At 43.5% G+C, this 144,179-nt stretch overlaps 1 protein-coding gene and 1 long non-coding RNA gene across 6 annotated transcripts; both read left to right on the top strand.

Annotated features, from left to right (window-relative positions):
* The first annotated feature begins 12,858 nt into the window (after positions 1-12,858).
* LOC125104861 (uncharacterized) lies at positions 12,859-36,151 on the top strand. The gene is made up of 3 exons (XR_007128749.1): positions 12,859-12,986; positions 32,787-33,071; positions 35,260-36,151. It is a non-coding gene; the product is annotated as an uncharacterized LOC125104861 (long non-coding RNA).
* Positions 36,152-44,083: 7,932 nt separating this feature from the next.
* VRK1 (VRK serine/threonine kinase 1) lies at positions 44,084-118,805 on the top strand. 5 transcript variants are annotated; one of them, XM_047736202.1, is made up of 13 exons: positions 44,084-44,182; positions 79,481-79,645; positions 82,318-82,373; positions 90,513-90,582; positions 91,395-91,482; positions 93,740-93,848; positions 93,967-94,059; positions 96,561-96,693; positions 97,415-97,535; positions 97,832-97,890; positions 101,753-101,931; positions 113,850-113,937; positions 115,194-115,601. In XM_047736202.1, the coding sequence occupies exons 2-13, from the start codon at positions 79,486-79,488 to the stop codon at positions 115,343-115,345; spliced, it is 1,308 nt and encodes a 435-aa protein (XP_047592158.1). In that variant the 5' UTR covers positions 44,084-44,182; positions 79,481-79,485; the 3' UTR covers positions 115,346-115,601. The 5 variants fall into 5 exon arrangements, with proteins under 5 accessions (XP_047592158.1, XP_047592160.1, XP_047592161.1 ...); XM_047736204.1 differs by lacking the exon at positions 44,084-44,182 and adding an exon at positions 44,283-44,625 and having other exon boundaries at positions 115,194-115,603; XM_047736205.1 differs by lacking the exons at positions 44,084-44,182; positions 115,194-115,601 and adding exons at positions 67,266-67,311; positions 118,622-118,805.
* The last annotated feature ends 25,374 nt before the right edge of the window (positions 118,806-144,179 follow it).

Below are 144,179 nucleotides of genomic sequence, written 5' to 3' on the forward strand. Positions count from 1 at the left end.
GGGGCTCCGGCTGCTTTCCTCGTCAGGCCCCAAACTGGCTTGTGTACAATTTAGCCTGCATGTTCTGCCAAGCTCTTCACTTACAGTCAGAGAAAAACAGCATCGAGGGCGAGGAAGTCAAAGACCGCGAGGCCATGGCAATTCACATCAAGTCGATTTCACTTGGTTCCACAAAAGGCATTTCGGCCTTCCCGGCTGATGGAACAACACTGAGAAATTGTCCTTGATGAAACTGTTATTACTCTCTTGCATTTATTTAGCTGTTGGCATACTTCTAGGGAAGATAAATGTGTTGGGGCAAAAGGAAATATCGTATCTTTTCATAATTGTACCAAAGCTACATTTTTTCCTTCTCCTAACTGTCCTTCCTGGGGGCCCTGTGATATCTGTCCAATATATTCCATACTCCACAACCTCCCAGCCATAAGAATGGCCACTAGAAAAAAATAAAAAACCTTAGTTTTAGAGGAAAATTAGATAATACACTAGATACAGCTCTTGACTTGGGTAAAATTTCTACTTGCCAGGAGGGAATTTTAAATCCGATCCCCCGACCCCCGCTCTAGGGATAGAAAAGCTTTTCATTCTGGTGAACAAGCTCATACCCCGGCCAGAAACTGTGTGACTTGGAGGTTCATAGAAGGCACTTAGAAACCAGCTTATAAATGTGTTATAAAACCAGCTTATTGATGTGTTCTCTTTTTGTAGCAAATAGACACTATTCTCTTTCAGGGTGGAGAAAGCACGGACCTCCTCAACCATCACTTTTCAAGCACTATTTAGATTTTGACCATCTCAGAAGCCCCTTTATGCCTTCTGCTCTCCTTGGGATGCTGAAGGGAATAAAGATTTCTCCCTTCCAGAACGCACATTTCATGATAGGAACTGTCCCAAACTCAATAAAAATCGAAGCCTGCACACCTTCTCACGCATCTGCCCCCAGAAGATCCAAACGGCCTTCCCGGCTTGCTGTGTGTGTATGCGCTGGGGCGCCTGTGATATTAAGCAGCTAACAACGATCTGAGAATTAAGTTACCACAATTAGGAATTAGAAGCAGGTGGCATAATAATGGTGCTTTTTTCATTTCATTTATTAGCAAAAAGAGAGAGAGGAGCTTCATTTATTTTCATCAGCGCCTCAGTAAAAGCATAGCAATTTGCAACACAAAAATCATTTCAAGTACCTCAGCCTCTCGCAAACCTCGTTTTTCTTTTTTTGCTTTAAAAGCCTTTTAAAGTTCACCCCTCCCTCCCCCCATCCTGAAAGGGTGTTCTGTGTCTTCTGTGCGGCGGTGAGTGCAGGTGGGATCTGACTCTCTCCTCCTAAGCAGTTTTGGGGTGCAGTTTGGAGACCAGGGTTGGAGGTGCGGGGGTCCCGGGGGTAAGTGGCATCACCCCGCCCACCGTTCCCCCACCCCACGCATCCCCTTCCCTTTCACACGTGCTTGTCTCAGCCTTGTCAAGGCTCCACGCAGAAGCATCTCCCCCAAATAAAGTGCACGACATCTCGACATCCGTTTGCAAGGCATCAGCCACCCTGCCAGCGCCCCCGCCCCGCGGTGGCCCGCACACCCCACGGCCCGCCGACACCCGGCTCCCCGCAGGGCACCCCCGCTGTGCGCGTGGCTCCTGGGCAGCTCCTCGCGGACCCGGCGCCGCGCAGCGACCCTTGCGCGCCCTCTAGCGTCGACATCTGGGATCGCCGCGGGCCGGCTGGCCCTCCCCGGCCCGCACGTAGGATCCCAGGAGAGGGGCCTGGAGCTGCAGGGGGTGGGCGTGTAGGGCGGGGGAGGGAAGCGTGCGGGCGCGTGAGTTTAATACGCGTCCCCTGCCAGGAGGGGGCCCGGGGCAGATGCTACGTCTAACTTCGGCGAACACCTTCCACGGCTGGGGCCTCTCGCTCGTGGCGCCCCGCACCCGAGATCCTCTGGGCGCAGGGCGAGTAGACCCAGGTGGGCCAGCCGCCCGCGGTCGTCCCATCCCGCCGCCTGAGTTCGCTGGGACCCCGCGGAGCTCGCAGCGCGCCGCGGGACAGGATTTCCTCGCAGGCCCCGGCTCGGTGCGACCCTCTTCTGCCAGTCTGCAGCCTGCTCTCGGCGTCCCCTCGCCCTTCCCCGTGCTCGCCCCTGCTGAGTGGGGCGGGTGGGGGGGGGGCGCTGCCTCACTGCTGCGCCCCGACCGTCCGTCTCCATCCCCGGGCTCTCGTTTCCTCTCCGTGTCACTGATTTTAAAGAGCGAGTCCTCATCCCCATTCTCTTTTCTCCTAATTTCGGCCTCGCGGCCTCGCCTTTCTTTCTCCCCTACAGTTTTCTCGCTGCTTCTCCTCTCCGGTTTCACGTTTTCTTTTCCCACATTATCGTCTCACGATCTCTTCGCTCCGTCTCAATTCCTGTGTCTTAGTCTCCAACTTCGCATTTCTGGTTATATTTTCTTTGCCCCGTTCCTCTCCTTCCTCTTCCTCCCCCACCCCCTTCTCTCTCCTGCTCCCCCGGGAATTTCACAAATAAATCACGGGCCTCCAGTTTAATCATCTCTAATGCAAGCCGACTTCCCCGTCATCCACTGCATGCGAATGAGCTGCGGCCGAGCCTTGTGAGATGAGCCACGGTCCGTCTGCGGGGGTCACTGTAGCCCGGCCTGGCCAGGCTGTTCGGACTTCTTAAGGCTTTGTTTTGCTTGCTTGTTTTTGTTTGTTTTGTTCTTTTTTTTTTTTTTTTTTTTTTTTTTTTTTTTTTGGTCTTTGCTTAAGGAACACAGACGGATAGGCAGTCCTTTGGGATCCACTGCCCTTATGGGAGGAATGACATTAGTAAGGGTGGAAATGTGGCTGGGGGGTTGGCCCCCCAGGCTGAGTGAAATCCCTAGAGTCACTTGTCAGGGAGAGAATGGGGGGGGGGGCACAGTGTGGACTTTCCAGGAACCTCTGCGGCACTAACTCGGAGGCTTGGCAGCCTCTGAACCCAGTACACCTTTCTTAACAAATGCATCCAGCTTCAGTCACCAGGAAACTTTGGGAGGGTTGTTGAGCCTTGAGAAAAGCATTGACCACTCAACCAATGAAAGGAATTCCCGTTCCAACAATGAGTCACCACCTCCATCCACCAGGCGGGCACAGAGGAGCATAAAGATGCTCCCGGCAGGTGAGAGGGGAGAGAGGAAGGAATGCACGCACAGCTTTGGGGAATATAAACCCATACAACTCTTTTGGAAAGAAACTTGGCAATCTGTATCAAGGACCTTTAAAATGCTCATACCTTTTGATCCAGTAATTCCACTTCTGGGAATCTGGCCCAAAGAAATCATCTGAAATGTGGAAAGAGCTTTCTGCCCGGAGATGTAAATTGAGCTGCCATTTATGAAAGAAAAATTGGAAATTCCAGAAGGGGACTGTTTAAGTCAACTGTGGTCTGTCCACTGCCCGAAATTGAGGCCGGCATGGAAAGTCGTGTTTGGAAGAGGACAGTGACCTGGGAGATGCTGGTGGTCAAATGTGAAGACGAGCAGGATTCAAAGCCGCACGGACAGTGTAATTACAACGCTGGCCAGCAGAGTAGAAGTGACTCGCAGAAACCATGCTCCAGCCCGCCTCTGTATGGTGGAACTAGGTTGATTTCCGCCTCACTCGCCTTCTCCTTCTACCTCTCTTTTGCCTTCTGGTTTTCTGGAAGGAGAGCATATTTCCCTTTAGAATAGAATGACACAGATATATTTTGTGTTTTTCTCTTTTTCCCTTTTCCAAAACGGTGGTGAAAGTAACAAGGGCTAGCAGAAGAAAGTTCTAGATGACTGAGGGGAAGGAGCCCCCTTCTGGATGAGCAGGGCTGTGGCATAGAGGAGGTGGGGGAGCTCAGTTTCTAGGATGATGCAGGGGTCAGGGACAGGGCTTGCGCGTTAGAGAAAAAGGGGCCCCGGGCTTGAAGCTGGCTCTACTCCGGGACCTGGGCAGTGCTAATTTCCACCCAGTACTTGGTGCCACCTTTGCTGTCCAGTGTGCGGTTGTTTTCTGAAACAGCTGACCTGATGACCTCTTCGTGTCCACATCTGATGCACTCCAAGGCCATCACCCTCCTCCTTTATGCTGATGGCACCCGAGGAGAGAGAGCTACTTCTCGAATGGGGTTTCAGCCAAAGCCAGACCCTCGGTTGCCCGGCAACTGCGCATTCCCACAGTGTAGCCCCAGCTCTGCGTTCCAGGGACTGGAGACAGCTACGCATCCGGACAGGTATCTCCCAGAGTGTGCTCTGGGGAACACTGTTCTGGAGATGGCTCCAAATGCTTGGTGTGTGCGTTGAGCACCTGCTCTGTGCCAGGGTAAATTCCTGTAAATTCCTCAGCAAAAGGCGGTAGACTGACCCAGCACCTTGACTTTGCTTTCTTTCACTCAGTCCATTCTTCATTGCAGGCTGGCCCTTGGTAAAATTGGGAAGTCCAGGAAGTTTATTTTAGATGACCTTGCCCCTCCTGTTTTGGAATTTCCCTTCCCTTGCCGGGAATTCACGCTCACCCTCCCTTCTACCCGACAAGCCTTGTCCAATAGGACATTCTGTGATGCTGGAAACATTCCGTAGTCTGAGCTGTCCGGTATGGTAGCCGCGAGCCACGTGGGACTACAGAGCACTTATGCTGTGTCTAGTGCCACGGAGTGACTGAATTTTTAGTTTAATTTAATTTTAATTAATTTAAATTTAAATCAAATAGCCACATATGGCTAGTGACTGCAGTATTGGACAGTGCCGCTCTATAAAAACCTGTCCTCAGTTCTGCCTCTGGTCTCACTCAAACTCAAATCTATCTTTTATAACCACATGGTATGAGCTCTCTGAGGCTCAGCTGGACGCCGCGTCCGTGGTGTGCTGGAGCCGGCCTGTCCTGGCCACACAGGCCTGTTCCAGCGCTCGAGAGCTGGGACCTCTTATTATAGCTTGAAATCGGTTGTTGTGGGAGTCTTTGTACCACAGACGTAGGCCAATGCTGCACACGAGGTCTGTTCTCTCCATGGGGCCAGTTGTTTGGTATTTACCAGCAGGTGACAGGGTAATGGCTTGCATGCTCCGAAGAGCCAGGACCCCCTTGAATTTTGCTCACTGGACACATCACTGCTCTGGCTCTGTTGAGTAACCTCCCGCCAGCTTCCCCGGGGCAGATGGAGCCCATTGTCTGGGAGACAGGGACTTGCAAGGCTTGCATCTCTCAGTGGACTGTCCCACGGCATCTTTTTGTCTGTCTCCTCCGTTAGATTCAGAGTTCCTTGAAGGTAGATAGTGCCCGTGTCTTGCCAGATGCTGAAGCTCCAGGGCCTAGTGCATAGGAAGGAGTTGATAAGTACTGGTTGGAGTCATAAAAAAGCTTCATGGAAGGACTTTGGAGCCCCAGTTGGAGTCTTCCTCTGGCTCTTCCCAGCTCTGCGATGTTGACTCTGTCCTCTCTGAGTCAGGGTCTTTGTGTGTTCCTTGGGCACAGTGAACGATCTCTTTCCTGCCAAGCATACTGTAACAGGGTCGGTAGCATAGAAGGAGCGCGTTGAAAAACCATGCAAATAGATAACTTGCTTTTGAATGTCCTAGGGCACTTTGAAGTCTCTGTGGTCCTTTGCCTTCTTAGGTTTGTGGGCAAAGAGGACCAAAGGGGTCTGTATTCCTCCCCTGATTTAAATGAAATGGGCCCAGGGCAGCAACCCGCCAGGGAGGACGAGGACTCAGGACGCACGCTCGCATTTGCAGCTCAGCCGACAATGCTCTCCCAGGAAAGGTTGCACGTGGTTTTCTCTCCCTCACCAGGGAAGGTAAACTTGGCTTCGACCAGAGAGCATTCTTTCTGTTTGTGGACTTCCATGAGGAGGGGCGGGGCATGGGTGGTGAAGGCTGAACTCTCTGATGAGAAATGGTTTTCTTCTGACATTTAGGGAAGAAGTTCTCTTTTTCTAAAACCCACAAATATTTGCCAGTTATTTTTCTCTTTGAAATGTGTTTTTCTCAAATCTGCAACACTAAAGACCATCATGGGCATTTCAGCTTCTGCGGCCTATGAAAGTTGACTGCTTCCCAGGGCTGCTCCAAAGGGGTTAATTGCATGTAAGCATTGGAAAGTGATTATCTAATTAAACTTTGAAATGGAATGGTAAAAACACTGGGTGACAGACTGTCTGTAGGAGGGTCCCCTGAGGTGCTCTCCATTTATTGCTAATCATCATCCCTGCCCAGGCTGTGCCTGTTTCCAGTTGAGCCCAAGCTCAGACCTCGCTCTCCGAGCTCAGGATTCACTCAGAGATTTGCCAGGCAGATTTCCCACCTCCATGTTCTGTGCCCTGCCTGCCCTCTTGCTCTCACTTTGCTGAAGTGCCTGGCTACCCCAAGACTTCCATCACTGGTCTTTGGCTCCCCGATTCCTATTTCAAACCAAAAGCTTATTTCTATACTTAGAAACACGAAATCAAAGAAATTGGAAGTGTTCACAGTTAGTCTGGATATTTTTGGACACTCCCCAGGGAATGTGGGTTCAAGCCCCAGAGCGCACGTGTCGTATCCCTCGTGTTTAAAATCTGCCGGGTGTATTCAGTCCTGCGGAGCGAGGTCCCTGGAAGGCACCTGCTGGATGCAGGGGTGACTCAGAAAACTGCGTTCTCAAGCAGCTTGCAGGTGGGAGGGAGGCTGGCTGGACGGGCAGGCATTAGGATGGTCATTGTGGCTTAGAGAACTAGCTCGTCTGCTCCTCCTTCCTGCCTTGTGATGTGGTTATCTGCAGTGCTGAGGTGGAAACTGAGGCTCAGGCTTCTTCCCCTGAGCTGCTTCCTCAGATGACTTCCCTGGGGCCCTCAAACAAGGTTTCTGACACTGGGATCCACGTCTCTTCACCCGCCACCCACGATCAGCAGCAGCCTGTGCTGGTCCAGACCTTGAGAAGGAGGGGATCATCTCCCCTGTGGGCGAGGAGGAGAATGTCATAGAGGAGGTGGCGTATGAGGACAATTTTCACAGATAGGGCTTGGTCCGTAAGAGGGGAGTCACGGAGAAAGGCCAGTGGCATCCAGTTTGGGGACCAGCAAGTTGGCAGGAGGGACCTGAGACTTTGTGCTTTGTTTTGATTTTGATTATTTTTGAATGATCCCTTTATGCAGCAGTGAATGCTTCCTGGGCACCTGTCTTGTGCACATGCGGGGGGTTAGAGATAAACTGAACAGTCACGGCTCTGCGCCCTGGGGGGACAGTGGCCGTGTTCTGAGCACGGGAAGATGTGCTCAGATCTGAGGGTTAGGACCATCACCTTGGTGGCAGTTGGGGGGAGGGGCTGGCGGTGGTGGGGTCGAAGCTGGGAGGCCTTGAGGAGACTTCTGTGATAGGCTAGGGAGAGACGGGGACCTGCCCTGGGGCCATGGCAGCCTGGATAAGGAGGAGGGGACAGATCTGAGAGAGGCTTAACTACAATTCCTTTGTCTAGAATCAAGGCGCTCGAGTGACTTAAATTCCCCTTTAGAACTGCGTCTGTGGACCAACACTTTAACATTCTGCCCTCAGCAAAGATTACATGATGGCGTAAGAAGAGCCACCCAAGGAACATCATTCCTTTTTTTTTGAAATGACTATTGGGGACATCACTCATTACAGTGCTCAATGCCACTTATGCAAATGTCCCTATGACAAATGCATCCTAGGGCACTGGGCCAAGAAAAATCGGTCCTCCTGACATGCAGGCTGGATCCTACCTCTAGACAAGAAGGACCCCGTGGCCTGCCATCCTTCCCTCTAGACTCCAGGTGTCCGGAGCTGAGAGGGCAGTTTTGGGCTTAATTTCTTTAGTGTCACCGGGAATCTTGTAGCCCCCGCTCCATTAAACTGTATTCTATTTGTATTGTAAGCTGCCGTTTGGAAATGGAGGTGGAGAGAAGGCCCAGTGATGAAGGCAGTCAGCACGTGGTTTAATATACTGGCAGCATTAAACGGAGTTTGCGAACACCATTTCCCAAACTCTGTTCCGTGGCACACGGAGGTTCCAAAGGAGGGATGTGATCACAGCTGGTGATATTTTTCATCTCCCACTTATTTTAAAGTAAAATGTTAGAAAAAGGCTAAGCTTATCGACAGAGCTGTTCTAATGGTTAAACCGAGAGGCTGGATGGCACGACGGCTCCGAGTGCAGGCTCTGGACCCGGAATCCTCCGGCACAGCCTGACCTGGAAAGTTCCTCAACCTGTTCGTGACTCAGCTCCTTCATCTATAAAATGGCACCAGGGGTGGGAGCTGCACCCGAGGACTGGAACAGTGCCTGCCCCCCAGTGATCCTCCGACTTGGGATAGCTGTTCTTGCTAAGCGATCATCTACCTTTGGGAAGGGGTCTGCATCACCTGGCAACCCCCGGAAGTCCCGGGGCAGATGGCCGCAGGGAGCGTGAGTTTCGGGAGCACGTTGTGTATTTGCCTCCCCACTGCCAAGCCGTGTGTTTTCTATTTGACAATTGCTGGTCTTTGTTAGGCATTTTTATCTCATAATTTTAACATTTATGGGTGCAATTATTCAATGTTTACTTTATTTAAGCATATGGATCACATTTTGATCATTTCTTACCGCAATTAATTCAACTGCGAGACCATTTTGGTGCTGTCGACTTTCATTTAAACGATATTGCGGGAACTTCCATTGGTGCCCTGACAAAACAGTACGATTTGAGTCATCTTCACGGTCAAACTAGTTTGGGAAATACTGCCCGAGGTTACATCTTTGCTGCATATCGTAGTCTTTGAGCAAGAGCGCTCAGGTACATGACTAGATGACTTGGACCTTCAAAGCCTCACTGCTCTTCATCATGAAAATTCGATCTGTGTAAGCCATGGGTGTTCTTACCGTGGATTAGATAGATCAAATTTTCACCACCTTTAAAACAATGCCTGTGTGTTTATCACTGGTTCATTCATTTATTTAATAATTATTTATCGAGGCCCTGGGAGGTGCCAGATGCCATGCTATGCATTGTTTTCTATCATCCACATTCTAGATCTGTACTGTCCAATATGGTAGCCATAAGCCACACAGGGTATCGAGCACTTGAAATGTTAGATACACATCAAACTTCGAAGACTTCATGTGAAAGGGAATGCAAAATATATATTTTTAAAGATTTTATTTATTTGACAGAGATCATAAGTAGGCAGAGAGGCAGGAGTGGGGGGTGGGGGAAGCAGGCTCCCTGCTGAGCAGAGAGCCCGATGCGGGGCTCGATCCCAGGACCCTGAGACCATGACCTGAGTTGAAGGCAGAGGCTTAACCCACTGAGCCACCCAGGCGCCCTAGGAATGCAAATATCTTTAAAATAATACATAGTTCATGTCATATTTGTTATACATTAAATATATATAAGTATAGTTTAAATAATATCAGTTACATGTTGAAATAGTAATATTTTAGGCATATCAGGTTAAATAAAATTTACTATTAGAATTAATTTCAGCTGCTTCTTTTTACTTTTTGAATGCAGCCATTAGTTGGCTCACATTCTCTTTCCACTGGACAGAGCTGGTCTAGAAGGTTTGCAGACACGGAACTGGTTGATTAGAGAACAACAAGGGGAGTGCTGTCATTTTCCACATCTCCTTGGAGCTGGAGCCTGACCTCGAGAGGCTTCCGAAAAGGCAGGCAGGGGAGGGCAAGAGAAGCCCTAGCTCTGTGAGGAGCCTCGAGGCGCTGACTGGGGTTGGGGTGAGGAGGTTGGAATTGTAATCCACGGTGCCGAGAATGAGCACCAGAATCCTGGGATCCGATGGTGCCTTGAGAGTATATATACATCAGCTTTTGCTGTGTAACAAACAGTCACAAAACCCGAAAGACATACAAGATTATGCATTTACTTCTCATTCATGGGATTTGACGGGGCTTCTGCTGATCTAGGCTGGGCTTGGCTTCTCCCTGACAATTGGGCTCAACTTCAAGGCCATTCAGTTCAGGGCCCAGGCTGAAGGGGCAGCTACCAGCCGAGAGAAGCAGTCACATGATGGTGTAGGTTGTGCAAGTGCTTCCAACCCTCAGCTCAGTCACACTGGCTGACATCCCATCAGCCACAGCACGTCACATGGCTGCAGCCCATTGTGGCAGCGGAGAAGAGTACTCTGTGCCTGAGAATCCTACCAGGGCGAGTTTTAATGGCCAAGCCCTACTGTGTTGGACAGAGGAAAATACTCCTTCCTTGGTGGTGGGGTGAGGCGGGGAGTGCATTCTGTGCAACTATAATCAAATCTCTCAATGTGGGGCCACGATTAGGGGTGGGGTCGGGCAGGTCTGTTCTGAATGGCTGGGATAAAAGGGGCAGAGGACTCATGGTCCATGGGAAGGGTGACCATGTGGTTCACCAGTCCTTCTGAGAGTGAAGGGGAACTATTCCACTAGGATAAGGATAAACGGGGATGGTCCCAGGACCACCGTCACTGTGAGCCAGATCCCCAGCACAGATGTTCTTTGTTTTACTGAAATATTTTCATTTTTTAAAGAATAAATTTGAGGGGCACCTGGGGGGCTCAGTCATCTAAGCGTCTACCTTTGGTTCAGGTCATGATCTCAGGGTCCGGGAATCCAGCCCCTCATTGGGCTCCCTGCTTAGCAGGAAGTCTGCTTCTCCCTCTTCCTCTGCCCCTCCCCACTGCTCATGCTTTATCTCTCACCCACCCCCAAATACATAAATAAATAAATGAAATCTTAAAAAAAAAAAAAAGAATAAATTTGAATGTTCTTTAGGGAAGCCTGTGTTCTCATGCTCCACACAGCCCTGGCACTCTGTTTGGTCTTTATCAGATCACCTGCCTGGCACCTGAGTCACGGCTCCCGATGAAACAGCTGTGGCTTGCTCTTAGTGGCCACACTGCGCGGTTCCCACAGTGGATCCCCAGGGCTGCTGTTCCAATTACTGCACATTTGGTGGCTAAAACAACAGAAACTCATCTTCTCACAGTTCGGGAAGCCAGAAGTTTAAAATCAAGGATGCTAGCAGGGTTGGTTCCTTTAAAGGCTCTGAGTTAGAATCCATTCCATGCTTCTCTTCCCACTTCTGGGGGTGGCCAGAAATCCTTGGGGTGCCTTGGCTCATGGCTGCATCTCTCCCATCTCTGCCTCCATCTTCATATGGCCTTCTCCCTGTGTCTTCCTGTATCCCCGTGTCAAATTTTCCTCTCCGTTCTCTTATAAGGACACCAGTCTTGGATCTGAGATGATCTCATCTTGGGATCCTCAGTGTAATTGCATCTTCAGAGACCCCATGCCCAGATATGGTCACGTTCACAAGTGCCAGAGGTGAGGATTCCAATGTATCTTTTCTTGGGAGCACAATTCAACCCAATACAGGTGGACTGCCAGGTGGGCTGGGGAGAGCACAGCTGTGCAGGGGTGGGTGTGAAGCAGGATGATAGCGGGGATATTGCTGGCTCCCCTGGGAAGGCTGGGGAGAGCTCTCCAGGAAGAAGTCCTTGAGACGGGTTTTGAAGACTGAATGGAGTCTGGGGGCCGGAGAGAGAGGCCGTGGCAGCAGAGGAATAAGCAAACCACAGAAGTGTGGAAAAGCCCAGGGGGCCACTAGTGCAGGGTGTGTGTGTGTGTGTGTGTGTGGGCGGGGGTGTCCTAACTCACTTGCAGTCCTGGAGCAGAGGGTGTAGAAGGGAGAACTGGAAAGGGCAGTTGACCAGGCAGGGCTTTGGGTGTCAAGTTACGGTGTTTGGCCTTTATTAGGAGCACGCAGAGGAAATGAATGCCTAACTGTACGTCCTCATTGCTTTATGCACAAGACCCTAGATGGAAGTGGCAGAGACTGGCAGGTTGTCCACCCACGGAATCTTGTTTCCTCCCGGGCACATTAAGTGAACTACAGGTCCCAGGCTCCCTTGCTGTTTGGTGACCGTGTGAATTCTGGCCAATGAAACATGGAGGAAGCCATGTATGCCCCTTCCAGACCTGGCCGTGGAAATCGGCCACTCAATCCTGCATACTGTCTCCTTTCCCTCGTCCGCCTGCCAGCTGCAGATATAGCGGGGGACTCGGAGATCAGACAGAAGAGGCCTGGGGGGCTCACTGACTGCACGAGCCCGGCTCCCCACGAGCCCGTATTGGGCTGCAGTGTGGGTACAAATAAACCTTATTCCGGGAAGCCACTGACATTTGGGAGTTTATAACTTCTAACTATTCCTAGGGCACAGTCCCCTACAGACGACGGGAGCCCGTGAGTCGAAATCCGCGGGATTAAAGAACCGGGCCAGACCGAGGCCTGGTGTGGGAGCGGCTACCGTGGCTCGGAGCGGGTGGCCTTCAGACCCCTACTCCTGCCCTGTTTGGACCAGGTGAGCTCACCTGGTAAGACTAAGTCTCTAGGGACTGGCCACGGCAGGCACCCTTCCCAACGAGGTACGAGGCAGAAAGACCAGAGGGGCCAGAAGCGTTTCGGGGGCGTCGAGTCCGCAGGGAGGGAGTCCCCCGCCGAAGGGTGCAGTTGCTGGAAGCGTGAGCGGAAGCAAAGGCTGGAGGCCGAGGCGGGGACCTCAGCGCGGCTTAGGTGCACAGTAGGACCGTGAGAAGGTGTCGGGGCTGCATGTGGGAGTCCAGCCCACGGCAGCACCTGCTGGCTGCGAGGCGACGGCGGCTGTGACATGAGGTGTGCCGGGGGTTCTAACGATACGGGACGGAAACCCCGCGGAGCCCCTCCGGAGGCAGCAGTGGTCGTGGCGCTCATTCACTCATTCATTGATTCATTCCACCCGTGAGCCGGCGTGAGCGGCTCACACAGCCTGGCCTCCGAGGCGCAGCTGGTGCGGAGGGAGGCTCTCAGGCCACCGTAGGGGGGGGGGGGGGGTGTCCTAGAGCAGAGCATGCGCACTGCCCCGACAGAGGGCGGACGTGGGTGCGGAGGGGGCTGTAGGTGGCCCCTGTCCAGAGCCCCGGGCCAGGGTGCTTCCGATCACAGTGGCGGCCGCGAAGTGGACCCCTCCCTCACCTCCGGAATGACGCAGGGGGTGCTCTCCAGGTACAGAACTGTGCCTTCCTAATTTACCAGTGAAAGCCTCCTTTGTCCCTCTTCCTTAGGAAGGACAATGCCGTGGTCTGGTTCCCTTGTGCTGAGGAACCGGAAGGCTCTTGGTGGATGTTAAATGCAGTAACACCCACTTATTTTAGCACTGTCTGCTTTGGTGCCCACTGGTAGCTCGAGAGCGCGCGCGCGCGCACGCACACACACACACACACACACACACACACACAGCCCATGGGGTCTGGCAGATGCAATTAGCCTCTGGGTCCCTCAGAATTAGATGCAGGTGGCTAATTGTCCATGCCAGGAGGCAACTGTGGGCACAATTAGTCATGTCTCTCCCCCCACTCGGGGCTAATAATGGGTGGGGAATCTGAGGGGGGAGGGAGAAAATCCGATGGGGCTCGGTCTCTCCCTTAGCCCTGGGCTCTGACACGCAGCCTTGAGTGGGAGTGCTCATCCTTTGGGCCTGGGGAGGAATAGGGTTTCCAGGGCAGGTGAGGGGGAGGGTGGCAGCTCTTCTGAGGATGCAGGGGCTCCTCACCTCCCCTTCCCCGCCCTGCTGGGCAGACTGGAGTCTCCACGTCCCAGTCTGCTAATGATGCCAAACCCCTGCTTTTGTGTAGCTTGTTAGGGCTTTCAGAGCCCTTTTGCATACATTATTACATCCAACAACCCCATGACTGGGTGGAGCTGTGGTTATTACATCCCACTTTACAGATGAGGAAGTGGAGGTTCACTTGGCCATTGGCAGAGCCTCTGGTAGAACCCAGGCCTGGGACACTCTGCCCCTGAGCTGCCTTTGTCATTCTCCTTTTTTCCCCTATGGGGGCAAAAGGGCAGCTCCCCAGGGGCCAGAGAGAGCTGCTTAGAGCCAAGCAGGCTGTGGAAATTCCAGATGTAAAGTTTACTTCTATAAATTTTAAATGATTGTTTAAGCATTTAAGGTCTTCCCTGTCCAAGACCTGTTCAAGGAGCCATGGGGGTCTTGAGATGGGGCAGGCACAGTTCTGGCTTCTGAGGAATATACGGTCCAGTAGAGAGAATAAGATGTGGGTATCATATCCATCATCCCAGCCAGAATGCTTCCCTAATGAGCCCCCTAAACTGCGGGGTGACTTTGGTCACTTCTTCTTGTCTCTCTGGGTCTCCGTTTCCCGAGCTGCTAAAGTAGGGTGTTGAGCCTCAGTAATGTCTTGGGCTCTGACCAGTTCTTCCAACTGATTTCTAACGGTGCAATGGAATCAAGAAGGACAGAATTCCTATGACTGGGGAGGAGAAACTGGAGAAGGGGGTGCACTGAGAAGCATATTCCATTTGTTCTTGGCAAGTAGGATTTCAACACGGGAGAGGGCAGAGCAGGTCTGTATTCTAATTCAGGCTCTGCTCAAACTTGCTGTTGGTTGCAAGTAGTGGAAATTTAACTCAGAGGGCATCAAAGGGAATATACTGGCTAGCATATTGTGGTAACCAGTGTCTAAAACTCTGGTCTCAGCAAGTCAAGCCTGTCAGCACACATGCCTCGTGTAGCTCCTCCTGTTGAATCTAGGTTGATCCAGAAACTTGCTTGCAGCCAGAAGTGGCAGAAATGACGCTGCCTGGCTCCTGAGACTGAAGTGTTGGAGCTTCCACCTTCTTTTGGAACCACTCATCCCAAGGAAAGCCAGATGTTGTATGAGGTTCACTTCTTTTTTTTTTTTTTTAAAGATTTTATTTATTTATTTGACAGACAGAGATCACAAGTAGGCAGAGAGGCAGGCAGAGAGATTGGTAGAGGCAGGGTCCCTGTGGAGCAGAGAGCCCGACGCGGGGCTCGATCCCAGGACCTGGGATCATGACCCGAGCCGAAGGCAGAGGCCCAACCAACTGAGCCACCCAGGCGCCCTGAGGTTCACCTCTGATGATACTTCCATGCTGTGAGGAACCCCAAACCAGCCACGTGGACAGGCTGTGTGGAGAGAGATGTCTGATCAACCCGCAGGGGGTCCACCTAGCCAACAGACATGTTGGTGAAGATGCCATTTTACATATTAAGTTTGCTTGATATTTGAATACAACACCATGAATGATTCCGAATCAGAACCACCTGAGCCCATCAACCCACAGAATCATGACAGTAATGATGAATTACTGTCATAAGCCACTAAATTTGGGGATTGTTTCTTATGGCAGCAATAGATGACCAAAATACGTATGTAATGCAAAAGTCCAGATGTGGCTAGATCCGGAGGCTAAAATAATATTGCTGGATCTTGTTTATCTCTCTTTTTCATGTCTTTTTCTCTTCCATGATAGCTTCTTTCTAAACCACTGATATTGTCCACTGATATCGTCCAAAATTTCCAGACTTGTATCACCCCTGCTTCAAAAAATCCCAGGAACACACTTGTTCTGTCTCAGTAGGTACATGAAATTCCTGGAAATATATCCCATCAGCCTAGTACGTGATCTTTCTTCAGGTTAAGGGTGCAGAAGGAGCATTCTCCCCCTCTAGAAGCAGGACTAGGGATCAGCCAAAGCCAAAACCATGCTTGAGCATGGGGGATGACACTATCTAAAAGGATCTTTGAGGGGAATATTATCATGGGAGAGTGGAAAACGGACCCTGGATAGGCACAAAAATAGGTATTCATTTCTGTCATCTTGTGTAAGATACAGAACTTCCCTACATCTTTGTCTCCTTCTGTTTTAGAAAAATTCAGGGAATATTTCCTATCCTGCACAAGTTATGGTGAGGCTCAGGGTTGGGAACCATGTGCTGGTAGGCTTGTGAAATCTGTCCACGGAATCTATCTGGAAGACGTGACCATCAGCACTAGTGGCAACCTAGGGATGCCTTAAGAGCTGAGTAAAGCAGGGCAAGATGTGGCTCCCCCAAACCCAAACCCTGTTTCTAGATCAGAAGGCACATGTTTGTGTCACTGGACACTCTGCCTCTCAGGAGTCGTTTACCCCGTGTTCCCTGGGTCATGCATTTCTTTGCACTAGCCGAGTCTGTGTCATCTAAGGATTTTCTGAAATTGAGGTCCCAGCTTGAAGTAGTGGGGAGGAGAGGTCCACCTGCTGGAAGGAGGAATTCAGATTTTCCCTAAACCTGAGATCAGAGACCCAGCACAGGAGGCCCCAATCTAGAACAATCCATCTTACCTGAGAGCATATGTACTGTCTTCTCTCTAGCCATCAATATCAAAAGGCCAGGAACATACCTAAAGAAAAGAGACTTTTCCATTAGTCAAGGGCACAGGGCGAAAACACAAGGCAATATAAAAAATTTAAAAAGAATTCAATGCTAGAAGCAAGAAAACCAACACTCTTTCTACTATGAAAGCAATTCAGTTCTTAAAATCTGGTGTGCACTAAAATGCTATCATGCATTCATCCATGTGTTGATGTGTTCACGCATCTGTCTGTCCCCCTAGCCTTTCACCCTTTGCTTGACATGGTCAACTATGCCCTTAGTCGTACCCATACTAGCCTCAGTCAGAGAAAAACTCCAGTGCCTGGTAGAGGCCTAGAGAGAAATTCTTAGAGCAGAGAAATAGTTAAAATAAATCAAAATAAAATCGGAGTTGGCTGCGGTGCTTATTCTTAATGACACACAGGAAACTATAAACCAGCCATGCTACATAATTGACCACTGAGGATTTTTCGCTCCCAGTCAGTTTGAGATGTACCGAATCCAATATCATATCAGTGATTTGATTTGTTAATAATCAAATTGCAAATACCTTTTCATTTGGCTTCAAAAAGCAAACAGCCATTCGGAATAATTTTTATGGGTCTCGGAAAGCAATATAAACTTAAAATATTGTGTTTGCAAGTCCTATTGGCATGACCATATTATAATTTATATTGGCCTATTTTGATGTACAGTGGCATAATGAAACTTTAAAAAATATATTCTGCAAAGCTGCATCTAAGCCCAAGCTAGCAGCACAGATTAGTGTGAGAACGTCATGGGGATTCTTTGCATATTTTCTTAAGGAGATTTCTAGGGAATGATGGTTCTACTCACCAAAATTCTAACTGAAGCAGAGATTGCAGTGTTTCAGAGTTTTGCCTCTTGTCACCTTTTCAGACCCCCTGTCTGACACTTCTCCTCCTGCCCTATGCACCCTCACCCCTGCCCTACTACTTGCTTTTTTCTGAGTGTATTGTTTATGTACATTTCCATATTCAGTTTCCTGTTCCCTCTGTCTGGATTGTCCTTCCTCTCTTCTCTGCTTGGAGAATATCTCTTAGATATTCTTCAGCTCCTGGGTAAAACGTCGTCCCTGCTGAGAACTTTTTCTTACCCTCCCCATGGTTATTACTTCCATTCTCCTATAGCAATTTCAAGGGGACTCTATTATAGCACTTGTCACAGTGTGTTATTGTTATATGTTTACACACAGAAGTATCTTGACCAAGATGGATTCAATTTGAAAGCCCCAGTGTCTACCACTGGTGTGCATAATACATGCTCAATTAGTGTCTGTGGAATGGTGCTGTGGATGGGTAGATGGATGAATGGGTGGGTAGTTGAATGGATGGGTGGTGGGTAGTAGGTTGTGGGTAGGTGGATGAATGGGTGGGTAGATAAATGAATGCATGGGTTGGTGGATGGATTGAAGGAACAGATCCTCCTAGAGGATAATGTTTTCTTTGGCACTGGAAGCATTCCAGCACAGGTTGTAGAGAGCCTTCAGGACCTAGATGGGTTGTCAGACAAACTAATCTGTTAGATTTCTTCCACCCAGAGAGCCCCTGATCCCATTATATTCCTGTAGGGTTTTGCCTCAGCACAGAAATGCAGTAGAGACTTACTACCCTCTCAGAAACTTAGAAATCTCTTTTTACTCTTGTAATAGATAGATGTGTGGGATTCCAGATTATAGCTGAAAAAGAAAGAAGGGAAGGAATAGAATTTACTGATATGTCAGGCATGGGGCTAGGCATTTTCCAGTCATTTTCTCATTTAATCGTCATGAGAATCCCATGAGGAACTATCATTCCCCTTTTGTACGCAAGGAACTGAGTCTCAAAATCTCTTAAATTTTAGGACTTATTGAAATCTCTTACCATTTCTAGTCGTTCTTAGAAGGAAAGCAGATAACATTGCCCACACATAATGGAAATTTTAATTTTCCTTTTCTAATAGGTATTATTTTTTCTCACCTAATTGCTAGGATATGGCTAGGATATCCAGCAAAATGTTGAATAATACAGAAAGCAGGTATTCTTTTCTTGTTCCTGATTTTAATGAGAATGCTTCTATGATTCACGACTTAAAATTATGTTTGCGGTGACTTACGGTAACTACTGCGTTCCCATGCTGGTTAGGGCCTTGGTTACCGGGCACAACGAAGTGAGTCTAGACTACTGTGGCTTAAGTAAGATAGACGCTAATTTCTCTCCTACGTAAGATTTCACGGTGATAGTCCAGGTTAAGCAGCCCAGGGCTAGTTCCTCCAGTCTCCCTAAGAAGCTTCCACACTCTCCAGGAAGTGACATTTTCCGGCCAGCTGGAAGCGGAAAGGGAAATTCAAAGGAAAACAGACAGTTCCCTCTTTAGGGCCATAACCTAGCAATTGCAGGTATCATTTCTACTCACATCCTATTGGCTTGAAGTGTATCACCTGATCACACCCAACTGCAAGGTATGCTGGGAAATGTAGTCTCTGGCTCAGTGGCCATATTGCCCTCTAACACTGGGGGGTTAGGTACAACTGGTGAAATGGAGAATGTTTGATGGGGGACTAGAACAATGTCTGCCACAATACCCTTTATCTACTCACATAAATCTCCTTCTATTTCTAGTTAACAAGCAGCTTGTTTTATTTTTTAAGTGTAGGATTAGATGCTTGGTTTCACCTGATGATTTTTCAGTAACTTTTGAAGCAACCGTATGATTTTCTACTTTAATCCATAAGTGAGGTGGACTTCCTCATGTTGAACCATATTTGCATTTCTAGCATCCGACTCTACTGGATTAAATTGCATTACTCTCTTAAGAGACCACTAATCATGTTTTATTTAGGATTTGCTTCTGTATTCATAAGAGATAGTGACTTATAGTTTTAATGCGTCATTCTTGGTTTTAGTATTGGGACCACCCCATCCTGAAAGGTCCAACTTGGAAACTTTCTGTCCTTTCCCACACTCAGTAACAGAGGACTGTGGAGGATGTATCCTGAAACGCTCTATTTCTTAAAGGTTTGGGATAATTTGTTCATAAAATCATCTAGCATGGTGTTTTAGGTTTTGTTGTGGTTGTTTGTTTGTTTGTCTGTTTTTAAGAGGAAGATCTTTGGCTCCTGTGGCCCACACTGCTGATTGTCCACAGTATCTATTCTCTCATTTTTCAATTTTTAGCTGGGTATAAATGCCTGGAATGAGACAACTTTTCCTAGCTTCTCTTAATGGCTGGATGTGACCAAGTCCCAAAGTTCAGGTTGGGGAATGCAAAAAAAAAAAAAAAAGTTTCAGAATGCAGGTTGTAAAGGAAGTGAGGTTTGTGTGCGGTTCCTGGCACGTGCCTTTAAATGTGGGAGTGCTTCCCTTCTTTCCCCAATGTGCTGCTTGGAAGGGCCACTGAGAGCTGACAAGGAGGTGAGATGTGGATCAATAGAAGGAGCCCAAGGTGAGACCTTAGTGATATAGCCTCTTTGTTTTTTGCTACAACCACTGACCCACATCTAATTAACATAAGCTACATTTTCAAAAGCTTCTATTTAAAAACAAAAAACCAAGGGGCACCTGGGTGGCTCAGTGGGTTAAAGCCCCTTCCTTCGGCTCAGGTCATGATCTCGGGGTCCTGGGATCGAGCCCCACATCGGGCTCTCTGCTCAGCCAGGGAGCCTGCTTCCTCTTCTCTCTCTCTCTCTCTCTACCTGCCTCTCTGCCTATCTGTGATCTCTATCTGTTAAATAAATAAATAAAATCTTTAAAAAAAAAAAAAAACCCTCCTCTTTGCCTCTTTGTTGTATATTTTTTCTTGCCCCACCACTCCCCATCAGTATCTTTCTTGCCTCCTTTGCAAACATACCAGGTATATGCCTCCTTGAGCGTGTTTGCACTTGGTCTTCCCTCTGCCAGGAATACTTTTCCCCAGATATCTTCAAGACTTTGTTCCCTCCTTCCCCCTGGTCTTTTCCCAAATGTGCCTTCTCAGTGAGTCTCCACCATCCTCTTTGTAATTGTGAACCAACCCAGTCTAAGGTTCTGTATCTTTCTTCCATGCCTTTTCCCTCTCTAGAACATTCATCCTCATCAGACATTTTAGATTGACTTGCTTATTAATTTATTGTCTCCCCACTTCCACTAGAGCATCATCTCTACAAAGGTAGGGGCCCTTTGCTCTGCTCAATTTCTTTTCCAGTGCCTGGAACAATACCTGGTTCATTGCCTATGTTCCAGAATCTTCAGTGAATCTCTGATGAAACATACTTGCCGAAAGTATTTCTATTCCATCTGCCTCTCAAAGTGCAAGTGTTTGTTTTTACTGACTGCCTATTTTCTGGTTTTCTATTTAACTAATTTCTGCTTTTGTATTTATTAATTTCTTCCTTCTACCATTTTTTGGGTTTATTTTCTTGTTTCTCCCAGCTCTTCAGTCTCCTGAGTTAAATGTTTAGCTCATTTATTTTCAATCTTCCTGATAGAAGGATTTTCAGATAGAAGATTTAGGACTATAGGTTTTCCTCTGAGTATTAATTTGGCTGCAATCCATGGGTTTTTATATGTTGTGCTCTCATTATTGCTCATTTCTTAACAGTTTTTAATTTTGGTTTGCTTTTCTCTTTTATTCAGGAATTACTGAAAATGACATTTTAACATTTTGCAGCAGTTTGACTCTATTTAGCTATCTTCACAGTTGCTGTTAATTTCTAATGGTATTGATTTGTGTTCAGAAAAGTGTTTGTGTTCACCTTTTTTTTTTTTTAAGACTTTTTATATGGCTTACTATATGATCACATTTTGTGAGAATTCCTTGAAAAGAACATGGGTTCTCTGCCTGCTGGTTCAAACTTCTATGCTTCTATTATATGAAGCTTGTTAATTGTGCTATTTGAATCTTCTACACATTTCTTTCTTCATTTGATCCCTTCATTTTTGAGAAAAGTATGTTAAAGACTTGCAGTATGATTTTATAGGAGTAAATTTCCTGCTCTGCATCCGTCTTTTAAAATAATGTTGTCAGGTGCAAAAAAAAGTCATAACTATTAACATTTTCTTGTAAATTATACTTTTTATTAATATGAAATGTTGATTTGGGTTGTATTCAATGTAGTCTTCTATTAACATTATTACCACAATGGCCTTCATTTTTGACTCGCTGCTGGTCTTATGTCTTTATTTCAGTCTTTGCGTGCCATTTTTAAATTGTACCTCTTGAACGTGATAGGTATTTGCATCGAAACAACTCATTCTGAGCTTCTGACTTTTAACGTAAGAATTTAATGCATTTACATTTCTTTTTCCGCAGACATGATTTTATGTTTTTGAGTTACCATGCTCCTTTCCGCTCTTTCCAGACTTTTACTGAAAAGATTGGTTTTTCTTTGTTCCATTCCTTTTTCTTTTCCTAGCATTTGGAAGCTCTGTGTCTCATTCATATCTATTAACTTTCGCCCTTTAACCACAGCACGTATATTTAAACATATAGCCCTGGCATCAGCTAGAATGGATATTCTTCCACACAAGACAAGAACGCTGTTGATTTGATGTGTATCCCTGCAGAGCCTTTCCTGGGCATTTAGACACATGTGGAGAGTCTCCTACGAGGTAGACAGACTTCTAAGAATGACTGCTAATCACCCTTTTCCTATATGCACCTTCTGGCGTGTGATTGAAACCCACCAATATGTTCCTACAATTGTGTCCCCTTCCATGACAGAGGGAGGTTATCAGGGTGGATCTAACCTAATCACATGAGCTCTTTAAAAACAGAGTTTTCTCAGGCCAGTGGCATAAGAAAGATCTGAGGCGCAAGAGGGATTCGATTTGCTGTAGCTGATTTGAGAATGGAGGGGACCCCTGGCAAGGACCAGAGAGCAGCCACAATGAGCTGATGTGACCTCCCAGTCCACAGACAATAAGGAAATATGGGTCTTGGACTAAGAACCATAAGGAACTGAATTCTGCCAATAACAGAAATAGCTTGGAAGAGGACCTGAGCTCCAAAGGAGAAGGCAGCAGGCCAACACCTTCATTTCAGCCATGAGAGACCCTGAGCAGAGAGCCCAAACCTACCATGTGTGACATCTGACCTACAAAGCTAACTCTTCCTTCCTCCCTTCCTCTCCACTTCCCTTTCTCCTTCTCTCCTTCTCTCCCTCTCCCCCTTTTCCTTCCCTCCCACCTTCTCTTTCTTCTTTCTTCTTCCGAGGTCATATGACATAAGACACCATATACATATGCCATTGCATAAGACACCTAGACCCCAAGGTGCTATTAAAATGCTCACAGCTTGGGAAGGGAGGCCCCAGAAGGCACACGCAGTGCCTGCATTAAATGGTACAAGACAACATCCTCCAGCTTCAAAGCAGGTGGGCCTTGACTAACCAGGAGTGGGGAATGAAGATTCTGGTCCATTCAGTGACCTGCCTTTTGGGTGTATCCTTCTGGTAGGGCCACAATACCAAAGCACTGCACGCTGGCAGCTTAAGCCACAGAAATGACGTCCTCCCCGTTCTGGAGGCTAGAAGTCTGAGATCAAAGTATCAGCACCGGAGAGGCCTGCAGGTGCTCTGGGATGGCTGACGCTGCTTCCTGGGGTGGGCGTTCAGTGCCATTCAAAGCTATTTGAGGTATGGTCTCCTGGGAGTCACACGGCTGACCCGTCTGAGTCTCTGTCCTGGACCCCCAGGGATTGGCTTTTGAATTGTTTTATGGTCCCTTCTGTTGATGAAATACACCCAATGTTATGTCCTTATTAAGGACACTTCTAAAGAAAGCTTTGAGTAAGGACATTCTCCTCAGATCTGAGCTTCCTTCTCTCTGTCAACTTCAGCTCTTCAAGTAGGTGGATAAAGGGGGTTTTCCTGAAAGAACAGGACTCTATGAAAAAACAAAGCCACTCTTTGAACACTTTGAAGATCTGTCTGGGGCCAAAGGCAAGGCTCTATCTCGACGTGAACACACAGAGGTGTGTATGTGTGTGGGGGTCATGGCCAACCCACCTGGAAAAGTCAGAAGTCTCAATTTTACAATTCCTCTGGTGCGGGTTTTACTTTTGAGAGTATTATACGTGAATAAACTGACATACAGCGAGGAACTAATAAGGAAAATGAGGTAAATTAACATAAAAGATCAATTCATAATAGGCCTCCATTTCACAATAATGTCTACGCACAAAGGCCCCAGGTTAGAGCATTCATTTTGAATTTGTTACTCAATAAGAATAACATAGATGAGGCTTGAATAATTGAAAATTCCCAATTACAGTTCCGACGAGTGGGGTTTTCCAGCCTCTCGTGAGTGACGTGCGAGACAGTCTTGCTAAGCCCAGTCGTCACGGGAGAGGGAGATGCTATCCGTCCTACCTTTCTTCCTGCAAACAAAAGCCATGATGGCTTTGTCAGGTCCCATTTGGAAACACAATATCAATCTTGCCTGATCCATGTTATTGATGGGTTGTGGGTATTCTACTGTAATTATGTCAAAAATGAAATATTTCAAAATGTGATTGGCAGGCTGATTACAATAATGCATGTGATTAAAGCCAGGGCTTGCTTCTGTAACTAAAGGGAGAATGTCAGTGGCAATTAACTGTATTTTCTTTAAAGTTTGCCAAGATTTCTCTTGTTTTTCATTGTGTCGTTGGGAAATAACCCACCGAGGCACCTGGCGGTAGACACATTCAGTATTCTTCCTCAGAAGAGCCAATGGGATTGGAGGCAGCAACAAAGGGACTCCTTAGCTCCTGTCTCCATCCAGAAACTTGGCCAGCCTCAGGAAGGGACTAGAACCAGGGACAAAGACTATTCAAATTCCCTCTCCATCTCTCTCTCTCTCTCTCTCTCATTCTCTGTCTCTCTCTTTCTCTGGGTCTTCATTTCTGTCTCAGGCTCTCTTGGAGTCCACCTGTCTCTTTCATTATCTCTTTTCCTCATCTCTTTAGTTGAAAACCCTTGGAAAATGTACTCAGTGGGTGCATCAGTGAGTACAGTGCATCAGGTCCAGCTGCCTGCCATTTTTCATGATGCGCCATCTCCCTCCTACTCTCATCCATCCCATTGGCCACGGATGCGTGGACGTGATGAATAGGTCCTCAGCTGGCAGGAAGGAGCAGGCGGTCACAGTAGTCTACGTGAGCTGTGCAGACACTCCTAGGCCCCTTGGAGCCCAGTGACCCCAGGAATGGGCTGGCCTGGAGTTCAGTTCTGCTCTCATTTCAGTTCAGGAAACACCTTCAGAGAACCTACCAGGTGCCAGGCTCTGATCGGAATGCTGTTGGGCTTAGAGTCCATGTGCTACAAACCTTCCCTGCCCCAGGGAGTTCATATGGAATCGTGAAATCACTAGGAGTCCTCACTGACCTTCTCCAAGCTTCCAGCTGTTCCCTCTGCTAACAGGAATCCCTGTGTAGAAAAACGAATTCTTGTCTTGGACTCATCTTGCCACTTGAGGTTTTATCTTGAGATGGAAGAGCATGAGTGAAGTGCCAGAATCCTCCAGGGGAAACATAACAGTGGGCCTTTTCAAGTGGGGAACCTGTCCCTCACAGCCTGACAGGTTCCTCAAATCTGCTATGTCACTTCCTCGTGGAGCCTGCCCCATCCCCCTGGGCTGAGAGAGGTGCCTCTTCTCAGCCACTTTTGCACCTGCCCTGGTTTTCTCTTTGGAAGGCCCTTGAGTGCAGGGAAGGGGTGTATCTCGGTCATCTCTGTGTATGAGGCCTGATATGTAGAAGAAACAGGAAACACAAGTTTATCAAATGAATGGCCCATTGTATGAGTTTCCTCTGGCTGCCATAACAAAGTACTACCCACTTGGTGGTGTACAATAGAAACTCACTTTCACGCTTCCAGAGGCTGGGGCTCTGAGGTCAAGGTGTCTACAGGGTCATGCTTCCTCTGAAGGCTCTAGAGAAGGATATGTTCTGGGCCTCTGTCCCAGCTTCCAGTAGATCCTTGACTTGTGGCAGATTAACTCCACTCTTTATGTAGCATTCTCTGTGTGTGACTATGTGTGCATATTTCTGCTTTCTTTCTTCTCTCCCCCCTTCTCCTCCTCTTCCTCTTCCTCCTCCTCCTTCTTCTTCAGTAAGTAGGCTCCACACCCAGTGTGGAGCCCAATGTAGGGCTTGAACTCATGATCCTGAGATCGAGACCTGAGCTGAGACCAGGAGTCAGATGCTTAACTGACTGAGCCACCCAGGCAACCCCATACTTCTGCTTTTCTGTAAGGATACCAGTCACATTGGCTTAGGGGCCCACTGCGCTCCGGTATAACCTGATCTTAGTGTAACAAATCACCTCTATAATGACCCTGTTTCCAAAAAAGGCCATCTTTCTAGGTACTGGAAAGTTACTGGTACTGGTACTGGAAAGGTACTGGGAGTTGGGACTTTAACATGAATTTTAGGAAGATTCATTCCACCCTGAACAACCCTCAAGGAAGCTGATCTCAAGGCTCCTTGTCCCAGACAGAGGGTTTGCAACCTTGCCTCTTTGCTGTGTTCCCACAATATCCCCGAGACAGATAAATAGCTGTCATGTTACAGAGACCCTTAGGTTCAGAATCAGAACCTGAATTCAGCTCTCTTGATCACAGAGCAGGGCCAGGGCCTCTCTGGGTTTGGCCTGGTAGGAAGGATGTTTTCTGCAAGGTCCTCTGGGACTATGCTTCTCCTTCCCACAGAGGGCACACTACCCCCCACCCCCTACCCCAGTCCCAAGGCCTCTCTCAGCTCCTGCATTTCCAGTACAGAAAGCCAGGGTGAAGCTGAGCTTTGCCTTTGGCTATGCTAGGCTGACTTTGAGCCTTGGGAGGAGATGAATGGCTTGAAATTCCCCCAAATACCTTCCTTGAAGGGAAGTTTTTGCTGGCTTTGCACTGAGGTCTTGGATTTGACCCAGGAACATAAGAAAGTACCACAGAGATGATCTCACCGCCCCGACTGACATGCTGTTCTTGCTGGGCTCCTGGAATTGCACTAAATTCTTATCAACGAGACCCACCTTCTAATAACACTGTCCATATTTACATTGTGTTCTTTGTCCAATTGGCCACCGTCCCTACACCTTCAGAATTGTGGCCACAGAGGGACTCATGCCAGAGTGGAGGCCAGAGCAAGAAGGAACTATGACATAGAAACTGTGTCTGAGAAGTGTGGGTTCATATGTGTGCATGTGTGTGTGCACATGTGTACACTACTTCCTATTTGTTTCAGGAGATATATATATATATATATATATATATATATATATTTTTTTTTTTTTTACTAGATCTGATGCTTTGAGCTTGTCCAGTGCTCTATTTAGCTCTTGCTGTGTAACAAACCACCCCAAAACTTAATGGCATAAGACAATAGCCATTTAATTACATGCACAATTTTGTGGGTTAGAAATTGGGGCAGAGAGGCATGCAGGACAGCTGGTTTCTGCTCCATAGTGGCTTGGCCTCAGCCAGAGGACTTGAGCAACTGGAGATAGCTGAACAGCTCGACTGGGGCTGTGGTGCTTGGCCTTGGTCCTCCCTGCTGGCTGGGTTCCTTTGGTTCTTCACATTGTATTTATTGGGCTGACATTATCCAAGATGGCATCTGTCCTCACATGTCTGATGACTGGGCTGGGATGACTAGAGCGGCTGGGGAGGCCGGCCATCGTGCTCTCAGTACACAGCTCCCCACGTGGTTAGCTTGGGCTTCCTTACAGCATGGCTGTCTTAGGGGAGTTGGACAGCTGGTCTCCCTCCAGAGTGAGTATTCCAAGCAGGCTGAGTGGAAACACCAAGGGCTTATACGACCTAGACTTAGAATTCACATGCTGTCCCTTCTTCCATGTTCTATTGGCCAACAAGTCACTAAGGACAGTCCTGATTCAGGAATGTAAATGTACCCCACCTCTCAGTAAGATGATCAACAGTGAATTTGCAGCCATCTTTAACCATCCAAGCGCACCCTGCCTATTAGCCATTGTCCAATGCTTTAGTTGTCTCCCCAAGCCCTTCTCCATGGGGTTTCAGAGCTATCGTTCTTAATCACAGATCTAATGATGTTGTTCCCTGCCTCCTGACACACACACACACACACACACACACACACACACACACAAGCACACACACTCATAAACATGCAGCTCTTTACTTCCTCTGAAGGATTCCCACACTCCCTGGCACACATGCTCAGTAAATTCTTCATGGTCTGGCCCCTCCTTACTTTTGTACTCCTTTTCCCTCCTCCTCTATTCTCCATCCTAATTTTATTACTTGTAATTCCAGAAATCCCTTTATCTTCCTCCTGGGCCTTTGCACATGCTGTCTCTGCAGTATTCCTGCCTCCTCTGACTGTTTCTTTGGGCAGCAACTCGTTCAAACAACGCTTTCCTGACATCCGTCCCATGCCCTATCCCACCCCACAAGGTGCACATTTATCCTATGGGCCTTGTCACTTTGCATATAATTATCTGTTTAGGTGTCTGTCTTCCCTTTTAGACAATGAGTTCCTTGCAGCCAGGAGCTGAATTTGGAGGGTGTTCTCTTTGCCTCGGAGACACATGGGAAGCCAAGAATGCTCTGTAAATACAGAATACATGCATGAAAGAATGCTGTGGTAATGGATGGGTGGTGTGGCCCAAGGAATGGCTTTGTAGCGAAATACCTGAATGAAAGCATTTGAAGTATTGGCAGGGATAGCACAACTAAGAAATAGCAGGAAAATTCCATTTCTGCTCCTGAAATCTTGGAGCCCTGTTCCCCAAGTGTGCTCTGCCCTCCATGAGTGCTATGGATCGGTGACAGATGTTCCATGGTGGAGTTTGGGAAGCCCATAGTAAACAAAATGAATTTTTCCCTTTGATAAAAGCTAATTGGAGATCTCACAGAAGGTATGGCATGCCCTGCTTCGCAAATTTATTTCACTCTGGAACCCTGGAAGGGCCACTGGTACATGCTACATTCTCCGGGAAATGTTGTTCAGTTGCTCCGACTTCTCGCTGCTCTCTGACCACGGCTCCTCTCGGGGATACCCCTGCCTTTAGCCCCTGACAACCAGGGAGTGAACCAAATGTCCCTCGTGCTCAGCTATTAGCAAAGCTCGGTCAGTGGCTGAGAAGTGCTAATCATATTCCTCTTTTCCATGGCAGGTGACTGGGCTGGAGGCTCTCATGGAATCATGGTTGCAAGTGGCCATATTGGCCCATGCACAGCATGAGTGACCATCACAATTCTGTGACATATTCAACTGTCCCTTTACAACAAGGAAGCGGGGGCTTAGAGAAGGGAATGGCCTGCCCAGGGTAAAGCTGAGAGATCGGTGGTCTCTGGGCTCCAAGTGTGGGGTTCTTTCCACTACACCACGGCTCCTGGGGGGAGTAGGGTTAGGGTTAGGGTTAGATATTGAAGGAAGCCTCAGTTATTGAAGAATCACACCCACCGGGACAGGGACCCCACATTCACAGAGCACCTATCTGTACTAGGCTTCTTAGCAACTGTACTCAACTGACCCCTCACGGGGACACTGGGAGCTGGTCCTGCTAAACTTACTTTGTAGATGAAGTGACCCGGTGAACACACTGGGAGTGAAGGGGACTGAGAACTGGAACTCTGGGCATTCTGCATGGCTGGGTGTTTTTAGCTAGAGCAGTGTACTTGAAGAAGCTCATTACGGTCCAGCCAGAATGGCTTCAATATCTGCAAACGGGCGCACGGGAAATGTGTCTCCCTCCCTAGCTGGAGGTCCAGCCCCGCCATGGGATTTGCTACCGCATGGGTTGCTTCCAGAGCGGTCTTCTGGGGAAAAGGATCAATGGCAAAATTGGTGGATCCAGCAAGGCATTTGCAATAAAAGCTCTTTATGCCTCTTGTTCAAAGCGTTTAAGTGCCTTTTAGATCACAGATTGAACCATCGACATTATAAAGTGGAGCCTTTTAATACCAAAATACACTTCCAGAGTAAAATTCCATTATGGGAAAAAGCATTTCACGGCACTGGGCTAGATAATAATTCTCTCACGTGTAATAGGATGTATGAAATGTTTGATGATAAACAGAGTTTCTCAGCATTGTAATAAGACGACTCACACAGCAGAGTGTGTGTATGTGTGTGTGGCGCGCGTGCACGTGTGTGTGCGTGTGTGTTGTATACACATAACAAGATACGTCTCATTCCGGATATCATTTTCTTTATCTGTAAAGAGTGGAATTGGACTTGATGGGTCCTGAGGTGCTTCCTGCTGTCAGATTACAAGGAAAAGCCACTTTCCACTCCCAGCTTCCATTCCTCATCCTTAAAATGAAGGCTTTTGTATCAATCAGGACACTTAGTTGCAATGACAACTTAAAGTGGCTTCAGACACCACGTGGGGACTAAGCAGCTCTTGTAACCATGAACCTCGGAGGTGTTGTGGGTTCAGGCAAAGGTGTGTCAGATGCTTCAACAGGCTTCCCAGGACTTGGTTTCCCTCCCTCTCTTGACATCTCAGCTCCTCAGACACACAACCTTGTGCTGCCTTCCCTTCGCTTCAGGCTCACATTCTCATGCGTGACAACACCAGCGGAAGGATAACTTCTTTCTCTCAGTATTTTCAATAAAAACCCTGGGATTGGATCTCACTGGCTCTGATAGAACCACACTCCTGTCCCTGAGCTACTCCCCATTTTCAGGGTGCAAACTGCCCTGAGAGGTCAGACCTAGGTCACAGGCCTACTCGGGGGCAGAAGCAGGAATGGGGTCAGTCCCTCCCCACTGTAAAGTCAAAGTTACAGAGGGCAGCTCCCCCTTGGAATAGAGAGGGGCTGCTCTCAGTGGAAGGGTAAAAGGATGACAGGCAGACCCAACACCAGACATCCAGTGGGGGTTGAGCCAGGTCTATTTGGCTTGCACACATTCTAGAAGCTGATGAACAACAAGGCAGTTTTGAGATGATTAAATTCAGCATTTTTGTTTCAACTTGAGGAGACTGAGGGAAGACGTGACCTGCTCAAGGTCACTTGATTTTTTTTGTAGCAGGCCTATCCCTAAGACTCAGGTCTCTAACCCTCAGTTCCCTGCTCTTTACTTCTCCTCTCTGAACTATGCAGGGAGGGAGGCCTCCTGGGAAGGGTCAGCCCAAGGGAGCCTTTTGGCCGAGTCTGGCAAGGACCTCACTATTACCACTTCCTTCCACCAACAGCAAACCTTTGGCACAGCCAACACAGGATATGCCAAACTGGCTGATGCTTCCAGGTTTTCTTGTGCAGAATCAGGACTCCCGGCTGTGGTTTCCGGTTAGGCTGCCGATTTGCTGCGCGCTCTCGCTCAAGTCACTTAACCTCTCTATGCATCGGTCTCTCAATTTGCAAATTTGCCCTCCTCCTTAATACCTCTCTCCCCACATACACACTCTGGGATCTCTTGTATTCTTAAAAAGGTAAAATATGCATTTCTACAATCTGGGGTTCTACAAAGGCTTGTGTAACCTCTCTCAGGAAGTGTCTGCATTTTAGCAAAGGTGTTTAAAGAATATGGCGACTCTTAGAGTGCCTGGATGGCTCAGTCGGTTAAGGTCTGCCTTCAGCTCAGGTCATGATCTCAGGGTCCTGCAATTAAATCCCGAGTTCAGGCTCCCTGCTCAGCGGGGAGTCTGCTTCTCCTTCTCCCTGTGCCCCTCCCCACTGCTCATGCTGTCTCTCTCTCTCTCTCTCTCAAATAAATAAATAAAATCTTAAAAAGAAAATAGAATTGGGTGACTCTCTAATAAGGGGAGTGTTTCAGGCAGTATGGGATGGGATCTCGCTGGCTTCGGAGAGGACATACCTAAGGTCAACCTTGACTTCGGCATGTGAGTGACCTTGAGCGGCTGATTTAACCCATTTGGCCTCTGTTTCCTTCTTTGGAAAGTGGGGACCTTGCAGAGTGGAGGTACATGAACCGCTCCAATTTGGGGAGGATGCGTTGCAGCAGAACATGCCCACAGCACCTGGGGTCAGTGGGCAATTGTCAGAGCAGGCTCCTGTCTTGATTCCATTAAAGGGAGTGATGGCAGCAACCTTGGCCATGGCTGTTGTAGTGGGTCCAACAGTGTTTGCCCCAAAGATATGTCCAAGTCCCAACCCCCTCCTGGGATTGTGACCTTGTTTGGACAGAGGGTCTCTTTGCAGGTGTAACCAAGGTAAAGATTTCAAGATGAGATCGTCCTGGCTTTGGGGTGGCCCTAGGTCTGATGACCGGTGTCCTTAAAAGAGGAAGGAGAGGCCGATTTTGCAGACACAGAGAGAAGGCGGCCATGAAGACAGACGCAGACATGGGGGCTATGCAGCAGCAAGCCAGGAAATGCCTGGGGCACTGGGAGCTGCTAGAGACGAGGAAGGATTCTGCCCTGGAGCCTCCAGACGGAAGCACAACCCTGCCCACACTTTGATTTTGGACTTCGGCCTTCAGAACCGTGTGAGAATAAATGTCTCTTAGGTCACCAAGTTTGCGGTCATGCACGTGGCAGCCACAACCTGTTTATGATAAAACAGGAACTTCAGAAGTTCTGTAGCATTGACTCAAACTGCCTTTCTGACTACCAAAAAAAAAAAAATCTTATCTCTGTCTTTCTCCCCCCCACTCAGTCTCAGCATGCCCTATCTTTATGTTCAGTCTGATTACCCATGGAAATTTTCCCTACTGAGCTGATTAATCAAAATACTGAGTCATTCCTGTTACGCTTAGAAATTCCTGATTGTGCTTAAAAATAATTGGTAGCAGATATGTACAAATAAGCCCAGCTACAAACCAGAGTGTTTATTGGTGATTTAATTCACTCCAGGATCATAAGGGGGTGTGTGAGATTATATGGCAGGAAGGCATTTTTAATCACATGTCTTCACTAATAACAAATATATTAATGCATTATACACATGCAGGCTTTGGTGAGTCATTTATGTGTTCCTCAGGTACGTGTTGGACAGTGGGTCAGGCGCCCGGCCAGCCCTCTGCTTGTATGGAGCTTCGGTTCAGTGCGAGGGACTCTTAGCAATGTCATCGGGTGTTGAATTTGGTGACGAGTGCTTCGGAGGAAGGATGTGGGCTGCTTGGGTTGAGGGCTGAGTGCGTGGTCGAGGTTGAGGGCTTGAGTTCTGGAGCCGGGGCCCCTGGGTTTGAATCCCAGCCCTGCCTGGACAAGCTAATGACACAGTGGGGCCTCCGTGTCTTAGTTCTCCAGTCCTTGAGCCTAGCCTTTCTTCTCAAGTCATGGTCTTTTGTGAATTTCAGTGGGTGGACAGTCTGACATGTTGATCAAACGCCACCAGCTTGGTAAGACTGGAACCCCTGACTCAGTCTCCCCTGTGGTGGGCAGCAGCTGAGATCTCTGCCTGTTCTTCCAGACGGCCAATTGTGCCCCCCCTTGGGCTTCTTGGAGTCTTGCTCCTGCAGATGGAATTCATTAATCAGCCAAAGATTTCAGGGGTCTTTGTATGGGAGTCTTCGGGCTGCCCCTGTGGCTCTATTCTGCCGTCCTTCCCCATTTCCAGTTGCTCCAGCATCCAGATCCCATCCTCCGACTCCTCGGGCTAGTGAGATTGCAACTTTCCTTTTGAGTTCTAGCCACCTTGTGGTGTGTAGACCAGGGAATGCCCTCAGTGGAAAGGTCAGAAAATAAACACGGATCTTCCTCTTCTTTCCAGGATCACGTCCCCTTCAGTTTCTGCGTACTTTTGGCTGCCATCCTGTGGGAGGTTGGTATGCAACGAGCTCCTCCCCATTGCCAGCAGAACTGTCTGACTTCCTTCAGTCTATACTTGCTCCTTAGGTTAGTTCTCCCGTCCTCATAAATAACACAACGTTTCTAACGAGCCAACTATGTGCTGACGACCTCCAAGTTTTTATCTCTACCCTCTGAAATCGGTGTGGATTTGAATGGAATCTCCTTGAAGACTCAGAAATTGGAGCCAAAGAAATGCTAGCAAAAGGTACAGAAAAGAAGTTTTCAGAAAAGGAAACAGAAACCAGGGCCAAAGTGTATTCTAGACACCAAGAGGAGAAAGTGCCTCAAGAAGAGGAGAATGGCAGGTTGGGGTGGGGGGCACTGCTGTGAGGAGGCCCAGTGACTTGAGCAATGGTTACCATGATTAGTAACATGGGGTCATTGCAACCATCATAAGGATGCTTTTGGTGGCATGAAGGAGGCAGAGGGCATACTGGAGGGGTCAGAGAGAGGGTCAAAAAGGAGATGAAGGAACAAAGACATAGATGTAGAGAGAGGGCCACAGGTAAGGAAGGTGTAGTCCATGGAGCATCATAAGACAAGAGTAGCGGGCACCTGGGTGGCTCAGTGGGTTAAGCCTCTGCTTTCAGCTCAGATCATGATCTCAGGGTCCTGGGATCGAGTCCCACATCGGGCTCTCTGCTCCGCAGGGAGTCTGTTTCCTCCTCTCTCTCTCTCTGCCTGCCTCTCTGTCCACTTGTGATCTCTGTCTGTCAAATAAATAAAATCTTTAAAAAAAAAAAAGACAAGAGTAGCTTTTTTACAGTTTCTCAAAAGCACCAGGCCTCATACTCCCATGCCTTTGCATATGTCCTTCCCTCTGCCAGGAATTGCCCTTCCCAGCACTGTCTGCTTGATTCATATCCATACCTCCTTCAAGACTTCATTCAAGGATCCACCTTTGGCTACTGTCCTACTCCCCCTGCTTGGTTAGATATTGCTATTCATTCATTCATTCATTCATTTTTATTCTCCTTCAGCTCCTCCTGCTTACCCCTGGTCACAACTACTGGAGTTCAGGAATCTAGTGAACTAATGCCCCATCTCTTTTCTTCTGAAATAAATTTAAATATAGACTTAGGATCAAACAGATGAAGAGCAGGGTGCCACCTTTACGATTGGTAAAGCTTCCCTGGGGAATGCGGTTTCACCTGGGGACTTGTGAGCTTCCTTGAGACTTTGGTCCCCAATCTAAACCTTAGCTTGAGCTCGCTGAGCTGCAGACAGCCAGATGCCATGGGGGGCGGGTGGTCTCTGGCCCACACCTGTAGGCTTCAACAGAGAGGTTCGTGCTTCCAGCCCTGAGTCAAGAAGGTAAGGCCAGGGGCACCTGGGTGGCTCAGTGGATTAAGCCGCTGCCTTCGGCTCAGGTCAGGATCTCAGGGTCCTGGGATCAAGCTCCTCATCGGGCTCTCTGCTCAGCAGGGAGTCTGCTTCCTCCTCTCTCTCTCTGCCTGCCTCTCTGCCTACTTGTGATCTCTCTCTCTGTCAAATAAATAAATAAAATCTTAAAAAAAAAAAAAGAAGAAGAAGGCAAGGCCAGCTAGGACCTGAACCTTCTTCCTCCTTGGTGGCAGGAGCAGGCAGATCAGAGAGAAAGGCCCCGAGCCCCATCCCCGTGCTCAGCGACTTCTCAGTCTACCCATCCGATGAGTCCCTTCTTATTTGCGAGGAGTCAGTTGGGGAGAGGGCTGAAATTCCTTCCTATTGCTGCTTTTCCTGGGATGTGGGATGGAATTGTCCTCGTGGGAATTTGAGGGAAGGAATAGCAATCCCATTTCCTAATGCAGCCATCACTGTGCTGTAACAGTCACTTTGTGTCCATCTGCCCCAGCAGAGCGTGGCCTCTTGGGGACAGGAATCTCATTTTGTTCCTCCCCATCCTGAAAACCAACACTGTGCCTAGGGCATAGTAGGTGCTCAGTAAACTTTGTTCAACAATGCGTGTATAATGTTAAGCAGGCAGTTGCATCAAAGGCATGTTGCAAATGGACGCCAAATGTCCTGAGTCCTCTTAAAGCTGCTTGACAAATTTTTTTTTTTTTAAGATTTTATTTATTCATTTGACAGAGAGAGATCACAAGTAGGCAGAGAGGCAGGCAGAGAGAGAGGAAGAAGCAGGCTTCTGAGCAGAGAGCCCGATGCGGGGCTCGATCCTAGGACCCTGAGATCATGACCTGAGCCGAAGGCAGCGGCTTAACCCGCTGAGCCACCCAGGCGCCCCTGCTTGACAAATTTTTAAAACACCTGAGTCCTTATCATTGCGCTCACCTAAGACCAATGACAGTCGGGGGGAAGAATGATCACGTTCACAAATTATCCTTTGGCATGTATTTTCATTCTCAGAGATAAATGTTACCACAGTTAAGTCAAGCCTTATGCTTCTGTTGCAGGTGTTAGCTTATGAAAATATTGGCTGAGCTCAGCTCCCTGGTGTGAAATGCAAATCCGGGGAAATTCAAACATACTGGTGGATTGCAGCCCGAGCTTCTTTTATTAATGGTCACTAATGGTCTGCAATCAAGCCACACCTGCTGGCACAAAACGATTGGCTTGTTTGCTTGAAGTGAGTATAATCCATCAACCTGCTGATTCTTCATCTCTCTCAAGGCATCAGCCAGAAAAAGAGAAGAAAAAAGTCTACTACCTCATTTCAGTGGGCGTTGTGGAGTTACCATACTTCTGGAGTCAGACCGTCCTGAGTATAAAGCCCCATTTGGTCACTAACTAGCTACAGCCACAGTCAACAGGTCTGTGCCTCATGTGCCAGGTCGTGATAATCACACCTGCCTTTCAGGGTGGATAGTAAGGATTCAAGAGGTCAACACCCTCTCAAAGTCTCCCTTAACAGACATATGACACATTTCCATTCCTGTGCCCTTCTGCTATTTTCCCGAAATTCTATTTGTCTAGCTTACATCTGAAAGCACACTTGGGCCATCATCTCTCCCTCCGTTCACACCTTCAGCCTCATAGAAGTTTCCCTCTAAACAGAGTAACAGGATAAGCACGGGCGCTTGGGCTGGTGGTCAGCCGGGTTGCTGCACCTGCTGGTGCCCAGTAGAGACAGAGCGCTAAGCCCAGAGCCGGGTCCTGGAACGTCAGGAATGGGCAGGAGAAGTACCCCGGTGCTGTGGGATTGGCAGCCCAGCTCTGCAGCTTGAGGGTGTGGTTACAGTGTGTATTCATTGGCTTGACCTGCTGGAGCAAAACACTGCAGACTGGCTTCAACAGAAGAAATGTATTTTCACTGCAAGTCCAAGATTAAAGTGATGACAAGACTGCTTTCTTCTGACGCCTGTCTCCTTGTCTTGTAGGTGGCTCCCTTCTCCCTGTGGCCTCACGTGGTTGTCCTTCCGTGCTTGTGTGTGTCCTAACCTCCTCTTCTTACAACACCAGTCGTGGTGCCTGGGTGGCTCAGTTGGGTGAAGCGTCTGCCTTTGGCTCAGGTCATGATCCCAGGGTCCTGGGATTGAACCCTATGTTGGGCTCCCTGCTAAGCGTGGAGTTTATGTCTCCCTCCCTCTGCTGTTTCCCCAGCTTGTGTATGCTCTTGCTCTCTCTCTCTCTCTCTCAAATAAATAAAATCTATAAGAAAAAGAGAACACCAGTCATATTGGGTCAGGGCCCACCCATATGACCTTATTTTAACTTAATCACCTCCTAAAGACCCTATCTATAAATAAAGGCATATTCTGAGATGCCAGGGGTCAGGATTTCCAAATATAAACTTTGGGGGGACCCCCAGATCAGCCCAGAGCACCATGGAAGCAGTGTCCAAGACCCAACAAGCAGCCCAGGGTTTGGGAGACAAGGTGGGCTCCCATGCCTTGAGGCACATCAGATTTGTCCCACCTGGGGTTCTAGCACACTCACTGTCTGGGGTTGGTCTTGGGAAGGGGCAGGACACACACAGGACCCTTCTCAGGGACACCTTGGCACCACATCCTTTCGCCTCCCTCTTCCTTCTCTGCTTCCTCCACCCTCAGTGTTGGTCTTACCTCCGAGACCTTGACCTTTGACACTTAAAAACCCAACCTTTTGAAACTCACAAATCTTTCCTGAATTATATTGCTTCAGCCATGAGTTTCAAAAGTTAAAATTTTAAAATTAAAAAGCTGAGAGTTGCTGTCTCTGTTCTCTGGCTCTCTTCCTTGTGACTTTCTGCCCCTGAGGCAGAGGGTACAGAGAGATTAATGGGGGGAGGGAAGAGGAGTAAAGGAATTCATATTAACAAAATCCAGCCCACTGTACTTGGTCTTCTCAAAGAGCCCTGGCTCATTCAGATTTCTCCTGCGTCTGACCTTGACATTTACCTCAATGACCAGATCCCAGATTTCTGAAGGTCAGGGGCCCTGTGCCAGTCTACACTGTCAGATACCACGTTCCCTTAGACATACAGGGAAAGCATAATCATTGACATTGTACAGATTGAGTTCAAATCTGCCTCCATCACTTACTATATGACTTTGGGCAAGTGGCCCAACTTCTTTTTCCAAGACTCAACTTCCTTGCCTGCAAAATGAGTTAATAATGGTACTTCCCTCACAGAGCTCCTGGGAAGACCAGTTGAGATGGGTATATATCGTGTACTTAGGACCATGCCTGGCACAGGGTAACTGCTAAAATCTTTCAGTCATTTTTTTAAGGATTTATTTATTTTATTTTAGAGAGAGAGAACGAGCACATGCATGTGTGCATGTGTGCAAGTGGGGGAGGAGCAGAGGGAGAAGGTGAGAGAGAATCTCAAGCAGGCTCCCCGCTGAGCACAGAGCCCAATGCGGGGCTCGATCCCAAGACCCCGAGATCATGACCTGAGCTGAAATCAAGAGTTGCTTTCTCAATTGATTGGGCCTCCCAGGGACCCCATCTTTCACTTACTATTATTGAAAAATATTCGCCTATAGATTAATTGACAGGCTATGGGTTTAGTTAAAGCAAGGTGGTGGTGATGGTGTTGATGTGTGGAAAATGGGAAAAAATGCATTTTGCGGGCAACAACTACATTGGGAAACAAGTCTCTCCAATTCTTTTGTGATAAAATGATTTTGTTTTGCTCAGGGCCCCTTTGAGTCTCATAACAATGCTCACAAATAATGTCTTTTGTTCTGGAATCTTGGAGCAGCCCTGAAATCAAAACATAATAAGAATTGGATGGTTGAAAAGAAAAGCAACAATTTGCTTTTGTTTTGGAAGAGCATTCCTTCCTTTCCTAGTTTGCAACCTGGCAGCTGATATGAACATGTACGTGTATTGGACTTGAGTCTGTGGCTAGTCACTGGCAATCAATGATGACAGCCTCTGGCAGGGGTTCCTGGAGGTGGACCTCCTGATGTTTAGAAGGAGAGAAGTAAGAGAGGGATGAACAGGAGAAGGAAAGCAACTTCTACTGAGTGGCCAAGGAGGCATGAATTTGGCACGCACTGTCTCATTTAATCCCGATAACTACAAGCAGTTCCAGGAGAAGAAAGAGGCTCAGTGAGGTTAATAGTATCTACAAGGTCACACAGCAATTAAATGGCGGAAGGAGGTTCCAGACTCCCGTCTGTCTCAATCACAAAACTACTATCATATTACCACCCTGCTTCTCTAAGGACATTTGTCTTCACTTTCAGAAAGTGTGGAGTGGGAGAAAGGAGGAAAGCTCATGCCCCTGAGTGTTTGAGAGTGTCAAATCCAGTGTGTGATGTGGGAAGTGGAGTGAACAGGAGAGATGATCTAGAGAGAAGTTCTAATGAAGCAAGCACCGGATACCCTGGGATTTATCCACCAATCCACCAATCATAACATGCCCCATTATTTTATATGCTACTGATAAAGAAAAGATGAAATCACTGCCAATTACAATTGGCATTGATCACGAGACATGTTCTGGTTTCAGAGATGTTAAATAGTGAAAAGCCTTCATATTAGAATTGATATGAGAGGCCCTTTACCAAGGCCAGCTCCTGTCCTGTCTTAAAGTTCAACACAGGACACAACAACCATTCAAGGCATTTTAAGCACAAAGTGGTTTTTTAAAAAGATTTTATTTATTTATTTGAGAGAGAGAGAGCACGAGAAGGGGGAGGGTCAGAGGGAGAAGCAGATTCTCCGCTGAGCAGGGAGCCCAACGTGGGACTCGATCCCGGGACTCCAAGATCATGACCTGAGCCGAAGGCAGTCGCTTAGCCAACTGAGCCACCCAGTTGTCCCAGCTCAAACTGATTTAATACAAGAGGTTAGTGCTTTATAATATTGCGGAAGGGGTGGACTAGCAGAACTAGCTGGAACTCTGCAGAACTGCCTTGCCAGTTGAAGAGGGGAAGGACGAGGAGGATGCCATTGGGACTTGCAAGTTTAGATAAAGTTGTGAGAGTTCTAGCCAATTCATGGTATACTCATGGGTAGGATACAGATTAAAATTGCCAAGGGAACGAGCAGAGCCCAGGATTCCAAGTGTAGAGCATCAGTTGTCCTCTTCCCATGGGGTTAGGAAAGCATGACTTCCCAGCATCAATATGGGATGATACTGTTAGTTTTGCCCACCAGACACCCAAGTCTCAATGTCCAGAGTTCTTATTGGGGCTTGGCCCCAAAGTATGATCGATGGCCCACGTGGCTGATCTCAGTCTCTGAACTCTCTGATATTGCATTACCCAAGGCACCTGCCATAAATGGTGTTGTTGGTACTTCCAACATGGCCCTACCCTAAATCATATTGTTGGACCATCTGGTGACCCAAGGCTCCCAGGCAAACAGAGACACTCCTACCAAACGTGGCATTTCAAGGTCTTCAAGATCACCTCCCAGAAGCTGGGATGAAGGTCAGAGCTCTTTTGGGCAAGGTTAAATTCTTTACTACACATACTCACAACTGTAGCTGCCATCCAGGGATCAGGAAGCTGCTCCTTCCACCAGAGCAACCGCTTTCTGACACTTGTGAAATAAGACACGTGGGATTGGAATGCGGTGGCATAAAATCCCAAGACTCCATGACTGGGTTGATGCCTCACTCTTGCCCTCCAAATCTTCTTGAGGAGTTTCGCCTGGTGGAGCCTAATACACATTTCGAGTCCTAAACACTTTGCAGCCTCTGTAGTAGGAAGGGGCAGCAGATGATGGTAGAAGTGTCTGCTGAATGTCAGTGACCCCATTTTTCACTCCTCCCGAGTAGGCAGACAGTAACGCATCTACCAGCGTCCTCCACTGAGGCTGGTGAGCCAGGACACTGAGAAGCAGCACAGTCGTTCTTGGAGGTGCACACATTACAATTTCCTGTACCATTAATCTCTCAGAACTTGGGGGAAGACAAATAACTATGGTATCTTGAAAAGTGGCTGAAGAGATAGAAGCACATGAAATAATAAATGGTTGGTGCACTGCAGGGGAGGTGGTTAAACATTCAGTCTTCTGAGTTGGTTGAAACCTTGGCTTAAAGTCCACTGCATCACTCACTAGCTCTGTGAGCGTGAGCCAGTTGCTTATCTTCTCTGAGCTTTAGTTTCCTTATCTCTGCAGTGGGGGAGGGAGGGGTAATACCAACCTCCAAGGGCTATTGTGAAGATTTCTTGAATTTTGGTTGGGAGAGTATTAGCACAATTCCTGGAAAATGCTTAAAACAATGAATGGAAGCGGTCATCATCACCATCACCTCCATCGTCATCATCATCAGGATAAAGACAAGGAGGAGGAGGAAGCAATTTCCCAGGCCTTTAAACCTCCCCTTGTCCACTTCTGACCTTGGAATAATCTATAATCATCAATTATTGTGTCATTAAATCCAAAAGGACCTGTTTCTACTGTGGTACTCACCAGATTAGTTCAGTAGAGTAACTAGGTCAGTGTCTGTCACCTTGTTTATGGAGCTTGGCAGAACAACGTGCCCTTCTTTCTGTGTTCTCACTGCAGAGTCTGTGTGCCACCAGTAGTTAGTCCTTACATCATTACCTTTTCCAGTATCAGCAGTTGTAACTGGTATCAGGATGAATATGGAGTCAGACAGCTCTATTGGTCAGCAGCAGTGTCCTTGAACAAATCAGTTCATTTTTCTGGGGCTTTGTCTCCTCACCTGGATACTGGAGATCATATTATGCACCTCTCAGGGTTATCAGGGGTAGTTTTCCCACACATAATACATGCTCATAAAGATTCATGGCTCCTAGAATTTGTAGACATGTCTGGCTTTCCCACTGGATTATAAATTTTTTAAGGAAACTTGTGCCTGGCACATGGTAGATGATCAAAAGTCCTTGCTAAAATGGAAATAATGGCTCTGGGAACCTGGGATGAAAGGAGACATTGAAACCAGGGGCAAGGGACTCAGAAGACCCTCATACACATTCTACCCTTCCCTCTTCTCCCTTTCCCCTCCTCCCAGGAGGTAATATTCCCTGGGGTTGTTGTTAGGTTGCCTATATTAACTAATGACACCCCAGCAGCTTTGTTCCAAGTAGATCAAAGTCCTCTCAAAGTACTGGGGAAGGCAGAGAACTGGTTGGCCCAGGATGATTATTCCCATCCTACAGATGAAAGCAACAAGGACCAGGACTCATGAACTGACTCATGAGCAGAACCAGCGACTGCTGGGCAGGCTGCCAGGGCAATGTTTCCTCTTGGTGACTACATTTGTTTGAACTTTGCAGACCTTTTCCACCATGGTCTAGCCAATACCAACATTCTCTCTCGTCGTCAAAGTTCCCTGCTCTATTGTTACCTTTCTGTGCCTTTGTACCACGGTTACAAGAGCTGATAGGTCTCCTGGAAATAAAAAAAGGGCAATCTGGGGCCTGGCTATCTGGCAAATCAATAAAGATCCCATGCATAGATTTTTGGCTGGTCTCCCTTTGCTAGGAAGCTGGGAAATTTTTATTCATTGAGCTGAGCCCACTTACGGGTCACCCTGCTTTATCTATGATGATCTGTGAGCCAGGAATCCTATTAACTGACTATGACAGCTTTTTGTACAAATCTCTATTCCTGCATTGAAAATATTTCTTTCTAAGAAGTTTCCTAATATATACTGGGGCTGTGCATATGGAGGCAGTGAAAACAATACTTAGTAGATTCAGGGGACCTGGAATAATTTAAAGTCTTGGAGATATTTTTCCCCCTTTAAGAACTGAAATAATGGATGTGAAAAAGCACAGTGTCTAACAGGTGATAGAGGCTCCTTAAACATTAGTTAAAACAGAATCCCTAGAGTCCCCAGAGGTTAGCTCATACCCTGGCTCAGAGTAAGAGCTCAGTAAGCATATGTTTGGACTGTAGATGATTTTTGCATAGATGGCAGGGTTATATTCATGAATCTGTCTTCTCTAGTTCAATTCTGAAGTTCTAAAACCCAGCTATAGCAGGTTCTCATGGGTCAACTTTCTGCGCAACCCTGATCTTGTTAACAAGCTACCAACTCCTCAGAATTCAGTGATGTCCCAGGGGTGTATCCCCATCTATAGAGGTATATCCCAGAAGTGTATCCCTGGGATACCTATGTCCCAGGGGTGTATCCCCATCTACAGCATTTCAGACACACTGTCTCCATGATGGCATCTTGGACTGCTCCCTTGCCACGCTCTGCACTGGAAGGACATCTCAGCATGTGTGGGTGGTGCTGGAGGTGTTAGCTACTGCCTTGGAACATAGCTGCACTAGAGTAGCATTTAACAGTAAGCCATCCAACTTTGGGTGACGCAACTACAAGCTCCAGAATAAGTATATTCCATTCTCACCTTGGAACACTCCAGGCACTGCTGCTGGCCTAACTGCTTTAAGGCCAGCCTGTTGTGAACCCAGCATGGAAGCAGGGACAGTTCTTCTGTGTGCATATGCTGAAGTTAGGGGAGATGGTCACAGTGTGACAGATAAGTCCTGTTCCAAGTCTTAGCATAGGAGTGCATGTGCATGTGTGTGCATGTGTGTGTGTAGAGTGTAATTTTCTCAATAGATTCTGAACATATTGTCTTGTTGGGGAATTCCACACTCATGAGATGTGTGATCTTGAGACCTCTTTGGTGACAAATATTTGAGTGCTCACCTTGTACATGTGTTTCCTTTGGGGTCTCAACAGAAAGCAGATGACACGTTTGAGATAAGATGATCTGAGGAGGGTTTATTTGCAAGGAGACTATTAACAAAAGTGTGGGTGTGGGAACCACAGGGGTGGGACAGTAACTTGTGGCTCAGAATAGTTGTGGTCCTTGTCTGCAGATCTGAGGCACACAGGGAGGGAGCTGTCATTGTAAGCTGGAGGGGAGGGCCGGGGATCAGTGACCTTCAGCTGAGGCACCCAGCCAACTGGAGGTGCCTTGCCAACAAGGATCCAGGGGAATACCCATCCTCCTCAACAAACCTCCTCACCAATATCCTTCTGCCTATGGCTTTGGTGATTTTGAGCTAGAACATTGTTCCAGTCCGCAGTTAGCTTACAGCTGCATGGCTGATGGAGGTTTAGACAATTTATTGTAAATATAAAGGAAACCATGGCATAAGATAATTATAGATGAGATGATACAGAAGGTTAGGTAGACATTGAAGTAGGCTTTGAAAGACAGGATTTAGATGTCTGACAATCGTTGGGCAGAATAATATTAATACTATCTACTATTTATTGAGCACCTACTATGTGCAAAATACTGTATAGATCATCTAATTTAATCCTGACAAGCAGGAAAGCAAGATTTATAGGGGTTAAGTAACTTGCCTTAGGTCACAAAGCCACAAAGTGAAGGAGCTAGGGTTTGCATTGCGGGCTGTTCTCTTCCAGATCCAGGCCCTGGTGTACTGAACCAAGCTGGGGAGGTGGTGAGGGGGACGAGCCTTCCAGGGTGCTGGAGCAGAAGGTGGGAAAACGCGAGCGCAAGTAGGCAGAAGGAGACCCTTAGTCCATGGGACTATAGGGCTTCTTTTACATCCACCGTTTGCAAACACACTTACTTAACAAATCAAGCAACTGCGAACACTGGCAATACTTAGATCGATTCCAACAGCATTGAAGGGTACAGTATCTGATCAGGACTGACTCACAAGCCATAAACCACACTTCCCGGAAGCCCAGGTGGGCGGAGGGACCCGGATCGCCTTGGGCCTGGGAAAGACTCCATTTCCCAGCATACAGTGGGAGCGCCGGCCCACAACTCCCGACATGCATGCGGAGGCGGCACGGGCTGGCGCGGGCCCCGCCCCGCTCCGCGGCTGCCCCGCCTCTCCCGCTCGCCCTCAGCCAATGGGAAGTCTCTATACTGCAGGGTGTGACGGGGCCGACACCGCCGTGGAGTTGCAAGTCGGCGAAAGCGGCGGGAAGTTCGTACAGTGCAGAAGGCGACGCATCTCCGGCTCGGGGTAGGGAGGCCACGGGCGGCGGTGTCCGAGAGCACGGGCGCCGAGTGGGGGCCGCGGAGGGGCGGCCGGGGGCTGGGCCGGCGCGGGACGTCCGGGCGTCCGTGACTTCGGGCGGCGCCGCGCGGGCGTCCTTTCCTGCCGCTTCCCCTCAGGCCCGGCGGCGGCCCCGGCTTCCTGCACCTGCCAGGCCGCCCTCTCCCACTCCACCCCTCTCCGCCTGTTTGCTCGTTCTCGCGCGCTCAGACCTGCCTCGCGTCCTGGGCACTCGGGGCCTGGTCTGAGGGCCGGGGACCAGGCGCCAGCAAGGACCGAGGAGGTCCGTCTGGCATCATGAAGTTCACATTCGGGAGGGGAAACACCGAATAGAAGCAAACGCTGCAGTTTGCAGACCCTGAAATCTCCTTTGAAACCAGGACAGGCGATTGGAGGCCAGAGTGATGGGGGTGAGGAAGGGCATCCCAGAGGAGGTGAGGTTTGACTGGAGAACTGAGAGGGGAGAAGGAGCCTGTTCCCCTGAGGAGAGCGTTCCAGGCCCGGGACACTTAGGGTGGGAGACTGTCTCCTTAGCACCGTGTCAAGGTCCGGGGAGGCCGGGTAAGAGCTTGCCTGGGGGGCATGGTGCCGGGCGTGGAGCGCCGTGGGTCGTTTACATTCTAAGGGATTTCGTATGCCTCCTCCTGCCCTGGCTGACCCGGGGCAGCCTTTACTGATGCAGGTGTATCCCAGGGCATCACACGGTTTTCCTACCGCCGAAATAGTTTTTGGTTCTAGTCTCAGAGCGCTTAGGTGCTGCAGTTAAATTCCCCGGGCAGTACCAGAGTCGTTGGGCTGAGAGGTAGAGAGAGGCAGACACTAGGTTCCTCTCGAGGCCCTCCATTTTTTTAAACTTCTTTTTTGTCAAGTCACTCATTTTTGTTTTTCTTTGTATCGACTCTTCCTTTCCTCCCCGCAGCTCCCTTTCTTGCACCAACTTGGAGATAACAGTTTTGCTGTTGGAGAGGCGGTTTTAGGGAGCTGTCGAAGAGCCTCATTAGTCCACCCATCCGTCCGTCCATCCTCTCTCCCCGCCTCCCCTTCCTTCCTTCCCTCCCTCCTCCCTCCCCGAATTGCTTGTCTGTTGAGTCTGAACGCACAAGAGGGAAAAAAATGTCATGATTTATTTTTCAGAGTTCAGAATCAAGACCCCTTTTTACCATATGCTGAGCATCTCTTTGGGGAGAATTTAATCTACAGTTTTAAAGCAATTTCAGAGGAAAGCTAGGGTTCTATGTAATCATTTTATTTAGAATATGCTGTTCAAAATGGCGTGTAGTGATGGGAATTGCATTTCTGGATAGATAAGGTTACGTGCATCTACCCATAGAAGGAATGTGACTTAAGTAGTCACCTAATAATAGCTTTCTCTGCTGAAGCGATCCCAGATGGTTATTCCCTGTGCATCTCAAACATTGCTGATCCGATTCTGTTTTAATACAGTGGAACAACTTGAATTTAATAACAAAAAACTTGTGTGAAGTATCACTGTAAATTTAGTGCTAGTATCTGGTACAGATATCAGGTTTATAGTGTAGCGGCTTCTGGTTTAGTACTGCAAAAATTATGAGAGGGTATTTGTTAAACAAATGGGATAATGGAGTAACGTGTCAAGCATAGAACCTGGCATAGAATAAGTTACTAAGTGCCCAGGAAATGGTTCTGTGGAAAGCTTAGGCTAAGTTCTATTCCAGGAAGCAAGTGTATAAATAAAACCAGCAGTACATTCCAAATGTTGACAGACCCTAAAATTTCTTAAATAGGCCACTTTTTTTTTTTTTTTTTTTGGTATTTGAGAACTAATGTGAAATAATGAATATATAAGTGAATGCCTAAATGTCTAGAAAAGAAAAAATACGATTTTTATTTTGACAACTGTGTATTTTGCCTTAAAGTCATCGTAATAAGATAACAGTGTACTATGAATAGAATTTTGAATTGAAAAATACAATTTTGAAAGGATTTTTGATTTGAAAAATAAAACTTACTGGAAGCTTTAAAATTTACCTTCTATCAAATGAAGGGTGATTCCTGAATTTATGCAAATGTGCAAATGCTGATAACACCATCTATCAGGCAGTGAACCTAATGGGAGTTAAGCACTGCCTCTGGTGTGTGTGGGTGAGGCTTTCATGCAAATTGGTCTTCTTGGGTTATGAGAGTGGATTGATAACTGAACAGGACTGGAGGGTAGTTTTTGGAGATGTAGGATATTTTCCACGCTTGTCGAGGTTATTTTTCAGAGTGAGCGGAAATGGACTCATTGATTCACCAGACATCCTGTACCTGCTCACTGTATGTTGAGAACTGGGCTAGGAACAGTCTGTTCTTGCTATTGGAGAGTTGTGTTTAAACACTTTATTGTTTGTTTCTTTTAAGTTAATAGAGGTCATTTTTTCATTTCAGTTGTCTAGCATCCAGCACGCAAGAAGTTATTATATGTTTAGGACATATTTTAAAAACTACCTTCTTACTGATAAATTTAGAAAATACGGAATTTTTAATAAGGATGTAATATTAGTTTAGAAGGTGGCAATCTTGACAAAGCACTTAGCTAGGATGTGTTTGTAATCTAGAATACGTTTGTCCCCTTGACTGAAACGCCTGTGAATAAGTTCTTACTTGGCACTGTAAATATGAGAAGAAGGCCAGACCCTTTAATTTTTTCCCAGCTTGCTTCCTGAATGCTGTTTACCTAGCATTGAGGTTGCTGTTTTGAAGTAATTTCATTCACTTTCCCAATTCCTTCTGCCCCACCTCTCCCAGTGTCGTCTTTCATCTCTGCACTCAAACCAAACACAGTCCACTACAATTCTTTTTTTTTTTTTTTAAGATTATTTATTTATTTACTTGACAGGGAGAGAGAGAGAGAGCCAGTGAGAGAGGAAACACAAGCAGAGGGAGTGAGAGAGGGAGAAGCAGGCTTCCCGCCAAGCAGGGAGTCCAGTGCTGTGCTTGATATGGGACTCCATGCGGACTTGACCCCAGGACTCTGGGATCATGACCTGAGCCAAAGGCGGATGCTTAATGACTGAGCCACCCAGGTGCTCTAGGACCTACTACCCTTCCTTCAAAAAGGAACGCTCTCTGGAGAGCCTAGAGAGGGATGAGATGTGTCCTTCCCTCCCAGTAGGAGTTAGATTTTTAATATTCATCAGTAAATACTAATGACAGAAAAACCACTTAGTAGTAGCATTCTCCAGTAAATTTATTAAGACATTTGTTAGCCACAGCATCTTTGTCAACTTGGGAAAATACAGTGTGAATCATATTGTTTCTTTAGTCTTCATGTAGATACATGGATTTTGATGATTCTTTGCAATAATTCCTGTCTCTCCATGGGTTTCTGGCCTATTGGATGGGAACCAGTACTCTAGGATTAAATTAAGATCGACACTGTTCACACTGGCTAATATTTAGGAGGAATATTAAACATACGCACATACCAAGATATTTACCAATAAAGCCATATACATTAAATGGGATGATGTAGTAGGTGGAGTCATATAATTAAATTGCAGGGGTTCTTAGTTGGGAGATTTAGGAGTGTTCCAACCTCTACCTTTTAAAGAGATAATATACTTTATTGGAAAGGCACATTTGTCTTAGGACCTCACTATCAAGTTGGTCCCACAAGGGACTGAAGAACTGGATAGTCATTAGGAACGAGGACAGCAGCCCCCCCCTGCCAAATCTCCCACTCTTTTAGGGGAAGTTAGAGTTCTTTCTGTGCATTTTTTTCATCTCTTTGCAGGCTGGCTGTCTTGCTGCTGTTTGCACGTGGATGTCTGCTCCGCAGCTAGCTCCTAGTTTTAAGAACCCAAAAGAGACTCCATTATCCATCTTTGTCAATTATATTTAAAATTTTAAAAAAATCATGAATTTGGAAATTTTACAGCTAAGATAACTATAGCTTTACTTCAGATTAATTGCTTTTTCTCCAATTGTTTTACCAAGTAACAGCTGAACAAGTGCCATTGTTTGATGATACTGTGTATAAATGCATTGTGAACACATTTCACAATACTAAGAGTTGGAAAGTGCTTTTAAACCTTCAGTCTTCAAAAGCTATGTCTGGAAGACATAGAAGCAAACTTGTACTGTTTCTGTTGGCAATATTGCCTTTTTTCCACTTCTTATTGCAGTTTACTATATAATATGGCAACAGAGCTTGCTAGCAACAAAGGGATTATATCTAAGTATAAATTTTTTTGTGAGAGGTAGTAAGGAAAAGTCTTTTATTTGGGAATTAAGATAAAAGTTTTAAAAATTCATTTTTTACAAACTAAGCTCAAGTTATGATACTTTAGAGGCTTAGTCTTCCTGGTTTTTCAGGCCTTTAGAAAGTATTTTAGAAACTGTGATTTTGCAAATTTACGTTACCTTTCATGCTGCCGGTAGGAATGTAAAATGGTACAGCCGCTCTGGAAATGAGTTTGGCAGTTTCTTAAGAAGCTAAACATACACTTAACAATTGCATTCTTTTTTTTTTTTTTTTTTTTTTTTTTAAACAATTGCATTCTTGAGGATTTATCCTAGAAAAATGAAAACTTTTTCACACAAAGACCTGTACATGAATGTTCATAGCAGCTTTTCAAATAATAGCCAGAACCCAAGAACAAGTCCACCTGTCCTTCAGTGGGTAAACGGTTCAATAAAATGTGGTCTAGCCATATAATGGAACACCCACTCATAATTAAAAAAAGGAACAATATTGTCGACATGCGACAGTTTGGGTGGAGCTCAACGCGTGTTGGCCGAGTGACAAAAGCCAATCTCAGGGCTGCCTGGGTGGCTCAGTGGGTTAAAGCCTCTGCCTTCAACTCAGGTCATGATCTCAGGGTCCTGGGATCGAGTCCCGCATCGGGCTCTCTGCTAGGCAGGGAGCCTGCTTCTTCCTCTCTCTCTCTACTTGTGATCTCTCTCTGTCAAATAAATAAAATCTTTAAAAAAAAAAAAAAGCCAATCTCAGAAGGGTGTGTGACTGTATCATTTTGTTTATATAGTATTCTTTTTAAAAAAATGTTTTAAAATGATTTTATTTATTTATTTGACAGAGAGAGAGAGATCACAAGCAGGCAGAGAGGCAGGCGGGGCGGGGAGCAGATTCCCCACTGAGCAGAGAGCCCAGTGCGGGGCTCGATCCCAGGACCCTGAGACTGTGACCTGAGCCGAAGGCAGAGGCTTAACCCACTGAGCCACCCAGGCGCCCCCTGTTTATATAGTATTCTTGAAGTGATAAAATTGTAGAAATGGAGAACAAATCATTGTCTGTGGGGTCGAGGCTGGTGGGGTGGTGTGTTAACTCTGAAGAGGTAGCACAGAGGAGTTTCTACGTAGTAACAGTTCTGTATCCTGATTGTTGTGATGGTTACAAAAGTCTTTACACATGATGAACTGTCCTAGGACTATACATACACTCAGAAAAAGAATGTAAAAACTGAAATTCGAATAAGTAGTTTAATTACTAATACTGTATCAATGTCAATTTTCTGGTTTTGCTAATAGTACTGTGTGTGTCCAGTGTATGGCTCAGTCACATTTCATTTAACTGTTAACCCACTGAAGGAGCTGTGGATTGTTTCTGGTTTTTGGCAATTACAGATAAAGCTGCTATGAACACTCAAGTTCAGGGTTTGTCCGCCCCCCCCCCCATTTATTTGAGTATAATTGACACAACGTTACATTAGTTTCAGGTGTACAAAAGTTATTGGACACATTATGGATTCCACTGCCTACACCACACATATAGCTACCATCTGTCAGGATGCATTGCTGTTACATTATTAACTATATTCCTTACAACGTGCCTTCCTGTGACTCATTCATTCCATAATTGGAAGTGTGTATTCATGGACAGGTTTTAGTGTGAATTTAAGTTTTTATTCTTCTAGGATAAATGCCTGGGAGTACGAATGTTGGGTTGTGGGGTAAGTGAGTGTTTAACTTAAGAAACTGCCAAACGTCTCCACTATAGCTGCCATTTTACAGTCCTATCATCACTCTATGAGAGATGCAGTTTTGTCACATTCTCGCCAGCATTTGGGGTTGGCAGTATTTTTTATGTTAGCCATGATGATAGGTGTGCAGTACTATCACATCATGGCTTTAATTTGCATTTCCTAGTGGCTAATGATGTTGAACATCTATCTTTTTTGGTGACTTGTCTGTTCGTATATTTTGCCCATTTTGTGTTTGGATTGTTTGTTTTCTTACTGTTGATTTTATTTTATTTAATTAATTTATTTTTTTAAAAAAGATTTTATTTATTTGTTTGACATCCAGAGATCACAAGTAGGCAGAGAAGCAGTCAGAGAGAGGAGGAAGCAGGCTCCCTGCTGAGCAGAGAGCCCAATGCGGGGCTCTATCCCAGGACCCTGAGATCATCACCTGAGCCAAAGGCAGAGGCTTAACCCACTGAGCCACCCAAGCGCCCCTTATTGTTGATTTTAGAGTGTCCTTTGTATATTGTATATTCTGAATACAAGCGCTTTGACAGATAAGTGATTTGTAAATATACTCTCTCAGTCTGTGGCTTGTCTTTTCCTCTATTAATATTGTCTTTTTTAGTCCAAAAGATTTTAATTGATGAATTCCAACTTATTGATATATGAATTGTGTTTTTGGCATCATGCATGTGTCAGAACTCTTTTATCTAATCCTAGGTCAGAGAGATACTTGGAATTTGATGTCTTACATTTAGATCTGTGATCCATTTTGGGTTAATTTTTGCACAGGATAGGAGGTTTATGTCTTTAGTCTTTGTTTTTCTTTTCCTTTTGCCTGTGGATGTCCAACTGTTCCAAAACCATTAGTTGAAAAGACTACACTTGCCCCATTGAATCATATTTTACCTTTATGAAAAGAAATCAGTTGGCCATACACGGTAAACTTCATACCAAAATGAAGATAGGGAGTGAGTGTGCAGTGAAGTATGAAAATTGATACAGATTTATGTAAGTATGGCATGGCTTGAGTCTTAAGTATGTACAGATTTGAGAGGAGTGGGAAAACGCTCTAGAGAATAGCATGAGCAAAGACAAGTCCTGGAAAAAATAAGAACTGACTGTTTTCGGGAGCATGTTCTGAAGGGGAGGAAGGAAATGGATAGTTGTTCAGGAATGTAACTGTTGGCTAGATTAAGGTATTGTTAATTGGTTTCATTTGATCCTGCGGATTCTTGAGCAGGAAAATGATACAGCAGAAATGGCATGCATAGAGGTTGTTGTAGACCCTATGTGGCGATAACAGGTTCACAAAGAAGAACAGGGTATAACCATGGCCCCTGGCTTAGCACTTTGTGTCACAGCTGTCTATTGGAAACTCGAAAAGTGGTGTAATGTCAGAGTATGAAGTCCCTAGTATTTTCTGGAAGAATCCTGGTAGATTTCAGACTTTTGCCACTGTCTTTGGCAAACAGAACTCTGCTGCACTTCCAAACTTTCAAATTAATACTACTTTCGGTACATTTCAGTACACGTGGGAGGAAGAGTAGTTTCTATTGACTCATTGTTGACATGGTTGACATTTCTTGTAAACCTGAGGGTCCTCCAGGTGAGCAACTGAAATGGTGAAAACAAAGAGTTAATAAGTTGGTCCAATGAGGAGAGCTAATGCACTGCCTTTATTTCATCACGGCAGAGAGGGGACTTGGGTTATTTGGTCCGTGTGTCCTGCCGCTCGTATGTGAAGAGCTCTACAGAGAATGAGGGCCAGCAATCCTAAATTACTGAAGGGTAAACAAGGACACGCGTTTCAAATTGCAGCATCAGGAGGAGTTGTAGGTCAGAATCTGGAAGAAATTCCAGACGATAAAAACATTAGATACTTCATAAAAGCGACCCGACAGATCCTTAAGGTCAGAATAGGAACCTCCCTGTACTTCGGGAGCGTTTTCCTTTAGTCAGGAGGATGTGACAGGGACAGGCCATGAGTCCTCATTTGCTAATTTGTGACCCAGATTACTCAGTTTTTGTTTCTTAGCACCTGTTTCCTTTCTTGATTGCTTTATCTAAACAAATTATACTCCCCTCTCCCCCGCCATTCATCTGTGGGAATCTCTTTTGGTTTCTGCTTTCTTTCTTGCATTTAAAAGATTATCTTGGATATTGATTGGACTTCTGTCATTTAAAAAATAATCACCCAACAAATAGAACTTAATCTCAGGCAGATTGCCAAATATCAGTGCATTTCTGCTTTTTTTACTTAGAACATGGAAAAGCATGTCATCCCATTTTCTAAAACAATGATGACTTCTTGAGCAAGAATTTACTGCCTAAAAGATCACTGTGACGTGTGTTAATGAAAGATTGGCAGTGTGAAAAGCTTTGGTGCAATCGCTTGTCTTCAGAGTACCTTTCCTGTTTGATTTAATTTCTTTAGTCTGATTCTTTTCTACCAGTCTAGATCTTTTTCCCATTGAAGTGTTGAAATTGACCAAGAATATTTCATTTGTGATTGCAGCCCTTCAGTATTGTCACGGAGGTTTTTGTTTTTTTTCTTCTTTTTCTGCAGAAGAGCAAGCTCTTACAGTGCTATGCAAGCTGCCCATTTAAAACTATCATTGCTTGGCACCTATGCCCTAGTGACAGTTTGACCAACATGTGAGCAGGCACACCGCCATCCTGACAGATGGGCGGGCGCATAGGCAGCCAAGAAACCATGTATCTGCATCTAGTGTATTTGTTAAGGGCAGGATTCCCAGTCGGGGATGTTCAAACGTCTGTCCATCCTGAGCTTTCACGCCTATGGATAAAGGGATGTCATCATTAATTTCAGCTTCTGTCTGAGATTCCATGGGTATATAAGAGCTTCTTGGCTCTTACAGAAGTAGGCAATTGGGGACAATCAGGATAATTGTTCTCTCCTTCATCACAGGACTACTACAAATAATCCTTTCCTCTTTCTTCTGGCCAGCTAGGTTTGCAGTGAGTACAAACCTGTTCAGTCCCTATACTTCTAGAATATGTGCTATTCATTTATGTTGTAGAGAACAAAAGCTTTGAAAGTCATTTAATATTTGTGCTTTGGACAGCAAGGTATGATTGAAGTCAGGTAGATCTGGGCTCAAATGTTAACCCCTGTATGACATTAGGGCCACCTGATTTTACCATCAAATCAAGGTAATATAATACCTATTTCGGCCTGGCTGTGATCATGAACTGTGAGATGTGTATGTGAATTACTTGGTATAACGTCTGGCCCACAGTGTGTTCAGTCAGTGTTCATCATCACTACCATCATTGTTGCTTTAACATACCTGAGGGAATTTTTCTCTGGAGAATTTTTGGAAACAGGAAATCTTTTTTTCAGCTTATCTCCCACCGTTTTTTAAAGTCATATATTGGATATTAGTAGATTAGTCTATAATGGAACGCTTCCAATGACAGGGAACTCACTACCTCTAGAACAGGTTATTCACCCATGGCACTAGTGACATTTTAGGCGGGTCATTCCTGGTTGGGGCAAGGGGTTCTCCGAATTGTAGGCTGTTTAGCAGCATTCTTGCCATGGGGACAAAATCATCCCAGGTTGAGAATCCCTGCTCTACAGACAGCCTATGCTGTTTTTTGTTTTGTTTTTTGAAGGTTTTATTTATTTGAGAGAGAGCAAGAGAGAGGGAGAAAGTACAAGAGGGGGAACAGATCAGAGGGAGAAGAAGACTCCCCCTGAGTGGGAGAAGCCAACGCAGGACTGGATCCCGCGACTCCTGGATCATGACCTGAGCAGAAGGCAGACACCCAACTGACTGAACCACCCAGATGCCCCATACTATCCTGTTTTTAATCAAGTTAGCAAGCTTTTTCTTATATTGAGTGGAAGTCTTCTTTCTGATTTCTGCTACCCAATTCTGTCTTTTGGAGACACTTAGAACAGGTGGCGTCTCTGTTCTGTGTAATGTCTTTTCAAATACTTGAAGATGGTCATCAGGTTTTCTCAGTCTTCTTGAGCTGAGACATCTCTAGTTCATTAGCTCTTCCTTACAAAGCATGTTTTTGTGTCATTTCACCCCATTGGTGGCTTTCCTTTGATTTAATTCAATTTTTAGACTGTAATGCATAGGATTGAATGCAGTACTCTGGGGCTGGTTTGATCAGTAAAAATAGAGTCGTATCTCTTGTTTTGGATATAGCATTTCTATAAACTTGTATTAGTGTGGGGAAGAATAATACCTTTTTCTACATACTGTGTTCTTATTATCGGCTATATAATAGCTTTGATGACCACATAATACATCGAACTTGGATGATGTTGAGTGGATATATCTAAGCTGTATCTTTAGCTTTTTCTCAGGCATTAGTTTTGGGGTCCAACACGGGAGCTTATGTGTATCCTGTTAAATTTTTTTTTCAATTGGATTTAGCTAACTACAGTATTAATTCTTGGTTGACTTGAAAGTTTTTTTTTTTAAAGGAAGTAGGTGATGATGCCATCAACTAAGATTGAAAATACAGGAGCAGGGCCTTTGTGTTTGCATGTGTGTGCATTTGAGCATGGAGATTGAAAAGGGGATTAAGATGGAAGCCTGGGGAACCCTGATACTAAGAGGCATCTGGGAGAAAGGAAGGAAAAAAGGCTACCAAGGGGAGAGGTGGGTAGAAGGTAGGATGAAAATGAGAGGAGTGTCTTGGAGGCTGGAGTGACTGTGTGAAGTACAGTGATAGATACTTGAATACAAAATGAATAGAATGTGGTCTGCTTTCTCTGCGCATTGGTATTTGCCCTATCATTTAACTGTTCAGTTAATGGCATTACCTAGTCAGTTATAGCTGGAAAATTAGAGTTATTCTTCATTTCTTCTTCACACTCTTGCATCTCTTTGAGTTACCAAGTTCTACTAATTAAAAAGAAATTTTTTTCCCCCTGAAGTTTAATATACATACTGGAAAAAGCACAAATATTAAGGACCTACCTCAGTGACTTTTTTTTTTTTAAACAAAGCGAACATACTAAAATCACCACCATCCAGAGCAAGACGTTCACTCTTCTAGCACTCCACATGCCCCTGTTGTGCCTCTTTCCAGTAATTGCTCCCACCCAAGGTAACCAGTGGTCTGACTTACATAACTATAGCTTAGTTTTGCCCGCTAAGTGCAATCTTACTGCATATAGTCCTTTTTACCAAGCTTTCTTCATGCAGCACCGTGTCTGAGGTTCATCTTTGCTCTGTGTAGTTTGTTGTTTTACAGCTCTGTTGTTCTGGTTATCTTTTACTGTACAGTCATTAGTTTTGGTTTTTGATTACTGCATAATGCACAACTCCAAACTTAGTGGGGTGAAACAGCAGCCGTTGTGTTGGCTCACGGATTCTGTGGGCTAGGAATTTGGTGGGCATAGCTTGTCCATGCGCTGTGATAGTTGCGGTCTAGAATCGGTTAGAGGCTCCTTCACTGACATGCATGGTACCTTGGCTGGGGTGTCTCAAAGACGAGGTTCATGTGGGATCGTTGACCACAACAGCTGCACATAGAATTCTCCACTAGGCCTTGGGTTTTCACAGCATGTCGGCTGGGTTCCCAGAGGAAGCTTCCTGAAAGTGACTTATCCTTGAAAGTCATACAATATCACTCTGCTGTACTATTGGTTGAAATAGATACAAGCCTGCCTGGATTCAAGAGGAGGGAACATAGACCTCATGTCTTTCTGGGAGAGGTGTCCGAAATTATGGCCATTTCTAAAAGTCCTCACAAATTATAAACTACAGTTTATCCACCGTTTTGCAGATGAATTTGAGTAATGACTACTCTGGAGCAGTTATGGATAATGCTGTCTTAATAATTCTTACTCATATCTTTTGGTTCACATATATATTCATTTTAGTTGGGTATGTGAGTAGAGTTACTGACCATAGTGTGTATGTATCTTCAGCTTTGATGAACATATACTGCTGACAGTTTTCCAAAGCGGTTGTACCAATTTATGCTCCTACTGATAATGTATGAGATCTAGTTGCTGTGCGGTCTTGCCTCTACCTGGTACTGTCATTTAAACATTTAGATCTTTTTAAACCATTCCTTGGTTGTGTAGAAGATCTCAGTGTGATTTTAATTGGCATTTCCTTGATAGGCGTTTTGAGCACCTTTTCATATACTTGTTACTCATTTCGTTATTCTGTGTTGCAGAGTGACTGTTCAAGTTTTTTGCCCATTTTAGATAAGTTGGGTTGTCATTTTCTTATGAACTATTGGAGTTTGCATATATTCTGGATATAAATTCTGTGTCGAATACATGAATTGTAAAAAATCTCTTCCCATCCTGTGGCTTGCCATGTCCTTCTTGTAATGTGTCTTTTGATGAACTAAAATTCTAAATTTTTATCTAAAATTTTAAATTCTAAAATTTAAATTTTAATTCCTTACCGGTCTTTTCTTTGTGGTTAGTGCTTTTTGTGACCTGTTTACTTTTGCTACCCAACAGTCATGAAGATTTTTTTTTTTAAAGATTTTATTTATTTATTTGACAGAGAGAGACACAGTGAGAGAGGGTACACAAGCTGGGGGAATGGGAGAGGGAGAAGCAGGCTTCCCGCTGAGCAGGGAGCCCGATGTGGGGCTCGATCCCAGGACCCCAGGATCATCACCTTAGCCAAAGGCAGAGGCTTAATGACCAAGCCACCCAGGTGCTCCGAAGATTTTTTTTTTTATGTTATCTTCTACTGGCTTTATTATTTTACCTTTCATATTTAGATCTGAGTCTCCAGGAATTGATTTTTGTGTGTTATGAGTTAGGGAGGTCAGGATCCTCTCTACCCTCCTCCCCCTGTATATTTAACCATACAAGCAGTAGCCGGTAGCATTGGGTCAGGTGGACACAGCTGGGAATTAGGGTTCCTATATTCCTAGCCTTAACCTACCTTTCATGCACCTTCTGAACTCTGGCTTATTATTAAACCCTTCTGGCCTTAGCTTCATCTGTAAAAGGAAGGATTTGAAAGAAACGTGTTCTGATTTTTGTTCTGACTCTGGTTTATTAGATCATTCTGTGTAGTTCTACAGTTTTATTTAGGCTTGTTAGACTCTTAGATCTGAATTCTATCTGATGTGTTCCTGGTAACTCCCAGCTTTCTGCTATTGCCAGTAGTGATGAGTATGCCATTTAGAGCTTCATCTAAGCTACCGATGAAACACAGCTTTTTGATCATGTTGGCAAGTTACTGCCCAGACATGGTCTTCTGATCTTCTTGGTATTTTTTGTCCCCTGCCAGGAACTCATTATTCTGTTTTAGTAAGCCATGGTGCAAGACACGAGTTCAATTTTTGAAAGCCTTTTGCATATACTATTCCTTAATGCTTGTCCCTTACTTCGGTTTCTACTTGAACTTCTAAGAGTCACAGATATGGTGTAGAGTTTCATGAATCATCAGAAGTCATTTGTGACTGGTGAGTTCTAATCTCAACAGTCTCCCTTCCGAGCATCTTGCATATGCGCTTCTGGAAAGTGGTGTGCCTTTGAATGTCAGGTTTACACACTGTAATTGTGTCCTAAGTAGTCAGGAACCACCTGGATGACAGAACAGGAAATCTGTCATTTGCTGGTTCCTTTGTGTTCTTTGGGGCCTGCTTTGGGGTAACTTCTACCCTTCTTTCAGGAGGTAAAGTTTTGTTTCTACAAAACAGTGTAACTCCAGTATAGATATATTGTTCCTTCCTTCATTATCCTTGATACTGCATTTTTCTTCTCATTAACTTCTTTAAACACCTTTATTGAGATGTAGTTCACATAACCTACGATTCCCTCATTTAAGGAGTATTGTTCAGTGGTTTTTAGCATCTCCCCAGGACTGCAACTATCGTCATAATCTAATTGTACAATATTTTCATCAACCTTAAAAGAACCCTCCTACCCATTAGCAGTCACTCCATTCTCTCCTCACCCCCCACAGCCCTAGGAAACTATTAGTCTGCTTTTGTCTCTGTAATGCCTATTTTGGAAGTCTTGCATAATTGGAGTTGTAAAATATGGGGTCTTTTGTAACTGGCTTCTTTCACTTAGTATAATGTTTTCAAGGCGCATCCATGTTGTAGCAGGTGTCAGTGCTTCATTTTTTATTGCTGGGCAATAGCCCATTGTATGGGTAGAGCACGTTGGTTTATTCATTCATCCGCCCAAGGGCAACGAAGTTGTTTCCGAGTTTTGACTATTATGAATAATACTGTTATGAACATTTATGTACAGTTTTTTTGTGGATCTATGTTTTTATTTCCTTTAAGTTATGTGCCTACCAGTAGACCTGCCGTGTCATGAGATAACTCTATGTTTAACATCTTTAGAAGAACTGCCGGGTTGTTTTCCAAAGTCAGCTGCACCATTATACACTTTGAGTAGCACTGTAGGTGGGTTCAGATATCTCCATATCCTCACCAGTGCTTGTTATATTGTCTCTTTTTGTTAGAATCTTTGTGAGTGTGAAGTGGTATCTCACTGTAGTTTTGATTTTCATTTCCCTAATGACTACCATTGTCCAGCCCCTTTTTGTGTGCTGTTGGCCATTTGTACATCTGTTTTGGAGAAATGTCTGTTTAAATCCTTTGCCCATTTTTAAATTGGGCTGTCTTTTTATTATTGAGTTTGTTAGCCTTTTAATGTTTAGTTTGATTTATTTGCAACTAGAAATATTCTTTTGCCTTGGTTTTCTTTCCTTTGTTTTTCTTTCATTTTGTTACGGGACCATCCATTCTTTCTGTAGTAAGGGGAGAAGGTGAAGAAGGTTTTCAGGCCGTTTGCATTCTCTTGGTGGCAGCTTCCCTTGGCGACCCACAGAATTGTGGGATACTGTAGGCTGCAAAATGTACATCTCCTGGTTATTGGAATAGATCCTTTACGGTTCATACTGGTTCTAAAATGAAACATGCTTCTTTCTCTACACATCAGTAGTTAAAACTCCTGGCTTAGATTTTAATCCAAGTAATTTTACAGGTGAGGAAGAAAGACCTGGAGAAGTTGCATCATGTCTAGGTTCACAGCAGATAGACCTGGAGCATAGCTTTAATTCAGTCCATTCTTAAGAAAAATCTGTTGGTTTCTCACAAGGTGACAACTTCATGTTAGACTTGGGATACCAGGGCTAGCGTCTTTAATTTCCAGATTCTCACAAAAAAATGTCAAAAGAGCGTGACATAGGGGCGCCTGGGTGGCTCAGTGGTTAAAGCCTCTGCCTTCGGCTCAGGTCATGATCTCAGGGTCCTGGGATCGAGTCCCGCATCGGGCTCTCTGCTCAGCAGGGAGCCTGCCTCCTCCTCCTGTCTCTCTGCCTGCCTGCCTCTCTGCCTACTTGTGATTTGTCTGTCAAATTAAAAAAAAAAAAAAGCGTGACATATATGCAATTAATGGTAATATAGTGTCATAGTGCTGTGAAATGTGGGCAAGGTTGTAGAGTCTAGTGCTCTTAACACCACTCAGTGCTGAAATTTGCATTTTACTTTCCTTTGCATGTAGGCAAAATTAGATTTTTGAATTGTTGATTTTGTCTGGACCACCTAGTAAAGAATGGTAACAAGCGTGCCGTCATTCAGATGCTGAGTTTGCGGGAGAAACGGACTTTAGAATGTTTTGGGTTTTACACTGGAACCTGAAGATAGTCTCATCAAGTACAGTGTTTCTATACATATGCCATTAACTGTTTTTTTCAAATACTCTGCAGTGGTTTATAACATTTTTCCCCCCCCTGAGTTTATGTCAATATTTTATGTTAAAAACAACAGCTAAAAACTTCTTTTTGAAGATCTTTACATCAGTGATTTATTTCATTACTACTTTTGTTCTTTTGATCTTTGGAAGTCATTCTTTTTATTCAGAGTTGGGCTGGGTATTTATAATAACATGTGAATGTATTTCTCTTTTATTTTTTATATTGTTTTGATGGTGTTTGTAATAGTATTCGGTTGTAATATTAAAGCAAATATTTTACCACCTAAAGACTTCTTGTTTTGCAAATGATTTATTACGTGGTATGTGCTCTTTTTAATGCTTGTGTTAAGTAACCAAAAGGCATTTTTGCAAAAATTTTATTTTTCATACACATGTTTTGAATCTCGGTTGGCCCTCCTAACTTATTGGTTGTAAAAGCCATGGACAAATTATTTAACTTCTCTTACTCCCAGTTTTGTTATATGCAGTCAAGATAATGCCACCTGTGTTTTGTGGTTATTTTAAGAGTCAGAGATCATGCATTTAAAGTAGCCAACATAGAGCCTGCCATATAGGTGCTTAATATTGAGGGTAGCTGTTGTTATATGTTAGTTCATTCATATGTAGGAACTGTAATTAATGGTTAATTCTTTCTCGTATAGATTCAGTCATCTATATTTTTACTCATTTAGGATTACTTGGCCAAAAGTAAATGATCATATTAATGTAAGAACTTCATGTCAGTATTCACTTTCAGTCAGTAGTCTTTCAGATTGTATTGCTCTTTAAAGACTGACTTAGGCTTTACCTCAAAACCATAAAGGTATGGTCTTGTTTGCTAATGTAGGCACTGAGAGTTGTTTCTCTACATAGTCGATTGCTCTGTTTTTAATTTGAAGTGGTGGCTGGGCTGACTTAGGCATATCTGAGTACAGGCAGATTCCAAAGTAACAACACTAGAGAGAGCTACTTGGTATTTTATGTAATACAAGTTCTTTCATTATTCATGAAGAACGCTTTAAAAATATTTTAATTGAAAAATAAATGCAGAGAATGAGAAATTTAGACAATGTAGGAGGATAAAGAATGGAAACTAAACCTACCATGAAGGCATCTTTCCCCTATTGATTAGGGTACCAGTAATATGCTGTCCCCAAGCATGGTGCGTTGTTGCACAAGTCCTGGGAGTGCTGGTCATATATATCCAAGCATATGCAGCATACATTTTTCACTTAACTGTATCTTGGAGGCTGTTCCATACTGATGTATATAGGTTTACCTCATTTTTTAAGTTGCATGATCATTCTGTGGATATGACATCATTCACTTAATAAGTTCCCTTCTGATGTAAATTAAGGATGTTTCTAGTCTTTTGTTACATTATGCTGCAGGGAATATCCATGTACATGTTAACCTTAAAATAACATTTATTTTACTAGCAGAAATGGATTCTATCAGAAATAACTGTAATTCAGGACAAGCAAACTATGGCAAAACCAGAGGGTAGTTCCACAAAGGAGAGGAACATTATTTTATGGAGAAGAAAGAGGAAGCTGGGAGAGGTTGTTCTGAGTGAGAGTCCGCTGGAGAGAAGCAAGGATTCTGGGTGCTGAGGTTCCTCATTGACTGAGCTGGGCTGGTGACTGTTTCTTGTGGGAGATATAATGTACATCTATTCCTGTGGGGCCTGTAATCGATGGTTTTTTCTGTTGACCATTCTTTTGCTGGGTCTGTCATGGACAATTCTTCTAGTAATTGATGTTGAGTGGTATGGCTCCCCTTCTAGCCCCCTGATTCCACTTCAGTGAGATTTCCCTTCACTAATTTTCACAAATACATTTGACAGGAGGTGAGTGTACCTATAGGATGAATTGCTAGAAGTGGGCTGAGCCATAGGGCTGTGTATGTAACATTTTGGTAGCTAATGCTAAAGGGATGGGCCTCATACTCTTGTCAACCCAGTGTATTTTCTAACTCTTGGAATTTAGCTAATCTGATAGCTTAACAGTGTGATTTTAGTGCTAAATTAAGTCTTAATATAATTTTATTTTGCATTTTATTAATGAATGAAGCTGAGCCTATTTGCTATTGATCTTTAGGATATAGTGTTAGTAAAAGAAATCATGATCACAGACAAGGTATAAATATTTTGCCTGTTAACCTAAGACACAGGTGATACAGATAAATGTATTTTACTTGCTGCTTAAAAAGAAAAAATGAAGGATAAACTAAAAACTAATAAAAACAGTTACATGGAGGGAAAGGATAGGAAGGCTGGGGAATAGAAGCTAGATTTCTGAACACACCTTGTGTTGTTTTAGTTTTGGAAATATAAATGTTTTATAAAACAACAAAAATTTGGAAGGAAGAAATATGTATCAGTTAAGTATTTAGGTTAATGTTTGGAATGAAGAATTTTGACACATGAGAATAGAGACAGATAGAAAGGCAAAGAAGTTAAGCAAAACCCCTTTAATCTTAAATTTGAAGAGAATATATCAACATAAACTTGTGATGTGTTTTCTCACTGAAAAGAATTCTTCTAGCTTTGTCCACTAAAAAGATCTAGAAATAATGACAACCTGGGACCAATGCATATTGTAGGGCCCAGATTTTGGTCTCTAATCCATTTTCCACTAAAAGGAGACAGGCTTTTTGTAGAAGTGATTGATTTTAGGTTTGGGACAGGAAAATGTGCATGAGGAACCTGGAACATCTTATTCTAGAAAGCAAGGAAAATATCTAGGACCGTTGGGGTTGAATCAGAAGGATACAGTGGCCAGCCCAAAGGGCTTCCATTGTTCAGTGCAAAAAGGAAAGAGCAGCCCTGGCCGCAGAAGCTGCCCGACATTCACAGACAGGCCGTGTTGTCCTTGGGTTAAATGTAAGCAGTCTCACAGAATACCTCAGACGGGGTTTCACTCACGTTATGATAAAATGAAACCAGGCACAAAGCCAAAGGTCTCTGCGTCATCCACAAAATTCTTGACCAAAATGAGTGATGGCTACTTCTTTACTACTTACAGCCTTATCTTCATTCTAGTATCCCCTCCCTGACATAGGATTTATGGAGATACCCATTCATAGAATTACCCCACTTTCTGACATCTAATTTAGGGAAACTCCTGCTTCCTCATATCCTCCCCCAAATTACCCAACCAAAGCCTGAATCCTATAATAGATTCTTTTTTAAAAATTATTAACATATAATATATTATTTGTTTTAGGGGTACAGGTCTGTAATTCATCAGTCTCACTCAATGCACAGCACCCAGCACAACAGATACCCTCCCCCGTGTCCATCACCCAATCACTCCATCCCTCCCACCCCGCTCTACTACAGCAACCCTCAGTTTGTTTTCTGAGATTTAGTCTCTTATGGTTTGTCTCCCTTTCTGGTTTTATCTTGTTTCATTTTTTCCTCTCTTCCCCTATGATTGTAGGTTTCTTTATAACATAATCTCACTGAGCCACCCTGGTGTTCCCTGTGGAATGTGTTCTCCCACCTTGTTTCACTCTAGGTGTGTTCCTGGTGTTCTTTTACTGAGGGGCTCTGACATCAAATAGATGGCAGAACAGTTTGTGCAAAGACCGCAACAAAGGATGGGGGGAACACATTCAGTGACAGTAGAGGGACCTAGTTAGCAAAATTCACAAAGGGGGAAATTTTACAAAACAAATGACAAGGGAAGGAAAAAAAAATAAAAGAGGGAGGTGGCATTTGTCCATTAAAGAGATTGAAAGACTCGTTTGCCAGATGTGGCAAGTAAAAAATAAGCTCTAAGTGCTTGGGGCGCCTGGGGGGCTCAGTGGGTTAAGCCTCTGCCTTCGGCTCAGGTCATGATCTCAGGGTCCTGGGTTCGAGCCCTGCATCAGGCTCTCTGCTTAGTGGGGAGCCTGCTTCCCCCTCCCCCTCTGCCTGCCTCTCTGCCTGCTTGTGATCTCTGTCTGTCAAATAAATAAATAAAATCTTAAAAAAAAAAAAAAGACACTTCTTGAGACAATTAGAGAGTCTTTGAACTTGGTAGTAGATGATATTACAGAATGATTGTTAATTTTGTTAGGTGTGAAGATATTTATTGACTATATTTTTAAAAAGTAACTTAGAAGAATTTGTGTATGAAACGATGTAATGTGTGGGGTTTACTTTGAAACTGTCTGGAGGGGCAAGTGGATTGGGTAAAGGGAAGAAACAGATTGGCTGTGTGGGTTTAGTTGTTGAAACTGGGTGACGTGTATACGGGAGTTTATCATACACCTTCTCTGCTTTGTATGAATTTGAAAATTCTCATAGTAAGGAGTTTCTAGAAGCCTTTTGTATTTGTTTTTCTGTGAATTTCCGTCTGCACCTCACTTCTCCATTTTTCTCTTGGATTTTTGTCTTTTTTTTTCTTTAGAAAGGAATCTTTAAATACTAAGAAAGTTAGCCTTTTTTCATGTTTTACAGATTTCATATGTCTTTCAGGTTTGTTTATGCTATTTTTAACCTGTGGAGTATTTTTATTTTGTCAAATGTATAAGTTTTCTTTATGGCTTGACTTTTATTTTGTTGTCTCAGAAAACCTTCTTGTCTCTGGGAGTCTTTAAAGGTTTTCTTTTATGTTTTCATGAGGACTTTTTAACGACCGGACCGTACTTCTGATACGCTTGTACTGTTCGGCCATCCTAATTTCCTTTCTGAGTACTTAGAGCTATTCTCCCCTTAAGCCCTGCTGCAAGAATATATAAGGAAAAATGTTGTGCAGTTGCTATCCTGTGTAGATTTAAATGTGAACATCCAGTGAATTAACTCTAAACAAAGCTTGGTTGTTAATTTTGCCCCCAGATCAGAGAACTAATGGGAAATCTATCATTTACAAAACTCCCAAACATGCTAAGTGGTGTATAAACAGTATAGTTCAATCTTTCCAATTTTAGAACAGTTTCAGTGTTTGCTTAACATATGGAAGCATTCCTTTTAGTTCCTTTCGTAGGGCCTATGGGTCACCTACCTTTGAAGTCAGCATCTTCACACTTGCTCCCCTCTTAGATGCCATGCTTTATTGTGGGCAGAGCAGGACATTCCCAGCATCTGCTCTCTGTAGGATGAACGAATGTTACTGTAAAGTCTTCTTCATGATTGGTTCCTGGAGACCTCTTAGGACTCCAGGGAAGGATCTTCTAACCAGCACATCTAAAGTAGAAGGAGAGATACATAGCGAGACCTCACTAGATCCTTTGCTTTTCCGGGAAAGTGTTGACAGCAAGGCTTCCTGAGCTTGTGTTTGGAATTGGACCATCCTGTGTATTCTCGCTTGAAAATTAATTCTGCAGTTAGTGCTCCTCTTTTAGAACTTCTAGAAATCATTTAAAGGAAATAAAAGTTGAGGAAGTACACTTGATATACTGTATTTTAAACATTTGCTATACCAAAAAATGTTATAGTGTAATGTAAATCAGTTTCTCAATACAAGTGGAAAACATTCTGACTAGGAAGAAATTTTTCTTCTCTGAAAATACCCACTTTCTTTCTCAGAATTAGAAGCGTGAGTCTTCACCTAGTTCTTTCCAGCGTAGGTGTGAAAACCTGACTAGTGTGACAATTGCTTCCAAAGATGGTGTCACAGTTTGAGTTTAGCTTAATGTTTTTCAGGAATAAGTCTATGAATTTATAGGATCATTATCTCTGGAGGTTCACTTCTGTATGCTCATGGATTGTTTTGCTGTAATTGACTCTTGTTTTTTTAATGTCCTTACAGATACCATATAGCCGTGAATCCTTTTGCAACTTAAGTTGATATGCCTAGTTCTCAGAGTGAGACCTGGGGACTGATTGATTGAGTGTCCCTAATAGGAACTCAACAATGAGCTTTTCTTTGTCGCAGGTTTTTATGTTAAATGGTATTGGTAATAAGTATAATTTTATTCCATGGATATCCTTACAGTTCAGTCTCAGCCATAGGATTTGTGGGAATAAAAAAAGTAAGTATATGAAGACCATTGGTATGATTGGGAAGGGGCTATATAAACTCAAGATGCTGTATTTTAGTTTTTAGATGATTTCTTCATGGTAATCAAATGTATTAATCAAATTCTGATTAGGTGGCTCATTTGTAAGAGAATTGTCTTTAAATATATTGCTTTGAAATTGTTCCTGAAGTAATTTAGCAAAAGAGGTGATGAAGTTCTTTGTTGACTGATTATCTGTTTGCTTTTATTCTTTGACTTTCTGTAGTTTGGCGGGAAGCCATTTATACCAAAACATGTAATTACTTTTTAATCCCAACTAAGTTTGAAGTGTAAATGAGTGATCTTTGATTTGGGATGCGATGGGATGGGAAAAGGGTGGTCTTTTGGGGAGCTCCTCTTGAGTCCTTCATTCACTAATTTGTATTTTTTTTCCAACTTCTGAAATGAACTAGAGGGAGCCTTTATTGACATCCTCTAATACGGTAGAGTTGTGTGTAACAGAGCCTAGTATGTTGAAAATGAGTGACTGAATGAAGAAAGGAACACGTGCCGGCGTATCTAGATCGGTGGTCCAGTCTGTGCATCACCTCCTCTGTGGGGCATTTCTACTCACGGACTCACCAGGGCTCTTGAGGAAGAGGGCCTTTCTGGTTTCAGAGTTCTGCTGGTAATTACCATGCGTAGCCAGGACTGAGAGCTACTCCCTCAGACAGTGATACTTACGTAATTGGAGTTTATAATTTTACTCTGAACTTGCTGGCACTAGTTGGAAAAATGAGAAAACAGGTTTTAGAGCTCTTGCTGTCTTAAAAACTTGTACCCTACTGGAAGAGGTACTTTCTCCCTGCCCTGAAACCAACAGAGTTTGGTTCTGTAGATGTCTACGACTGCTCACTGTCTCTAATAAATAGTTTTATCAGAGGATTCAGAAACATTCTTTACCTGGAGGGCTTTTTATTGATCCTTGTTTAAAGCTGATGATAGAAAAATCCTAACTGTATGAAGGTGTTTCTGCATGAAACTAAGTGCAGCTTCTTGAGGCCAAAGGTTGCATTTTATCCATGTGCATTTCCAGCTCCACACATCAGTTTTGGAGGTGTTTTGTAAATGCCTTTGGAATAAAGGAGTTGAGATATTTGATATTCTGGTGAATACTTTGTTGTAAAGATCGAGCTTTAGAAAATATAGAGTAAGAGATGATTAGCATGTTTCCTAGACCATCTGTCACTAATATCAATTGTTTCTACTTGGCACTGAAGACTTGTTTGAGGGTTGGGGGCTGGTAGCTGGTGTAAAGTTTAAAAAAATCTAAAAAACGTCCTAGGTTATTCTGGACCCCTCTGTTTGGTGGTTAAAAGTAAGTGCAGTGTTTAAAAAATTGAGATCCTTATTATCCAGGAAGGATTAATGCAGTTATTGGTTTTTCCAGGAGCAACACCATTGTAATAAGTGGTAGCTGTTTCTGCTTTGCCCCCTCCTCATCTGTTTGATGGATTCACCAGAGCGAGCCTTTGGAAAACGTAAGCCAGAGCATGCCACTTCTCTGCGCAAAACCTTCCCTGGATTTCCCATCTCCCTGAGAGCTAAAGTGGGTGTCGTTACAGTGAGTGGCCTGTGTGTTGGGTGTGACCGCCAACCCTGTGCCCTTGTATATCTGTGACATCAGCTAATGCTGTCCCATGGCGGTTTCTTTTGCAGCTACCCCACCTCCCTGCTACTTTGGCTTCCAGAACAAGCTGGTCATACTCTTGCCTTAGGGCCTTTGCACTTGCTGCTCCCTCTGTGTGGGCTGTTCTTCCTCTAGATCACTGCATGGCCAGCTTCCCTCACTGTGTTGCAGGTCTTCGCCCAAGTGTCATTTTCTCCTAAGGGTTTACCAGATCATCTTTTAAATTTCACCCCCCTCCCTCATCCCCTCTCCTTGCTTTTTTTTTTTTTTTTTTTTCCCCTTAGCACTTATTACCATTGGACACTGAGCATGTTTTAATATTTAACAAGTTATCTTAAATTTAAAAAAGCTTAATGAGGGCTGGATTTTTAAAAAAAGATTTTATTTATTTATTTGACAGACAGAGATCACAGGGAGGCAGAGAGGCCGGCAGAGAGAGAGGGGGAAGCAGGCTTCCTGCCGAGCAGAGAGCCCGATGCAAGGCTCCATCCCAGGACCCTGAGATCATGACCTGAGCCGAAGGCAGAGGCTTACCCCTCTGAGCCACCCAGGCGCCCCGAGGGCAGGAATTTTTATCTGTTCTGTTCACTGCTTTATCCTTGTGTTCTAGAACAGTTCCTGGCACAGAGTGTGCGCGACATAAATACTTGTCAACCAGGTGAATTAGGGAAGCAGGCGCTACGCATTAGAGTGGTACAGAAGTTCATGGAGCTCAGTCTTATTTTTATTTGAAATTAGGAGGTGTAGCATGGTAAAAATTTTTATATTTCCTGCCAAAAAGTTACAAACCATTTACTCTAATAGCACTAGTAAGTTACTTAATGTTAAAGTTAAGGGGAAACTAGGGCTTTGTCCTAGGCTCTACTTTTTAGGAATGGAAGCTGATCCGTTATAAACCCATTCCTACCTGAGGTGACATTAGTGACAGAGGCACTAAGATTTTGAATTTCTATCAGGCTTACATAGTTTAGCCTATGGATAGAGTGGATTCTGAGAATGGAATAACACATTAGCAAAAACTATCAAACATATGAAAACTTCGGTGAGAAATAGGTCAATGAGAGAATTCTTGACTCGTGTTCAGAATATAATTTTTATTTTGATTGAAGTATTGTGAATTAAAGTACAAGCATAATACATGTCCCCAAATCTTGAAGAAGTACGTTTCCCCTTTTGCTAAAGTCAGAGTCCTGAAGTGGACTGCAGGGCTCTGTTGGAAGCGTTGCTCCCATGTTACCTGGCTGTCCCCTCCCCCCACCACCTCCCCTGTTCCCACGTAAGCCACACCAGAATCCTTCTTCGTTCGTGTGGTGTGCTCTTACCTTAAGATCTTTGCACTGCTTGTCCCTCTGCCCACAATATCCTTCCAGTTATACCACCTGTGAGTCTGCTCAGATCTCACCTACCTTCTCAGTGAGGCTCACGTGCCCCACGCCATCCTGCTCTCCCTGTCCTCTACCCTCCTGATCTCTGTTACTTTCCTTTCCTTTTTTTCCCCTCTAAAGCACAGTACCTACATTTTATAAAATATTATATAGTTTACCCATTATGTCTGTCTGTCTTCCTTTCCTTCCTTTCCCTTTCCCTTTCTTTCTGTCTGTCCTTCTGCTAGAATATGTGTCAAAAGAACAGGACCTCTGGGGTGCCTGGGTGGCTCAGTGGGTTAAAGCCTCTGCCTTCGGCTCAGGTCATGATCCCATCGCCCTGGGATCAAGCCCTGTGTCGAGCTCTCTGCTCAGCGGGGAGCCTGCTGCCCTCTCTCTCTCTGCCTGCCTCTCTGCCTACTTGTGATCTCTCTCTGTGTCAAATAAATTAAAAAAAAAATTAAAAAAAAAAAGAGTAGGACCTTTGTTTTGTTCCTTGAGGTCAAGTAAGCATCGAGAGCAGTGCTTGGCACATGGCATATATTCAATAAATATTTGTTAAGTGAGTGAATGAATCAATGCAATTCATATAACAAATTCATATAATTCGCAGTTAGCCTTTATTTACTATTGTGGTAACTAGTAGATTTCGCTACAGGCATACCTTGGAAATACTGTAGGTTCGGTTCTAGACCACCACAATCAAGTGAGTGTTATGGTAAGGCAAGTCAAATGAGTATCTTGGTTTCTTAGTGCAAATATAAATGTTACATTTACACTGTTCTGTAGTGTTTTAAGTGTGCAATAGCATTATGGATAAAAAACAATTATATACTTTAATTAAAAAACCTTATTGCTAAAAAATGCTATCATCTGAACTTTCAGTGAGTTGTAATCACTGATCACAGATAATAAGTAAAATAATAATGAAAAAGTTTGAAATACTGCGAAAATTCCAAGATTACACAAGAGACATGAAGTGAGGAAATGCTGTTGGAAAAATGGTGCAAATAGACTTGCTCTGCCGAAGGTTGCCACAAACCTTCAATTTGTAAAAAAACACAGTATCCCTGAAGTGTAATAAAGCAAAGTGCAATAAAGGGCGATAGGCCTATAATTAGCATCTGTAAGGACAACCTTTGAAATAACACCACTTGTAATGCTTTTCCAATTCTGAGTGTGCACATGCAGGGGAAGGGTGATTTCATAGTCTCCAAGAATATATTGGGGTTGTACTATGTCTGTTTTACCTTTTATGTCTATAAACTCTTCACTCTTTTTTTTTAATTGTGGGAGGAAAATAACAACATAGAATCACAAAATTTACCATCCTGTTTTTTAGTGTACAGTTCAATAGTGTTAGGTATGTTCACACTCTTGTGTAACCAGTCTCCTGAACTCTCTTTATCTTGCAAATTGGAAACTGTACCCATTAAACAATAGCTCCCTTCTTCCCCCTCCCCTCAGCCTTGGCAACCATTCTATTTTCTGTTTCTGTACATTTGACTTCTGTAAGATACCTCGTATTAGTGGAATCCTACGATATTCGTCTTTTGGGGACGGGCTTATTTCACTTAGCATAACGTCTTCAAGATTTCACCCTTACTGTCGCAGGTGTCAGAATGTCCTTCCTTTTTAAGGCTGAATAATACCACAATGTATGTACACACCACACCTTGTTTATTCACCTGCCCACAGACACTTGGGTTGCTTCCTTAGCTCTTGTCGGTAGTGCTGCTGTGAACATGGGTGTGCGACTCTCTTTGAGACCATAAAGTGTTTTCTTGAGATCTGTTAGCTTACAGGGAAGGCGTATCAACCAGTTCTGTTTTTGTATATGCCTCCATCTTAATTTCAAAGCCTTAATTTGATTTCTAAGATCTTCAGTTTATTGAGTAACATGTTTTTTCTTTTATGTAATTTACTTTCACATTATAAAATGTGTACTTTGGTGTAAGCTGGGGAAGTGTAGGTGGTCTGCTTTTTTAACACGATTCCTCCTGGAAAACTGTATGTGAACAAGCGGGACAAACTCCCTGAAAAAACAGGCTGTTACTCATTGTTGTGTTTCCCAAATTACCTAGACTGTGAGTGACCTAAACCATAGAACGAGCCCCAGGATAGTATTGTGTTGTGAAGCAAAGGAAGAGAATGTTTCCAGAAGGAAAGAATGAACTACAGTGTCACACCTCCTGAGCAGGCAGATGGGAGGTGCTGTGTCATTTGCACTCAGTGCCCTTAGCACTGAGGAGTAGGAGTAGTAGTAGGATCCGCAGTAGATCCGCAGTAGGAGCGGATCCTGAAGACAGAGTCGGATCCTGAAGACAAAGTCTGCAGGGATCGATGTTTGGCCCCAGGGAGGAGAGCAGAGATGGTAGTAGGGCCACATGATCACTGAGACATTTGCATGAGAGGAAGAGGAAAGTTGGGATGATAATGGGGAGAGACTAATTAATAGTGTAAGACCTAAGAAGGCTGGGGGGATGGGATACAAGACAGAGGTGAAGGGCCTGATATTTGGTAGAGGAACAGAGCTTCCCTGAATTGTGATGGGGGGACGGAAGATACAGAGGAATGCCCAGGTGGGCTTGATGTGGGTGCAGGTGGTACGCAGGTTTTGGTCTTAGAAAGATAAAAGAATTCCTACTTAAAGCTTCAGTTTTCTCTCTGAACTGGGAGATGAGGTTGTCTGTTGAAATTTGTGAGTTAAGAGAGGGGAAGATGGTTATGAGGAACATAAGCAGTGTTGGCATAGTCATTGGAGGGAGTGGGAAGAGCTGTTCGCTGCCAGGCTTGTAGGAGGAGGACAGTGTCCATTGCAGTTGAGGGAGGTACAGTAAGCATAAAGTTAGACATCAGATACTTGAGAAGAAAAACCTTTTTGCTGTTTAATTTGACACATTTATTGAATTCCTACCTACTGCATGTGTTGGAAGATAGTTCTTGTACCCAGGGAGCTTAGAAACTTGCAGAACATTTATTACAAAAAAGAAGAGGTGACAACAGTCCTGAAACTTCAGAGATCAGATCTGATTGAAGAAGAGAGAGCTCTTTGGGTTTGGAAAAGACTTGAGTCAGTGTAGATGGGGGAGGGTGAGAAAAAGCTTTATACCGCTGAGTGGAGAGAAGAGTCTGAGTCCTTAGGTACCATGTTAATGGATGGAATAGTGCATAGTGCAGTTTGTTCAGAATTATCCCTGAGTCAGTGTGTCTCCATGCAGTTTAGAAACATATCAGAGAAACTTATGATTTAAAGATTCTGTAAAAGTGTGTGACACCCCCCCCCCCCCCCCCCCCCCCCGCCCACCGCCCCAGGGGGGCTTCCGTGCATATCTGTTGTAAGGGAACGAATGACTAGTCGTCCATGTATGGCAGGCTCTGTTGCTGCCCTGTAAATTCCCAGTTTGGATCGGATGAATTTGTAGAGCTCATCAAGTCTAAGTGGTACTTTTCGATCCATTCAAGCTTTTTTTCTGTCTTGAAAATTTCAGATTGGAATCCAGGACTTGAAAAATGTCAGTTGTCTAAATACAGTACCATATTGTGATAAATATAGCTATTGAAATTAAAAAAAAAAAAAACTCTTCACAAAACTTTATTTTAATATTCACAGCAGAACTTTTTGGGGAATGTTATCTGAGAAACAGGACCATTTTATTATCAGAGCTGACTATTAATTAGGGTATTGTTTCAGATATAAAAGTTGATCTGCCACTGAAATTCTATTTGAATATGTATAGTTCCAAGCTTGCTTTGTGTATTTAATAACTTTAGTACCATAATTACTCTGTTTACAATTAAATTTTGGTGGATATGCTAATACAGAATATGGCAGTGAGTGATTTCAGCAAAGGGCAGTGCTGATTTGCATCTTGATATGCTTTTCACTTGCATCTGCATTTCATTTAATATCACTGGGAAGAGAAATGGTCAGATTATGTAATGGATTTTGTGACAGTGAAGTTTTCCTTCTCTTTGAAACCTCCTGTAAGCTACCACGATAGTGGATTTGCTTTGTTCTGAGTGGGCAGATAGTGATGCCGAAGGGTTGAATCTGGTTGAGGTTTGTGCCCTCCAGCGTATTGTTTAGTAGGAACCTGATGTAGATACGGGCTTCATCATTAGAAGGAACCTGTAATGGGGTGCCTGGGTGGCTCAGTGGGTTAAAGCCTCTGCCTTCAGCTCAGGTCATGATCCCAGGGTCCTGGGATCGAGCCCCACATCGGGCTCTCTGCTCAGCGGGGAGCCTGCTTCTCCCTCTCTCTCTCTGCCTGACTCTCTGCCTACTTGTGATCTCTCTCTCTGTCAAATAAATAAATAAAAATCTTTAAAAAAAATTATAAAAAAAAAAGGAACCTGTAATGTATTGAGGTGATTGTAGAATTCAAATTAGTGTTGTAAGTTCTTTAGGAAAGTCACTAAGGAACTGAGGCAAATGCTCATGGTTGTAAAACTTAATAGTTTTTGAGCAGGGGCATCTGGTTTTAATACTTAAAACTTTTTTCTTTTCAGAAATCACCTGAAAAGGAACAAGGAGATTGAGAAACACAGCTCTCATATTCTCTGAAACTAAGAGGCTTCTGTGACCCTGAACCAGGAAATCAGAGGGGTGGCCAAACGCTGTGCCAGTCAAATGGGGGTGTGGCAGGATGTGGAAAGGGGGTGCGCTTGGGGCTGAGACCCAGATCTTGGACCAAGCTGGCGGCAGAGGGGTGTTCTTCAGAGCGAGTGGAACACAGCCGGTTGAGGCACAACCAGTAAGCCTTTGTTTAGAAGAACAGGAAATGGGTATTGGCAGAACAACTTTATATGAAAAAAGAGAAAGAAAGAAAAAAATAATAACTATGTATGAGCTTTTTTTGTCCTTAGTTTACTTAGGCCGTATAGTATTTTTAAGTTCCTCGAACCCTGTGGATCTCCCTAATATGCATGCGTGACCGAGGAAAAGAAAAGAAACTGGATAACCATTTGGAAAATCCAGGATTCCTACCTCTGATTATCTTATACCAGTATAAGTGTAAACAAATCAAAATTTTACCAGCAAAATATGAAATAAACTGCAAAATAACTAAACCGTAATAAGCCGTACAATAACTAAAAGAAGACATGATATTTGCAAAGAATAATTTGGGTGGGGACTTTCCAAGGATGACATAAAGTCCAAAAGCTAAAAATAAACAATATCAAAAGACAAACAGGGAAGACTATTTGCAATATCAAGAGCCAATTTCTTCACTAGAGAATATATAAGAAGTGCCTATAAATAAAAAAGCAAAAGGCAACCGATAGTTCTTAGAAAATGAGGTACAGATTTTACTTAGGACTGCTTGGATGTGTGTGTCTGTCTGATTGGACAAGCTCATAAAATATGAAAAGATTCTCAGTTTTGGTCCCTTGATAATTGTTAATTATAGGAACAGCAGTTTTTTAATGCTTAAAACCATAAAATATTTCACAATACAGAAGACCTTATTAAGCAGATACAGACTTAATGAATTATAAGGTACTATTAGAACCACCACCCATGTCATGAAATAGAACCACTGGCCTGTCCCCATCACAACTTCTTATACTTCCTGAAAGTAACTTCTGTCTTTTATGGCAATCACTTCCTTTTCTTTATCGGTTTACCACGCAAATGTGCATCCTGAAGCACCGTGGTACAGATTTGCCTGATTTTGTTTTGTTTTGGCTGTGTTCTTTCAAGTCTTTCCGCATCTGGCTCTCTTCTCTCCCATCTCTTCTTTTTTTTCTTTTATCTGCTGAAGAAATGGGATTATATGTACTCTAGGGTTTCTCATCCTTGGGACTTTGCTGACTGCATTCCTGTGCTATAGTTTATCATGTTCTACTGTTCTTTTCATATCCTGTGAATCAGGACCAGGCTTGATCAGATTCGGAGTCTATTAATTTTTTATTTTTCTTTTTTGGCAAGATTACTTCATAGGTAATGGCGTGGTCTTTTATCAGGAGCCGTATAATGTCTGGACATTTCTCATATTTTGATGTTAGTAACTATCAGTGCTCAGTGTCTGGATCCATTAATTTATTAGGAGGTAGAAATGTGTTAACCTAAAACCATCCTTATTCATTTATTAGCTGAAATTTTTCCATAAGATTTTTCTCTTCATCTAATATTTGGTTACGCAGTGGTACAATTCATGTAAGAAAGAGGGTAAGTGCTTGATTCTTTTCCCTCCTTCCTTTTTTCTTTTCTTTTCTTTCTTTCTTTCTTTTTTTTTTTTTTTTTTAAGCAGCTTTCAAAATTGAGTGGTTTCCTTTTATTCTCTGGTGGTGACCACTTAGGTTTTCTGGCTATTACAAACCTTTGGATTTACTTCCATTTTATGTGTTTTAATCCATAGAGGTTATTATCTTTATTGACTCAAATTGGCCCATCTTTGGTCAGTGGAAACACCTAAGTTGGCTTCTTAGACATATCTGACATCACTCTAGTAGTTTTTGATAGCTTCCTTGACACCTAGAAATGACAAGATGTTCCAAGTCTGTCTTGTACGTTTCTGGTTTCACATCTGGAATCAGTCCTCTCTTCAAACAATCTGGTTTCTTTTACAAGAAACTGTAGTTTTAAGAATACAATTTGTATACTAGAGGTACTCATTACTACTAGGTTGGTTATTTGTTTCTAAGCTCTTTTTGTGGCTCGGGCTGGGAAGTGGAAAGCGGTGTGTGTGTGCACGTGTGCGTGGTGTGCTTGTGCATGTGTGCTTTTTTAAAAGATAAAATAACTTCTGAATTAAAAATATTTCCGAATAAAGCATTTTTAGCTTTCACTCTTCTTTCATTTCTTTCCCCTTTCTTTTGTATTTGAATCTCGATTTCTAAGGACACAAGGGGGTGACTGAATTAAAATATCACGGAATTATTCACTTGCATTATTGCACAGATACGTGTACAGTAACCTTCGTTTACAAAACCAAGTATCACTTACGGTGTGATTATTGGAGAGTTGGGTTTTTTTGGCATATGTTCTCCCATTTTTTACAGTCGTACTGTATCTACTTCGTCAGAGCATATACCCATTAAGTATTCCGTCCTCTTCTCACAGTCCTTGTTGAGTCTCATTCTACAAATCAGTGTCTGCTTACTGCTCACTACCAGTTCCTATGGTGACGTCTCTTTAGGCATTTCGGATACCTAAGGCTTGTTCTCTGATGGATTCTTAATTCTCTTTTTCTATGTTGAGAACGCTCTGGTCTTTATACTTGAAATTTGACTGCGTATAAAATCTTCGGTTCTTGTTTTCTTTGTCTTAACTATGTTACTTCCCCTTTCTTTTCTGGCATAAGTGTCGCTGTCAGAGTGATGACAGTCTGATTTATTTTCCTTATAAAAGATCTGTTTTTGGCCTGGATGCTCAAAGAATATTTCTTTTCCATGGAGTTCTGTAATTTTATGAGGTGGTATCAGAGCGTGGGTTGTCCTGGGCTGATTTCTCTGTGTATGGTGTGAGATAATGAGCTTTCATTTTGTAGTTTTTCTTTTTTATTTTGTTTTTTAAGTTTAGGAAAGTCTTCTTAGATTAAAGCATTTTTAGTATTTTGTTCTCTTGCTTTGATTTTCTTTGTTATATGTTCACTGGCTTTTCTTTTTCTGCTTTCTGAATCTATGATTTTCTCTTGAAATGTTTATCTTTTTCACCCTTTTTGATTTTTAGAATTTTTTCCTTTTCACTTTCTATCTATTAAGTCACTGTGTTTCAATTGCCTTCAGTCTGATGTTCCTTCTAGTTTAGTTTTCATCTCTTAAATGATTGTGACTTTAGTTATTTCCTTCTACCGCTTAGTCTCTGAGTTTTCCTAATTCTGATCTGTTAATCTTTCTATATAAAATTTTTAAGTTTGTATTGAAATATTGGTTCAGAACTCTCGACTTTTTGGCAAGCCTGTTTTATGTATTTTTCTGCAGGAACTTTTTAAAAACTTCCGTTTGCACAGACTAGGTTTTGTTCCTTTTCTGTTGCTGAGTTCTTCAAGCAGTTATTTTTCTTTTATGTGCGATTAGTTCTAGATGGTATAGTTCAAGTTGACCTAATGTAATTTTCTAGAACCTCCTCTTCTGTTTTGTTCTGTTTTGTTTTGGTGTAGTGTTCCAAAACATGGAGGCTAACTTGACATATCTACCTTTGTATTTGAACCTTCTTTTTCCTTTCTTTGTATTATCTTTGTGATGCTCATTTTGGATTCCGTTCCCAGCCCTTTCTCACCCACCCGGGGAGGTTTTGACCTGAGAGCTTTTCCACTGGTTGGTCCTGCGAGCTGTGGAGGCCAGCGTGCTCCAACCCCTCCAGCAGAGCCCCACACAAGCTCAGGGCTGGAGAACTCAGGGCTGGAGTGAGCACGGCACTTCCCGGCTTCGGCTTCAGCTACTGTTCCTACGTTCTCTCTGTGCTTCTGAGAAGTGACTTGGGGTCACTTGGGGATTCTCAAATTCACCAGAGACACCACCCTTTGCTTCTGCTGCTTCCCTCACCGCTGCCAGTAGCACGTAGGTCATCTTGCTCTAAGTGACCTCTTCACCCACTCCCATTTTGCAGTTTTGTAGGGAATAGTGTCGCCTAGTTTTGTTGTGGTTGCTGTCCACTGGGTTTGACTCCTGCTCTCCAGTTGTCCTGTTTGGCTTTACGGGGGAAATCTAGGGAGATTAGACGTGTGCACAGCCAGCCCTACCGTCTTCAGTGGCAGCGAGACTTTGGACGCCATGGTGTGTTCAGGGATTCGGCAGACTCACAGTGACGGCTGACTGTGGGACCACTTTCAGGAAGGAGGAAAAGTTATTCCAGACTGCATTAATTGTTACAAGTAGGCTGTAGGAATAAAACTCAGAGTAAAAGCTAACCACTTAATTTGGAGGAAAAACACACTTTTTGTTGATTACAATTTATATTGAGTGGAAGGTGAGCTAGCATAGTTCTTGAAATATGGTCACTTTGGGAAAGAAATTCCAGTAGAACCCAAAAGATAGTATGGTTACTCTCTTGAGTTACAGAAAGAGGAAAAGTTTTTTTTTTTTTTTTTTTTTAACTCACTTTAAATTGTCTTAGCTTCTATAAGGAAATCATCAAATAGGAGATTACTCTGATGATTTGTTACAGTGGGGTAAATTCAGAAGGCATCCATTTTGGTATTTAGAAGTGCTATGCCTTGGTTTGTTCTTTTTTTTTTGGGTCTTGGTCATTTCTTGCACTCAGTCTACAACCATAGCTATAAAACTCACCTTGTCTGGTGTACTGAGTCTGGTCTGTTGTGGTTTACACTGAAACTCCATTCAGGAAGATTTTACAGTGATTAAAAATACACATTAAGAGAGCTGTTTGATAGGAAGAAATAATAGCCACACTCATTTATTTTGAAGATTTATTATTTATTATTTGTTAGAGAAGATTTCGACAATGAAGGAGGATTGGCATTCTATAGGAAAAATTAAATTTAAAAATCCCCAATAAGTTAATAAAGAGCATTTGCATGTATGGAGTTTATGTATGTGGTGTGATAGTGGGTGGATATTTGCTAACAAAAATCCGCATCTAGCATTGTGTGTATGTACTTAGGGTATCCAGCCTCCAAAGCAAACCACCTTACATAGTGTAAGTTGTCCGGTCTTAACAAACCTGTCTTTCACCTGAAGAGCCATGTCAGGTGTTGCAGACTATAGCCTCTGAGAAAGTATTTGTTTCAAATTATTTATTTATTTGAGAGAGAAAGAGAGAGTGAGAGACAGCACGAGAGGGAGAAGGGGCAGAGGCACAGAGAGAAGCAGGCTCCCCCCTGAGCAGAGAGCCGGACAACCGCGGGCCTTGATCCCAGGACTCTGGGATTATGACCTGTGCCAAATGCAGGTGCTTAATCGTCTGAGCCACCCAGGTGTCCTCGAGAGAGAATTTGTTTTAAATCTTTTTCAATTAGTAGTTGTAGAGCTGAGAGTTTGAGCCCTCCTCGTCCACCCCCCAGTGCTTTCTCTCAGTGAGGTAAGCTACGTCTCAGGGCAGTTAAAGCCCAGAGAGAAGTGACTTGGTTACGGTCACCAGACTAACTGGTGTCATAGCTGCACCGGAATCTGAGGCTTTTGATTCTAGCCCGGGGCGGTTTTCACTACAGCACACTGCTTTCTCTCAATGTTACGTTCAACTTGGCTGTGAGTGAGAAAGGTGAATCCAGATTCACTGCCAAAAGCATAGGGGTGAGAAGGGAAGCCTGGAGCGCTGGGTGTCGCCAGCTTTGCCTTTTCTGTGAAGCCAAATGACCAGACAGCCACCATTCCCTTGTCGCTGTTCTGGAACGTCCTCTCCTCCACTGTGGTGACTTGTAACGGTGGCCCACGGCGTTGAGGCTGTGGAGCCAGGTTAGTCCTCAGAGCAGATTTCTATTGCTTTGACACCTCCTAGGTGCATAGCCTCGGACAGCTTGCTAAGCTTTGCCGAGTCTCCATTTCCTCATCTGTGAAGTGGGATGATGATGTGGTCTTCACGGAATGTGAGGATGGGTCGGGGGCTGTGTATAAAGTAGCTGCTCTCGTGTCGTACGTCCTCTTCCACATTTGAAAAGCGCCTTCGTAGCACAGAGCGTTCCTTAGTGGAAAACGTTTTCAGCACTTCGAGGATTGTAATTCTGAGTGTCGCTTTCTTTCGTTTTATAGTGAAAATGCCTCGTGTAAAAGCTGGTCAAGCTGGAAGACAGGGCCCTGGAAAGAGACGACTTGCGGAAAACTTTGCCCCTGGGGAGGTAATCACTGACATGACGAAGAAGGAGTGGAAGCTGGGCTCTCCCATTGGCCAGGGCGGCTTCGGTTGTATATATCTTGGTAAGTGTAACCAATTCTCAAAATAGTTTCTCAGTTGGGAGAGGTTCCTAATTATGTACATTCAACTTAATACTGTATGATTTGGCAAAAATGTATCAATGACACAGGAATGGACAAAAAGTTCATTTAGTCACAGTAGAAAAAGAAGGTGATATATCTGCAGTATTGTGGTTTAGATTTTAAAGATACTGTGTAAACCTGCCCTGGTGCCGCTCATTTTCAGGCTCGTTTGGATCCTCACTGCGGCAGTGACTCTTCTCTGCTGGGTCTTGTCCCTTTGCATCCCGTTGTCCACGCTGTGGCTTGAGTGACCTAGCCTAGTTGAATTTCCGGAATGGCTCCCCCTGGCCCTGGAGATAAAGTGGCAGACACAGGAGAATGGCATAGAGACCCTCCCTCTTGTTGGTCCCTCCGTAGCTTTAATCTTCATCCCTCGCATTCCCTCAGGGTCTGCGCTTTGGCCGTCCTGCTGCCCTTTGCCTCTTGATCTCCATACGTGATGCTTCTCTGGTTTCATTTTTCCCAAGCTCAGGCTAGGGCGGGTACTGTCAGTTTATAGGCCCTTTGTGTCAGCCCTTTCACAGTCCTTTCCACGGTGTGTTGAAATTACTTTTCCGTCTCAGCAATAGGGCATCTCTTCTTACTGTGTTCCTCGTGCTTGGCATATTTTATAACACGATGTTTGAATTATCAAGCTTCCTTTTCCCCCTTTCCTCATTTGAACTGTGCAGTATTATTGGGATACTATCCTTATTTTGTACACTAAATGCTTATTTAAAAAGTTCTAATCTTGCTGTATTACTAATCAGCCTCTGAACGGTGTGTCTTGGAACTCACACCTTTCCATCTGCCCATGGTAGTTGTTTTTGCGACTTGGTGTTCCTTCTCTCTGAACTACTGTAGCTGCCATTTCTTCAAAATCCTTCTGTTCCCAGTTGGTTGGTGCTTTCTTGTTTTCCTTTGCCGTTCTCCGTCTCTTCACATCTAATGTGAGAGTGCCTTAGGACTCGGGCCTAGCGTTTCTTCTTTTCTCTGGTACACTCATGCCCTAGGGGCTCGTCCAGAGTCATGGCTTTAAATGACTAGTGTTTCAATGTCAGTGACTCTCAGACTTATTTCTCCAACTTGGGCCATTCTTCTGAACTCAAGACATGTATATCAGCTGCCTCTTTAGCGCGTGAACTTGGATGTTTACTAAGCATCTCAGACATAAGGCTCGCCAAAGCACCAGCTCTTCCTGCGGCTTCCTCCATCCTAGTAAGTAGCAACTTCCTCTTTCCAGTTGCTTAGGCTGTAAAAAACCTGGAGCCCTCCTTACCTCCTTTCTACCTTTTGCCCTCCTATCCAGTTTATCAACAAATTCTGTTGGCTCTTCTTTGAACATATGTCCACAGTGTGACCACTTACCACCACCTTGACTGCTACCACGTCTCGTCATAGCCTGGCTGACCTCCCTGCTTCTGCCCTTGCCCTCTGCACTCCGTTCTCCACTAAGAAGCCTGAGGAATTCTTAAATCAAAGTCTGATCTTGCCAGTTCTCTTCCTAGAACCTTCCCGTGGCTCTCCAGCTCAGTCATAGTGACAACCTTATGTCACCTGTCATGCTGGTGTTTGGTCCCTGCGGCTTTTCTGATCTGTCCCTTGTTACTTTCCACCTCACTTACTTTTCTCCAGCTGCTTTGGCCTCCTTGCTTTCCTCAGACTTGCAGAGGCTTCCATGTCAGGGTGTTTGTGCTGGTTTGCCTGGAATATTCTTCCCAGGTATTTATGTAGCTTATTCCCTCATTGTCACCTCACTGTCACAGGGTATCAGCTCCAGGGACACCCTGTCACGTTTCTCTTAGGAGCTTGCAGCACATCTTCCTGCCTCGTTTTCCCGCTGTATCACTTACTACACCATCAAGCATTCTTTATATTTTAATTGTGATCTGTGTCCTACCACTGAAACGTTAGCTTCATAAGAGTAGCGATTATATCTTCCTGCTCGTTACTAAGTCAGTTCCCTAGAAACTGGCATATCATAGGTACTTGGTAAAAATACATGGTTCATGAATGTGGGCAGTCTTATATTCCTGACTGGAATACTGATTCCAGGGCACCCGTGCTTTATTTGCGTGAAATAAAATGACAGCCATGTGACAGTTATGGTTGGCAGTTCAAAGTTCTAGTGCCAACATCCTAACTATTGATACAGATGAATTTCCTCTCCCAAATTAGTGCTTCTGAAACTTTAGCTCCCTTTTACCTCCCCCCCCCCCCCCCCCGCCCTTCTTAGGAAGGTTCCTTGGTTTGTGAAATTTAAGAAATGTCATCAGTTATCATCCTCTTTGGACTTCACAACCTACATTAGCATATCAAAAACCATGAGTACGTTTAAATTAAGGAAATCTTTAACTCAGAGTTTTCCATACTTAATTGATGATCGTATTGAAGATACCAGCAATTATAAAAATGCATTCCAATTTCAGACATGTTAAATCATGAAAAAAAAGTCTTCAAATTGATGAAATATACTGTAATGATATGCTGAGACACATACTTGGGAACTGAAATTTATTCTATCAAGGAGTTAAAGATATACAAACCGAAAGATTAACAAAGGGTTAGTAACAGACTAATTAAAATAATGCTACTTCTTGTTCTGATATTACGTATGTCACTTTTTCAAACAGCTGATATGAATTCTTCAAAATCGGTGGGCAGCGATGCACCTTGTGTTGTAAAAGTGGTAAGAAAATATTTTAGCTGATTTTCTTTTTTGTTGAATGGGTGTAGTGTTTATTTTATAAGGATAAAGGATATTTTATATCCTCTTTGATAACTAGAATTAATTAAACCATAAGGTACTACGTTTTTAACAGTGTTTAATAAGACACAAAAGTATCTTTATAGTTTTAAATAATTTGAATTCAAAAAGTCCATTTCCTCTCTTTTAAATTAGAGTGATCCTAGTATTTGGGGGAAAAAATGAACGAAAGTATGGAGGTGTACAAATGTAGAATAAAAATATTCAGCTCATTCTTATTATTTCAGCTGTATTTACAATAGATGAGATACTTTCTTATTTATATCCCACAAGACCATAATACTTTAATGAAACTTTACTGTATTTTATCTAGCATTTGCTTCTGAACTTCCACTTGGTCAGTCTTTTTTCATTTTATTCCCAGTTTTCTTCCCTTCCACATCCATTTTAGTAAATTATATATTTAATTGTGATCACTTTGAACCTTCTTTTTGCTCAACTAATGTTGAAATTGGTTTGTAATGAGTAAAGGTTAACAGCATCCCATCTGATATGAGCATACTTACACACTTATACAGCTTATGCACTGGTGCACTAAAAGGCATTTAACTACTGTTTTTTGTTAAGAATATATTATGCATCTTTCTGCTTACAGACTTCCATTTTTAACTCTTCTCTTAAAGTTCTTTACTTGTGTGAAGAATATGTTTTTGTTAAATAATAGGAGAGATAACAGGGTCTGTTATTGGGGCAAATTACTATCATAAGTTCCCCATTTGTCCTTTTTTTCTAAGGGCTACAGAAGTTAGAATTATCCTGGAATTTTGTGTGTTGGTTTATTTCATATTCTTTTAAATGAGGAAATATTTGATCCCTTGTGAATTAACTCTTTTGGACCTGAATTGTTCTAGTGATTGTTTTTAATACTTTTTTTTTTTTAAAGATTTTATTTATTTATTTCACAGACAGAGATCACAAGTAGGCAGAGAGGCAGGCAGAGAGAGAGAGAGGAAGGGAAGCAGGCTCCCTGCTGAGCAGAGAGCCCGATGCGGGGCTTGATCCCAGGACCCTGAGATCATGACCTGAGCTGAAGGCAGAGGCTTAACCCACTGAGCCACCCAGGCGCCCCGTTTTTAATACTTTTTTATTAAGGCATAGTTTTTACAAGGAAAATCATAATATATATTAAATAATTTGAATACTTTTGACAAGTGCCTATATCTGTACGGCTTCCACCTATATCAAAATACACAGCATTTCTGTCAACCCAGAAAGATTTCTTATATCCTTTTTTGGTTAGACCCCTACTTCAGGGACCCTTTGAGGTTTTATTTTGTTTTGTTTTGTTTTTTGGTTTTTTTTTTGGCGCTGTGGATTAGTTAGTCTTGTCTAGAACATCATATAAATGGTATTATACAGGGTATACGGTTTTGTTTCTGACTTCTCATGCTCTGCGGAATGTTTAATAGGCTCATTCGTATTGTTGGTATGTCAGTCACTCATTCAGTCTTACTCGTCAGAATATTATATAGACATAGTCTTTTTTTTCCATTTCCTGTTGATTGTCAGTTTTTGGCTATTATAAATAAAGCTTTTATGAAAGTTTTTCTACAGGGTTTTTATTTTTCTTGGATAAATACCTGGAAGAAGAATTGCTGGTTTACAGGGAAGATGTGTATTTAAATCGATAAGAAAGTACCAGACAGATTTCCCAAGTGGTTGTGCCATTTTGTGCATCCGCCAGTGATGGAGGAGAGTTCTGGTTGCTCCAGATTCTCCAGAGTGTGTGGTTGTCGGGTGGGTTGGAATGTTTTGCCGCCGTGATGTTGCGTGTGTAGGAAGGTCTCAGACTTTTATCTGATGGCTCACTTTGATTAGTTTTTCCAAGTAATTGTGCTTATTGGCCATTCATGTATTTTCCTTTGTGAAGTGCCTCCTCAGCTTTTGTTTGTTTGCTTGAAAGACCTAGGTAGTTTTACTCGTTATAATTGAGTAGTAAGAAAGTTGTTCTGGATGCAGGTCCTATTCCAGATGTGTGCATTGTGAATATTTTCTCCCTGTTTGTCGTTTGCCTGTTTGTTAGTTGAATGCTTTTTGTGCACCTTTTGAGGTGGATCATAGGATTTCTCTCCTTCATTCCATTAATGTGGCAGTAATATCGACTGGTAATTTGAATGTAAAACTTGTATTCTTAACATACACGCCACTGAGTTCTGATGTATTATACTTTATACGTAACGCTGGCATTGATTTGCCAGTATTTTGTTAAGAAATTTTCCATTTTCGTTCGTGAGGGATATTGGTCTTTGTTTTATCTAATTTTTCTAAATTTTAAAAATGTCCAATCTCATTGTTTGGTTTTGGCATCAGGGTTATTGGCGCCTGGTCTCCTTTTTGCCCTGCAGAACCCTGAATCGCCTCCTTTTTACTCCTTGTGCCTCTGTGAGGAAAGCGGAGGCTGGCCTGGGGCTCACTGTGTTGGTCCCCCCCGCCTTTTTAAGATGTTACTTATTTATTTACTAGAGCGAGAGAGAGTGTGTGTGCGAGCAGGAGGCAGGGCCAGAGGGAGAGAATCTCAAGCAGACTCCCTGCTGAGCGCAGAGCCTGACTCGGGCCCAGTCTCGGGACCCTGAGACTGCCACCTGAGCTGAAACCAAGAGTCGGCCGCTCAGCTGTCTGGGCCACCCACATGCCCTGATTTGTTTCCCAATTTTTAGAGGTCACAGTCTCTACCGCCTATTCTGTCTAATGTCTGAAAGGAGTGATTCCATCTGTTTTTGTCCAGTTTTTACATTTGTTTACAGCAGGGGGCTAATTGGCTCCCAGTTACTCTTGTCAGGCCTGTAAGTAAAGTTGATACCCTGATGGGTGTGTCCTGGCATTTTGCTTTTCTTTAAGCCCTTTCATTTTGGATTTTTCTCTCTCTTTGTGGACTAATATTTCTTTTGAAATATTTACTTGCTGCTCTATCAGAGGAAGGAAAATTCTTACTATTAAATTGAGTTGTTTATATGGAAACGCAGAATGTTATCTGCATTTGCCTTTGATATGACAGATTAAAATTAAAAATCTAAGGGCAAGACTACTTTCTTCTTAGGATCTTTAAGAAGTTTCCATTGTGAGAAGAGAGCAAGTCCACTTGTATATCTATGACTTCTCATAATCTTGAGGTTCAAAAAATGTGGTTGGCTGTGACCACCTTGCAGCTGGCTAACCTGCACTGCCCTCCCCATGTGTTGGAAGGACAGTGCCGGGGCCGCACCTTATGCGTGGGACTGGTGGGGCACTGTCTTTCTTTTGGAGAGCCCGACATTCTCCCAGCCATGGTTTAGTTTAGAATGATGATGCTCTTTTTTATTATGGGTCATTATAAATTTTTTAGTTGTTATTTAATGTAACGTCACTTGTACTACCTGTTTTACTTACAGAATTATGAAAAAAATGGGTAGGAACAAGTATTTCCTAACTGCTTAAAAAGGTAGTAAATTACTCTCTATTTCTAATTTTAAAGCCTTTTGTTATCAAAACTAGTTTAGCGCTCTGCATCTCTCCTGTCTCCTAATTTAGTTCTGTTTCCATTGTCTAGTATTACTCCTTCTCTTTGTAATGAGGACAATGATAAATATTCAGTCAATTTCTCTTTTGCATTTAATATCTCAGTAACATTTTCAGTGTGGTAGTTTGTGATCCTGGAAGAATGCCGTAAACAAATCAGTGTTACTGACGTTCCCTTTTCTCTCTCAGGGAGAGCCCCGTAGCTGCTATTGCTGATTCCTTTCCGGATCCTCATCCTCTCTGAACTCCTTGAAATTCTAGTAGCATTCATTCTGTTTACATTTATTTTACCATTTCAGATGCTAATATCCTTCCCAGGCCACAGTTGCTTTTAATCTTGTAAGTGTTTTTTTCCTTAGCTGGATTTCGAGTTGTTTTGTTGTAAACTTACTTTGTTGTTCTTGTTGTAAACTTGTTTTCTTTATGACGTTTATAAATGCCTGCTTTATTCTGAAAACTTTGTAACCGTAATTTACCAGCACCTTTTGATTTCTTGGGGCCACCCACTTTCGTCTGCGGTCTGTGTCTTTTCAAGTAGCATCATTTGCCTTCACTTGTGACGTGCTGTGACGTAACTCTGTCCACAACTACTCTGTAAGTCTTTGCTCTCAGAGCTTTATAGTATTAAAGGTGGAAATGGTTTGTCAAACACAAACCTGTAAAATGAGTGTCAGGTCTTTCCAGTATGAAAATCAACTGCTTATGAACATTTGCCATTTAAAACATTAGGGTCTATTAACAATCATATTTTCAAAGAACGGGTACTACTCTTTGGAGACATTTCATAAGTAATTATTAAAAAAAAAAGCAAAATACAAAACTATTGTAGTATGGAGGTAATTTTATAAAATAGCCATATATGTGAAGAAAATATGTCAAAATATTTCCAAATTTTCTAACATAAGCACATATATTATCTTTGGAGAAAAATCACCTTAGCAAATGTTATTTAAAAAATAATGGAAGACTGGGGCACCTGGGTGGCTCATTTGGTTAAGTGTCTGCCTTCAGCTCGGGTCATCATCTCGGGGTCCTGGGATGGAGCCCGCATAACCTTCCTGCTCAGCTGGGAGTCTGCTTCTCCCTCTCCTTTGGTGCATGAGTTCTCTCTCTCTCTCTCTCTCTCATATAAATAAATAAATAAATCTTAAAAAAAATAGTCGAAGGCAAGTTGATTTTTAACGTGAAGTTAGACTTAATAATGCAGTGGCATATCAAATCAAACAGTGGTTCTCTACTAAGAAGTAGAGTGACTATACCGCAGTGGTAGTGCGCCATAATCAGAATCTCTGAATGCAGAGCCTGGTTATTGGTATTTTTAGTAAAGCTCCCCAGGGATTCTTTTGTGCCTCAAGGTTGAGAACCGCTGGTAGAGTGTGGTGCACAGAGCACCTTAATTATTTTCCGTGGAATCATGCGTGCTCATGTGTACCTTTGGGGATCCTTTCATTCAGTGGAGGCGGCAGGTACCCCGTGCTTCTGTTAGGGCTTCCCCTTTGGGTGGAAGATTGGTCAGAAGACGTGGCTGCTGCTAATACGTGTCCCTGCTCCGTGAAAGAGCCTCTGATGGTTAACCCGCAGATTCTTACATTTGGTCTGGAAATGAAGTGAAGACAGACGTATTCAAGATAGGTGTTTAGGTACATACTAAGTATTTTCTTTCTCCTACCAAATGACCGCTCTGGTTTTGCTTAGGGCCTTACTCTGTATTGACTTAGGGAGCAGCCTCAGAGTCATGGTGCTAAGGTCACCAGAGATGGTAAACTTGTATTCTTTGCCTTTAGATAACTGAGACACCCTGTCTGTATTTTATCTCAGGAAAGATGATGTGCCCCGAGAAATGGGAAATTGGTAATAAGTTGGATAATGCAAGAAGAAAAAAAATACTCTTTTGTGTTTTCTTGTTAACAGCCTTGATAACAAATTAGTTTTCAGTTATACTCCCCTTTTGCAGTCACGTCAGTGAGCTCAGAGCAGAACTGAGGGGGAGGGTGGACTTTTGGGTCTTGTACCCTAACAGTTCTTTATATCCTGGTCACTTTGAACGGACATAAAGTCTTTGTTTCAAAGTTCCGTGGCAAGAAGTTTGCAGACTGATGTTTAATTTCTTTCACTGACTTTATGAGAAGTGACCTGAATTTTCAATTCATATATCATAATTTTTTGGTAGGAAGGGGAAACTTTATACAGCTTCATTTTTAAATGGCAGCCAGTTGCTTTTAGAGGGTGCCATTGAAATATATCACATTTTAATTTTTTTTCTGTTGTCATCTTCATTTTGACACTTAGAAGTCTTAAAGAAACGTTTAGTGATATTCTAGTTAAAATGTCAGTCCCAATTTCTTTTCTAAATCTTGGCTATTATGGAGTTGGCAAAGTATTTTAGATTTGAAATATGTTAATAAAATTTTAGTTATGAGTTAAGGTATTTTCTTCCACAGAAATAGCGAGCTTTGGCCAGAGTGCAATGCCAAGGAAGTAGCTCCTTTATTTTGTTATAATGGAACCTTATTGGATTAGAAAAAAGTATGAAATGAGCTCAAAGAGCCTTCATTGTAGTGGGGCTTTCATTATAATAGTCTGATTTATATAGGTTGATTCTTATTATTATAAGTTTAATAAATTATTGCCCAAAGGGAAGCTTGGAAATTAAAGTTGATATGACATAGGTTGAAACGGAATGATTCAGAATTTTATACTGATGGTAATAAGCCAGGATTTGTCTTAGGAAAACCCCTTTCAAACCTGAATTATATTAATAAGCTATTCTAAAAGTTAGCCTTTGGAGAGTAACTTCACCAAAACGTCTTCTCTTGAATTTCCACTACTTTCTTCATTTCTTTCACTGAGACTGCTGCTCCTGCTGAGGGCCTGCTGTGGGCCCTGAACAGGGACAGGTGTCTGTCCAGAGAGCACCCGATGCCAAGGAATGAGCCACAGGTTATGGTGAAGCTTGAGGTACTGAGTCCAAAGATGAGGGACGTGCATTCATACCTTATGTGTTGGTTAGTTTCTGTTTCTTAAGAGGTGTTGAGATGCCAAGCCCTGTGTACCATTCTGTTTCAAGGCTGTGCTGACAAGTACACCTGGAACAAGGCACGTTTATTTTCAGGTTCTGGTCCACGTGTTGGTTACGTGTGTCGCCTGTTTGCTGTTGACTGCTTGTTCTTAGCTAGGTGCTGCCCGACTCCTTGCAGATTGGCTGACCCGTCTTCCTATACGCACTTCAACTGGGGATTCCTGAAGCTAGTGGGCCTCATGGTCATTTCTTCTAATGCTCTGCTGACCTTGCAGCTCCAGCTACACGGCTGTTCTGTCCAAGATAACTTTCTTCCTGCATTTCCTAAAGGAAAAGCAACCCTATAATTCGTTTAGAAATGTTAGCTTCCTCGTTCGAAGTTTTCACTGCTTTTCAGAATTTTTCTCGGGTTCTTGATAAACAAGATAATACCAACAGAAATGATCAACATGATATACAAACCACTTTTTTTTTTTTTTTAAAGATTTGATTTATTTATTTGACAGACCGAGATCATAGGTAGGCAGAGAGGCAGGCAGAGAGAGGGGAAGGGAAGCAGACTCCCCACTGAGCAGAGAGCCCAATGCTATGTGGGGCTCCATCCCAGGACCTTGGGATCACGACCTGAGCCAAAGGCAGATGTTTTAGCCCACTGAGCCACCCAGGTGCCCCCAAACCACTTTTGATTCAGATATAATTTACTATTTAAGAAGTCCACAAAATCGTAATATCTTTTTTATCTTTCCATGTCTATTTAACAAGGCGCAAAACTCCCAACAGGCTGATATTTCTTGTTTGTCTGTGCCTTTTTGTGCATATATAATTCTTTACAAATCATTTTAACTGTTAGTAGCCTTTAAAATGTAAAATGAATGTAGTCTGGTAAAGTTGGTTGGAAACAGTTATTACTGAGCCCTGGTTTCCTCTTGACTTTGAATTCTCACGTGGGAAGGTAATCGTGGGGCTCCTTAGTTTGAAAAAGGCAGGAATCAGTGTCAGCAAGGAAGGGATGCCACTGAGTGGACAGCGCTTGCTCGGGGCTCTGGAGTTCCAGAAGATTCCCTTTGTGACAAGGTTGGTGTCTGCCAGTCCTGATCAACTAGATACAGCTGTGCTGAGAAACAGGAAAAGTGTTGGATTTTGTCACTAATTGGTTAAGTCAGGTATTGGAATTTTATTGGATCTCAGAAACATCTGGTAGCCCCTTGGTTCACATGGTTGCCAATCATTGCTTAAGAGAAAGCTTAACAAAGATGAAAATGAGTTTAAAGATTTTTCTTAAACTTCTGCAAAGACAGAGCTGTTTATCTGATTTTGAACATTTTATCACTTACAGAAATGGACTTTGAGAAAAATATAAGATTCACGGACTCTTCTGAGAATATCTAAAACGTTTTAAAAGAGTGTGTGCCATAAATATAGTTACAAACTTAAGTATCACAATTACATTGGAAAGAAACACTGATGTTAGTGTTCTTTGAAGTTTCATTGAAAATGATTCCATAATGTTAATGACTGCTAGCGCCAATAACCTCTTACGTTTTAAGGAGCCCAGTGACAACGGACCTCTCTTTACTGAACTGAAGTTCTACCAGCGAGCTGCCAAACCAGAGCAAAGTAAGGAGCACAGCACACATATGTCTACCTTGTTAAAGTGACCACTGCTTGTTGTGTGAAGTCAAGACAAGAGCACTGGATCTGATATTATGATGCTTTGTTATATTTATTTTTTCACTTTTTAAGTAAATTTCATTTTAATGAGATTTGTATGAAAGAATTTTGATCTCTTACTGGGTTTGATATGATAAGATTTCATCTATATTGATATAGAATAAAGTTAGAGGATTTAGGATTTAGGAAATATCATAAAAAATTGAGAAGTAATCCTAACTCATGCATGGGACTTCTAGTCTTTTTGAAAATTTTTTCTAAACTTTGGGGAACATAACCTGGGTGGAGGGGGGATGCTGTAATTGATGAGTTAGAACAGCCTGCAGGGAAGAGAGCAGGACCTCTTCAAGCTCCTGCCACCCCTTGAGTGTCATTTCCTGGTTACTGACCTTTAGAAATGAGGTAAACAACTTCTAGGTTAGGTAAAAAGTAAGTCTTTCTGGAGAAGTGAGTAACCATTTACATCATTAGCGCTCATAACGACAGCTGGCATGCTGTGGTTGGCTTTTCTTTTTTTTTAATGCCTATAGGAGATTTTTCATTTTAAAGACAATGTTTAGAGCAGGATAAAATTTTATATGTTAATAAAAATGCTTTGATTGAAAGGTACTTGTTATTTGTTATTATAATGTATTGTTCACTTTTTTATGAAAAAAAGATGAAATCTTATTACGAGTGCAAGTGCATTCTGCTCTTAATGATTTAAAAAATCATGTAGAAGAAAAGTGAAATCACAAGCCTGTGTTTTTAACTTGTAGTTCAGAAGTGGATTCGTACCCATAAACTGAAGTACCTGGGTGTTCCTAAGTATTGGGGGTCTGGCCTACATGATAAAAATGGAAAGAGGTAAAAATTTGCATGCTTTGTGTTTCTTCTCCCTCTTTTGAGCACTCACTGTCCACGGTTTACTGAGCACCTGCATTTCTGCTGGGTCTCCCTCTGGGCTGCGGGGCACGCACTTGGCAGAGACGAGCAGGACATGAGCCCTAGTCCGGAGGACTTGTGTGGAGCACTGGCACCTGCCTGGAGCCCAGCTGACGAGTAGGAACAGAGCAGATGCCCCTGCATTTTCTCCTCTTATAAATAAGCAAGCAAGCAGACAAGAACTCCATGTCATGTACGGGAAAGGGAGCCCTCCAGGCTTCAGTTTGGCCTTTTGTATTAGCTACACGATCTGCGTGCAGCAGCGTCCTCTTTATGACATTTCAGCGTGGCTGGTGAGAGAAAACAAACACGTATGAGACAATTACAGCCACGAAGTGCTCCTAAACTCTGTGACTCTGATTTGTTCGTGTCTTAGGAGTTCTGAGATTGGAGAGAGAACATTGCTGGCACTGCTGAGTTGGAGAAAACCTCCCGTGCTTTGGTGCATGATTGACATTTTTAAAAATACTTGCATGAATGAATGGAACTTTCTGGAGTAGGCTGGCAGCCGTCCGAGGAGTAGATTTAGTTCGGCCCTGGGGGTGTATTGGTTAGGGTGCTTTCAGCTCTAAGTAAAGGAAAACTTTGCTCTCTGATGTGACTGTCAGGGGCCCCGGTTCCTTTATCTTGCCCTTTTGCCCTCCTCCCCTTGGCTTTGTGCTGTATTAATTCTCCACTGTACGGCCTCAGGTGGCTGCCCCATTTCTGGGCGTCACATGCAGACAGACACAGCAGTCCACGGCAGTAGGAGGTATTGCTTGTTGTGTGTTTTCCTTTCCTGGCAAAGGAACCTCCCTTCCTCTCATGTTTCTTGGTCTGGGTTCATCGGTGCTCATTGTCAAACCTGCCACGGGCAGGGGCTGAGCCGTCAAGTGGCTGGCACGGTGAAGCGCGCGGCCGTGTGGCAGGGGACGGACTGCTTGGGCGCAGTTGCTGCTCCGTTGGGAAGGGTGGAGAGGAGAGGTCGTTGCTGGGTGGGCAGCCCGTGCTGTTTTATGTTTGGAAGTTCTTATCCTGTATCTGTATCTCTTAGGAAATAGGATGAATTTACTGAAATGACAGCGTTTTTTTACATATGGTTTTGCTGGGACAAGTCTCTGTAGTTTTTATGAAAATTTCTGGAGAAGTAGGAAAGAACCAGGAATAATTACACATATAGCAGGGGTTCTACATCCGAAGTAATTAGAATAGTGCCGTGTTCAGAAGGCTTCAGTCCATGCTCACTGTTGTTATGATGGTCATCACTCATCTTAGCCCAGCTGGAAGGGACATTGTGAATGTGGTCTTAGTTTTTACTGATTTATGGAGTGATTTAACCAGTCGAGTCAGAATCTGGAAAACTGGGTAAAGATAAAAGTGATCCTCAGAGCATACAGTGAACTGTGTTACTGGAGTGAGGTGTTGCTTTTCAGGTACACATAGAAATGTCACTTATGGTTGTTGAATGTTGGAATTTGAGTGCCAGAAAAGACCTCAGCACGCAGGAGGCCCCATGCTGTCATTCAGTACCTGTGGGAACTGGGGCTTACAGAAGTAATGTGACTCGGCCAAGGTAACATAGTGGGTTTGTGGCAAAAGCAGAGATCTGCCCGTTTCCCCAGGATATTTGTTCTTCGCTAGGTTTTGTCCTTTGAGTATTTAACATACAGTCCCTTTATACCTTTTACATAATTTTATGGAATTTAGTTATTGTGACAACATCTCTTTATAGTCTCAATTTTAGTAAAATGTTAATACTGCTAAAATGTACCCTGAAAGTAAAGAAAAACAGTCACAGACAACAAGCTAAATACAGAAACATAAATTAACTTCAGTTTGGGGAAAATCCGTGATACCAGTCTTACACGGATTGTTTTATCTTTCCTGTGAATGAATCTGCCAGCGTCTTGTCTGTGGACTGGTCACCTTACGTTGACCAGTGTCTCAGGAAGCTCCCTGGCTGCCACCAGGAGGCCCTCAAGGCAGCACAGGGAAACACTCCCAACTCTTGAGATTTCTAGTTGGAAGAAGGGGTTTCAAACATTTGTCTTTCTTTCCTTCTCTCTCCTTTCTTCCCCTTTCATTCTGCTCTCTCACTAAACGTGGCCTTGGAAAAATTACTGTCAAGGGAGACTAGTCACTGCAAAGTAGGTTTTTTCGAGTTCTGTTTAGTTCATTGACTTTTCTTGTTTGTCTTTAGTTACAGGTTTATGATAATGGATCGCTTTGGGAGTGACCTTCAGAAAATATATGAAGCAAATGCCAGAAGGTTTTCTCGGAAAACTGTCTTGCAGCTAAGCTTGAGAATTGTATGTGAGCTACATTTCTCTTGTTTTAATCCGGTAAAGGCGAGTTGTGTTCAAGCTCGGTCCTCTGCTGGCTGGTGTTAGGTACTGCATTAATTTATTCTATATGATGCTTTCGTAGCTGGATATTCTGGAATATATTCACGAGCACGAGTATGTACACGGAGATATCAAGGCCTCAAATCTTCTTTTGAGCTACAAGAATCCTGACCAGGTAGTTTTATTAACTTTAATTTCTACTATTTAAAAGCTGTTGTTTGAAAATAAATATGGTTGCTTTGAACTTTTGAACTTGTGCAGAAGTTTTACTTTTTGGAGTAGATATGGTAATAATAATATTTCTTCTTGACACTTTTATCTAGTTAACATTCTACACTTTTGATGCGATTTGTTGGCATTTTATCAAGTTGGCTATTTTGCCCTAAATAATATTCAGAAGAAGTGCTTGTGATACAAAATGAATTTCAAATAGCTATTTGGGGGTGGAAGCTTAAAATTATATAGTGCACCGATGAATTATGTTTGCCTGTCTGCTTTGTCATTTTTTTATTTCCTTTGTTCAAGAAATCCATCAAATATAAGTGTTCTGTTACTTGGAAAATTTGGTCTTTAACATGTTGATTATTCAGATCAATTGGTTTACAGAAATATCTTAGCTGTCTAAATTTGTATACCCTTAGTGTTTAGAATTCAAATGTGCATTTTTTTTTTTTTTAGTTTATTGCATTCACTTTGTAATTTTTACTTTTTAAGGAAAAGAGAAAAGTTAATGTTATTATACCTTTATTCAGATCAGTTTAGTTGGAATAGAGGGGTTTATACAATTTTCTTGAAGCTGTTTCCACAATTTTGTTTAAAGTAAGGTTTGGCTGGCACTCCTGGTCAGGCCACTGCATGGAACCGGCTCCATGTGTGTTCTTGCGTCTTATTGATGTTGTAGAAGAAAGGGTTGTCTACATATTTAAAGTGTGTTTATGTTGACATTCCATTTTATTTTTTTCCCCTCAAACCAGTCTTTAACTTTGTCTTGCCTAGCTTTCCCTTTCTCCTTCGCCTTCCCTTTATTTTCTACCATCTCAGGTATTGCCCCCATCCCCTGTCTCTGTCATGCTGGTGGTCAGGGATCTCCCTGTACAATAGAGGAAAGTTGCTTAACTCTAGCATGCTCATGGGGAAATCTTACAGGCACTCACAGGACTCCCAGAGGTCTTGTGTTAGATGTTTTTAAAAAGGTTAAAAGCGAGCGAGCAAACAAACAGGACACACTGAGAACCTGAACCATAAGGATTCCATTAATTGAAATGAACTGGACGTATACAATGTAATAAATAAAAATATAGTTCAGTTTGCAGTTAGCTAAAATATGCTGCCTCTTGTTTATAGGAAAATATTTTTGCAGCTCTGTTATCCTTCGGGCATATGCTTTGGATGGGATTATTTTTCTGGTGTTAGATGTGTGTGCTAGATCCGTCCCCATATTTTTACTTTAGTTTCCTCTTGTGATCACATGCATACATTTCTGAGACAGTTACCCAGAATTGGAGATGTGGTATGTGACTATGGAATAGAAGAAAGCCAAATTTACTGGCTTTGTATGCTCATCAGACCCACACGTACATGCCCACAGATATGTGCTATTAAATATTAAAATTTAGTTTCAATTATGAAACTTGACTTTTTTAAAAATTAATTTATTTATTTGACAGAGAGAGAGAGAGAGATCACAAGTAGGCAGAGCAGCAGGCAGAGAGAGAGAGAGGGAGAAGCAGGCTCACCACTGAGCAGAGAGCCCAACGTGGGGCTTGATCCTAGGACCCAGGAATCATGACCCGAGCCAAAGGCAGAGGCTTAACCCACTAAGCACCCGAAACTTGACTTTAATATACAATATTTAAATGGAGATAAGAGCCTTAGCTGAAGGTTATTCAGATCATTATTGTTATCTGAGATATTTTTGAGAAATGAATTGATAAATTATTTCATAAGTGGAGGAGCAGAAGAATAGAAAATAATTAATGTATCATGTGTCATAGAAGTCAGTAGTCTTATACTTGGTGTGGGGCTGTTGTTTTGCAACAAGTATTGGTTTCCTCTGTGCTCAATTGTGTTTTGGACTCTGAAGAAAAAAGTATAAGATTTATAGTCTTTGCTCAAGTTGAGGAAACAGGATTAATTATAAGTATAATATATTTACCTAAAGAAGAATACAGAGTCAGGTGATATTATCTGGACTATAGTGACATGGGCATTCAGCATTTTTCTTGAAATAAAAGTTCTTTCAGAATTGGGGCATGTGGGTGGCAAAGTCAGTTAATTGTCTGATCTTGGTTTTGGCTCAGGTCATGATCTCAGGGTCCTGAGATCAAGCCCTGCATTGGGCTCTGCCTCAGCATGGAGTCCGCTTAAGACTCTCTCTCCCAAAAAAAAAAAAAAAAAAAAAAAGACTCTCTCTCCCTGCGCCCCTCCCTGCCTGTACACTCATGCACCCACTCTTTCTCACTCTAAAAATAAATAAATAAATCTTTAAAAAAAAAAGTCTTTCAGGATTAAGTATTTGCTATTTTTAGCACATTGGATTTCACTTGTTCGGGGTACAATGTTGTGGTCTTGCAGATGAATCCACCCTCGAATGACAGTATTTTGTCTCTGGGTCATAAAGGAGTGTATGTGCAATCATTTTGGCTTTGATTTTTCTTGGTGCTTGGACATTTGTAGGTGTACTTGGTAGATTACGGCCTTGCTTACCGGTATTGCCCAGAAGGAATTCATAAAGAATACAAAGAAGACCCCAAAAGATGTCACGATGGCACTATTGAATTCACCAGCATCGATGCGCACCATGGTGTTGGTATGTCAACAGTGCCTGACCAAGAAATATGCTGCTAACATTTCAGTTGAAGTCCTACATAGTTCATAATTTTGTACAAACAAACAAGCAGATAAATCAGAATTGCAGAGGCAGAATAGGGTGGGGAAGGGTGGGGGGAGGAGGCTGGACTCCTATAGTTGCATAATAGGGCCACAGCTCACTGAGGATTTCTTTTTGGTTCTGTTTAGCTTAGTCAAATGGAGGGTGTTTTTTTTTCCCCCCTTAAAAGTCTGTCCGTTTCTTAGGCAGCCACAATTTTGTAGCAGACAAACTGACTTTGTCACCTGAAGTCAACCTGTTCCTTTAGCAGGTGGTTTGCCTTTCTGTGCCCAGCACTGTGGAGGAGCCGAGACCCCCAGCTCTCTGGGCTTCTCCGTAGCTTATAGCATTTTAGTGTCTTTGAGTTTTCCAAGGACAGTATTAAATGTGTCTCTGTTTTATAATTTATTTCCTAGACCAGCAGTCTTAGTTTGCAACTCTAGAGTTTGCTAGTTGGATTTTAAAGTAAGTCGTTAGGTGGATGTAAATTCATATTTTGATATTGCCCAATATTTATTCAATACTTTTATTAAACACAGGGATAAGTTTTGATGCAAAACAAGACCGTAAGATTGACTGTTTTACCTTATTGGTTTATGTATATTTGAGACTATTCCTCAACGTGATTTTGGTGCTTGACCTGTTTCTCTTACACGCACAGCCCCATCAAGACGCGGCGATTTGGAGATCCTTGGCTATTGCATGATCCAGTGGCTTAGCGGCCGCCTTCCTTGGGACGATAATTTGAAAGATCCTAACTATGTTAGAGATTCCAAAATTAGGTAAAGGAAAACTTATAATAAATTATTTTGGGCAAAATCTTGATAAGGTACATGTATTTAAGTCAGGATTTCTTGACGGATACTACAGTTTTAACTGCTCCTAATGTAGAAATAAGAAAGTACTTGCTACATAGGAAGAGTCTTTGGTCTTGTTCAGTTTGTTTTAGAAGAAAGTCTGTAGGCGGATTTAGGATGTAACACAGCGTCGCTTATTGTGCTATTTACTGTTATCAAATATTAATAAATTTCCATGGAGTAAACCTTCAAACAGTGATTCATTCTTTAACTTTTAACAGATACAGAGAAAATATTGCAGATTTGATGGACAAATGTTTTCCCGAGAGAAACAAGCCAGGTGGGACTTCTTACATGCTTATATGGGTTTCATTTAATGTGAAAAAAAGACGAAAAGTCATGATGTCTACAGCATTTCCTGTAATGTGAAAGCTTAGGTATTTGCAAGTGTGGTCATTGTAGTGGGGCCTGTTCTCATCACCACAGCAGTAACCTTTCCAGAGGGGAGCTAAAGGGGTCCTTGAACTTCCTTAAATTATTATTCAGCTTTCAGGAGAGAAACCAGATTTCTTTCATTCATTCAACGATTTTTTTTGTTGAGGCTTGATTGTGTGCCAGAGAGCATTCTAGGCACTAGAGATAGACCAGTGAGCAAAATAAAGCAAAATTCCTGTCTTTATGAAGCTTGCACTCTAGTCGGGAACGAGGGACAGTAAACACGTGAGTGAATTGTACAGCATATCATGTGGTTAGTACTACGGAAAAAAAAGAAAGCAGGGGTTAGAGTTAGTGGGTGTGGGGATGAAGCGAGGAATAGAGTGGGAGGGAGTTGGGAGTTTTAAATACAGTGGCCAGGATGGCCTTACTGAGGAGGTGACATTTGAGCAGTCGGAGATTGGGAGTGAGCTGTGTGGAAGTCTGGGGAACAGTGTTGGAGGCAGAAGGCATCTAAGTTCCTGGTGTGCTTGCGGGGTGCGTTCTTTTAGGGCATCCATCAGAAGAGCTTTGGTTTTTACTTTGAGCAGGAGTGTGAGGTTTGGAATAGAAGAGTGGCATCGATGTCTGCCTTTAAGCAAAACTCCATCTCCTGTCCTGAGCATAGACTGCCAAGGGAGGAAGGCAGGTATGAACAGGAGCAGGCTCGGAGGGCCCCCCAGTAATCCAGGCAAGGGGAGTAGCAGTGGGGGGTCTCGAGAAGTGGTCACTTGGCATATATTCGATGTGTTTTTAAGCCTTTGCTCATTTGTCTCCTTTTCAGGGAAGTCCACCCTGACCTCATGCTGTTTAAGATTACAGTCCTGCCACCCACACAGGAAATGGAACCGTATAGGCTTCTCAGAGACCCCCCTTGTGCCTTCTACCAATCACAAGCCTTTCCCGCTGGCTTAATAAATAACTAGCCTAATTCCCAACCCCAAAGATTTGTTTGTGAGCTATGTAAAAATGGAATCATAGAGTGAACAACATAGAAAAAAATCCCTGTCCTCATGACATTAACTTCTAGCTCTGTTAGAGTCCTGTTTCTTTTACTCAGTATTGGATTTGTGAAATTCATTCCTATTGTTGCATGGCTTTTTTTTTTTAAATATTTCTATTTTTTTAACTTTATTGATGAATATAATTGTATACATTTAAAGTGTACAGAGTGATTTGACTTACACTTATATCGTAGAGTGATTAACAAGATCAAGATAATTAACACTTCTATTACCTTACAGTTAGCGTTGTGTTTGTGTGTGTGAGTGTGTGTGTGTGGTGAGAATGCTCAAGATCTGTTCTCAGCCGCTCTCCAGTCTGCAGTACCAAATTATGAACTGTAGTCCCCATGCTGTGCACTGGGTCCTCCTGGGACCCTGTTGTTGCACATTTAACAGGGATGTGTTCGTTATCATTTCTAATAGTATTCTGTTGTGTTTATATCCTATTACCTATTCTGCTGTTGGCTGTTTCCAGTTTTTGGCAATCACAGACCACCAGTTACACATATAGGTGTATAGTCCCCCCATAACTGATTATCACGCCTTACGTGAAGAGGGGCCAGATCTCTTCCCCATCCCCATATTTATAAACAGTTGACCCAGTAGCTTTTCTTGAAAGAAACAAGAACAAAAACCCGCTCTTTCCATATGGTGCTACCTTTGTCTTAAATCAGCTGTGGATCTGTCCATTGGTTTCTGGACTCCTTTCTTTCTATTATTATTTTTGTCCCTTCTTGGGCTGCAGTGTCAGAATGACTCTAGCTTTATCGAGAGTCTTGACCTCTGGTCGTGTAAGTCCTCCAGTACTGTTGTTCTTTTAACTTGACTTTGCTGTTTTGCAAATCTTGACCCTTTGAGTGTCTGTATACATTTTAGAGCCACCTGTCAGTTTCACGCACATCCCCTCCCTTTCCGGGTTGCTGGAATTTTGAGTGGGGTTGCACTGACTTTAGATCGGCTGATGTCCTCACGCCGTTGAGTCTTCCGATTCACTAATGGGGCGTGTTCTCCACTTCATTTCTTTCACTGCGTTTTGTAATTTTGTCTGCAAAAAAATCTTGCCTGTCTTCATTGTATTAGTTGCCAGGTGTTTGATGGTTTTTCATGCCATTGTAAATGATCTGTTATTTTAAGATTTTATTTTAGTAGAGAGTGCGTGCGCACGAGTGAAAGGTGGGGCAGAGGGGGAGGGTAAGCAGACTCCCTGCTGAGTGTGGAGCCAGCTGTGGGGCTGGATCTCATGACTCAGAGATCATGACCCCAGCTGAACCAGGAGTCGGGGGTTTAACTGATTGAGCCACTCAGGTGCCCCGGAATTTTTAAAAAATTTTATTTTCCAATTGCTTGTTGCTAGTACCTAGAAAACAATTTTTTAATGTTTACTTTGTATCCTGTGACCCTGGTAAATTTCCCTATTAGTCCCACTAGTTTTTTATGGATTCCTTAGGATTTTCTGCATACCTTGCTGTATTTTTGAATACACCATTCCACTCTATGCCCTCTCTTTCTTTTCTTGTCTTACTGTACTGACTATGACACTGAATGGAAGTGGTGAACGTGGACATGCTTGACATTTCCCCCTCTCAGAAGGAGACTTTTCCATGAGACCACATAAGGTGATGTTTGCTTTAGGTTTTCCATAGATTCCCCCTTATCAGGTTAAGAAAGTTGAAGGGAGGGATTCTCATTTCTTTTTTCCTCATCTTTCTCAAGTACCTAGAATTGTGCCTGCTGCTGAGTAAGTGCTAGTCAGTGAATGAATGGAGGGGGGTGTGTGTGTGTGTGTGTGTGTGTGTGTGTGTGTGTGTGTGTAGCACTGACACGATCTCTTGGTTTATTGCATGTGGGGTGTGGGAGGAGATTTCTGGTTTGAGGAGCTGGAAGAATGGAATTCTCAGTAACTGGGGTAGGGGAAACCACAGGGGAGCAGGTTTAGGGGTAGGTCAGGAGTCTGGATTTGCATCTGTTGGGATTCCAGAGGACAGTTAGAGATCCAGGAGTCAGTGTATGAGGCCATGGGCACACAAGTTCCTGGAGGCTGGTGGAAGGGTGAGGCTGGGGAATGTAGGAGTTGTTAGCCCAAACATGGATTTCTGGTGTTGAGGAGTATCGATCTTGACTAGTAAGATTTCTTTTTAGGGGAGTGGTCCTGCCTCAGTGTACAGTGGGTCTCTCATCATTCAGAAGCTGATTTTTCTCTTTTGTGGGCAAACTAGGTCTTGCTTCTTTCTTCCTTTTTCAACCTGGTTTTGGTACGTTTTATTTCCCATTTATACAAAGAATGCAGCTGTTTTCTATAGAACTCATGGCTTTCATGGCAAAAAAAAAAATGGACTGTGATATTCCTTGTACTTTAGTACCTTTTACTTTATAATCTATTTGAGGTCCTTTCCTGTTTTGTTTTTGTACAGCAGTTATTTCGTGCTTGTTTAAATTCTAGTATGTCTCTTATCTTTTGTCCCTTTTACATAATATCTCCTATATCTTATCTTTTGTCCCTTTTACATTATATCTCAAAATAAGTTTCTTATTTCACTTACCTGACAATTCCTGACTTCAAAAACATACTTTCCATTGAAGAAGTGATTTATGTAAAAAACATGGTCTAACAGGATACACATTTGCATTCTAATGTTGCTATAACCGTGAGTCATTTTCTTCAAAGAGATAAATTTGTTGTATTTGTAATTAAAAAATTACAGAATAATTGTGTTACTCTTTTAGATGAGATTGCTAAATACATGGAAACAGTGAAATTATTGGACTATGCCGAGAAACCTCTTTATCAGAACTTGCGAGACACTCTTCTGCAAGGACTGAGAGCTATAGGAAGCAAGGATGACGGCAAACTGGACCTCAGCCTTGTGGAGAATGGAGGCTTGAGAACAAAGTCAATAACGAAGGTGAATTTTGTCCCTCAGTTATCCTTTGGCTTCCTGTGATGGTAATTGCAACAAACACTAATTTTAGGGAAATAAATCAGTAAAGAAAAGTGTGGCAGACTGCTTGGCAGTTACATATCTGTCACCATTAGGTAAAGGAACATTCTTTATGAGACATGAAAGATGTAGACGGTTGTAGAAGAATAGATAGATATCTTTTTCTTTCGTCTGGTAGCAAGGTTGTAAATTCCTGGAGGAGTCTAACTTGGCATACTGACATCTGGCAGGGTGATTTGGATGGGGCACTCGATTCATGGCGTGGGTATTTTTTCCTCCCAGGCTACCTAGAAGGGATGGTCTTGTCTTTTAGCTCTTCCTCCTTTGTTGGTGGGCTCAGAGCGTTTATCATTTGAAAATTGGTATTTGAAAGTTACTATTTGAAAATTAGTGTTTGAAAGTTACTGTGTGAAAATTAACATTCAAAGGTTTCCTTGTTTGGTGGTGTTTACCATTTGAACGTTATTTTGCTCTTTATAGAAATATTATATAAAACTATGTATCTGCATATAAAGAGGTTAATTTATCTGAGAGATAGGTTAACAGTGAACTTTATGGGCAAATTATGGTGCAGGATGTAAATAACTCCTGGTATCCCTTAAAATTTAGATTTTACAGGTATGCACTAACTTACTGGTTATTATTAATAGTTAAATTATTGATTAACTCAGAGATTTCCTCGATAGTTTGAAATTATTGAATAAAACGTGCTAGCTGCTTTTAAATGGGAAAGATCTACTTTTAGAAGAAAAAAATATATATATTTTAAAGATTTCATTTATTTATTTGAGAGTGGCAGTATGAGAGCGAGAGCACAAGGAGGGGGAACTGCAGAGGGAGAGGGAGAAACAGGCTCCCTGCTGATGCGGGGCTCAATCCCAGGATCCTGAGATCATGGTATGAGCTGAAGGCAGAACAACTGAGCCACCCAAGTGCCCCAGAAAAATATTTTTTCTACAATATTGACTATTTTTACTGTCATTGACTCTGTAAATTCCAGTAGATTCCTTTGGAAATCTTGTATTCTGAGCTATGAGAAAAAGGGTTTAAAAACAAATTTTCTGTCTTTAAAATAAGAAGCAGCATTATTAAAAGGTTTCTGTAATTCTTTTTAACTTAGAAAGGAGATGAGAATTTTGAAATTGTATTTTGAATTTTACTTTTTGGCAAATAATAGGTATTTTTGTAGTTCTGCTCCAAAATCTGAATTAGACACATACATCTACATATACATTTTTTTTTCTTTTTAAGTTTTGTCTTAATTGCATCGCTCCATTTTTGTGGTCAGCAAGTGTGCTGAGAGCCACATCCAGCTCTGAAATGAAGAGGATAAAATGGCAGCCCAAGTGGAACTTTTCAGTAAGGAAGTGGACTTAGAGTTTGCATGTCTGTATAAACATATAGCACGGATCTTCGTGCTCAGGACAGATTTCTGTGCATTAATATTTATAGGTAGCTTTTGTGGTGTTTTCCTCTAAAATTTTGCTGATTGAGCTCTGAAGATCTCTGTTGCAGTGAGAACTAGTCCAGTGCCATACCCCCTTACTTTGCAGATCACTGTTATTTGGACTTACATGCTGGAGAAAATTTGGTTTCTGCAGCTTGGCTGACTTTATAGCTGAATAGGTCAGTCTGCTGTAGAGCTAACATCTGTGACCTTACAATTCTCCTGTGCCCTTGGGTAGTTCAGAAGGCTGAAAATTTCCTGCTGGATCATCCCCTATGTGTATAAAGCTTTATTTAGAGGGGGAAAAATAAATAACAAGTGAAGTATTAAATTTCCTTTATTAGTTTACTGCCCCCCCTCCCATAGCTGACACAGGGCTATTCTTTGTTTTAAAAAGAAGTTGATAAAAGTTAAGATTAGGTAAGATCATGAAGCTGCTTGATGGTTATGTAACTGGAGGTGAGTTGGTAATTTGGTGGCCTTTTGTCTTGCATTTTAATGTGAAAGAGTTGGACCAGGCCAGTTTTCCTTTTTAAGGGTTAGTTTGTTTCTTTCTTTTCTTCTTCTTCTTCTTCTTCTTTTTTTCCCAAAAGCCCCAGAACATTTTCTTCAAATAAATTGTAAATACTCCACATTTAAAGCAGGTAAAAGCAGAGTTCCACCAACTGAGAAGTCAGGGGCTCTCTGCAAGGAAAAGCTTTTCCTTTGATAAGTTAGTATTCCCTCCCCCCCCCCCCTTTTTTTTTTTTAACAAGGGGAATATAATCAAGATGTTTTTTGCTCTGGTTGCTAGGAAGCTCAGAGTTCATTATGCTTAATCAGAAATTGTATTGATCCTTATAGTTAGCATATATTCTCCTTTCCTTTTGTCATGATTTCTTAAAACTTTCTAAGTATATGTTCTTTGTATTTATGACACTCAAATCTCTTTCAGAAAGGAGGGATAGTTTTAATCAATTCAATAGTTATTTCTCTTTATGTTTCTGAGTGTTGTCCATTATGGTAAAAACCTATGAGAATTAATTAGCAGTGGACTGAAACAAAGTTTCTATCCATTTTTAAATAACCATGCTTGATTATGGTACAGTAAATTTGGAAACTAGAGTGAACTGTGAATTTACGACTTGAAAATATTTTCAGCCTCAGTAGCCCAAGAGTTTTATTTAAAGCACAGGATATTGGGATGACATAAGGCTGAAGTAGAAAAAAACTAAGTATCAATCTACCCTTAGGAAGTACATAGCCAAAGATTTTCATTGTTGATTAGAACTGAACACTTGCATTAGAATTGGGCAGTCTAGTTCCAGCAGTTATTGGATTCAGTGTGTACTCTTAAACCAACATTCAACAATATAAAGGTCTAATTTCTGTACCTGGTCTAGGCTAGGTCCCTGGGGCTATAAAGATCAATAGCATGTAGTTCCTTCCTTAAAGAATTCCTCCCTGTCCCATCTGGGTTAAGAACAGCTTAATTTACTGGAAAGAACTCAGCAAGTTAAAAGGACATTAATACCTCCATTAGCTATTTTCTTGTAAGGTTTTGATTAAGTTGCTTGCCCAAGCCGACAAAAAGGGCTGTTCATTAGAATTTCTCGAGTCTCATCCCTGGAGATTCATTGAGTAGGTCTGGAGTGTGGCCCTGCGATTTGCATTTTTTATTTTCAGACAGTATATGCTGTTGTTTCCTATGAATGACTCACACATACCCTTCTCTCCACTCCCACATTTTTTAGTTCTTTTAAGTTATATTATGCTAGCTAGCCTTCCTAGAGTTTCTCTGAAAAATGATTAACCATTAAATAAATCCCTGCTGGCACTCAGCCTGGAACATGGTACAAAGAGACAAGTACTAGTAAAGGCCTTCCCTTGCCAACCAGTGGCCTGCGCTGCTCTGGCGGACAGCTTCCTGTCTCTTGAGGAGATGGTACCCCATGCAGCCGGTAGTTTCACTTAGATAGCCCTGGATAAACCTTAGGAATTTGGTGGAAGTCTAACTTTGGTTAGCATGCTAGAATAATAGAAACAGTATTTTCCTTAGATTAATTTAGATGGTTGAAGTCCAGACGTTTCTTTCTGTTTTCTGATGGGGATTTAGCCTTAGTTTTCTATGCAAGAGGATTCATTGTTTACTAATGATTCTTCCCTTAGGTGCTTGAGCTCTCTATTTTAAAGCTTGTTTTATTTGGCTGGATTTTGTCAGGTAGCTTTTTTCCCCTATGTATATACATATTTCGAAAGATTTTATTTATTTATTTGTCAGAGAGAGAGAGAAAGCTTAAGGGGGTGGGAGCAGCAGGCAGAGGGGGGAAGCAGGCTCCCTGCTAAGCAAGAAGCTTGATGTGGGACTTGACCCCAGGCCCCCACAATCATGACCTGAGCCAAAGGCAGATGCTCATCTGACCAAGCCACCCAGGCATCCCTTTTCTCTTTATTTTTAAGTCAGATTATGACATATGTACAGAAAAACGCACAAGTAAGTGTGCAGTGTGAACTTTACAAAGTGAGCATACACATTTAAACATCCCCCAGATCAAGAGCCCCAGAAACCTCTCTCAGGCCCCCTCTTGGCCTTATCCCTTCATTAAGAATAACTAGTGTTTTAACTTACAACACTGTAAAGTAATTTTGCCATTTAAAGAAAATTCATAGTAGTAGCACCATACAATGTGTACTTTTATTGGGTCTGCTTTTTATTCATTATATGTCTGAATTTCCATGCTGTTGTGTGCAACAGAAGTTTTCTATGTCTTGTTACTGTTTAGTAGTGTGGCACTCTATTATGTGAGTACGTCATAATTCCTTGATCTCTTCTGTTGGTGGACGTTTATACTGGTTCTGGTTTCTGGCAGTTGTAGTAATGCTGGTTAAGAACATTCTTGTAGGGGCGCCTGGGTGGCTCAGTGGGTTAAAGCCACTGCCTTCGGCTCAGGTCATGATCTCAGGGTCCTGGGATTGAGTCCCGCATCGGGCTCTCTGCTCAGCAGGGAGCCTGCTTCCCTTCCTCTCTCTCTGCCTGCCTCTCTGTCTACTTGTGATCTCTCTCTCTCTGTCAAATAAATAAATAAAATCTTTAAAAAAAAAAAAAAGAACATTCTTGTAATTTCTTTTGGGAACTGCATGTATTTATTTCAAGTGGGCTCTATCCGTGGCAGAAGTACTGGGGTAGAGGGCTTACTTACGTTTAGCTTTCGTAGGTGCCGCAAGCAGTTTCTCCCAGCAGCTGTCCTAGTTGATGCTCTTACCACCAGCTTATGAGAGGTGCAGTTGCTTGTCAACACTAGATGTTGCATTATATTTAATTTTATCCATTTTGGTAGATGTGTACTGGTGTTTCTTTGTGGTTTTAATTTAATCTCCTTTATAATATTGATCTTGAATACCTTTTCATATCCCTCTCCGTCTCCATTGCCCTTTTTCTGTAAGGTACATTTCAATTCTTTTGTTCATTAAAAAGGGGGAGGTTGTCAGTTCTCTTTTGATTCGCCAGACTTGACTACTTTGTACATATACAATCTATGTATTACACATTTTTTTTTAACAGTTGGTAGTTTATCTTTTCATTCTGTTAATGTGGTAATATCTCTTGATGAACAGAAAGTTCTTTGTTTTAGTGAAGCCTAATATATCAGTATTTTGTATTCTATCTTGGGAAAATTTTGTCTACCAAGATCGTGAAGATATTCTGTTATTATCAAGAAATATTATCTTTTATATTCAAGTCCATAATTTCACAGCAGCTGATTTTGTGCATGGTATAAGTCTATGTTTATTTACCTCCTATGGATAACCAGTCTGTAATGTCCCCACAACAGGTAGCAGACTTTCAGGTAACCATATGTGTTTGGGTCTGCTTCTAGAAACTTTGTTTTGTGCCACTGGCCCACTTATCTTTTTTGCCAAGCTGCACTGTTTGAACTCCTGGCTTCATAATGATACCATGATGATGGTATAAGTCCTCCAACTTTGTTGTTCTTTTTTTTTTTTTAAAGATTTTATTTATTTATTTGACAGAGATCACAAGTAGACAGAGAGGTAGGCAGAGAGAGAGGGGAAAGCAGGCTCCCTGCTGAGCAGAGAGCCCGGTGCAGGGCTCGATCCCAGGACTGTGGGATCATGACCTGAGCCAAAGGCAGAAGCTTTAACCCACTGAGCCACCCAGGTGCCCCTGTTCTTCTTCTTTTTGTCTTAGCTATTCTTGGCCCTTCAGCTTTCCATATAAATATCAGACTCAGCCTGTTAATTTCTATACAAATACTTCTGGGATTTTGATTGAGATTGTATTGACTCTATCAATTTGGGAAGAATTGACATCTTCACAATATTCTTTTCTGTCCATGAATATGGTATACCTGGGTGTTTATTTAGGTGGTCTTTCATGTATCTCAGTCATGTTTGCAGTTGTTCCTGGCTGTGTAGAGATCATATGCATCTTCCATGGCTATTTTCTTGTAAGTGCTTAATTCTTTTGTATTATCTGTAATTACCACAGAACTTCCCTTCATGTCATTTGGTTGTCAGCTCTGTCTGCTGTTTTTTGATGTTTCTAATATATTTATGAGTTCTGTAGTGATTATTATTCTATTTATTGGCTGTGCAGTTTCCTTGTAACCTCATTTTCTTTTTAAAATTATTTCTCATTTACTCAGTTTTTAAAATCTTTTTCTTTTTTTTTTTTAAGCTTCCAGTGCATGTTATAAGATTTTCTTCTTTTGGGAGTACTGTGTTTTCTTTCAGCGTGGAATCTTCAGCTGTCTTTTGCATGCTATGACCATTTATTTCATCTTCTCTTTTTGTCCCCAAGGATTCTAACTTTGTTGGCATGCTTCTTCTCTGGGTCGTATTAATATTGAATAGAATAGCTTTACGTGGGCTTAACAGATTATTGTATTTGTGAATCCTTGGCTTTCCCATTTGATGAAACTGTTTTGTTTTTCCTCAGAGATTGGATTTGAGGGTTTGGCATTGCTAAGGGACTTTCCTTGCCTGTAGTTCATACTCTGGATCTGGAGAGCCATGGCTCAGCTGGTACTGCAGGTCAGATTATGTGTCTTTCCTCAGTAACTGCTCCATTCCCTTCCTGGCCAGACGATGCCAAAATTTGGTAAAATCTAAACCCAAAGTAAGAGAAACCCCGTTGGGGATTCTTCTCTTAGCTATGCTTTATTCATTTTCTCTTTTGTAATCTATTTTGGTAAATCATTGTTTATTGCTGAAAATAATTAGTCTTGAATGATTATGGTTATTTGGCCCTTTCTCCAGGCTTCTACTCCAGGGAAGAAACAGAATCACATGTTCTGATTTCGCTGAGGGACTGTGTGGGAATAGGGAAGGTCTTTTCCAGGGGCTCTTCCAGTCTTTCTTTTCAAGCTTCCTACTTATATTTTATAAATTGAAGGTTGGTGGTGAAAAATTTCTGAATGGTGTTTGCTCATATTCTTTTCCCCACTATGGTTCAGGGGTGCGTAGGAACCCCATGCTGCTTTCTAGCAGTGTTTGACTCTTCTTGGCCACCAGTTCCCAATGGTTATGGTGAGAGGCTCTGTCACTGTTGCTGCTGAAATATTACTTATTTTGTGTTCATTTCTTCAGAGTTTAGGTGAGGCAGAGGTTGAAATACTACCCCCCAGATGTCCCTTATTTTTACACACAGTAGAGCTTGTTTGTGGGTGTGACATATCGGGGCCACTGGAATCTATGCCCTTCCCCCACAAAAGACCACACGTGTTGTACTGTCACCTTCTCAGCTCCTCATAGACCGTCTCCCACATTACAGTCGCCTGGCAGTTCACTTTTGTACACGTGATAGCATTAATTCATTGTCGGATAACAACAGTAAATTCTTCATTCCTCATGGTATCTTAGGAGTGGAGAACTTGAGCTAGTGAAGAACACAGTATTCCAAACTTTGTTAGTCACATGTGGAAACATTTTCTTTGGCTAAACTCTTTCCCCCAGACCTGTTAACAATTAGCGGAATTCATGAGTTGTACTTGCTTTCCCTACTTCCGGAGTAGATGAGCTAAACGTGTTGACAGGACATCTGAACGTAAGCAAATAGCAACAGCAACTGCAGATAAAATGAAGTCCCGCATGGGCTCCATTTACGGTGCGTCGATACTGCACCACATGGCGTTCATGCACGTGTTACCTTGGATGCTTCCTTACGATGATTTGCAGAAGCCTGAAGTGATTTCTTCCAGGACTTAACAGTTGTAGAAACTTGATGTGTATGTGTTTAATGTTTTGGTAAAAACTAAGATTACTCTTTTGCTTGAATCTGTTTTTTTAGCATGTATTTTTCAGCTTGAGAATGTAGCCCGTGACCTTGCCAGGCACACAGTAGGTGCTTAGTAAATATGTGGTGGGTTCTCTGCCCCGGCAACGTGAAGGCCCGTGTTACTGCGGAAGGAAGTTGTAATAGTCATGATTCTTGTTACAGCCTTTATCACTAGAACTCATTTAAAATAATAAATCACTTTAATGCATTCTAGCAGAATATTTTTAGATTATTCGCCAAATTAATCTGCTCTTCTTTTTAAGTCACTCACTTCCTGACCTGCTTCCCATCTTTTCATTTCTCCTTTCTCTGATTATGTCTGACCTTTTCCTGCTTTTTCTCAAAATATATCTGTAATGACTTAATGTGCACTTAAACGTCACACAGGCTGTAGAAGGCTTGGTGCGAAATAGGAAGTCATCTCTTCATTATCACGACACTAGTTGAATGGTTGCTCGGCAGCTGCAGCCCCGTAGGTATTTCTGTGTAAACTACCATGCTAGGCCCCACGGGAGCTGCACAGGTGAGGAGCCGTCGTCCCTGCCGTCTGGGAGTACGTGCAGAAGCGGGAAGCAGGAGTGCGGACGAGGCTCTGCTCTGTGGACTCTCCCTCTTTCGGAAGCGAGGCACTACCGTGAGAGCACAGCCGCCAGGAACTGTAAGGGAGGCGGCGTCGGTCTGAGACGGCCCCTTGAGCAGGAGCGAAGGGCTCTGAGTTCTAGTCTCTCCCACCCCAGCTGAGAAACACTGAGCCAGTTCTCTTAGCCTCCTGCTGTCTCCAGCCTCCGCGTTTTCTGCCTCCATTGTGAATTCTAACTAACTCCACTGGTTTTATTAGTACTGTGTAACACACGTGTCTGCTTTGCTTTCATAGAAGATATGTGTTCTGTGGTTTTTTAGTTACTGTCGAGTAACAAATAATGTTTTTTTTGGTTGCTATTAATGAATGTAGGAACTTAAGTAAATAACGCTATTAGTTTATAAAGTACGTACCGTTTGCACGGTGACTTCAGGTGGCCTTAAGTAAATAAATAAGACAAACTGGCACAGTCAGTCTCTAAATAATTGTATTTAGAGTTCTCTGTTCATCGACACACGTACAGTACCAAACATTTAGAAATTTTAGGCTGTATATTCAAAGTTTCTATGGTAAACATTTGTGATTTTTGTAATAAAGAGTTAAAAGCCAACAACAGTCCTAAATACTACTCACCTTTGATATAGCCGTGGATCTGATTGGCTTTTCTTAGAGGCTGTTGAAAGCATCTAGAGGTGATCTTTTGATGTGTGACCTGGGAAGCAAAGAATGAACGGGTCTTCGGTTTTTGCCTCACAAGATTTTTATTGTTTGTCCTGTTAAAACAGCTTTAAGTCTCTAAGTGGTCTCTAGTCAGTGTTTAGACTATTAGTAAATTATCAGTCCAAATGCATCTAGCTGATTTGTCTTCCTGTTTCTAAGCTGGAAGTGAGAAGCTGCTAATTAACTAAATTTTAGCCTAGCATATCTGAACACTTCAGAAATACAATGTGTAATACATACGCTAATGCCCTTTGAAATAAACCTAATTTTCTGCAGATATCTTAGCTGTGTTGAATTAAAAGGAAACTCTATTCTAAGTGTATAAGTCATTCTGGTGTGTCGTATAATATTTTGATTTCACTTATAAATGCAGAGGCACTTTGTGGGACCTGGTGTGGAACATGACAGAATCAGATTCACGTAGTCCCTTTCTGAAGCCGTTTTCTGTTCAGAAAGAACCCAAATATACACGATCTGAAGCCCAAGATGTTGACAAATAACACAGTGAAGCATTAGGAGGTAATCAGGAGAAAGAATCTGCCAGTGGGTTGTTCGGAATTTTACTCATTGCCTTATAGAATCAGTAACACGCTTAGATGCTTTTAAACGTGACGGGTTTTTTGGTTTTGTTTTGTTTTGTTTTTAACTGGTCTTTTCCTATAGACATGGGCCCCTTTTGTCAAAACTAAATACATTCTTAGAAAAGTTGGGCAGGAGATACCCAGCTAGAGTATGGCCTAATGAAATTCAGTACTTTACCTATGGCATGGATGCTTAAAATACGGGTGTTTTTTTTGGTTTTGTTTTTTGTTTTTTGGTTGGTTGAATACTGGCTGATTTTCATTCCTATGTAATTTACTTGCATGTAGATTAAGATAGCTCTTTTTTATTAAATAAGCTTGAGAACAAGATGAATGCACTAGGCTCTTAGGTAGAATGTATTGGAGAGCTCCCTTTATAATGAGCATTTAAAAATCTGCCTCCTTAAAATCAGAAAATGCATTCTTTCCTGTATGAAAAGCAATATAGTAGTGAAATATTCCTCCTTAATTTTGGTCCGAATGAACAAAAGTGTCTGTGTTTATTCCTGCCTAATGCATCACAAATCTGCTGACATGCTAACCTTGGAGTCTTGGCTGGCGTTAATCAGGCCTGTGCACCGGCAGGAAAGATGTACCTAATGCACTCCATCAGTGCGGTTTGCATATGGAAGTTCTCACAGGGGAGCTGCCCTGTGCCAGCTGAGGGTTACCTGCCCACTGCAGTTATTGTATGTAATTATCGAACCAATCTGTTCAGCCCAGCAGGGTCTAGATGGTAATCATGAAGCAACACTTTGGAAAAGAAAGATGTAAGGCACTCTCCCCTTCCCTCATCAGTTATATGAAGTTACAGCCACTCTGAACGGCTCTTCTTGAGAGGCAATACCTCCATATACAAATCTGCTAAATGAATGCCTCTGAAGGTTCTTAAGGGTTAGTCAAGTTATTTTTGTCTGGGTGAAGCCTTTTCTTAAGGAGCATGGTGGGGATCTTGGAGCTCTGGTCTTTCTATGGCCACCTTAAGCATATTTTGAAACAGTGGGATTATTTGTAATATGTAGATAATAACAGTTTTGACCATTTGGGGGTTTTAAGGTAATGCGGTTTGAGTAGAGTGGAGCTTTTCCATGCAGCTCTCTGTGGAACAGAATCCACGGTTGCCATCAGGCAGGAGAGCGGTGTGCTGTCAGCAGGCAGTGTGCAGAATGGCCTGAAGCAAGGGAAATTCTCAGATGAAGTTCAACTTAATATTAATTGTTAGAAAATAGAAGCGAGGACTTTCTGGTGCATTGTGAACCTGAAATTTGGGACAGATGAGAGGATTTCCTAAATGAAATCTGGGCAACCCAGGGAAGCTTTGAGTTATCATTTGGATTTTAACACATTTAAATTTGAGACTACATGGGATAAAGCTATAATAGGAGAAATGCAAAGTTGTAAAGTTATTACTGAGTTCTTCCGTAGTCATTCCTACATGTAGATGTGTTGAGTAATTTAAAAACTTCACACAGGACTGAATTAGAAAATGTCGTAGTGGTAGAAAATAATGAAAAGAAACTGAACGAACACTTGGGAAGGCTGGCTGGTGACAGACTATAAGCATTAACTCCTAAGTAACCCTTAACTAGAAAAATAAATAGAAAGTTGGAAAAGCTTGAGGGGATGGTGGAAAACCCAACCTGTTTTTGAGATTTTAGGAGAGCTGTGTACTTTTAAGACTCTTCCTTTACAGGAAGGTGTCCCCCCTTAAACTTTTAATGAGAAGTATACCAAACGAAGACATTTATTGGAAGTTTGTCTTTATTGATTCATGAGTAGAATTTTACCACTGATTGGTAGGGTATAACCAGTGATACACTATATGGACAAGGTGTATATTTTCCCATTATCAAGTGGATTACCACACCTCCCCCCGCATACGCCACACACATTGTAAAATGGGGAGAGTAAGTGTCATTGGCCTGAGTGGTGAAACCAAATTTGTTAAATGGTTTGCTTTTAAAAGAGAGTTTCTGTATCATCAATTCTGCTGGTTAGGCTGTCAATGATGAACTGTAAGAAGGGTAAAAAGTTCGAGGTGGTTGTAACAAACAAGCTGATGTTCAGACTAACTGTCCCATTTTCTTTATCCACAGTCCCTTCCCCTTAGGTAACTACCACGCTGTAGTCGTGTGTATTCTTACTGTATGTTTCGTTATACCCACACCTTGATAGATTTACAAATATACTAGTATCTGGCAAGTTTGTGTATTTACTATTTGACCATCAGACCGAACCTCTCTTTCTCTCTCTTTTAAAAAATCTATGTGTAACAAGCGCAAGAAAGGAATTGAGGAGAGCACCAAATCCAGTGTTGAAGATATGGAATGCTCCAATACACAGACAGAAGAGGCCACAAAAACCCGTAAGTTGAACAGTCTTGCCTATTAGTTTTTTCCATATATAAACACACATTTCATTTCCTTCCACTAAGTAAGGGGTTAGCTTATAGTCATAACATTTTGATTTTATAATAAAATATCCTACAAGAAGATCTTCTATTTGCATAGTATCATATCACAGTGTTCTTTGTACATACATTGTACTGTTTACTGTTCTCAGTAATCACAAAGTTGGGGTGGGAAGCTACTCTGCTTTTGCATCGAGGGAGCCCAAGACACAGAGCCCTTAAATGGCAGAGCCGGAACTCTTAACCTCTCAGGCTACCGTCTCTCCATTTCTGCACATTGATCCACGTTACGGGATCCGAGGGAAGGTCCGGATCAGACGAGTGCAATCTGGGCTTGTGTGGCTGCCAGTTCTACTGGCCTGAGCCACCCCAGTGCTCCTCACTGAGTCTGCCACCTCTTCTTTTCTCTCAACAAGTTGGGACTCAAGGAATTAAAGCCTCAATCATCACTTTTCCAAGCCCTTGAAGCAAAAAGCAGAGTATAAAGTCATTTCTGAGATGGTTCGTAAACTGGTGGTGAAGCCTCTTACGGTATGGAGCCGAGGCAGCATTGACATCAGCAGGGCCACATCTGCGAAGGGCACAGCGGGGCTGGGGCTGGGCGTCCTTCCGTGTGCTCCACTTAGGAGATGGCCAGTGCGGGGTGTGTAGGCACACCTTTGGGTGGCTCAGAAAAGGGAAAACAGTTTCTAGGTTTCATAGGAGATAATTTCTTTGATGCAATGAAGAGATTCAGTGCTGGCTGCAGTACCATGTTTTTCTTTTTCCAGATTTCTTTTCTATCTCGCTGCCTTTTCGTTTATTTATTCTTTTGTTGGTTCTGAAACATTTCCCACTTTGTAATAGAGAAGGCTCATTTTTGGTAAAAGTTTCATTAAAGCCCAAGTGCCCTGTTGAATCAGGCTAGGGAGGTATTTTACCTTTCCTTTGATCGTGTCGCCTGTGCATGTTTGTGGAAGACAAACATTTGACTTTCAAAGAGAATCTTCTGCACTCAATTCTGTTAGCGTTGTCTTTCTTGTATAGTATGACTAGAACATCCTTAGGTTTACACGAATTCACCGCAGAGAATCCTGGGGGTATCTAGAGAGGGAGGATAGAACTTTACCCTGGAGGCTAAAGGTTTTGAAGAAGTTCCTTTTTCTCTCCTGCAGCCATTTTCCAAGCCCTACTGTTCTCCCCGCCTCCCTTCTTGTTCGTTTTGTTATTAGGAAGTGAGGAGTCCCGAGGAGCAGTGCGTGGAAGCCTGTCTCAGCCAGAGGCTAGCAGCAGCAGCTATGACAGTGAGTGGGAGCAAAATCAAGGAGCATTTGTAAAGATAGAGCAATATTCTTACTTTAAAAAAAATCCCTTATATTTTTAAAAGGGCAGTTTTAGTTCAGCAAAGGGCCCACATTGTGGTAGTAAGGTTGAAACCCATTTAGACCAGAGTGAATTCACAGCTGTGCGTGGAGAAGACTCATGCTTCTTTTGACTGCCTGAAGGTCATTTGTTACCTGAACTTTGCTTTAGTGAGCATCAGGGTTATTTGTTTTGATACATCAATGATTTTAAAATTGGACTATAATTATGAAAAAATGTTTTTTATACTTAAAATTTTAATTTAAGGTCCTTACGTTGCTGGTTTTTACGGGGAAAAAATATATTAGTATTTTCGTTTTATTTATTAATAACAAAAGAAGAGTGTGGACCCCGTTGCATATTTAAGGAGAACAATCCAGATTTTTTGTTTCAATTTAAACAAAAAGAAGATAGAGAATAATCGAATTCTCCCTTATTCATATAAACTCCAAATTGCTTTACTTAAATACTATTTCTCTTCTTATTATAATTTTTCCTTTCTCCTAAAGTTTAGGGCTAGTTAAAGTATTTTACTGTCTAAATATTCATAAATGAGAGAAATATTACCTGAGATGGTAAAATGTTATTGCTTCTAAAAAAAAAAAAAAAAGGCCAGTGTTCATGAAAATATATATTTGTATTCATCATTTTAAAGGAACTTGAAGGAGGAGGCGCATTATTATGTTTGAATTTTGTTTTAAGGAAATCTATAATACAATTCAGTGACTTCTGTGTTCTAGAGCTTTAAGATTTTGTGTCATAAACGTGTTTCAAGAATGGTTACCTCTAACAGCAGCAGCTTTAGAAATGTCAGTTTCTTCATTAACAATTTTATTTTCAAACACAATTTATGGTTTACAATATGGTAAGAGATTTTTCTCACTGTGTGATCTTTCAGAATGCTGTGCCTGGCAAAATGGGAGCAACTTTCCTTTAATGTCTATTTAGACCATTTTAAAAACGCGGATAATTTTCTTGATACACCTAAACTCATTTTGACTAGTTGGGGGTCTATTGTGTAAGAACACATTCTGAAAGCTTTCAAAATGTGTATTGTGTAGGTTTTCTCAAAGAAAGAGAGGGGGTGACGGGGTGGTTTTCAAGAAGAACAGAGGCCTCTAATCCTTTTATTTTTATGCAAGGCATAATTTTTACCAATTGAGAAAATTTGGTTATTTGCTGCAAGTAATTTTTTCCCCCACAAAATGATAAGCCTTAAAAACCATGCATATTCTGGCATTTCAGAACTGTCCCAGTACTTCATTGTACTAAAAATTAGTTAATGTAGCCATGATATTTATGGCTAGCTGCTTTGTCCCTCCCGTTCATAAAATGGACAGTAATCCACAACCTTCTCTTGTGAATGTTATATTTGAACATGAATTTTGGTCCATTCTTGAGAAATCTGAGGGAAGCAGAATTGACAGTTACCTCTCGAATATCTATGATCCGGTCAAAAAAGGGATCTTTTTAACGGCACACTACAAAGACACTTCCCACTTGTTTTAAATTTTTGCATTAATAAAATTATACAAGAGTATCCAGACTTATGCTTTTCCTTTTTCAAAAAGATTTTAAATTTTACACGTTAGTCTTTTACAGTAGTAATACATTATGAAAATGGGTACATTTTCATAATATATGAGAAGAGGAAAAATATTTTTTCTGCCACAGTTAGAATTATTAGAGGAAATACTGAATTGATACCTGCAGCAAAGACTCCACATTGTAGAATCCTGATTATATAATAAATTCCAGGTAGTGTTTTTAGTTGCAGTGAAAAATTTTAAATCTAGATTGCAAGGTATAAGCAGCAGTGGTATTTAAGAGTAAAATGACAAATTAGGATGTTAATGAGAATAATACTCCTTGAACATGGTGATAGCTATTGTTAAGTGCCCTTTGTAATGTGACGATAGATTCCAAATTTTATTGAAATGAAGATGTACTATAGTACTGATTACTGACCTGGATTTTGTGATACCCTATTACACCCCATCTTAGCCCATCACAACATTCTTAGATTTCTGTGCAAAATTAATTTCAAAATTCTTGAAATAAAAAATTAGAAATCTACCTTGGGATATATTTTTATCTATCACAAAAATTGAAGAAAAAGCTCAAAAGTTTAAACCATAGCATAGGCTATGCATATCAATGGCAGGAAAAAAATATCCATGTAAATTTGAAGTTTGCTTTAATTGAAGTATATGGCAATTAAATAAAAACTGGAACTTGGAAAAATAAAAAAACACTAATTTTTAAACTGATCTTCCACAAAGTAACTAACTAAGCCTGTAAACAGGAAACCTTTAGAATTTATAATATTAGATGTACGGTAAGTATTTTGTCCTAGATTCAAAGAATGTTTTGTACGTTTCAGGAGAAAAGTATTGATCTGTTGTTTAGTGCATTCATAGATTAACTATGGGCGACCACGCTGCCCCTCACCCTGGTCCTGTTGCTCTTTTCCTGACCAAGGGAGTCATGAGGCGGTGGGAAGGCACACTTTGTTTGCCAGCACTAGGCAGCCGTGATCAGGCTTACACATACTCTTCCGACTGCTGTGCTTGCCTTGAGGTAGAGTGGGGGTGCTGGGTGGTAACAGAGTCTCCTTGGTGAGGTGGAATTCCCGTGTGGAATTCCCATTCAGAACTCTGCCCCCAGTAAAGAATCACTGATTTATTCCAACTCAGGAGTAGTTGGATAGAAACTGTCATAAGGTACTAAGACCAGGATCAGGTGTGATGTTTCTTTAGAAGGCTACTCAGTTGGGGTCTCTTTAACTCCTAGTGGAAAAGACTTCATGTCTTGGAATGGCCCAGTGCTCTCCCGCCTAAAGAGTATAGGTAACAGGCTTTAAAAAGCAACACATTTTATTCCTTGCTTCTCAGAAATATGCATTACTTCATCACTTCCCTCCCAGAAATGAATGCCTGTCTTGTTGCTATAGGTTACATTAGGACATACTGTTTTAAATTGCAAATAAAAATTTTGGGGAGAAATATTTCAGTGCCCTTGTAAATTGGATGTGTTTTTTACCTTTGGGAGAGTTCTGTTGTGACTTAAGACTGAAAGGTAGATGTTAGCATATTTTTTGACATATTAAAAAATTGACACAATTTCCAAAGATTTTCAGGCTATTAACCCTTACCTTTGTGTGTGAATTTTATCTCCACCAATCATCATAGTCAATTAGATTTTTAAATACAAATAAGTATCTATGGAAATGCTTGTATTTCTCTTCTTTAGCTTTTATAAGTTAATGATTAGAATTTCTTTGTTTTTTCTCTTCAAGGTTCAAAAACCAGAAAGAGAGTCCAGAAGTAAATCAGATGCTGTAAATCGACTTTTCTTCCTGTCATTTGACTTATTCCTCTTTTTCTATTTTAAATGTTATATTTTCATGTGAGTCTTTGAGGATGGGGCTGACCATGAAATAACTATGTCTTTGAAAAATATAAACTTTTTTTTATTAAGTACATACTGTGTACAATTTATTAAAGGCTAATTTATAAGATTGAAAATCTTTAGGTCATTCTCTTTAAGCTTATCCTGAGCTGTATGTGTTAGAGGCTCTGCAATAGCTACAAGAAAAACCGCCATGGTGTTACCTTCTAATCACTGTCCGTTGTCCCGAGTGTTTAGAAACGCTTGGCAAATTCCTCACCTTTAAGCAGATATACAAACCTTAAAATAAAGGTCTCTTTTTGTGTGATACAAATACACCATTTGTTGTGGCTATAAGCTTGGGATTGCATTGGTTCTGTTTAGTTCCACAAGCATTTACTGGGCACCTGCTGTATGAAGCAAGAGGAACAAAGAAGGGAAAGGGTTAAGAAGGCCAAAGCGGGGTAGTAAGTAGGTCTGTGGGAGAGCAGACTCAGGTATTTGAAAGTTAGATTGTAGAAGGACCGCATAAGCATGCAAGTGGCATGAGATGAAAACAGGTTGATAAAGTGTTGGGTGGCAGTGTGAGTGCAGATTTACAGACTGGCTTCTTTTAAGGAGATCCTGTGGAACAAGTAAAACAAAGCAGGCTTACTGCTCATTCACAGGAGGTTATTGTAAGTGTTGGCTTTTTGTGGCATATGATGTCTGTGCAGTAAACCAAGCACTCGAGAGTTTTAATGATCAGACATTTTTAGATTTGGACTTTTTATAGTTGCCCTGACAATAAAAGCTTGGGATTTAAATCTTTATGAACAATTTCAAGGTTTACTTTGTTGCAGAAATTGAAATTGAGTTGGATTTCCTAAAGGGCGGTCGGTCTCACCGCTTAATGGCATGTTCCATGTTTGTAGATGGTGTAGAGACGCACTTTTATTTCAGTATTTAAGCATTAAGCATGTATTTTAATATGTATTCAGAACCTAAGTAGTACATGAAACTAGTGATTTCTCTTTTGCTCAGGACAAGCCTCAAGTAGGTATTTCTGTTTTTAAAAAAATGCGTTGATTTAAAGAAAATGGTAAGTAATAGTGCAGGTGGGACATCGACATACCCCAAATTTGTCAAGGCGGTGCCACGTTTGAGCAGCTCTGAGCCGACACTGAGACTCGAAAACTTTGGCCCCTAGTGTGGGTGTTTAGGTGTCACGGCCGTGGTCACATGCTGGAACGTGCAGACCAGATCAGACTTTCCTTTGAAAGTTCATCCTTTAAAAGCCTCCTGAAGTTCTCGAGCATGTGTCTTTGCAGAAGCGAGAACTAGATTTTGGGCAGAGCCTCCTCCTGTTTTCTGTAGAATGTTGGATTTCTGTGCTCATCAGTGTTATGGTCCCAAGTTTATTTGTAACACCTAAATCAACTCTCAAGTTCTGTTTCAGACACACTGATGCTTAAAATAGGATAAAATGTGTGTGGTGTGTTTTTGTGTATATGCCTTAGCCTTTTTTATTTTTCAGAACACAAAAACATAGCAAAACCTGTTGGTTAAATATTAAGAAAACAAATATTTCCTCACATATTGTTTTTAACAAGTGCTGGCATCTTCGCGAATGTTACTCCGTTGGCAGAGCTGCAGAAATTAAAAACCAGTAGCCAGAGTAGCCAGTTGGATTCATTGGCTGCATCTCCTAATTCTGCTGCTCTTCTCCTTCCTACCTACGCTAGGCTTCGTAGGCTCCCTTTGTTTTAAACCAGTGATCAAATGGCCTTGTCATTCAGAGTTATGCTTTTTGTTTTCCTTGCCATTTTCAGTTTTGTACTTACTGTTTTTATCTTGCATCATTTCTGTTTCCTTTCCAGTCCGTGTCCACGTTCTGACAGGTGTTCCTGGCACCACACGGTCCTGCCTTCTCTGCCGTTTTCCTCGGTCGTTAGCGAGCTGAGATGGTCTGGTCTCTTGAGGATCGACACCTGTGCCAGGCTCTTGTCCTTCACACCGTGGGGCAGTATGTGCTCTAGATGTTCTAGAAAGCAACTGATACATCTTTGGTAACCAACTGAGCCCTGAAGTAAAACAGCTTCTAGGTAGTCTTCAGGGGTGATCTCATAAGACAAAATGCTAATAGACCAGAGCTATAAAACTCCAGCTATTTTTTCGAATTACTAAATTAAATGTGCATATAAAGGCCCAAGTTACATAGCAGTAAATTAGTGGTGGAAATACAAATAAATTATATGTATTTATGTGTATGTGTTTATATGTGGTTGAGCAATCTGTGCTTGATTATCCCTTAAAATGCTGTTTTGTTGGCTATATTCTTGTGATTACCAAAGTTTATTCATAATACCTGGTCACTGTAGGAAATTTGCAACACACAGAAAAGTATGAAAAGACAAACTAGCCATATTACTCCCACTCACAGGAAACCACTGTGAATGTTTTGACACATTTTCTCCTAGGCTTTTCTATTCATTTTATCTTAAAATAATTATTATACTTTATATAAAACTTTGTTTATTGCTTTTTAAAGCTAGAATTAAATACTTTCCATGTTAGTATAGATACTTTATGGATATAATTTTTATATTTCTATAATATTTTTTCTTGTGGCTTTATGACACTTTCCTGACTATCTCCCTAATGGTCATTTGGACATTTAAGTTGTCTTCGGTATTAAGATATTACAAGTAATTTTTAAAAAAAATTTTTTTTTTTTTTTTAAGTTCATTCAAGTAATCTCTACACCCAGCATAGGGCTCGAACTCATGACCCCATGATCAAGAGTTGCATGCTCTGCCCACTGAGCCAGCCAGGAGCTCCTATAAGTAATATTCTTGATTAAACTAGGCAGGAATCTTTGTCCACATGTGCGAATATTTCCTTAGATTTTCAGAAGGCAACCACTGGGTCAAAGACTATGAAAATGGAAGATTACTGATGCATATTAACAAGTTGCTTTGCAAAAATCCACCAGCCAGCTCTTTGCCCAGAAATCAGAGTGCAACAGCTTAGATTTGTCATCCTTGAGTATTACTAATTTTTATCATTTGATAAGGTAATTTTTTTTAATTGTTAGTGAACCTAGGCAATTTTTTATTTATAAACAAATCGCTCTGTTTTCTCCCTTGTGTATTTGTTTGTACTGTTTGTGTAGTGATCATCTTAATCCTTGGTTATGTTTGTTGCTGACTTTTTCCCATTCGTTTTTTGTTGATGGTAATGTTTTTTATTTTTGTGAAATTTAATATTTATGGTTTTAATCTTTTGATCTTTTTCATTGTAATTTCTACCACTGTTTAAAAATATTCCCCATCCTGAAATCAGAAACATTTACCATAACTTTTTCTAGGCTTTTTGTCTTAATGCTCCTAAATTTTTCATCCATATGGAATTAATTTTGGCACATGTATTCCAAGAGGTGAGGATCACAATTTATTTTTTTTTCCAGGTAGCTAACCGGTAGCTCCAGTACCGTTATTAAATAAATCTTCTTCCCCGGCCCCTTATACCCTGGTGTATGATGCCTGCCTTATTCTGTATTAAGTTATTTTACCAGGGTCTGTTTCTGTACTGTCTGTTCAGTTTTATTGATCTGTCTTTCCTTATGCCGGCACCACCCTGATTTAATTAATGCCATTTTATTAATTCTTACTGTTTCCCAGGTCGCATAACAGAAATCAAAATGAAAGAAAAAATTCACTTACGAGCTTCCTGCACTACAGAAATTAGACTCTCGTTCTTTGGCTATGGTATCTTTTTTTTTTTAAAGATTTTATTTATTTATTTGACAGAGAGAAATCACAAGTAGGCAGAGAGGCAGGCAGAGAGAGAGGAGGAAGCAGGCTTCCTGCTGAGCAGAAAGCCCGATGTGGGGCTCGAACCCAGGACCTGGGATCATGACCTGAGCCGAAGGCAGCGGCTTAACCCACTGAGCCACCCAGGCGCCCCGGCTATGGTATCTTTTAAGTCCTGCTATCATGCCTTTGTTACTTCTCACAATTACAACAGTTGAATAGATGAGGTTTTGTGAGTTTTGGTTTCTTTTAAAGTTCCACAGGTATTCTATGCCCCTCATTCATTAAGCTTTGCGTAATGAGGATAAGGCACACTGAAGACTCAGTACTGGAGAAGGGGCTCTGGGTACACATGCCGTGGCCTTGCGCATTGGATCAGGGATCTTTGCAGTGTACTGCTGACTGGGTGGTTTAGGCAACTCCTTGTTCCTTGGGTGTGATCTTGCAAATAAAATGCTTACCATTTCCACTGTACTAAGCGTGTTATTCATAGAGTGGTGAGTTTTCTCTTATTATGACAGAAGTGTGCAATTTATGAGTAGCGTTCCTGAATTTTTGTAATTTTGGCTCCAGTTAACCTATAATCTTTCTGCATTGAGCAAATTTTGGTTTTATTTAAGTAAGCCACCATAAATGATCTTTGAAGAATTCTTTCCTCTTTTTGATGTTAAGTGCAGCACTCGTTAGAAGTCTGAATTGTCAGAAGGGTGATGGAGATGATCTGTAAGGTAACTTTTGTGCCTGGTGCTCGGCAGTGGGAAGAAGTTCTAAAGGCCAGTCCAGAGTTTGCAGGGAGAGGAGAGGGGATAGTGGTCTGAATCTGTTTCTGCTTTTCTGTAGGTTGTCTTTCTGCTGCCAGTACCTTTTAGAAGTGAGTGAGGAGTGATCGTAGTCATACACATGAGAGCTTTGTAACACTCAGGCTAGTTTGTTTAAAAACTGAGAAATTGCTCATTCAGTATTCTTTCTGAACTTGAGACAAGAATCTTAGTACAGAAGTTCACGCTGATCCTTCGTGGTATACTTCTGAGATGGGAGCAATGCCCCAACATGCTCTCGCAAACTTTCTTCATGAGTCCAGTTTGTGACAGTACTAAGTGTCCGAGTGGAGTCACTGAAGGGTCTGCTAACTGAACACTGGGAAGTTCCAGGGCAATAGATCACAGGGAAGGTTACAGTTGGGTAGTATATACTGATTCTATCGATTCTGTTCCATTGCCCAGTGAAGAGAAAAGAGAGGAAGAGTTCTTGTACTTCGCTAGATAGAGAGATGTGCCCAAGACCCTAAGAAGAGCTCATCACCCCCCAAAGTGTGGTAAGGAAGCTGTGTTCTTCTGTCTTCTTTTATTTCGTTAACTATACAGAACATTTTGGGGCTAAGGCATGAGTCCATTGAGCTGGAGAAGTATTGTGCACATCCCAGTGGGTTTAACACTAGTTGCAAAGCTGTGTGATCTGGTCCCCCCGGCCCCTGCCCCTTCAGGCTTCTAGTTCAGAGATGCTTGGCAGAGATTGAAGAGCTTATGACGAAGATCCATGATTTGTCCTACAACTTGTAATTTAAAGAAGAATCATTTAGACATTTCTTAAGAGACATACATAGTTGTGGTGGGCTTTTTTTTTTTTTTTTCTTTTTCCCTTTTTTAAAAGTTCCTAACCAGGTTTTTGAAAGAAGTTGTTTGTATTCTAGGTGCTACAGCCCCCAAACAAGTCTTTTTGCTCTGCTGTGCGAAGTGTTCAGAAAGCAGAGGTGGCAGAAATTACATGAAAATGGTTCCAAGGCCCTGTCTGTTCCTGTAGAGGTCAGAGAAAGCACAGCCTGCAGAAGCACAATTCGAGGTCAAGAATCCCAGACCCCTGCTGTTCCCAGTGAACTGTGTGATGCACATAGAAAATGTTTGGAAGCAAGGGTCGAGCTAAGTGAACAGTCATGATAATACCTGGTTGGTCTTTTAGCAGCAAAATTGGGGGGAAATATGAAACTTTTTTTAAAAATGGTGGCTTATTTTTTAATTTTTTTGGTGTTATTGTTGATACCCCTATTTGAATGTAAAGTCCCTAACAAAAGAAGCAAGCTGCCTTTAGACTGCATTTACTGCTCTTGATGACTCCAGTTGTGTGTAAATATTAGAAAACAGCAGGGTCCTACATTCCAAGAATCACTTGAGCAGTGCCACGAAGACAAGTGTCCTTACCGGTATTGTAGTCATACTCCCAAGCTCTCCCGCTGTTTCTAATCTGTGCGCACAGCCGTGAAAAAACTGGACTGACATTTACAGGCACAGCAGGGAGACACTTGACTAGGGAATGTTAAAGACTCCAGTACCTCCGATTCAAAGTGGCCACCACACATGATAAATCTTCACAGGAGAGCTAGTCTGCACTTCAGCTGATGCCATAATGAGGGTATCTGTAATGAAGCAAAGAAGTAGAACGTTTTTTTTTCCCTTAAGCTCAACTTTTTAGCAGTATTATTTATTGTTGTCTTTTTCAGACCTAGCCATCTACAGGGAGACTCTCCTTCTGAGTAGACGAAGGATCTTTTCCTTTCAAACTGTGCTTTTTGGAGGGCCTCTTCCTTCCATCCTCCGTCCTCAGTCCCTGCCGGGGCTATACAGGAACTTTCCTCAGTGAAACGGCACTTACCCATCAAGTGTGAATAAAAAAAAATTTCCTGAAATCTGCTCTAACTGGGATGTAAAGGAGGGTCAGTTGCTTTCTGACTCAAGTTTGACAGACTTTACTCCCGGTTTTGTCCCAGGGAGCTGCCAGATTTGTATGCCATAATACCAGTAATGCAATTAGGTTTGCTGCACATTGTCTGGTTGACTTCTCAGTTAAGAGTTTCTTTCCCTATGGGAATAAGACTAGACAGACTGTCATTTGCTATTACTAATTCTGCTTAGCATTATCACTGGAGCTTTTTTTTGTAATTAGCTATCTTAGTTGGCTCTTAAATTTTAATAGCCAATTGAAGCTACGTTTTAGCCAAGTTCCATATCTAAATTGCATTCAGTCCATTAACAAAGTTGGTTAAAAGGCTATTAAAGCAAAAGCCAATATATGGTGGTTCACATTTCCGTCTTTGCAGCCGCAGCAATGCCAGCCTCCCGCGCCTTCTCTGAAGGAATTCTCCTCCAGCAAAGTCGCGCACAAGCTGGACTGAACTTGCAAGCGGCAAGAAATTAATGTCGACAACATTCGTGTTACGTTCACACATTCAAAAATGGCACCGCTCATACCCGGTTCCTTGTTGTGAGGGTTCTTTTGGGGTTGGGCTTTATTTGCTTGGTGGCTGGCGACAGAGGGGAAAAAGGGGGCATTTTGTATTGCAACTTAAAATTGACAGTTTTTGAAAGTGAATAATTGAAATGGTGTTTTTCTCCATTTCAGCTGATCAAAATTATTAGCAAAACCATCTGAGGCACCTTCTGGTAGAATTGTAGTCTTGCTGGGTTTAGTGTGTAAAACATTCTGCCAGACATTAAAAAAAAAAATTGTAGCCAAGCCAGCACATAGGCTCCGAGCGCCCGTTGCCTAATTGATAGTCCCCATTGTCATTATTTTTAAATTCAGAGGACCATTTCTAACACTAACACCCCCGCCCTTTGCAGATTAGTTTATGGTGATTTTAGTTTCTACATGGAGTCTTCCTCCTACCAGATCGGAATGGTGGGTCTCTGTTCTGTGTTCAAAGATACTTGGTTTCAAAGATGTGTATAATTTGTGAGGCAGGCTGTCAGAGGAATTAGACTGGTAGGGGACGTGTTCAGTTGACATTTTGTCTCTGAATCCTTGGAACCCCGGGAACGAAGATCTGGGGAGAAACCAACAGGCGAATGAGTCTGTCACCTTGACCGAGCCAAGTGCGCCTGAAGCGCTTCTCCATCCCCACCCCGCCCGTTTGGCCAGTGTCCTGGTTTGAAATGAACAGGTAGTTTTTCTGCTTCAAAAACATGGATTAAGAAAAAAACCCCAACAAGTTCAAACAGCGGCCGTTGAGAAGGTATTGGGAGTTGTAGTTTTAGCTTTAGATTTTTTAAAGCAGCGAGTGGGTTTGAGAACTTTTCCATTTCGCAGTGTCTGGCCATTCTCCTTGGCTCTCTGCGGCCCTCAGGACTGCTGTCCTGCTTCAGCTTGGCTGGTGCCGCCGTCCTCACCGGAGGCCGCCCGGCCGGCAGATTCTAGCGAAGGCCAGCCGCTCCTCATACTTGGGTTTCCGGGTGAGAAGCCCCAGCAGCCCGCCTCACGGAGCCGCTCTTGTCCTGAACTGCTTCGCCGGCCTTTGGCAGAGTGGCCGGGGAGCCCTCAGTGAAAGTGTGGCCTCAGTGACAAAGGTGAAGGGCTTCACTTGTCTGAGCAAAGGACAAGCCAGAAATGCTGGAGGGCCTCTCTGGTGATTTTTGTTCTCTTCCAGAAGCTGATGGAAGAGGGCAAGAGAGGCCGTTTTATCCGGCGTTAGATTATGTGTTAAAGTGAAAATTAACACACTGTTCAAAAGGTGTATGTGACTAATTAGCCTTTAATAAAGATGGAACTGGCTCTGACGATTAGATCACAAACTCTCTAAAAGGTCAGGGCCCGAGGGCCTCTCCCTTGGAAGACTGAGGGCAGGACCAGCCCTGCTGCTGGCCTTTCAGGAACTCCTCTTGCTATTTATGGGTGAACTTTGAGGGCTTTAAGTGAATGTCTGGAATGTATGTTAGACCTCACCTGCCTATACATCATTTGAAACTAATCATTAGGAAATTCTCATTTTTTGAATAGGTAGAACATGTATGTGGCACATGATACAGAAATCAGTAGGGAGAGAGCAAATGGTGAGAAGTCTTCAATGGAAGATCATGGGTCTGGATGGAGAATAATCCTGTTTTATTTGTTGCATTAAAAACTGTGACAGAATCTATGGCAGGAAAATTGAGACCTTTTCCTTCCCCTAGGACCAGCTGCCCTCGTTACAGGCTTGAATAGCTTTCCAAAGCCACAATCCATATATCTGTGTGTGTGTGAGAGAGGGACAGACAGACTGACCGAGACAGGGAGAGAGACAGGGTTGGGGTAGATGAAAAGTTCTTATATTTTTTATATTGTGGTTTATTGGATAAAGCCTTTGAGTCAGGGTATGGGACCAAATGCCAGATTTTAACGTAACTCCTCGTGATGTTAGGGGACATAATTGTCTCATCATTTGGTCTCAGTTTTACATCATTATCTTTAAAGATCTCTTAATGACCTGTCAACAGAGGCGACTGGCTTGGCCTGTTCACACTGGAGACAAGTGGCTCTGGCTCTGGAGCCCAGCGCAAACCGTGGGCAGCGCAAACCCACCACGTTTGTCTGCACAAGTCTTCCTGGTCCCCTTCTCCACTACCTGGGGCTTCCTCTGCACGTCCCGTGTGTGGGATCTCCTGTTTCCTGGTCCAGCATGTTCCTCTTTCTGGGTTTACCCCTCTTAGCTGGTGGAGCACTTCCTCCATTAGTCGCTTGAGGAAAAAGATGTGTGGGCGGTAATTGTTTTGAAATTTTCAGGTCTAAAAATGTCTTTGTTCTCCCCTTCCTCTTGACTGATAGTTTGACTCACATAGAATTACAGATTGGAAATCATTTTCCTTTGGTGTGTTGAAGGCATCACTCTGATGATTTCTGGGTTCCAGGATTGCTGTTGAGCACCTGTCTGTCTTGTCCTTCTGGAACTTCTGTTATGCAGATGTTGGGAATCCTGGGCTGATCTCAGCCCTTGTTTCTTCTCCACCTGCCCTCCCTCCCCCTCACCTGCTTTCTGTCGCTTTTGTCTTTTTTCCTCTACTCCCTGGGAGATTTCTTCAATTATTTCTTCTGTTCTAGTTCTTAAATTTTTTCCAGGCACTCCTTAGTCATCCTACTTTCTTTAAAATATCTGATCTTAGTTTATAGATGCAGGATCTTCTGACTCTGAGGACACTAATTATAAGATCTGGAAGCTTTCTTGTCCTTACCTAGTCTCTTGTTCTCCCAAGTTGCATTCCTGTTTGTTTGTTTTGGTCTTTGTCTTTCGTTTGAGATGGTTTTCTCAAATGTCTGGTTTTCTTGGTTGTCTGTTCATATAGAGCCACTGAAAAGGTTATTGGGAGTCCGAGTCTGTGTGATGGGGAGGGGTTTGGAGCTGTCATTTATTTTTGGCTTCCCTGTAGTGTGGGTTGTTTTTAGAAGAACCCTGTTTCTTAACATGGTACCTTCAGAAAGCCACCCCAGGAGAAAGACTTATGTGCAGGTGGTTTATTGTGAATGTGGTCCCTGGGAGAGGTGAGGGATAGGCAGGAAGGGAGCCCAGGTACAGGGATACATCATCAGGTTGGCTGTGAACACAGAGTGACTGGCACTTAGACTTTGTAGGACCTTCTAAATAACGCAGTGAAATGCTTCTCACAGCCTTTCTTTGGGTGCTAACTTCCCCACAATTCTGAGTTGCACAGGTGGAATGCCCGCTGTTCCTGGCAGGTGTTCCCTGCAAATTCCAGAGAAGGAAACAAGAGGGGCTATCAGGTTATCCCCGGGAGCCATCGGAAGCCTGTGCAAAGTCCATTTCTGGAGCTTGGGCAGGAATGAGAGGCTTTGAAGCAACACAAGAGGGACCCCATGCCCTGCCATCTGATTATCTTAGTCTTTGCCCTTGGACTGGTCAAGGTTCTTTGCCCTTGGACTGGTCAAGGTTCTCTGGAGAAGATTCTTCCTGTCCCTTGCTCAGAAGGTTGAAGTGTTAAGAGAGCCAAACTGTCTTACCTGAGGCTGCTGTGACAAAAATCTAATAGACCTCAGTGGCTTATAAACACCGCAAATGTACTTGTCATAGTTCTGGAGGCTGGAAGTCCGAGATCGGCGGGCCAGGATGGTCAGGTTCTGGTGCGGGTTCTGGGTTGTAGGCTGCTGACTTGTATCCTCCCGCGCAGTCGTGAGCAGGGAGGGAAATAAGCATCTGTCTCACACTCTTACAAGGGCGCTAATCCCATTCATGAGGGTTCTACCCTTGACTTCATCTGCTCTCTGTCTCCTCCCAAAGACCCCACCTCCTAGTACTATCACACTGGGTGTCGTGAGATACATTTCAGTGGGGGTAATTAAGAGGGCCTGTGAGATTTGTGTGCCAGAGTTCAACATGAATCTGGGGGGACACAAACATTCACCCTTAACACCCATCCGGTGTATCTATTTTTGCCTTGAATGCATTGTGCCATTGGTTTCAAGTCTAAGAACTCAGCCCTACATTGAAAAGATTTTCTATTTTTCCTAAAAGTTTTATAGTTTTGTGTTTTTTTTTAATGTACATCTGTCATCCATTTTGTTAATTTTTGTTTAAGGTCTGACTTTTAAGTCAGGTTTCAATTTTTTTGCCAATAGATGTCCATTTGTTCCAGGACGATTTTTTGAAAAGGCCACCCTTTTCCCATTAAATTGCTTTTGCACTTTTGTCAGAAATCAATTGGACACATTCATAGGTGCCTCTGTGTCAGGATCTTCTGTTCAGTTGATCTGTGTGGCCATCCCTTTGTAGCTGGGATTCTTGTAGTTGTATGTCCGCCTTCACTTTAGAGTGATTCCTTCCACTTTCTCCCCCACCTTTTTTTTTTTTAAGCTTGTTTTAGTTATTATAGAACTTTTGCCTTTCTGTGTAAATTTTATTTATTAAAGATTTATTTATCAGAGAGAGCAAGAGTGACTGCGTACAGGTTGGGAAGGGGCAGAGGGAGAGAATCCTCAAGCAGACTCTTCACTCACGGAGTAAGGATAGCCCGTTGTGGGTCTCAGTCCTGCAACCCATGGGATCATGACCTTAGCCAAAACCCAAGAGTTGGATGCTCAACTGCCTGAACCAGCCAGGACCCCTGTAAATTTCAGAATAAACTCCAGTACCTTCAAAAATAACGTGCTGAGATTTTGATAGAAATTGCATTAAAACCATAGATCAATTTGGGAGAATTGCTGTCTCTGGTTTGTTGAGTCTTCTGATCTGTCAACACCATATGTCTCTCCATTTACTTAAGTCTTGATTTTTTTCATCAGATCTAGAATACAGATCCTCTACTTAATTTCTTTAAGTGTATACCTGGTCTTTCCCCCCACCTCCTTGAAGCACTTGTAAACGGTGGTATGTGTTTACTTTTGGTTTCCACATGTTTATGGTGAGTATAAAGAAACACATTTGAGTTTTGTGCGTTCATCTTGAATCTGGTGACACTGAAGAACTCACTGTCAAATTTAACACTCTCGTATTGTGTCTTGTTATGGTAGAGGAGCTCTTAGTTCTTTTCCCTCTTCCATCCTCTCAACACAGTTGCGTTTTTACATAAATTAGTACTTGGTGTTTATATTATTCTGGCTAGGTAGGTATTATTTATTTCAGTGTACTGGGATAGTTCTTTCTTTTGTAAAGCTTTTTATTTCTGTTGGCATTAAAAAGGACCTTTCTAAATTTTGTTATTTTCAAACTTTTCTACATAGTTTCGATCCTTTACAATTATTCCATCGACCCATCATAAGATCTGTCACTGTTTTTTTCTTTTATATGCTCAATCCTATCAGAAAATCCATCAATTTTCTTTATTTTCCTTTTTTAAATTGGAGGCTTCCTTCTTGCTCCGTCGAATGTCAGTGAGTCCTGGGCTCCTGCACTGCTCTCCACCCAGAACTCCCCTCCCTGCACCACTTGCTCCTCTTTACCACTTGGCTGTGTTGTCTCTCCTGTTCCTTATTTCTGTAGCTTCTTTCTTTATTTCCTCTTTTGCTTCCCACTAGTATATCCTCCAGGAGCTTCCTTAAAAACGTGCATGGGAGGTTCTTAATTTTTTAATCCTTGCCTGTCTGAAAATGTCATCTTTAGTCTACCTTCCCATCTGAGAGAAAGTTTGGCTCAGTATAGAAGTCTGGGTTGAAAATTCTTTCCTTTCAGATTTTTTTAGTGTTGGACCAGAATCCTCTAGCATTTGATGATTGCTGAGAGCAAGTGTAAGGCACTCTGATGCCCTTTGCTCTCTGGAACTCTTAGGATCTTCTCATTATCTTTGCCTTGGTGAGGCTTCTTGTCATTTGTTATACTGGGAATCCAGTTGTTTGTCAAATAATTGACTATTACTTTGTCCCAGGTGCTGATAATCCAGCAGGGGGTAAAGATAAGAAATGGGAAAATAGCTCAATAATTTCAGATAGTGACAAGTACAATGAAGAATACAACACAGAAAAGTGTTGTTGGAGGATGTCTGTTGGACAGTGTGGGCTACGTCGGGGCCCAGGGAGGCTCTCCCTGAAGAGGTGATGTTGGCGCTGAGGACTGGAGGGCGAGGAGGAAGCCCCCCGGGGAACAGTTCCAGGCAGAGGCACAAGCTAGCATAGAGGCCCTCAGAGGAGGAGCGGGGAGTGGAGTGTGGCCGGGAAGGTGTGCACAGAGCTAGCAGGGTTGCAAAGTGAAGTCCCAGAGTTCAGCAGAAGCCGTAGCTCATGTTCAGGATGGTGGAAGGGAGTAAGGATTCTGTCTGATTTGCAGGGAGAAGCCTTGGGAAGGGCCATAGGCTCCACTTTACCCTTTACAAGACACCCTGGCTGTTCTGGGAGGACAGGCCGGAGAGGAGCACGAGTGGACTGTCTCGGATTTCCACGTGGCATGGCCTGGTGGCCCTTTCAGACCAGACGACTTTGTTTCTCACTTCCGAGAAATGTTCGTGCATCATAGATTTGTTTCCTCCCTCCTGCTTTCTGTTCTGTGTTTCCGAACCTCTTAGCCCTTACTTCTGTTAGACCTCTGTTTTATTTTATTTTTTTTTGTCTGTATTTTGAGAAATTTGTTTTAAACTTCAACATGTTGAGAGATGTCTTTAAATTTTTTTGGAGCTCTAGGCCATGCTGAGTGGGGAAGGAAGGCCAGGGTCCCCATGAGCACCCTTGTTTCCAGCCCTGCCCCTTTCCTTGCAGCTCCCGGGAATGGGGGTCCTGTGCTGACCAGGGGAGCCTCTGCTCTGCTGGGTCAGTTATCACCTTTCATCCTCTCTTCAAAAACTTCACTTACTTAACAAATGCTTATTTCATACCCACTGTCTTTTCCAATGAAAGGATAAACAGAACTATTTGTGTGTTAATTCGTTTCAGTTTTCCTGGTGGAAACTTTTCTTAAGGGATGCTCCAAGCTGAAGAAAAGTACAGACTTGAGAGGCGTACACTCCAGATGAATCCCAGGCACTGCCCTGTTGTCCCACAGTGGGCAGGGAGGATGTCCTAGTGTGTGGTGGCAGAAACAATGTTCGTGATTTTTTGAGAAATGGAAAAAGTGAAAAATGTCAGGGAATTGGAATGGGTGATTCTCTAAATTTGGATTTACTTATTCAAATTGTTGATGCTAAACTGAAGCAAGTTTGCTTTCTGTCCTTTGTTCCCTCTTCCTTCCTTGTACACTGACTTTGCTAGCATTTAGGAGGAAAAAACAGAGGGAAGCTCTATTTTAGCAAGGGAGAATGTCCTGGAAAAAGTGCAGAAAGATGGGCCTTACACTGTCAGAAGGAGTCATAGCCGGCTGATGACCTCACCCAGAGTCCCCCCCACCCTTATCCTGCTGTGATTCTCAGACCTCTCCACATTTTAATTGTGTTTTATATAAAGACACAAAAATCTGCGTATTGTATTTACAGATGAAATAGTTTACTAGGACTAGCAGTTTATACTTTGGACGATTCCAAGAGTGTGAAGAGTCGGGGCAGTACTGCTGATTGCTGGGGGGTCTCCCGCAGCCACTGGTGAGCATCTTGTCGTCTTGGTCATGGTAGCCCCAGTGCCGAGCAGCACAGTGTTTGGCACGTGGTCGATGGGGGATGGATATTTGCTGAACGAATGAATGAGTGGTTGGAAGACAAGGAAAACCAGGAAGTGAAATTAATCCACCAGACATTTGTATTAAGGGGAGGAAATACGCGTTACCTAAGAGCAGGACGAAGGAGACATGGCCCAGTAGCAGATGCCGGGGAAAGGGCAGGGAGTTTGGGTTAATCACCATCCCGTGGGTGAGGTCAGCAGAGCGGGATGGCGACAGGGAGGCTCCTTTATGACCCACTAGTCTGCACACAGTGGCACATCTTGGTGCCCCAGCCTGCGTGGCCCTGGACGAATCGCGGGGCTTCCAAGAGAGGGGCCATGAGGAATCGCTGGAGAAGCCAGGGCTGTTCACTCTGGAAAAGACAACAGAAGTCACTGGATGTGGAGGAGAAGGTCCGTGTGTGCGAACATGTGAAAGTCTGTGCTGTGAGAGAAGAATAAGACTTCACTGAGTCGCCAGAGAAGTGGAACGAGGGCCTGAGGAGGCGGAAGTTAAATGGATCTGGCCCCGGGCAGAGAGGTGACCGAGGGACGCGGTCCAAACAGCACCAGCAGCCCTTGGCGGCTTCCCGTCGCACCTGCCAAATGTAGTGCGTGGGGGAGGGTACTGTCAGACCCTCCGTCTTGAAATAATAAATATGAAGACACACTAACATCAGCCCACTTTCATTGAGTGTCTCCCGTGTTCCAGGCACGGTGCTCTATGTATCTGCCTTATCCCCTGTAATCTTCCTAAAGAGCCCATGGCAGGAGTGCTGTCACCTTCCAGGAGGTTGATGCTGAGGTCCGGTGGCTCCCAGAGTCACAAGTAGGACTAGTACAATGGGGTATGAGGCGAACCTTGTCCAGAGCCACCCTTTCTGCTACGGCCCCCGGTGGCCACCATCTCTGTGAGTGACCGGATACCCCATGCTCAGCCATTGTGCCCTGGCCTTGCGCCCCCCACATATTTTCAACCCTGCTTGTGTCCGTGTGGCAGAGGTCATCCTGCAGCAGCAAACAATTCTGGAATCCCAGGGCCTTAAAAGCCACAGGGATTTGTCCTTTCCCATGTTTTAGGACCCAGGCTGCCCTGGAAAGGGTATCTGAAAGTACTTGGTGACCGACAGAGGCTCTCACGTTGGCCAATAGGAAGTTAAAAATAACAAATGATTGGAGTCAGAGCACGACCTAAAGGTCATGAATATCATGTAACGAGACTTGACGTGTGGCTCCTGGAAGGGGACTTGTGGTTTTGTCGTTACAAACGGACTGTGGGGACTCCTTCAGCAGCTGCCTGCGGTGTAAGCGTTGGTGGCTCATGTAGTCTGCAGAGGTGTGCAAACTCCCTTCCGCACCCAGCCTTTCCCTTGCCGTTTGGTCTGAGAACACTGGAGGAATCAAGGCATTTTTCGTCTACAGCGGAGGGCAAGTCCTGTGCTACACTGGGTTTCCGCTTTCCCTCTGCCTCCCTCCCTCCCTCCGCCTCCCCTCCCTGCCCCGCCTTCCCAGGTGTGGCATAGTCCTGACTGTGCTTGGAAACAAGGCACCAAATCCAGAAATAAACTGCCTTGTGAAAGGACAGAAGTTCTCATCTTGACTCAGGCCCCCTCCATTCTCAGAAGGGCGTGGAGAACGTGCACGTAGGGGCAGGGTTTGGGCTAACTACTGCTGGGTCAGGAACTGAGGTCAGTTAGAGGACATTCCAGATGGCCCATGCTGTGTTCGATGGGAGCAGTTTGGGGGACGTTTTCCTCTGTTTATCCCCCACTGCTCAGTCATTCCTCCAGAATTTATGATTCAGAGCGGGGAAGTTCAATTTCGAGTTGAGAATATTGCCCTACTCCATCTCCTCCCACTGGTGGACCTCCGTCAGCCGCAGTGTACAGGGGTTCCGGTGGGCCAGGGGGACCGTCGACGATGACGCACATCTCCGGTGACATAAAAGAAGGAGACGGACGGACACAGCTTTGTGTTGAAGCTCACAGATTTCTCTTACTCTTTTTGATTTCTGAAAGTTCCCTAAAATTTGGGTTGCCAGGTAAAACAGGATGCCCAATGAAATTTGAATTCCACATAAACAAATAATTTTCTAGTATAAATATGTCCCAAATACTGCCTGGCGTATGCTTTTCCTAAAATCATTTTTCATTATTTATCTGAAATTTAAGTGTAACTGGGTGTTCTGTGTTTCTGCTTGCTAAACCCCACCCGAAACACAAGTGCTGCTAATTTTTAAATACTCCGAGACCATTCAGGAAAGCACACTGCCGAAGAGCTACACGGAAGCAGTATCTCCGACTTCATTCCCGGTACACGTGGTTTGGGAATTGGTAAGGCACACGAAAGAATGCTGAAGACAAGTGGCTTTCATCTGCTTCTAAGAAGGCATGAGTCTACATCTTGGGTTACTGGAAATCCCCCTGCTGACCCTCCCCAAGGAGGGAACTCCGTAGCAAACGCACTGCGAGGTGATGATCAGCCCTCCCTGGAAGCTGGACGAAGGTAGAGGGGGCAGAACGAATCTTTTACGAAGCCAGAGTGTGACCCTTCCTGATGGAACAGCCAGCAGCCTAACGGTGGGACACACAACAGAGTGGTTCTAAAGACGAGGTCTAATTTAACTATCTGTCCGTTACAAGCCGCTCCTAGAATTCTCAATTGTCTTCTGTTTCTGGCGGCATCAGAGGAGACTTTGGTGCGTGGGGTAGCTGGCTGGCCTTTCTGTCCATGCTGTGTGATCACCAGACACACTGTTGAGCCACCAGGTCCGGGTGAGTAAGGAACTCTGCTCTCGTGGGAGCACCGTCCGGGAGCTCTCCGCTTGTGTGCAGAGAGACCGTCTCAGGCTGGGTGCCAGCTTGGAACCTTTTGTTCACTGGTCTCATTCATTCCTTGGGACAACCTGAGATGATCTCCATCATGTAGATGACTATGGGCTGACATCTCTGGCCGTGCTGGGATGAGATACTCTTTCCATGACCTCACCGACACCCTGCACACTCACACTCCACATAACACGGCCCAGACTCACACATGTAGGCCACGCCTCTCGCTTGAGATGCAGAAACTAAGGCTCAGTGAGATTAGGTGAAATACCCCAGTCCCCGTGGTGGAGGCAGGGCTGGTTTAAAGAGGAGCCCCGCCTGAGGTGAGCTGGTGCCTTCAGTTGGGTCCCCAAGAAACAGACCCTGAGATGGGGAGGAGCTTAGCGAAGCATGTCATGGGATCGGCCACATGGGCAGCCGTGTGCTGTGCTGGTGAGTGTTTCCTAACAATTTCCTGGTGGGGAAGAGTCCTGTCTTGTGGTTTGCCAATTTCCATGGTGTCAGTTCTTCTACGGTGGCTGATTCCTCATTACCAAGCTGCCCTGACCCCCAAGTTGGGAAGGGCGGCCTAAGATTGGCTCCTGGCTGCCTGCGGGGGAAGAGAGGGACACCGACGGGGCAGAGGGGACGTTCCGCTGCGGTGCAGACACCATGGAGGGAAGCTGGGACCATCCTGCGGGGCGGTCCCACACTTAGGTGAAGGGCTGTGCCTGTCCGCCCTTCTCCCACTTCAGCCTGCTACTGGGTTCGGGCTGCCCACGGCGCTCTGAAGAGCAACCCGCAGCACCTCACCTGTGGCCCTCGTGAGTTCCAAGGCTGGGAGGCAGTCACGTCCAACGCTCTTCTTACTGTTCGTTGGCAAGAAACACCTGGCTTCTGATTCCCCTGTTCCCCCCCCACATTTTGGGACATGTGGCTAGTGCTTGGCAAGCACTGGATGACGATAGCTGGGGGAGTGTGTGAGGCAGTGAATGTTCAGTAAAGGTCTGCTGACTAGATCTGTTGAGCACAGGCTCCTGGCTGGATTCTGTTACGTGCTCTTGACTCTTGTGCAGAATCTCGTTCTCCCACCGGAGACTGTGAGCCCCTGGCACTAACCCGAGCCCTCTGCTTCTCCTGGGAGCCACAGAGCAACTCGCCTCGCTAGTGCTCACTCTCAGGAGAGACTGGGTGAGTCTGGGAACCAGGGCCTTGGCACGATCAATATACCGGATCAGGAATTGCCCTTGGGCAACTTGACTTTTTGGAAGCATTCTGGTTTTATATTTCCCTTTGGAAAAAGATTGGGAAATTAAGAAGTTAAGAAAACAGCTCCACGTTCCTACAGGGTTACAGAATTCCAGGGAATGGAAAAAGCCCCGGAGGAAAATTGCATTGTACGTTGTGTCGGGGGGACTGCAGAGAAGCAGCGTTTCTGGAAGGCCGCAAGAGGTCGAAGTCATCTGCTCCCCCCACAGCCACAGACCCTGTCCCTCCTGAGTGGACACGGGGGGGTCTGGAAGATTATCCTGAGTCTGTGACTGGTGATTCCTGGGACGCAGACTACTCTGGCTCTGCGGTCACTCCTTTCTGACCGAGTGTCTGCCTTTATTTCTGGGTTTTCTCGCCCAGGCCTCTCAGTCACTACTGCCGGTTCCATCCACCCACATAAGTGACTCGGAGCCGTCCCAGACAGCCTCTGGTTTTGTGTGCGTGTGTGCACCTGTGCGTAGGCGCACGCCTGCGGGGCGGCAGGGAGGGCAGAACGGAGCCCTTTGTAGAGGTGGACTTGAGTCCACCGTTTCTGCCTGTGGTGGTCAGAGGCGCTTCCTGCGGCCTGCGGATCCGCGTTTCACCGGAATGTCCGAGAGCCTCACTGCCCTCACTCCCATCCGTCTCTTCAGAAATCTCTGTCACCCTGGCTTAGGGATTTCTCTCTCTGACTGGCTCTCTTCTAAAAAAGTATAGACTTACGGCACTGATTCACGGTCATACCGAGGGAAAAAGAAGGAAGACTCGAGGAGGTGTCCTTTTTATTGTAGGGGAAAACCAAGCCGAAACGAAGGGCTTGCTTGTCCTGGTCCGTGTTGGTGCCGGCATCGTGAAGGAGCACAGCGCAGGTCCTCCGGTGAGCTGCCCTGTCCTGCCTCCCTGTCTTTGCACCCGAAACTGCCTCTGCTCCAAAAGCCCTTTCTCCTCTTTCCCCTTTAACTACTTCCTATTAATCCTTTAAGAGTCGGTTCTGCTTCCTCCTGGAAGCCTTCCCTGATACCACCAACCTGGCTTAAATATCCTGCTGGTTCATTCTCTGTTAAACAGCTATTTTTATATTTATATCTATAGGTTGTCTTTTTCTAAAAGCTTATAGAAATACTGAAGCAGTAATTGTCTGCTGACTTAATCCTTAATGCACAATGTCTGGAACATAAGGGACGCCCAACAAAATAATTTTTACTGGGGTAAATGAATTATGGTTATTTTAAGGGAATTGTAGTTGTATTGCTTCCAAAGGCATTTGATCCTCGAATGATAAAAACCCCTATTTGCAAAGTTTGGGGCACAGAGAGATTGGATACCAAGGAACGCAGGAGGACATGATGGCGGGCGTGATGTTCCCCCATCTCTTATTTCAATATCTGGCTGAAATAGAAGTCAACAAAATATAATTCATTCAAATAACACACTATGTATGCTTCCAAGCCTAATGGGTGAAAGTTATACCTCCTGAATTTTCATAATGAAATTCAAGGACAAAGAGTAAAAAACAATGATTAGTCACATTACTTAAGTATGAAAGGAATACAAAAGATTCTAATACAAATGACGTTTTCATGCTATTTTTACGGAGGTGGATTTATAGGTAATAATGTGGTGGGGGTGGGAGCTAAAGGTTTTGCTCTTTCCTATGCAGCTGGAGCCCGCTGAGGTCTGGCGGGTCTACACAGCTCCGCGGTGTGCTCCCCCTCGTACACAGCCCTGGGGGTTAGCTGCTCAGAGCAATATATGCTCTTCCATATCTTCCCAGTAATTAGGCAATTTTTATGTACGAGGTGGTTTATAACATGCACACCTACCTCATTCTGACCTTTCTCCCGTTTACCTGCAGCGTGTGGTATTTTGGGAAGTGAACTTTTCTTGGTGAGTGACGGTGTCACACCGCTCTCCAGCTCCCGTGGAAAGCAGGGCAGCCAGCCGCCCTGGTCGCCCTCGGGAGCAGGAACCACAGACCCCGCCAGGGCACCTCCATCTGTAATTCCCAGCCCAGAAATGCCAGTCCTTCTCTCGGATGCCCTGTGCGGGCCCGGGGTTTTGTTTTCAATAGTTCACAGCATGTAATTCCAAGAGCCGAGGTGGATGTTGTAGGACCGCGGCGTCCTCCTTGAGGTGATGGATCCGGGCCGGGGACCCCCACCACAGCCTGCGGGGGGTGGGGAGTGCCCTGCGCATGAGGACGGGCCCCGAAGGAGAACACTGTGACTAGCACTCTGGTCTGTGAAATGCGCTCTCCATTCCCATCATCTGTCTGGGTTCAGAGTCATGCTCCCTTGAAAAAGATTTTGCCGACATTTCTAATGGAAAATGCTTTGCTACCCTCCTAGCATTGACTGCCTGTGAGGTGTGGCTTTTAATTAATCATCAGAAGTTTTGAAAGAAACATGCCACATTGTTTGTATCTTAATGAGTATGTTGTCTCTCAAAACAAGCGGAACCTTTTTTTTAAATTTTAAAGATTTTATTAGAGTGAGCAAGAGAGAGAGAGCGCACATGAGCAGGGGGAGGGGCAGTGGGAGAAGGAGAAGGAGACTCCCCACCAAGCTGGGAGCCCGACATAGGGCTTGATCCCAGGACCCCGTGATCATGACCTGAGCCAAAGGCAGACGGTTAACCGACTGAGCCACCCAGGTGCCCCAGCGGAGCCTTCTACATTCCAAATCTCAGGGTCCATGGTGGGTTTGCGGACAGGGTGCTACCCATGGGTTCTCAGGGTCCTTGGCCTCTAGGCTCCTGGTCCCCTGCCCAGAGTTGCCCAGCCCGTGTCCTGTAGCCGAGGGTCAGACAGAGATTCCTCCCCCCAGGCAAGGGTGAAGAGGGTGACACACAGAGGGACATCTTATCTACAAGAGTGGGTCTCTTTGAAAACAGTGCAGAGGCCATCCCCAACCTTTGGGGCCAGATTTGACGTTTGGAGATAGTTCAGATGCTCTGGAGGCAGATCTAGCAATGGAGCGGGCAGTGGCGCTGAGGAGTTCAGCGCTGGAGAATCAAAATGTATGGGGGCACCTGGGTGGCTCAGTGGTTAAGCCTCTGCCTTCAGCTCAGGTCATGATCTCAGGGTCCTGGGATCGAGTCCCAAATCGGGCTCTCTGCTCTGCAGGGAGCCTGCTTCCTCCTCTCTCTCTCTCTGCTTGCCTGTCTGCCCACTTGTGATCTCTCTCTGTCAGATAAATAAAATCTTTAAAAAAAAAAACAAAAAAAAACCATAGGCGCCTGGGTGGCTCAGTGGGTTAAGCCGCTGCCTTCGGCTCAGGTCATGATCTCAGGGTCCTGGGATCGAGGCTCGCATCGGGCTCTCTGCTCAGCGGGGAGCCTGCTTCCCTCTCTCTCTCTCTCTGCCTGCCTCTCTGTCTACTTGTGATCTCTCTCTGTCAAATAAATAAATAAAATCTTAAAAAAAAAAAAAACAATGTATGGCCATAAAAACAAAGCCATTATATGCTTTACAAATGGGCTCCAGTGGCAATTCCAAAATAATCCAAATGAGGTTGGAGCAGTGACAGTCCCAATCAAACGAGTATGTGGCTTCTCCAGGGGACATCCTAAAAGGTCCCAGGCAGGCACAGAGGGGGATGTATTTGCCAAGCGATTAGGTAGCCCGCAACCACAGAAATGACGGATGTTGAATCAAGGCCAGGGTCTTGCGGCCAGTCTACACTCTGCCATGCCCCTGGCACACGGTCCTGGAGAATCTCTTCCTCCCCTGCAGCAGGCACTGTTTGCTGCTCTAAGTCGGGTGCTTTTAACCCTCTTGGCCACCAGGTCGGCTCCTAGACATCCTTCAAGACTCAACTTGACTTTCCCTTCCTCAATCCCCGCATAGTCCACTCTCTGCCTCATTTTGCATTTGTGTAGATCTCCATTTTGTAGACTCTCCCAGTGCATTGTTACAATTTGTTTGCTTTTTGTCTCCCCGAACGCCCGCCCCCAGACCGTGCACATCTGAAGGCAGGTGGGGGCTGCCTTACTCACACCTGTACTTCCAATGCTTGGCCCGTAGCAGATGTGCAGTAAAATGCTTTCTGAATGACCGCTCCAACTTTGATGAACACATTGCCTCGTTTATCACGTGTCCTTCTAACCTCGCAGGATCTTGTAGAATGAGAGAAAAGATGTGGGAATTGTGTGATCATGGGCGTGGTTGCTGCGTGCACACGCACGGGACCCCGTGATTGCTTTACACGGACACTTTTGTGAGTGTATCCCATGGGCTTGTGTTTCTTGAGCACTGATGTGTGGCAGGCACTGTTGGGGGTGCCCTAGATCTACAGAGCTGGTTCCCCTAATGAAATCCACCTCTAGATCTGATGTGTAGCTCAACCCCGCCAGAAATAGTCCCATTTAAGTGCGATATGTAACAAGTAGTATTTGAAAGTCAATTACCAAAAGGATACCACTGCAGAATAAAAAAGAACTAACCGTGGAAAATTAGAAAGCTATGCAGAACAGTCTTTAGTCTCAATTAGCCACATTTCCCCGTCTTCCAGCAGCTGAACTTGGAGTGTCATTTGAGCGGGGGCTTGGGCCTGGCAGCTCGCGGCACTCTTGCTTCTGATGTCCCCAATTATGCAATAATGGTAATCATGGATCGAGGGCTCAGTTGAGAAATGTCTGTTTCCCCGTGTCTAGAGCTCCGTAATCATGGGGGAGGAGGACGTCGGAGCAGAATTCGTTGATTTCAAATTATTGTTTGAGAAGGCAGCCAGGGAGACCAGGCTTTCACCGCCAGGAATGTGAAGTCTGAGGGTGGGAACACCACACTTAGAAGGATGCCTCGGGCAGAGGGAGCTCTGCCCGCCTCCTGAAAAAGTCGGCCCTAAGCCGGGGCTCCCTCCCCATCCTCAAAAGTTCAAGGACCATTTGAGTTGGAATTTCTGGCATCATCTCACTTCCTGCTCGAAATGACTGGTTTTTGTCATAGAGGGCTGGAAGCAGGAATACGGGATGGGGCAGGCTGGTTTTCCTTTACTCACCCCAGGAGGGCTTCTAGTCTTTCGGCAAATCTGGCCATCGGCAGAGGCTTTCTGAATTCCCGTGTGATGTCTTTAGCATTTCTGAAAAACTCCAGGGCCGCGGTAGGTTGCGCAAATGGCCACAAATTCTTCCCCTCTCATCAAGGGGGGAGTCGACCTCTCTGCTTGAAGTGGGGTTGGCAGCGTGGCAAGTTGTGGTCGGTGAGATATGAGCAGAATGACGCAGGCCAAAGCTTGGTGCGTGCTTGCTTGTCGGGGACTGCTTTCACTCTCGCTTTTGGGGTCACTGCGACTGCCACCAATGCAAACAGATCTGAGCTGGCCTGCTGGGAGGAGGGGAACTCATGGTGTTGGTACCCCTGTCACCCTGGCTACATCCAGGTAACTGGCACGTGAGCGAGGTCATGGACCACCAGCATGCCCAAGAGTGAGGCCAGCCCAGACCAGAAGAAGACCCTGTAGCGGGGGTCAGCCCAAACTGCCAAAGGACAGAATCGTCAGCTGGACCAGTGACTGCCACTTTAAGTCCCTAATTGTGGTGGCTTTGTTATGCAGCGGAAACTAACTGGTACGGGGCTAACACACAGCATATATTCTGTTCCGGCCACTGTTCTAAACACCGCAGGCATGAGCTCCTTTCATCCTCAAAACCCTGTGAAGGAGGTGCTACTGTCATCCCTGTTTTCTGCAGGAGGGAGGCGAGGCTAAGCGGCTCGCACGGGATTGCACAGCCGGCCCGCGGCTGCACCTCTGTGGATCCGGAGCCCATCACAGCCCAGCTCAGACTCGCAGCGGCTGCTCCAGCCCCTCAGGGAGGAAGCCACTGCACTCCGTGGCGTGGGATGGAAGACGTTCTTGATTTCATTCGTCCAGCAAAGCTTTTACCGGGGTCTGCGGGATGCAAACACGGTTCTGGGTACCGGGGTGCAGGAGAGAATAAAGCCTGCAAAGCCCCCGCCCCCGTGGAGGTTACATTCGGCTGGGGCGGAGCAAATAGTAGGTTGGAAGGAGAGAAGTGCCAAGGGCCAGCGAAGCTGTCTGCTCGTCAGGTGGTTTCAAGGAGGGGGTGGGAACCTCACCCCTCATCGGCTGCAAGTGGAGCGGGAGACGGAGAAGGGCTGCAGTTCCCGTGGGGTGGTAGGGGGCCTCACCAGAGCCTTGAACACAGCCCGGCCGGCCATGGCCTCACTTCCACCCTCCTCCCTCCGAGTTCCAGCCAGAGGGAGGTCTGCGGTTCTCCCAGCCCGCTTCCCTTTGGGACACCGCCTTTTGCTGCAGTGGTTACTCTGCCCCATCTCTCTCCCTAGACTGGGCACAGATGTGGGTCTAGGAGGCTGGAAGGAAGGATGGATGAGGGTTCAGGGGCGGATGCTCGGAACCTCGCCTGGAGGCTCAGGCGGAGGAGGAACGTGGCAAAGACTCTCTTGCTGGTCTGGGTACCAAGCCTGCCCATGTGGGCATTCCTGCCTAGCCCGGGCGAGTGCCGCCATCTGACAGGCCAGAGCTTCGCGGTGTGAGAAGGAATTTGCCTCTTCCCTGGCAGGTGCTCCCCTTCCCCCTCCTCGCCAAGGTACAGAGCCGGCTTGGCCTTGGGCTCCAAGTCTTCAGAATTTCTTCTGCCTCCCTCTCTTGGCCGGAGACTTTCAGGGGCACGTGGGGGAAATAGGCAAATTGTGGGAAGACTAAGTTCTGGAGTCTCAGCCTGGTCCTTCAGAGCTGTGTTTCCCCAAGCTAGAGGGCTCCCTTTCTGAAATCATGCCTGCCTCGGCAGGCCGTCATGAGGTCGAGTGAGTGCCGGGTACACACTG

Source organism: Lutra lutra, chromosome 7 (assembly GCF_902655055.1).
Source record: "Lutra lutra chromosome 7, mLutLut1.2, whole genome shotgun sequence".
Lineage (NCBI taxonomy): Eukaryota > Metazoa > Chordata > Mammalia > Carnivora > Mustelidae > Lutra > Lutra lutra.

What these genes read in the sequence shown, in the direction of transcription:
- VRK1 (XM_047736201.1), top strand. Translation starts at nt 67,281, where the DNA reads ATGGATTCACCAGAGCGAGCCTTTGGAAAAC. An exon ending in AGAGCGAGCCTTTGGAAAAC is followed by an intron (nt 67,312 to 79,480) that starts GTAAGCCAGAGC and finishes TTCGTTTTATAG; the next exon opens with TGAAAATGCCTCGTGTAAAA. An exon ending in GAACAAAGTCAATAACGAAG is followed by an intron (nt 101,932 to 113,849) that starts GTGAATTTTGTC and finishes ATGTGTAACAAG; the next exon opens with CGCAAGAAAGGAATTGAGGA.